The sequence below is a fragment of the Mustelus asterias genome, chromosome 21 (assembly GCF_964213995.1).
Source record: "Mustelus asterias chromosome 21, sMusAst1.hap1.1, whole genome shotgun sequence".
Taxonomy (NCBI): domain Eukaryota; kingdom Metazoa; phylum Chordata; class Chondrichthyes; order Carcharhiniformes; family Triakidae; genus Mustelus; species Mustelus asterias.
In genome coordinates this window covers 70,732,935-70,851,946 of record NC_135821.1, presented here as the reverse complement: position 1 = coordinate 70,851,946, position 119,012 = coordinate 70,732,935, and the positions used below count along the sequence as shown (strand labels likewise).

The window sequence follows — 119,012 nt, the reverse complement described above, 5'->3', positions numbered from 1 at the left end:
GGGCAGCAGAAGCGAGGTAAGAGTTGGGTCACATAGGTGGGAGCCGGGATGGGAGAAATTGGGAGCTGGGGGTGTAGTTAACAGGCCCAGTTTTATATTTACCCTGGGTACACCCAGTCTTCAGCCATCTGCAGGCCAGGAAATCTCGGTGATACTTTTTAAAACTGGATATGTATAGCTCCCAAATTTAGTTTGATTTGCACAAACTTTTGACTGCTGAAATAACAGAAGAGTTAGAAAGCTTGTTGCAGCAATGCTAATATCCAGGATATGGGTTTGTTTTGGTTTCGCATTGCCTGATGAAGCTGCAATATCATCAACATCCTGGATAGTGATGAACCTAGTAGAGGAGGGGGCCAGTCAGGCCATAGTGCATAACACTGATGGTATGCATTGAGTCCCCGCCCTTGGGGCCTTCTTCTTCTCCTTGTGCCATTGTGATATCAGAGCATCACAGAAAGACTGCCATAATGAGAAATCTTTGGACAACTCAGGATACTACATAAGAGAATGAGAATAGAGTATATACCCAACTTTATTTGTATAAACCATTCAATTTCTTCCAGATAGTTTTAAAATGACTGATTATTTCTTCAGATATATTTAACAAATCCAGGATTGGATGCCACTAAAAATCTCCAGAAGAATTGTGGTTTCACCAATCGGTGAAGCAGCCGGATATTAGTTTAATTTCTGGGTTGCATGCATTTGCACCTGAATTCACGTAGGTTGTAAACAATGTAGTTGGCTTTACTGTATGTCAGCATGGCTGCTCATAACACGCTCATCTGTGAAGGTTGAGAGTTCAAGTCCCACTCCAGGGCTTGAATACAAAAATCTAGGCTCTTGTGTAGCTGAATCTAAGATCAGCATTCAAGTGTTTGAATTACCAAAATATTATAACAATAAAAAATGTACACAGTTCTGTGGTTGAACTTTTCATTAAGCTATTTTCTATTTTTGCTCTTCACTCATATTCCATCGATCGTTTTCCCGAAGAGGTTCTGCACAGCTACACAACAGCAAAAAAAAATGTTCCGAGGTGATCATAGCAAAGTTTAATCCAAGAGAAAAGATTCAGGAGTGTTGCTCTTCAGCCTTGGATAATTCTGATTGAACTCTTGAGCCAACCTCTCAGTTCCCAGGATTATACAGCATTTGTGGCCATACAACCCCATTTCCTGTTCCAGCCATGTAACAAAGTGCTCCATTTAAGAAAGGTGCTTGAAAATTGGTTTTATAGATAATTCATAGATTCATGCACTTGCATCATCTTTAAATATTTCATCAAGGAAAGCACTTTTTATTCAGTCTCTACAAAAAAAATCTTTAAAAATTAGAATATTTCCAACATTTGTACAAGTCCACCAGCCACAGTAGCAACACTTTAATTGCAAGTTCAGCAGTACTTTTCAGTTGAATTTAAGAATATAAGAAATAGAAACAGGAGCAACAATACAATCCACTGAACCTGATCCTTATTAAATATGATAATGGCTAATCTTCAGTTTTAACTCCCCATATCCCTTGATTCCCTGACATGAAAATTCTCGCCTATCCCAGCCTTAAATATATATAGCAATGGAGCACCCACAAGCCTTTGGGATAGAGAGTTCCAAAGATTGAGAACCCAAGGGAAGACATTTCTCATCTCAGTCCTAAATTATTATGTTGAGACTGACCCACATTACAGATTCCCTAGCCAGTGAAACAATCACGGTATCTACCCTGATAAGCACCTACAGAATCCTGTGTGGTTCAATGAAATCACCTCTCATTCAAAACTCAAAGATTATTGGTCAAATTTATTTCTCTCATTAGATTGCACACTTGATTTGGCTAATCATCTCTCAAAAGGTCCAGTTAGGATATACCACAGGCAGCAGCAGCACTTGTCCACTTGGCTGCGATAGTAGAAGAAATATAAGCAGCAGGTTGTGGCATGCTATTCAGCCACTGAAAGCATTCCAACCAAACCCAATCTTGTCCTGACATTTATGTACACCACTCCAATAGGGTCATTAGCAAAATGTCACAAAGCCAGGAACCACACTCTTCTCTCAATAACTTAGGGTGCTAGCTGCAAAAGAACGTAACTGAAATTGGCTAATTTCTACACAGACCAGGCATTAAATTTGGGATCACCTGATCTTTATGACATTATCCATCAAAGGAACTCAGTTTATGGCCAGAATTTATCACTGCACTGAGTTTGGAGGCATATGGAAAAACATGGCCAGAAACATGAAAAGATATTACTTAATGAGGTGGGATTTAAAATGAGATGCATCACAGAAGCGCTTAGGAATATTTCCAGCCTGCAGCCTCGACAGCTACGAATAGAGGATGCACAAAAGGCCAAAACCATAGAATTGGAGTTCAGGTATGGGGAAGTAGCAATGGAGGATGTTAAAGGTAAATGTGGCTTAAGAGAAAAAATATGCATTATCAATTTAAGGCACTGAGAACCAAGAACCAGCTTGGTGAGTGAAGGGGGTTAGCTGCAATACTAATAATCATACTCACTTAAAGGGTTAAAAGATTCAATTTAGGAGAAAAATCACACACTGCTAGCTGTCAATAAGCACCCAAGGGCACTAACTGCAAGTTCTCAGGCACAAACATCGCAGATGTCAACTTTCATACTCTGTAAAAGAATGGGAGGTTATTCTACCATGTCTGACAACCAAAAGATAATAAGAGTTTTAACAACACCAGGTTAAAGTCCAACAGGTTTATTTGGTAGCAAATGCCATTAGCTTTCGGAGCGCTGCTCCTTCGTCAGATGGAGTGGAAATCTGCTCACAAACAGGGCATACAGAGACAAAAAATCAAGTTACAGAATACTGATTAGAATGTGAATCTTTACAGCTAATCAGGTCTTAAAGATACAGACAATGTGAGTGGAGGGAGCATTAGGCACAGTTTAAAGAAATGTGTATTGTCTCCAGACAGGACAGCCAGTGAGATTCTGCAAGTCCAGGAGGCAAGCTGTGGGGGTTACCAATAGTGTGACATGAACCCAAGATCCCGGTTTAGGCCGTCCTCTTGTGTGCGGAACTTGGCTATCAGTTTCTGCTCAGCGACTCTGCGTTGTGTGTCGTGAAGGCCGCCTTGGAGAACGCTTACCCGAAGATCAGAGGCCGAATGCCCGTGACCGCTGAAGTGCTCCCCCACAGGAAGAGAACAGTCTTGCCTGGTGATTGTCGAGCGGTGTTCATTCATCCATTGTCGTAGCGTCTGCATGGTTTCCCCAATGTACCATGCCTCGGGACATCCTTTCCTGCAGCGTATCAGGTAGACAATGTTGGCCGAGTTGCAAGAGTAGGTACCGTGTACCTGCTAGATGGTGTTCTCACGTGAGATGATGGCATCCGTGTCGATGATCCGGCACGTCTTGCAGAGGTTGCTGTGGCAGGGTTGTGTGGTGTCGTGGTCACTGTTTTACCTGAAGGCTGGGTAGTTTGCTGCGGACAATGGCGTGGAACGCCCTGCAGCAGTAGTGGACTCGTCAACATTAAGAGCATTCAAATGGTTATTGGATAAACATATGGATGATATTGGAATAGTGTAGATTAGAGGGGCTTTAGATTGGTTCCACTGGTCGGCGCAACATCGAGGGCCGAAGGGCCTATACTGCACTGTAATGTTCTATGTTCTATAATCACCAGGCAAGAGTGTTCTCTTCCTGTTGGGGGACACTTCAGCGGTCACGGGCATTCAGCCTCTGATCTTCGGATAAGCGTTCTCCAAGGCGGCCTTCGCAACACACGACAACGCAGAGTCGCTGAGCCGAAACTGATAGCCAAGTTCCGCACACGAGGATGGCCTAAACCGGGATCTTGGGTTCATGTCACACTATTGGTAACCCCCACAGCTTGCTTCCTGGACTTGCAGAATCTCACTGGCTGTCTTGTCTGGAGACAATACACATTTCTTTAACCTGTGCCTAATGCTCCCTCCACTCACATTGTCTGTATCTTTAGGACCTGATTAGCTGTAAAGATTCGCATTCTAATCAGTATTCTGTAACTTGATTTTTTGTCTCTGTATGCCCTGTTTGAGAGCAGATATCCACTCCATCTGACGAAGGAGCAGCGATCCGAAAGCGAACGGCATTTGCTACCAAATAAACCTGTTGGACTTTAACCTGGTGTTGTTAAAACTCTTACTGTGTTTACCCCAGTCCAACGCAGGCATCTCCACATCATGACAACCAAAAGATAACACAGCAAGGCAATAATTTTACAGCTTGAACATAAGGGTTTGTCTATCGAACTTCCCTAATGTAACAATTCATTAAGCACTAGGGTAATTGAACACGGAGAATAATTGATATCCAGAAGTAAGGCACAATTTATGTATGATGTGGAGATGCCGGCGTTGGACTGGGGTAAACACAGTAAGAAGTCTCACAACACCAGGTTAAAGTCCAATAGGTTTATTCGGTAGCAAAAGCCACTAGCTTTCGGAGCGCAGCTCCTTCATCAGGTAAGTGGGGGTTCTGTTCACAAACAGGGCATATAAAGACACAAACTCAATTTACAGAATAATGGTTGGAATGCGAGTCTTTACAGGTAATCAAGTCTTAAAGGTACAGACAATGTGAGTGGAGAGAGCATTAAGCACAGGTTAAAGAGATGTGTATTGTCTCCAGCCAGGACAATTAGTGAGATTTTGCAAGCCCAGGTAAGTCATGGGGGTTACAGATAGTGTGACATGAATCCAAGATCCCGGTCGAGGCCGTCCTCGTGTGTGGGGAACTTGGCTATCAGTCTCTGCTCAGCGACTCTGCGTTGTCGTGTGTTGTGAAGGCCGCCTTGGAGAACGCTTACCCGAAGATCAGAGGCTGAATGCCCGTGACCGCTGAAGTGTCCCCCAACTGGAAGAGAACACTCTTGCCTGGTGATTGTCGAGCGGTGTTCATTCATCCGTTGTCGTAGCGTCTGCATGGTTTCCCCAATGTACCATGCCTCGGGACATCCTTTCCTGCAGCGTATCAGGTAGACAACGTTGGCCGAGTTGCAAGAGTATGTACCGTGTACCTGGTGGATGGTGTTCTCACGTGAGATGATGGCATCCGTGTCGATGATCCGGCACGTCTTGCAGAGGTTGCTGTGGCAGGGTTGTGTGGTGTCATCGTCACTGTTCTCCTGAAGGCTGGGTAGTTTGCTGCGGACAATGGTTTGAGGTTGTGTGGTTGTTTGAAGGCAAGAAGTGGGGGTGTGGGGATGGCCTTGGCGAGATGTTCGTCTTCATCAATGACATGTTGAAGGCTCTGAAGAAGATGTCGTAGCTTCTCCGCTCTGGGGAAATACTGGACGACGAAGGGTACTCTGTCTGCCGTGTCCCGTGTTTGTCTTCTGAGGTCGGTCGGTGCGGTTTTTCGCTGTGGCGCATCAGAACTGTCAAATCGATTGAGTCGAGCGCCATATCCTGTTCTTATGAGGGTATCTTTCAGCGTCTGGTGGTGTCTGTTGCGATCCTCCTCATCTGAGCAGATCCTGTGTATGCGGGGGGGGCTTGTCCGTAGGGGATGGCTTCTTTAACATGTTTAGGGTCGAAGCTGGAGAAGTGGAGCATCGTGAGGTTATCCGTGGGCTTGTGGTACAATGAAGTGCTGAGGTGACCGTCCTTGATGGAGATGCATGTGTCCAAGAATGCAACCGATTCCGGAGAGTAGTCCATGGTGAGTCTGATGGTGGGATGGAACTTGTTGATGTCATCATAGAGTTGTTTCAGTGATTGTTCACCATGAGTCCAAAGGAAGAAAATGTCAGCGATGTAACTAGTGTATAGCATCGGTTGAAGGTCCTGTGCGGTGAAGAGGTCTTGTTCGAACCTGTGCGTGAAGATGTTGGCATATTAAGGTGCGAATTTGGTCCCCATGGCTGTTCCGTGTGACTGGATGAAGAACTGGTTGTTGGAGGTGAAGACATTGTGGTCCAGGATGAAGCGGATGAGTTGTAAAATTGCATCTGGAGACTGGCAGTTATTGGCGTTGAGTACTGAGGCAGTTGCAGCAGTGCCATCGTCGTGGGGGATGCTGGTGTAGAGTGCCGAGACATTCATTGTGACGAGGAGTGCTCCTGGTTCAACTGCTCCATGTGTGCTGAGTTTCTATAGGAAGTCCGTAGTGTCGCGACAAAATTTGGAGGTTCTAGGGCGGCACGGTGGCACAGTGGTTAGCACTGCTGCTTCACAGCTCCAGGGTCCCGGGTTCGATTCCCGGCTCGGGTCACTGTCTGTGTGGAGTTTGCACATTCTCCTCGTGTCTGCGTGGGTTTCCTCCGGGTGCTCCGGTTTCCTCCCACAGTCCAAAGATGTGCGGGTTAGGTTGATTGGCCAGGTTAAAAATTGCCCCTGAGAGTCCTGGGATGTGTAGGTTAGAGGGATTAGCGGGTAAATATGTGGGGGTAGGGCTTGGGTGGGATTGTGGTCGGTGCAGACTCGATGGGCCGAATGGCCTCCTTCTGCACTGTAGGGTTTCTATGATTCTATGATTTGTACAATGGGTTTCAGGATGCCCTCGACGTAGCCGGAGAGGTTCTCGCACAGGGTCCCATTGCCCAACACGATGGGACGGCCGGGTGTATTTGCCTTGTGTATCTTCGGGAGGCAGTAGAGATCTCCAATGCGGGGAGTACGAGGGATGAGAGCATGGAGGGTGCTCTGAACGTCCGGATCAAAGGTCCTGATCAGTCTGTTGAGTTGACGGGTGTGTTCTTTGGTCGGATCTGTGGGTAACTGTCTGTAGTGTTCCTGGTTGTTCAGTTGTCGGTATACTTCTTTGCAGTAATCCGTTCTGTTCAGTATGACGATGGCTCCTCCTTTGCTGGTTTGATGACAATGTTGCGGTTGGTCTTGAGAGCGCGGATGGCGTTGCGTTGTGCTTGGGTAATGTTCGGGGTTGTCTTGTGAGTGCGGCTGATGAATCTGGTGTTGACGCACCTCCTGACGGCTTGGGCATACATGTCAAGTCGAGGGCAGCAGCCTTCCGGAGGAGTCTAATTCGACTTTTTCCTCTTCGGTTGCTGCACTGCGGATCTCTCTGTCGGCTGTTCCGGTTCATTGGCTGTCTCATTGTGTTCGCTGTTGGCCTCTTGGGGTTTGTGGAAGAACTTCCGCAGCCTCATTCACCTAATGAATTCCTCTGTGTTTGCTGCGAGACTGACTGGTGGTGGGGCAGATATTGAGCCCTCGGCTGAGAACTTCGATTTCATCTGGTTGAAGTGTGTAGTCCGACAAGTTGACAATGCAGTGGTACTGTTTTCTACTGTGGTACCGGGGGAGGCTTGGTTGCTGCTGGTGGTGATGCCGAGTTTCTCAAGTTTTCTGTTCTTGGTGTGCATGTAGATGGCGTAGTTCCTTTGTCTCGTCTGCTTGGCAGAGTTTCGCAGTTGGTCTGCGCAAGTTGAGAATATGGACTCTATCTTGGTTTCCAGGATGCGGCGTTTGCTGTAGAGCTGGAGTATGAGGTGGTTGAGGAGTGTGAGAGAGGTGTGACGGCAGTCTCTCAGCGTAGTCTGTGTTATAGGTTGACCTGAGTGGGTTCGTGATCTGTAGTCCTTTCGGTATGTTGTCTGCTTTCTTGCATCTTTGTAGAAAGTTGATGTCTGTGTCGATATGCGTGATCTTCTTGGAGATCCTCTCCACTTGGAGCCGGTAGTTTGCGGTGTCAATGGTAGTCATGATTGTCCTACGGACAAGCCCTCCGTATACACAGGATCTGCTCAGATGAGGAGGATCGCAACACAGAAACCCCACAGTGCAGAAAGAGGCCATCGAGTCTGCACCGACCACAACCTCACCCAGGCCCTACCCCCATATCCCTACACATTTACCCGCTAACCTACGCATCTCAGGACACTAAGGGACAATTTTAGCACGGCCAATCAACCTAACCTGCACATCTTTGGACTGTGGGAGGAAACCGGAGCACCCGGAGGAAACCCACGCAGACACGAGGAGAATGTGCAAACTCCACACAGACAGTGACCCAAGCCGGGAATCGAACCAAGGTCCCTGGAGCTGTGAAGCAGCAGTGCTAACCACTGTGCTACCATGCCACCCTTGGTAGGGACACCTCCAGACGCTGAAAGATGCCCTCCTAAGAACAGGATATGGCACTCGACTCATCGATCGACAGTTCTGACGCGCCACAGCGAAAAACCGCACAGACCTGCTCAGAAGACAAACGCAAGACACGGCGGACAGAGTACCCTTCGTCGTCCAGTACTTCCCCGGAGCAGAGAAGTTACAACATCTTCTCCGGAGCCTTCAACATGTCATTGATGAAGACGAACATCTCGCCAAGGCCATCCCCACACCCCCACTTCTTACCTTCAAACAACCACACAACCTCAGACCATTGTCCGCAGCAAACTACCCAGCCTTCAGGTAAAACAGTGACCACGACACCACACAACCCTGCCACAGCAACCTCTGCAAGACGTGCCGGATCATCGACACGGATGCCATCATCTCACGTGAGAACACCATCCGCCAGGTACACGGTACATACTCTTGCAACTCGGCCAACGTTGTCTACCTGATACGCTGCAGGAAAGGATGTCCCGAGGCATGGTACATTGGGGAGACTATGCAGACGCTACGACAACGGATGAACGAACACCGCTCGGCAATCATCAGGCAAGAGTGTTCTCTTCCTGTTGGGGGACACTTCAGCGGTTACGGGCATTCGGCCTCTGATCTTCGGGTAAGCGTTCTCCAAGGCGGCCTTCACCACACACAACGCAGAGTCACTGAGCAGAGACTGATAGCCAAGTTCCGCACACATGAGGATGGCCTCAACCGGGATCTTGGGGTCACGTCACACTATCTGTAACCCCCATGACTTGCCTGGGCTTGCAAAATCTCACTAACTGTCCTGGCTGGAGACAATGCACATCTCTTTAACCTGTGCTTAACCCTCTCTCCACTCATATTGTCTGTAACTTTAAGACTTGATTACCCGTAGACTCGCATTCCAACCATTATTTTGTAAATTGAGTTTGTGTCTTTATATGCACTGTTTGTGAACAATAGTGTGGATGAACAGAGGGATCTGGGTGTCCATGTGCATAGATCCCCGAAAGTTGGCACCCAGGTTGATAGGGTTGTTAAGAAGGCATACGGTGTGTTAGCTTTTATTGGTAGAGGGATTGAGTTTGGGAGCCAGGAGGTCATGTTGCAACTGTACAAAACTCTGGTGCGGCCGCACTTGGGAGTATTGCGTACAGTTCTGGTCGCCGCATTATAGGAAGGATGTGGAAGCGTTGGAAAGGGTGCAGAGGAGATTTACCAGGATGTTGCCTGGTATGGTGGGAAAATCGTATGAGGAAAAGCTGAGGGGCTTGAGGTTGTTTTCGTTAGAGAGAAGGTTAAGAGGTGACTTAATTGAGGCATACAAGATGATCAGAGGATTAGATAGGGTGGATAGTGAGAGCCTTTTTCCTCGGATGGTGATGGCTAACACGAGGGGACATAGCTTTAAATTGAGGGGTGATAGATATAGGACAGATGTTAGAGGTAGGTTCTTTACTCAAGAGAGTAGTAAGGGCGTGGAATGCCCTGCCTGCAGCAGTAGTGGACTCGTCAACATGAAGAGCATTCAAATGGTTATTGGATAAACATATGGATGATATTGGAATAGTGTAGGTTAGATGGGCTTTAGATTGGTTTCACTGGTCAGCGCAACATCGAGGGCCGAAGGGCCTGTACTGTGCTGTAATGTTCTATGTTCTAGAACTCCCACTTACCTGACGAAGGAGCAGCGCTCCGAAAGCTAGTGGCTTTTGCTACCAAATAAAGCTGTTGGACTTTAATCTGGTGTTGTGAGACTTCTCACAATTTATGTAGCCAGTGGTAAATCAGACCAGAAAGCATGTATGAGCCTTTACATTGATTGGATATTATAGTCAAGTAGATGGGTATATGTTGTCATAGTCCTACGGCCCTACTCGTCTATGCCGACCAGGTTTCCTAAACTGAACTGCCCCATTTGCCTGCCTTTGGCCAATATCCCTCTAAACTTTTCCCATTCATGTACTTGTCCAAATGTCTTTTAAATGTGTTGTAATTGTACCCGCCTCTCCCACATAGAACATAGAACAGTACAGCACAGAACAGGCCCTTCAGCCCACGATGTTGTGCCGAGCTTTATCTGAAACCAAGATCAAGCTATCCCACTCCCTATCATCCTGGTGTGCTCCATGTGCCTATCCAATAACCGCTTAAATGTTTCTAAAGTGTCTGACTCCACTATCACTGCAGGCAGTCCATTCCACACCCCAACCACTCTCTGCGTAAAGAACCTACCTCTGATATCCGTCTTGTATCTCCCACCACGAACCCTATAGTTATGCCCCCTTGTAATAGCTCCATCCACCCGAGGAAATAGTCTTTGAACGTTCACTCTATCTATCCCCTTCATCATTTTATACACCTCTATTAAGTCTCCCCTCAGCCTCCTCCGCTCCAGAGAGAACAGCCCTAGCTCCCTCAACCTTTCCTCATATGACCTACCCTCCAAACCAGGCAGCATCCTGGTAAATCTCCTCTGCACTCTTTCCAGCGCTTCCACATCCTTCTTATAGTGAGGTGACCAGAACTGCACACAATATTCCAAATGTGGTCTCACCAAGGTCCTGTACAGTTGCAGCATAACCCCACGGCTCTTAAACTCCAACCCCCTGTTAATAAAAGCTAACACACTATAGGCCTTCTTCACAGCTCTATCCACTTGACTGGCAACCTTTAGAGATCTGTGGATATGGACCCCAAGATCTCTCCGTTCCTCCACAGTCTTCAGAACCCTACCTTTGACCCTGTAATCCACATTTAAATTTGTCCTACCAAAATGAATCACCTCACATTTATCAGGGTTAAACTCCATTTGCCATTTTTCAGCCCAGCTTTGCATCCTATCTATGTCTCTTTGCAGCCTACAACAGCCCTCCACCTCATCCACTACTCCACCAATCTTGGTGTCATCAGCAAATTTACTGATCCACCCTTCAGCCCCCTCCTCTAAGTCATTAATAAAAATCACAAAGAGCAGAGGACCAAGCACTGATCCCTGCGGCACACCACTAGCAACCTGCCTCCAATCCGAAAATTTTCCATCGACCACCACCCTCTGTCTTCGGTCAGACAGCCAGTTACCTATCCAATCGGCCAACTTTCCCTCTATCCCACACCTCCTCACTTTCATCATAAGCCGACCATGGGGGACCTTATCAAACGCCTTACTAAAATCCAGGTATATGACATCAACTGCCCTACCTTCATCAACACACTTAGTTACCTCCTCAAAAAATTCTATCAAATTTGTGAGGCACGACTTGCCCTTCACGAATCCCTGCTGACTATCTCGGATTAATCCGCATCTTTCTAAATGGTCGTAAATCCCATCCCTAAGGACCCTTTCCATCAATTTACCAACCACCGAAGTAAGACTAACCGGTCTATAATTACCAGGGTCATTTCTATTCCCTTTCTTAAACAGAGGAACAACATTCGCCATTCTCCAGTCCTCTGGCACCATCCCCTGGACAGTGAGGACCCAAAGATCAACGCCAAAGGCTCTGCAATCTCATCCCTTGCCTCCCACAGAATCCTAGGATACATTTCATCAGGCCCAGGGGACTTATCGACCTTCAGTTTATTCAAAACTGCCAAGACATCCTCCCTCCGAACATCTATTTCCTCCAGCCTATTAGCCTGTAACACCTTCTCTTCCTCAAAAACATGGCCCCTCTCCTTGGTGAACACTGAAGAAAAGTATTCATTCATCACCTCGCCTATCTCTACTGACTCCATACACAAGTTCCCACTACTGTCCTTGACCGGCCCTAACCTCACCCTGGTCATTCTTTTATTCCTCACATAAGAGTAAAAAGCCTTGGGGTTTTCCTTGATCCGACCCGCCAAGGACTTCTCATGTCCCCTCCTAGCTCTCCTAAGCCCCTTTTTCAGCTCATTCCTTGCTAACTTGTAACCCTCAATCGAGCCATCTGAACCTTGTTTCCTCATCCCTACATAAGCTTCCCTCTTCCTTTTCACAAGACATTCCACCTCTTTTGTGAACCATGGTTCCCTCACTCGGCCATTTCCTCCCTGCCTGACAGGAACATACCTATCAAGGACATCCAGTATTTGTTCCTTGAAAAAGTTCCACTTTTCATTAGTTCCTTTCTCTGACAGTTTCTGTTCCCAACTTATGCCCCCTAATTCTTGCCTAATCGCATCATAATTACCCCTCCCCCAATTGTAAACCTTGCCCTGCCGTACGGCCCTATCCCTCTCCATTGCAATAACAAAAGACACCGAATTGTGGTCACTATCTCCAAATTGCTCTCCCACAACCAAATCTAACACTTGGCCCGGTTCATTTCCCAGTACCAAATCCAATGTGGCCTCACCTCTAGTCGGCCCATCCACATATTGTGTCAGGAAACCCTCCCGCACACACTGCACAAAAACTGCCCCATCCAAACTATTTGACCTACAAAGGTTCCAATCAATATTTGGAAAGTTAAAGTCCCCCATGACAACTACCCTGTGACCCCCACACATATCCATAATCTGCTTAGCAATTTCTTCCTCCACATCTCTATTACTATTTGGGGGCCTATAGTAAACTCCTAGCAACGTGACCGCTCCTTTCCTATTTCTAACTTCAGCCCATATTACCTCAGTGTGCAGATCCCCCACGAAGTGCCTTTCCGCAGCCGTTAAACTATCCTTGATTAACAATGCCACTCCTCCACCTCTTTTACCAGCTTCCCTACACTTAGTGAAACATCTATACCCCGGAACGTCCAACAACCATTCCTGTCCTTGTTCTACCCACGTCTCCGTAATGGCCACAACATCGTAGTCCCAAGTACCAATCCACGCCCCAAGTTCATCTACCTTGTTCCGGATGCTCCTTGCATTGAAGTAGACACACTTCAACCCACCTTCCTGTCTACCAGTACCCACCCTTGACCCTGATACCTTCCCCAATACCTCACCACCCTCACTGACTTCTGGACTACAACTCCCTTTCCCACTCCCCTGACAAATTAGTTTAAACCCCCCTGAAGAGCCGTAACAAATTTCCCTCCGAGGATATTGGTGCCCCTCTGGTTCAGGTGCACCCCATCCTGTTTGTACAGGTCCCACCTTCCCCAGAACGTGTTCCAATTATCCACGTATCTGAAACCCTCCCTCCTACACCATCCCTGCAACCACATATTTAACTGCACTCTCTCCCTGTTCCTCAACTCGCTATCACGTGGTACCGGCAACGTACCAGAGATGACCACATGTTTCGTCTTGGCTCTCAGCTTCCAGCCCAGCTCCAGAAATTCCTGCTTTAAATCCCCGTCCCTTCTCTTACCTATGTCATTGGTACCAATGTGCACCACGACTTGTGACTGTTTCCCCTCCCCCTTCAGAATCTGGAAAACACGGTCTGAGACATCACGGACCTTGGCATCCGGTAGGCAACATACCATCCGTGAGTCTCTTTTCCTGCCACCTCCTCGGGCAGCTCATTCCATACACGCACCACCGTGTATGTGAAAAAGTTGCTCCTCCAGACCCTTTTAAATCTTTCTCCTCTCACCTTTAACCTATGCCCTCTAGTTTTTGGACTCCCCCACCCTGGGAAAAAGACCTTGGCTATTCACGTTATTCAAGCCGCTCGTGATTTTATAAACCTCTATAAGATCACCCCTCATCCTCCGACACTCCAGGGAAAAGGATCCCAGCCTATCCTTAAAATTCACACCTTCTAGTCCCGTTAACATCTTTTTTGCATCCTTTCTATAGCAGGGCGACCAGAATGTGGCCTCACCAATTTCTTATACAGTTGTAACAATGTCCCAACTCCTGTACTCAATGCTTTGACCAATGAAGGCAAGTGTGCCAAGCACCTTCTTCACCACAATCTACCTGTGACGCCACTTTCAAGGAACTATGTGACTGCACTCCCAGGTCTCTGTTCGACAACACTCCCCCGGGCCCAACCATTAACTGTGTAAGTCTTGCCCTGGATTGTCTTACCAAAATACGACACCTCGCTTTTATCTGAATTAAACTCCATCTGCCATTCCTTGGCCCACAAGCCCAAGAATGTGTTCCACATTCCCATTATGCCCCAGTGATAATGGTGGCACCTGGAGAGATTCCCATCTACGTAGCACCTTCACAACCCTGGAGAACCCCAGAGTCGTTCCCACCTATGTGTTTCAAAGTGTAATCACTGTCATTATGTGGCAAACACAGCAACCAATTTGCTCACAGCGAGATGCCAGTAGCAATGTGATGATGACCAGATCATTTATCTTTTAAACAGTGATCGAGGGATTAAACTTAGAACACCCGTCGCCCCTCTCCAGAACAGTTACTCAAGATAGAATCATACAGCGCAGAAGAGGCCCTTCAGTCCATCGAGTCTGCACTGACACATTACAAGCATCTGAACTCCTACCTAATCCCATCTGCCAGCACTTGGCCCATAGCCCTGAATGTTATGACATGCCAAGTGCTCATCCAGGTACTTTTTAAAGGATGAGGCAACCCGCCTGCACCACCCTCTCAGGCAGCACATAGGCCATCACCATCCTCTGGGTAAAAAAGTATTTCCTCACATCCCCCTAAACCTCCTGTCCCTCACTTTGAACCCATGTCCCCTTGTGACTGACCCTTCAACTTAGGGGAACAGCTGTTCTTTATCCACCCTGTCCACGTTCCCTATAATCTTGTACACCTTGATCAGGTCGCCCCTCAGTCTTCTCTGCTCCAATGAAAACAACCCAAGCCTATCCAACCTCTTTTCATAACTTAAATGTTCTATCCCAGACAGCATTCTGGTGAATCTCCTCGGCACCCTCTCCAATGCAATCACATCCTTCTGATAATATGGCAACCAGAACTGCACACAGTACTCTAGCTGTGGCCTCAAAGTTCTACACAACTCCAAGATGACTTTCCTGCTTTTGCAATCTATGCTCGATTGATAATGGCAAGTGCCCCATATGCCTTTTTCACTACCCTACTAACATGCCCTTCCGCTTTCAGAGATCTGCGGACAAACACACCAAAGTCCCTTTGAATCATAGAATCCTACAGTGCAGAAGGCAGTCATTTGGCCCATTGAGTCTGCACCGACAACAATCCCACCCAGGCCCTATACCCATAACCCCACAGATATACCCTGTTAATCCCCCTGACACTAAGGGGCAATTTAGCATAGCCATTCCACCTAACCCGCACGTCTTTCAGACTGTGGGAGGAAACCCATGCAGTGATTAATTAATTGTATTTGAATCTTATGCATAAACTAATTGATAGTTGACTGAATATAGATAACTTTTATATAAATGTACATCTGTTTGGTATAAGCTATTACTTGTAACCACATCTGGGAGTATGTCTGTCTGTGGGATGCTGTATCCAGTGCTCGCTCTTGCGCCACCAGCTGGCGTACTACATCATAGAATTATAGAATCCCTACAATGCAGCAGGAGTCCTTGCTAGCTCATAGAAATAAAGGCTGATTTTAAAACTCCGAAATTCTGTTTGGTCAAACTGAAGGGAACAAAGTCTGTAAGCAGCTAGACAGCTAATTTTGCCCCATAATAGTGAGCAAGGTAAGGAACGATGGCTAATTAGAACTTTAACAACACCAGGTTAAAGTCCAACAGGTTTGAACTTTAACCTGGTGTTGTTAAAACTCTTACTGTGTTCACCCCAGTCCAACGCCGGCATCTCCACATTATAATTAGAACTTGACAGAGGATAACAAGTACTGACTAGAGCTCTAACAAATTAGAATTGAAATAAGAGCTCAAAATAATGTTTAAACTATTTAAATTATATTTATAAAGCACAATTAACATTGTAAAATATTCCAAGGTGCTTCACAAGAGTGCAGACAAATAGTCCTGAGTCATGTAATAAAGTGTTAGGACAGTGACCTAAAGCTTGGTCATAAAGGTTTCAAGCCATGTCTTAGAAGTAGAAAGGTTTAGGGATGGATTTAGAGCCTAGGGAACTTGACATCTGAATGGACATCTACTAATGGACCACTTAAATTCAGGTATGCACAAAACCTTACATTAAAACAGCAGAGATTGGAGGATTGTATAGCTGGAGGATATTAGATATGGTGAATGGCGAAGACATGGTGAGTTTAAAACAAGAATGAAAATTTCAGCATCAAGGTGTCACCAGGCTGGGAGCCAATGTAGGCAAGTATGCACAGGAATAATGGATGAAAAGGATTTTGTGCAAGTTAGAATATAGGCAGCGGAGTGTTGGATAGGCTCAAATTTCTCAATCTTTTAAGATTCTTCTTAAAACCTACCCCATACCATGTCTTCTAATATGTCCTTCTTCAGTTCAATCTCAAGTTTTGGTTTATTATGCTCCTGTGAAGTGCTTTGGGATGATTTCCTGCATTATTAGGCATTACAGAAATGCAAGCCTTTGTTAAACTGTTTATAATCTACTCAAATTATACAATCCTAGTATAATATCCAAAGGTATAATATGCAAGTCATTAGAGATTTAATACTGGTTGACAATATACAATTGTTTATTGCTTTATCACTAGTACTCTAATGTATAAAATATAAATCAAACATTATACTGACAACAGCATAATTATGTGTGTCCTTATTCAATAATTCTAAACAACCATACAGAACTGAGATGGACAGATGCAGAAAGAAGCAAAGACTAAACAAAAATGTAGTTAAAAACCAATCACAAGGTGTCACTACTAGATTCCCACGTTTACATTGTGGTCCAAAGAGAAACTTAATATAATTTGCTGTCCCCCCTTCTCAAAGACATTTACCAATTATCTTCATTAAGATATGCAAAACCCGAAAGTTGCTCATCTACTTTTCTGTGGGCAGCATATACATTATGCAAGTACCAACATGTTGTGCATCAGTGACAAATCACATTAATAGCTATCCGAGAACATTTTGTGCTATGTTTGATTAACTTTATACAGTTTCAATTAAACTCCCAAAAAACTTACTTCGGCATTAATATAATTTACAAATGCTTATTTTTCTGTGCTAACAAAAGCCAAATTTTAACCTGAACCTCAATTTTATATCTAAACGTTAGCAACAGTTTTAAGAGGATTAGAGGCATTATGAACAAGTTTCCTTGCTGCAATATTGTAGAGACTGTGGTTAAGGTCAAAACAATTTTCAGTTTATTTTATAAAAGTGCAGGATAACAAAACAGAAAATTCAGTTGTTTACAAACAAACAGCATGGAAAACTCAAGCACCACAAGCCACATCATTTCATCCCTTTAAAACTGAACTTTATTTACATTTTACTGGATGATGACTCTCTTGTAACTTGAGGTGAACTGCTAACCATGAGATAGACTCTGCAGGTTATAGAATAGTTCTGAATTCTGGTTTCATGTCTTCTCATACTTAAGAATTGGCTTCATTCCTCACTTATTCAGCATCTGTTGACCTGAAATGATCCTCATCCACCGTAGAATAGATGTGTCCTTCATTGCTCAGAAATTCTACTGCTTGCCTATATGAAAACAAAATTGTAACCATGAGACTTTCTTGAATATTTAACTCAACACTTAAGCATATCAGCTGAAAATAACACTAACTTGATGGCAACAATGTTCATATTCTTCAGTGTTCTCCTCATGTAGTCAATGCTCATGCCTTCCTGTTCTCGACAATTTCGAATCAAGTTCAGTACCTGAAAGAAAATTATAGCTACCATAAATAAAGTCACTAAATTCAATTTTCAAATTATATTTAGCTTGCTAAACAATTTCTTAAAAAGAACTAGAAAATGAAACGTTTCCACATTTTTCAAAATATCAAATACATTCGGATACATCACTGATTTGATGCAGTACAAAAACCTTTAAATTTTATCTTCAACACTGGGCATTAATCAAAGTTAGAAAATACGACTACAAATTTGTACTAAATTCAAATTCAAGTTACATAAATTAACAAATCGGCTGTTGCATCAATCCTCTTAAAACATTGCATATATTAAACAGAAATCTGCAAGAACTAAAATATCAAAAAATTGAATTGCACTCGACTAAATAGCAAAGTAATGGTCTACAATGGGTGTGCTGTGTTCAAGCTCTATTGCCATTTTGTGCACATAAAATCTTAAGCAACTTCATGTAAAGTTTAAATCAAATTTTCATTAATGTGCAGTTACATTGCTAATGCCAACAGATCCTGGTTTTATGATTTAGGGTTTATCTACGAATGCAGCCATGATGCAGGAACGGCATGGTGGTACAGTGGTTAGCTGCTGCCTAACAACGCCAGAGACCCAGGTTCGATTCCAGCTTGGGTCACTGTGTGGAGTTTGCACATTCTCCCAGTGTCTGCCTGTGTTTCCTCTGGTTACTTCAGTTTCCTCCCTCAGGCCAAAGACGTGAGGTTAGGTGGATTGGCTATGCTAAACTGCCCTTTAGTGATCCAAGATGTGTAGACTAGGGAGAATTAGCTGGGTAAATACGAAGGGTTATGGAGATGGGGCCTGAGTACCATGCTCTGTTGGAGTGTCAGTGCAGATTCAAGGGGCTGAATAGTTTCCTTCTGTACTGTAGGGATTCTATAATTCTAAAATGGTCCTTTCCAAACACATGGCTTACAAAATTCAAGTAATACAAACCAGCAACCTAATTACAAATAGGTCAGATTTCCTGAGTTTAGGGTCATAACTAAGATACCCTGATGTACATGGTTCACAGAACCAGCACAGGAGACCACCCAACACATCATGTCTCTGCAATATCCATAAAGGTGGCCAGTTGTGTATTTCCAATCTGTTTTAAATTTACATTTCTTTTTAACAGCGTGCTTGGGAGATGAACGGCATTACTTTTCTCTTAACTCTATTGCTAATACAAGGTCAGTCCAGACAATATCACATAATTATTTATTCCCTTGTTTGTTTTACCTGACTTTGTTGACTTGTTAGTCCATTCATCAATGCATCATTACCACCAGCATACATCCCAATTGCATTTTCATTTCGCATCGGGGTGTGCAAAGCTAGAGATCCTCCAGATGGCTGTTAGAAAGAAAGTATAAAAAAGTAACCTCAGGGCAATGCTTCATTGGATGAAAGGCTTTTCTGAGATGAGCCTGTTCACTTATCAGCTTAGTCTAAAATTCAGTGAATTTCAATAATGCTGAATAACTTTCACATCTAAAGTTCAGAGAAAGCCACTTCATGATCAATTATCTTTTTCTCATATCCCTTCCAATCATTTCCACTCTTCACCTGAAGGTGCTGAATTTTCCACTTATGCTAGCCACCCTCTGCTGCTGCCAAGCAGTGAACAATGACAAGTGACCCAAAGTTGATCAGCCAAACCCAACTGCTTTTGCAGCCAACTGTACTTATGCATCGAATATTGATTGGGAGCGGAATCCCTTTTTTGCCCGTAAAACAATCTTGCATCCTTGCATAATGAATAGCTCAATACTTACTTACTGTTTGGACTGTAAATTTACAAATTGTAAGCCATTTTAATGGGTATAGATGGAATCATCAATCTGTGCTCACTCACACTTTTCCCAAGTGACATTCATTTTGCATGAACTGAAAATACATTCAACTGATGCATATTTCAGCAAAGGCAACCCGAGGGTCAAATTAGTTATTGAGCTGACTACAAAAGTAAAACTTTACAGGTGCTAGAAATCCGATAGGGAGAGCTGTTGGGAGGTACCAGCTTGAAATTAAACCAAAGCCTGGTCTGCCTTCTCAGGTGGAGCAACATTAGAATTGTCCTCAGTGCCCTGGCCACTCTCAATCAACATCACAAAACAACTTTCTGCCTACAAATTGGCTGCAACATCTCCTACCAAAATCACTATATTTCAAAGTACTTCACTGGATTCAAAGGTCTTTGGATGCCCTGAAGTTGAGAAAGGTGCCATATAAATAAATCCTTTTCCCCACCCACATGCAAGAACCACACAGGGTTTCCTTTGTCCTCAACTTCCATCAGCCTTCACATTCAATGGATCATCTTGTGCAGTTGCCACCACTTTCATATGATGGCATCAAACACCTTCCCGCATTCAGAACAGGCTGTTCCTCAGTGACTCTTTCCCACTTCTCAGTCACCCCTAACACACTCTCCCCTTCCAGTGTTAGCACAGGATATGAAATTTCAACTCTTTCACCTTCTTCCTTCTCACCATTCGGGGCTCCAAACACTCCTTCAAGTGGAAGAGCAATTTATTTGCACTTTTTCAATTTAATACATGATAGTCTCCGAGTGCCATCTCCCCTATAACTGGGGATGTCACAACACTTCCATTCAGTCCACAGAAATGGCCCCACATTTCCACTCACCTGCAATTTTAATTCTTATCCCCACTCCTACTCTAACCATCTACACTGTCAGAAGGAAGCTCAATGTCTCATCTTTAGAAAGATATTTCTGGACTCAACTTTGAAATCAACAATTTCAGGTCATAACCTCTGTACTTTTTTTGGGAGTTGTGGTTGCTAACGATTCTGTTTTTCCCTTTGACCCCTTCCCTCTAGACTCATCTTTTCTTGTTCTTTGCCTACTTACTCTGCTCTGCAGCTATTTAAAATCTATTGGAATTAACTTTTTCCAGTCATGAAATTTCATCAACCGAGCAAGTTTGCTTTTCCCTCCACAAATGCTGCCTGATCTGTGAAGTATTTGCAGCATTTTCTGTCTTTATTCCTAACTGACTACAGATTGTTCTATTGTACAATGCAGCACAATTTCTCACTTTACAAATTGAATTCGATCAGAATTTTGCCACATTTGGCTTTGTACTCACCTGTGGCTTGTTCAACAATAAGTGTGCCTGCACCACCTCCAAAGTGTGAGATGTCAATTCATTCATGTCTTCCAAAGGCATGATTTTAAATGCTACCAAGCTCTTTTTGTTCTACCAAATTAAAAGGAACAGTTAAGTTCAAGATCAGAAAGCCTTTGGATTAATTTGCATATTCAACATTCTCACATATTGCACGTGTCTAAGAAATACAAAAGGTCGTGAATGAAGCCCAGTCCATCACGCAAACCAGCCTCCCATCCATTGACTCTGTCTACACTTCCCACTGCCTCGGCAAAGCAGCCAGTATAATTAAGGACCCCACGCACCCGAAACATTCTCTCTTCCGCCGGGAAAAAAATACAAAGTCTAAGGACACGTACCAACTGACTTAAGAACAGCTTCTTCCCTGCTGCCATCAGACTTCTGAACGGACCTACCTCGCATTAAGTCGATCTTTCTTTACACCCTAGCTTTAATTGTAACACTACATTCTGCACTCTCTCGTTTCCTTCTCTATGAATGGTATGGTTTGTATAGCGCACAAGAAACAATACTTTTCACTGTATACTAATACATGTGACAATAATAAATCAAATCAAAAAGTATTTTGTAAAAAAACTGAAGAGTTAAAGAACTTATGATTTTGTTTCATTTTCATATGTATCGAAGATAGTCAGAATTTGTTTAGTTTAAACTTCAAGCAACAGAACTGCCATAAATCCATGAATATCTGAGTGCTCCAGTAATTTTATTCTTTGAATTGTGCATTAATTCTATCCCCTCATCACTGAAGGCAATAATTCAACCATAGAAACCCTACAGCACAGAAAGAGGCCATTCGGCCCATCGAGTCTGCACCGACCACAATCCCACCCAGGCCCTACCCCAACATCCCTACACATTTACCCACCAATTCCTCTAACCTACGCATCTCAGGACACTAAGGGCAATTTTAGCATGACCAATCAACCTAACCCGCACATCTTTGGCCAATTTAGTTCCCTTTAACAAATATACCATCAACACCAAATGGTTTAAATATTCAGAAACCAGAGAAAACCAGGAATATATTCAACAGAACCACAACTCTACAACTTAATAGATACCTCCTGATGACAAGATATACATATAGCAATCCAGAATCTTTATCGATTGATTTGGTATCATTGCCATAAAATATACCAAATTGTTAACCAGATGAAGTATCTCAGTATATTCTTCCTAAGTTACTTACACAAGTTTCATATTTTAATAGAATATTACTTTCAATTATCGCATTACATTTAAAAAAGGGAAACAAATGCATTATTTCCAAAAGCCACATGTTCCACAATACTAAATTATCCAAGTACAATAAACAAATGTAATGGGACAAAAGATCCTCAAAATATCAGTCTGTATAAACACATCACATTAAAAATTAGCATCACCAACAATTCAGAAGAGTCTGCGTTACCTGGAATGATCGGAGATGGCCAGCTACCTTTACATAGCTGCCAGGGGGAACCACAATATTCTCACTTCCTGCTTCCTGCATTAAACAAACAAGGGTCAACATTTGGTAGGACACTTAGAAGCAGACTAACTTTAAATGCAGTCACGGGAAAATGTCAACCCGAAGAGGAAAAACAGATGTATGAAGTTAAAATTGGCACTCTTCATTGTCAAACTTCTTTTGGAGAGGGAAGAAAGTAATATACTAACATTGCTGAAGTGACAAGTGCACACTTAAAACTGAGTTATGAATGGCTGAATTGGGTTATGCAGGACAAAGTTACAAATATTTGGAGAAACAAGCTAATTGAGAGCAGCTGGAACAGACTTAAAAGGCAACCTTGTGTTTGACAAATCTTTTAAACTTAAGAAGAAACAGTGGGCGTGGCTTATGTTTGATAACGCTCTAGTGGCTTGGGGTATCTTATAACCTTGAAGGCTAAATGTAAATGCGCATTGTTGTTGGTATTACATATTGGACTGTTCTTTATTGTTCAGCCACTCCTGTTAATTTAAATCACTTAGTTTGAATTATCTGTCAATCCAATTTTTGGGGGTATGAAAATGATCCTGTGCATTGAATATAATAATTCACATATTGTTAAGTGCAAAAAAAAAACAGAACTACCAAAAATAGGCTACATAAATAAATCTGGAGTTAAAGGAATGCTGCTGAAACTCACCCATAGCAATTAAGTTTGGGGGAGAAGGGAAAGGGATAGAAAATTGAGGACATAAAACCGGTTAGCAGGGTTGACAGAGAGGTAGCAGGAAAAATTGGAGTAATTATACTTTGGAAGTAAAAAGATATTTTAAAACTTCAAACAAAATGAAACAAAAAGGATCTTTATGGGCAACCATAAAGTAGGCCTGACCATTATAGGTCAGTTAAGTCTAGATGCATAAATATAAAATATATTATGATGTTGTGGCAGTTACGGAGACTTGGATGAAAGAAGGGCAGGACTGGCAGCTTAGCATTCCAGGATTTAGATGCTTCAGGCAAGATAGAGGGGGCAACTAAAGAGGTGGGGGTGCTATTTTACTAATTAGGGAGAATGTCACAGCTATACACAGGGAGGATACCTTGGTGGGATCATGCGTGAGGCCATATGGGTAGAACTCAGGAATAGAGCGGTGCCATCACACTGTTAAGATGGTACTACAGACCTCCCAACAGCCAGCGTGAAGTGGAGGAACTGACGTCAGCAGATTATGCCAAAATGTAAGAACAACAGGGCTGCTGTGATGGGCGATTTTAACTTCCCCAATATAGGCAGATATTCCTTTAGAGCCAGGGGCTTGGAGGGAGCAGTTTGTTCAATGTGTCCCAAGAGTGCTTCTTGAGGGAATACGTAGATAGTCCAATTTGGGAAGGGGCTGTCTTAGACCTAGTTCTGGGAAACGAGCCTGGACAGGTGATTGATGTCTCAGTGGGGGACCATATTGGAACAGTGATCACAATTCTATAAGTTTCAGGATACTTGTAGAAAAGAATAGTAGTCCCAGAGTGAAAGTACTAAACTGGGGGAAGGCTAACTGCGACAGTATTGGGCAGGAGCTAGGGAATGTAGACTGATTAAAAGTCAGTTGTTAATAATTCAGGACAAGTATGTCTCTGTAAAAATGAAGGATAAAAATGGCAAGATTCAGGAACCCTGGATGACAAGAGAGATTGTGAGCTTACTGAAAAAGGAGGCATACATAGATTTTGGGAAATTGAAAACGGATAAGGCTCTTGAGGAATACAAAGATAGCAGGAAAGAGCTTAAACAGGGACTAAGGAGAGCTAAGGGGCCATGAAATGTCCTTGGCAGGCAGGATTAAGGAGAATCCCAAGGCTTTTTATGCGTATATAAGGAAGAGTCAGTCCGAAAGACATGCTGGTTAGGCGCATTGGCCATGCTAAAATTCTCCCTCAACGTACCCGAACAGGTGCCGGAGTGTGGCGACTAGGGGATTTTCACAGTAACTTCATTGCAGTGCTAATGTAAGCCTACTTGTGACTAATAAGCTTTTACTTTGAGGATAGCAAAGGAAAGAGTAGCTCTATTCAAGAACAGTGGAGGGAATGTGTGTGTGGAGCCAGATGAGGTGGATGAGATCCTTAACGAGTACTTTGCATCAGTATTCACAAAGGAGAAGGATGTGGTGGATGGTGAGTGTAGAAAGGAGGATGCTGACATTCTTAATAAGTACTTTGCGTCAGTCTTCACAGTAGAAGACATGAGTAATATCCCAACAATTCAGGAAAGTCAGGGGGCAGAGTTGAATATGGTTGCCATCACAAAGGAGAAAGTGCTAGAGAAACTAAAAGGTCTGAAAATTGATAAATCTCCGGGCCCAGATGGGCTACATCCTAGAGTTCTAAAGGAGATAGCTGAAGAAATAGTGGAGGCGTTAGTTATGATCTTTCAAAAGTCACTGGAGTCAGGGAAAGTCCCAGAGGATTGGAAAATCGCTGTTGTAACCCCACTGTTCAAGAAGGGAACAAGAAAAAAGATGGAAAATTATAGGCCAATTAGCCTAACCTCAGTTGTTGGCAAAATTCTAGAATCCATCGTTAAGGATGAGATTTCTAAATTCTTGGAAGTGCAGGGTCGGATTAAGACAAGTCAGCATGGATTTAGTAAGGGGAGGTCGTGCCTGACAAACCTGTTAGAGTTCTTTGAAGAGATAACAAATAGGTTAGACCAAGGAGAGCCAATGGATGTTATCTATCTTGACTTCCAAAAGGCCTTTGACAAGGTGCCTCACGGGAGACTGCTGAGTAAAATAAGGGCCCATGGTATTCGAGGCAAGGTACTAACATGGATTGACGATTGGCTGTCAGACAGAAGGCAGAGAGTTGGGATAAAAGGTTCTTTCTCAGAATGGCAACCGGTGACAAGTGGTGTCCCGCAGGGTTCAGTGTTGGGGCCACAGCTGTTCTCTTTATATATTAACGATCTAGATGACGGGACTGGGAGCATTCTGGCCAAGTTTGCCGATGATACAAAGATAGGTGGAGGGGCAGGTAGTATTGAGGAGGTGGGGAGGCTGCAGAAAGATTTAGACAGTTTAGGAGAGTGGTCCAAGAAGTGGCTGATGAAATTCAACGTGGGCAAGTGCGAGGTCGTACACTTTGGAAAAAAGAATAGAGGCATGGACTATTTTCTAAACGGTGACAAAATTCATAATGCTAAAGTGCAAAGGGACTTGGGAGTCCTAGTCCAGGATTCTCTAAAGGTAAACTTGCAGGTTGAGTCCGTAATTAAGAAAGCAAATGTAATGTTGTCATTTATCTCAAGAGGCTTGGAATACAAAAGCAGGGATGTACTTCTGAGGCTTTATAAAGCACTGGTTAGGCCCCATTTGGAGTACTGTGAGCAATTTTGGGCCCCACACCTCAGGAAGGACATACTGGCACTGGAGCGGGTCCAGCGGAGATTCACACGGATGATCCCAGGAATGGTAGGCCTGACATACGATGAACGTCTGAGGATCGTGGGATTATATTCATTGGAGTTTAGGAGGTTGAGGGGAGATCTGATAGAAACTTACAAGATAATGAACGGCTTAGATAGGATGGACGTAGGGAAGTTGTTTCCATTAACAGGGGAGACTAGGACGCGGGGGCACAGCCTTAGAATAAAAGGGAGTCACTTTAGAACAGAGATGAGGAGAAATTTCTTCAGCCAGAGAGTGGTGGGTCTGTGGAATTCATTGCCACAGAGGGCTGTGGAGGCCGAGACGTTGAGCGTCTTCAAGACAGAAATTGATAAATTCTTGATTTCTCGAGGAATTAAGGGCTATGGGGAGAGAGCGGGTAAATGGAGTTGAAATCAACCATGATTGAATGGTGGAGTGGACTCGATGGGCCGAATGGCCTTACTTCCGCTCCTATGTCTTATGGTCTTATTCTAGGACATGTTGAGATAAAAAGGGAGGTGGTATTGGAGGTTTTGAAAAACATTAAGGTGGACAAGTCCCCAGGGCCAGATAGAGTCTATCCCAGAATACCAAGAGGCATGAGGGAAGAAATTACTGAGGCCTTGGCCAAAATCTTTGTATCCTCTTTAGCCACAGGTGAGGTACCAGAGGATTGGAGAGTAGCTAACATTGTTCCTCTGTTTAAGGCAGGCAGAAGAGACAATCTGGGAAATTACAGGCCTCTGAGCCTCACATCAATGGTGGGGAAATTATTGGAGAAAATTCTTAGGGACAAGATGTACTCACATCTGGAAGAGAATAGACTTATTAGCAATTTGCAGCATGGTTTTGTGAAGGGGAGGTCATGTCTCACAAACTTGATCGAGTTCTTTGAGAAAGTGACAAGAAAAATTGAACAGGGCAGGGCAGTGGATGTAATATACATGGATTTTAGTAAAGCCTTCGATAAGGTTCCTCATGGCAGGCTGATACAGAAGGTGAAGTCAAATGGGATCCGAGGTGAGCTGTTAAGATGGATACAAAATTGGTTTGGGCATAGAAAGCAGAGTAGCAGCAGTGGAAGGGTACTTTTCTAACTGGAGGTCTGTGACAAGCGATGTTCCTCAAGAATCAGTGCTGGGGCCTTTGTTACTTGTAATATAGATTAAAAAATGACTTGGAGTAAAATGTAGATAGTCTGAATAGTAAATTTGCAGAGGATACAAAAATTGGGGGAGTAGCAGATAGTGAGGAGGATTGTCAGAGGATACAGATTAGCTGGAGACCTGAGCCGAAAGATGGCAGATGGAATTTAACATGGACAAATGTGAGGTGATGCAATTTGAAAGGTCTACTGCAGAAGGAAAGTATACAGTAAATGGTAGAGCCCTTAGAAATATTAGCATAGAGGGATCTAGGCATGCAGATCCAGTTCCCTGAAGATGGCAACTCAGGTAAACAAGGTGGTCAAGAAGGCATATGGCATGCTGGCCTTCATTGGTCGGGGGCGTTAAGTACAGGAATTGGAAAACCATGTTGCAGCTGTATAAGACTTTGGTTAGGCTGCATTTGGAGTAGTGCACACAATTCTGGTCGCCACACTACCGAATGTTGATGCATTGGAAAGGGTGCAGAAGAGATTTAAGAGAACAACAAAGAACAATACAGCACAGGAACAGGCCCTTCGGCCCTCCAAGCCCGTGCCGCTCCCTGGTCCAAACTAGACCATTCTTTTGTATCCCTCCATTCCCACTCCGTTCATATGGCTATCTAGATAAGTCTTAAACGTTCCCAGTGTGTCCGCCTCCACCACCTTGCCCGGCAGCGTATTCCAGGCCCCCACCACCCTCGGTGTAAAATATGTCCTTCTGATATCTGTGTTAAACCTCCCCCCCTTCACCTTGAACCTATGACCCCTCGTGAACGTCACCACCGACCTGGGGAAAAGCTTCCCACCATTCACCCTATCTATGCCTTTCATAATTTTATACACCTCTATTAAGTCTCCCCTCATCCTCCGTCTTTCCAGGGAGAACCACCCCAGTTTACCCAATCTCTCCTCATAACTAAGCCCCTCCATACCAGGCAACATCCTGTTAAACCTCCTCTGTACTCTCTCCAAAGCCTCCACGTCCTTCTGGTAGTGTGGCGACCAGAACTGCATGCAGTATTCCAAATGCGGCTGAACCAACGTTCTATACATCTGCAACATCAGACCCCAACTTTTATACTCTATGCCCCGTCCTATAAAGGCAAGCCTTCTTCACCACCTTCTCCACCTGTGACGTAACCTTCAAGGATGTGGACTTGCACACCCAGGTCCCTCTGCGTATCTACACCCTTTATGGTTCTGCCATTTATTGTATAGCTCCTCCCTACATTATTTCTACCAAAATGCATCACTTCGCATTTATCAGGATTGAACTCCATCTGCCATTTCTTTGCCCAAATTTCCAGCCTATCTATATCCTTCTGTAGCCTCTGACAATGCTCCTCACTATCTGCAAGTCCTGCCAATTTTGTGTCGTCCGCAAACTTACTGATCACCCCAGTTACACCTTCTTCCAGATCGTTTATATAAATCACAAACAGCAGAGGTCCCAATACAGAGCCCTGCGGAACACCACTAATCACAGGCCTCCAGCCAGATTTATCAGGATGTTGCCTGGTTTCAAGGATATGGACTATGAAGAAAGGTTGAACAAACTTGGATTATTTTCACTGGAGCATCAGAGAATGAGGGGGGACTTGATAGAGGTTTACAAGATTATGACAGGCTTGGATAGAGTGAATAGTCAGTCTTTTTCTCAGGGTCGATTACTCGGGGGCATAGGTTAAAAGAGATGTAAGGGGCAGCTTTTTCACGCAGAGGGTGGTGAATGCCTGGAACGCGCTGCCGGAGAAGGTGGTGGAAGCAGATTCTATAACAACATTCAAGAGAGATCTGGATAGACACATGAATTGGCAGGGAATAGAGGGATATGAACCACGCAGAGGCAAGAAAATATTAGAGACATCTGTGTTGGCACAGACTATGTGGGCCGAAGGACCTGTCCCTGTGCAAAGCAATAATGACAATGTATGTGCATAAATTAATAGGAAAAGTGCAGTACATATTAACTAGCATATATCTGGGACAAACAATTACAGTTGTTCACCGGATGTGTGTGTCACTGGTCAAGCCAGCATCATATGTTATTGTCCATCCCAAACTGCCCTTGAGAAGTCATTGAAAAATAACTGATCTTTTCTTCACTAGAGCTGCAAAAGGTAACACGTGGCCTTGCAGAGATCTTCAAGATTAAAAATTAGATAAATAGCAATGGATTGTTTCTGGTTGAAAAGTGAGATAGTAAACATAAATTTATTATAAGAGACTTAAAGTGTAGTTTAGAAGATAATTATTTACAGACAATGATTATGATCTAGAATTTTCTGCTGTAAATTACTGAAGAAAGGCCTGTTAATTGTTTTGAAAATGGAATTAGATACTTATAGACACAAATGAAAATAATCAATCTATTTCTGTGCTGTAACATTCCACTATGCAAAATTATTCCATGATTACAAAATAATATACTTCACATTAGGTTTGTAAATTAAAATGAAGCTTATACTCCTTTAACTTTTTTTTAAAAAGAGAGAAAATGGAAACTCTGATCAGAATGACAATTCCATAGGGTGAGAGTTACAATTAATGTAGAAAATCAGTTTCAGACTAATGGGCATTGACCACTCGAAAGGTTTGAAATTATAACCAAGAACCATCATCTTACCACGAACAGCCAATTACACCATTAATAGGTCACTAAGCTATTCAACTAAGTCAGGTGATTGATGCAAATAGGGGATTTAACTATCTTGAGAGCACAAAACCAAGTTATTTCCATTTACAAACAGGACAGGTATTCTCTCCAACTAAATAAACATATGAGCAGACTTGGACACAGATTCCTTTAATATGTTATACTTGCCCAGAAGTAGACAATTATGCAGTGATCTGATTCACTGAACATTCACTGTAGTATTGTATAGAAAGAACACAACACACATCATAATGGAGCTAATATATACATTAAGATCATATGGAGAAGTTTATTTACTTACATCAGTATCCACCCACTGTCTTACATCCAGTGGGGCTGCTGTCATATCATCCAACTTATATAGAATATTTGTTGGGGCTTTCTCTGCATCTTTGATCATGCCAACCACAGTTACCTAAGAAAAGGAAACACTCATTACAATCTGTACATTCCATGTTAGATTAAGAAATACCCTGCAGGAGGGATAGAATTAAAACCAGCAAAATTAAAAAGAAATTCACACATCACTCATTAATACTTGCTGTACTCAAATCACAAAAAAGTGTGGACTCTGAGCAAATCACAATCCCATTTTTCTGCCCAACTTTTTTTTTCCAAATTTAATTTTGAAAATACTTAACCACTTACTTTTAACAGGTATTAAGGTTCAACTGCAACACCACTTTAGGCATTTCACATTCAAATAACAGCAAAAATCTTTGACTTCTCCCTTGTAACTGTACAATACTTTAAAAAATAGCTCAGATTACACCTCAAAAATGGCTCATAAAAACACTGGGTGTTTTTACTTTTAAAATAGATTAGTAAACAAGTCATTTCACATTTGATTATCACATACGGTGCTACAGATTATATTTGACACCCTAACCTGAACGAAATAGCAGTTTATTTTCTTCCTGCACCTCCTTTAGAGAAGCAGGAAAGAGATTCAACAACAACACAAGAGCCAAAAAAAAATCTCATCCAAAATAGAGGCTTATTCAGTTAGGAAAAAGATATTGGTAGATTATAAATCATTTGAAAAATCACATTACAGCTACTCAATCTACGAATGTTCAATAGTCCCAAATTCTTTACTCACCTGAGACAACTCCACCTCTCCAACTCTGAAAATTTCATCTATTTGACTAGCAGACATTAGCTGTGACACTGTACAAGGAACTATTTGCTGGGCCCGTGATCTCTGACAGAAGAATCAATAAAGTTAGCTCTGCAAAATTACAATTACAAAGAACAAAGAACAAAACAGCACAGGAACAGTCCCTTCGGCCCTCCAAGCCCGTGCCGCTCCCTGGGCCAAACTAGACCATTCTTTTGTATCCCTCCATTCCCACTCCGTTCACGTGGCTATCTAGATAAGTCTTAAACGTTCCCAGTGTGTCCGCCTCCACCACCTTGCCTGGCAGCGCATTCCAGGCCCCCACCACCCTCTGTGTAAAATATGTCCTTCTGATAGGTGTTAAACCTCCCCCCCCCCTTCACCTTGAACCTATGACCCCTCGTGAACGTCACCACCGACCAATTCAGCAGATCCCTTCATTACATGTTTACAGAAGCACATAAAAGGATAATACAATTTACATATTACTTGTTTAAGGATAAGATAATGTATTTTAAGATTGTAAAATTACATTTAAAGCAATGATTTTATTCCATCCCCATAACAAGGCATCTGAGAAGACAATTCAATGCTTTAATTAGGTTATTACAGGACTTGGCAACAAATGGCATTACTAAAATCGAAACAATGGCAACATGACTATACCCCGGCCCAAGGTGCATTTTATTTGCCCCAGTTGTGATCAGTCAGGATTTTGATAGCAGGGTTACATTGCAAAATTACATATATTTCCTGGACATCATAGTGTTTTCAGGTTGCAATAGATTGCTGATAGTGTAAAACAAAATTAAAGACATTTTTACCAAATGGATTTGCATAAATCAATTAGGTGCAAATTTAATACCATGATAGTAAGCCTGATAACACTGATCAGTTCAAAATCACTTTTGCCCAGATCGATTTAATTTTCAGAATGTAATAATGCACTTCAATTATTATCTGCTTAGTTTCTGCAGGCAGCTTTATCGTAAGGCAGTCCATGTTGTTATTATCTAAATTGTCAATATCAAGCAAAAAGGCTCAAAGATTGGTGGTAATTTCATAAAATTCTTGCATGCTTTTTGGATCAGATAAAATAAGCAACCTCAAAAAAGGGAATAAAAATCACTTCCTAAACAAATTTCAAAAATAAATGTGTTTAGGAAGTGATTTTTATTCCCTTTTTTGAGGTTGCTTATTTTATCTGATCCAAAAAGCATGCAAAGAAATGTGATGCAGTACCTCACACAAGGTTACTATTAATATTTAAACATGACCAACACACATTTCTATATTTTGGACAAAAGGGTTCACAGTTATGTCACCCAATTTTACATTATATTCTATGATCAAAATGGTAGTGAAGAAGATTTTGGCTCTATACTTACAGTTTTCCGGTCACTCTGGCTGCCTCCAGCTGGTGAGCCAAATCCACCAGATGACTGCAAGTAGCCCCCACCTCCTGTATTACTACTATCTCCAAAACCTCCATAGCCACCATCAAATGAACCTATAAAATAGGGTTAGAGGTCAGTCACAACACCGAAACATAATAAAGCTACATAAACAACCTGTCAGCATATTATAACTCTCCAGTTTTCATTTTCCTTCCATATAGGAATCTCCATCCTGCACACCTCGGTTGTGGGCAAGATCTTGGAGTCCATTATTAAGGATGAAATTGCAGAGTACTTGGAAATGTGGGGTAAAATAGGGCTGAGTCAGCGCAGCTTCGTCAAAGGGAGGTCATGTCTAACAAATCTGTTAAAAGTCTTTGAGGAGGTTATCGAAGAAATTAGACAAAGGAGAGCCAGTGAACGGGATTTATTCGGATTTCCAGAAAGCCTTTGGCAAGGTGCCTTACAGGAGGCTGCTAAATAAGCTAAAAGAGCCAATGGTGTTAAGAGGCAAGGTACTGGCATGGATAGAAGATTGGCTGACAGACAGAAGGAGTGTGGAAATAAGGGGGTCCTTTTCAGGATGGCAACCGGTGTGATCCCAACACAGGGGTCAGTGTTGGGACCACAATGTTTCACTATATACATTAATGATCTGGAAGATGGAACTGAGGGCATGGTTGCTAAATTTTCAGATGATTAAAAAAAAGATATGTAGAGGTTCAGGTAGTGTTGAGGAAATGGGAAGGCTCCAGAACGACTTGGACAGGCTAGGAAAGTGGGCAAAATGGCAGATGGAACACATTGTGGGAAAGTGTGAGGTTATGCACTTTGGTAGGAAGAATAAATGCATAGACTATTTTCTAAATGAGGAAAGGCTTCGGAAATCTGGAGCTCAGAGACTTGGGAGTCTGGTTCAGAACTCTCATGGTTAATATGCAAGTTCAGTTGGCAGTTAGGAAGACAAATTCAATGTTAGCATTAATTTCTAGAGGGCTAGAACATAAGAGCAGGGACATACTGCTGAGGCTGTATAAGGCTCTAGTCAGACCCCATTTGGAATATTGTGAGCAGTTTCGGAAGGATGTGTTGGCCTCAGAGGGCGTCCAGAGGAGGTTCACAAGAATGATCTCAGGAATAAAGGGTTTGTCATATGAAGGGCAGTTGAGGAGTCTGGGTCTATACTCGATGGAGTTTAGAAGGCTGAGAGGGGGGATCTAATTGAAACTTACAGATTACCGAGAAGCCCAGATAGAGTGGACGTGAAGAGGATGCTTCCACTACTGGGACAGAGTCGGACACACAACCTCAGAGTAAAGGACACTCCTTTAAAACTGAGATGAGGAGGAATTTCTTCAGCCACAAGGTGGTGAATCTGTGGAACTCATTGCCACAGAGGGCTGAGGAGGCCAGGTCATTAAGTGTCTTTATGACAGAGATAAATAGGTTCTTGATCAATAAAGGGAATCAAAGGTTACAGGGAGAAAGCAGGAGAATGGGGATGAGTCATATCAGCTTCGATTGAACGGCGGAGCAGACTCGATGGGCCAAACAGCCCAATTCTGCTCCTATATCTTATGGACTCCCCCACCATCGGGAACATTCTTCTTGAATCTACCCTGACTAATTCTGTTAGAATTTTATAAGTTTCTATGAGATCCCCTCACTCTTCTAAACTCTAGTGAACATAATCCTAACCAATTTAGTCTCTCCTCATATGACAGACCAGGAATCAATCTGGTAAACCTTCGCTGCACTCCCTCTGTAGCAAGGACATTCTTCCTCAGATAAGGACACCAAAACTACACACATTACTCCAGGTGTGGCCTCACCAACATCCTACACAATTACAGCAAAACATTCCTGTCCCTATACTCAAATCCTCTCATAGCGAAGGCCAACATACCATTTGCCTTCTTTGCTACCTGCTGTACCTGCATGCTTGCTTTCTGCGACTGAAAGATTTGACACAAAAATTGGGCAGATGGTTAACAGTGAGGTTGTGTCTTTGGTTACAGGAAGATATAGACGAGATGGTCAAATGGGCGGATAAGTGGCAGATGAAATTTAACCCTGAAAAGTGTGAGGTGATGCACTTTAGAAGGAGTAATTTGACAAGGAAATATACTATGAAAGATCTGACACTGGGAAGTTCCGAAGAACAAAGGGACCTTGGCGTGTTTGTCCATTGATCTCTGAAGGCGGAAAGACAGGTTAATAGGGTGGTGAAAAAGGCATATGGCACACTCACTTTTATCAAATCGGGGTATAGATTACAAAAACAAAGGGGTCATGATGGAGTTGTATAGAACTTTGGTAAGGCCACAGCTAGAGTACTTTGTGCAGTTCTGGTCGCCATATTATAGGAAGGACATGATCGCACTGTAAGGGGTGCAGAGGAGATTCAGCAGGATGTTGCGTGGGATGGAACAAAGAAAGGTCGGATAGATTTGGGTTGTTTTCTCTGGAGCAAAGACTGAGGGGCGACTGATTGAGGTGTTCTAGATTATGAGGTGCATGGACAGGGTGGATAGGGAGCAGCTGTTCTCCTTAGTTGAAGGGTCAGTTACGAGAGGACACAAGTTAAAAATGAGGGGTGGGAGGTTTAGGGGGGATTTGAAGAAAAACGTTTTTACCCAGAGAGTGGTGACGGTCGGGAACGCACTGCATGGCAGGGTGGTGGAGGTGGAATGACTCATCCTTGAAAAAGTACCTGGATAGCATGCCATAACGTTCAAAGCTATGGGCCAAGTGTTGGCAAGTGGGATTAGGTGGGCAGGTCAGGGCCTTTCATACATGGTGCAGGCTCGATGGGTCAAAGGGCCTCTACTGCACTGTAGTATTCTGACTGATGCACGAGGACACCAAGGTCTCGCTGAGTATCCACCTCTCAATTTACACCCATTTAAGTAACAATCTGTTTTCCTATTATTGTTACCAAAATGGATAAGCTCACATTTATCCACATTATACTGCATCTGCCATACATATGTCCACACATTCAGCCTGTCCAAATCATGCTGAAGCATCTTTGCATTCTCCTCACGGGTCACTCTCCCACCCAACTCTATCATCTGCAAATTTGGAGATAATACATTCAGTTCCCTCTTCCAAATCATTAATATATCATGTGAACAGTTGGGGTCCTAGCAGATCCCTGAGGAACGCCACTTGTCATTGACTGCGACTGCCGATCAGAAAAAGATCCATTTATGCCAACTCTTTGCTTCCTATCTGCTAACCAGCTTTCTATCCATCTCAAGACATTACTTGCAATCCCATGTGCTTTAACTTTACATAGCAGTCTTTTATGAGACCTCGTCGAAAGCCTTCTGAAAGTCTAAATAAACCACATCCACTAGTTCTCCTCGGTTAACTCTACTAGTTATATCCTCAAAGAATTCCAATAGATTCGACAAGCATGATTTCACTTTTGTATCTCCATGCTGACTTTGTCTGATTATACCACTGCCTTCCAAACACTGAGTTATGAAATCCTTGATAATGGACTCCAGCAACTTTCCCAGTACTGACATCCCGTTTTCTCTCTACCTCCTTCCTTGAATAGTGGGCTTACATTAGCTACCCTCCAATCTATAGGAACCAGTCCAGAGTCCAAAGAATTTTGGAAAATAACCACCAATAGATCTAGTATTTCCAGGGCCACTTCCTTAAATACTCTGGGATGAAGATTATCAGTACCTTCAGTCCCATCAGTTGCCACAAAACCATTTCTCTTCCAATGCTGATTTCCTTCAGCTTCTCACTAAAACTTGTTTGTCTCAGAATTTCTGGTAACATTACTTCAGTCTTCACAAAGGAAGACATGAATAAAGCACAAATTTAATTCCTCGACCAGTTTATTCCCCATTATGAATTCTCCCATTTCTGACTGTAAGGGGCCTACATTCATTTTTGTCGGATGCTGGAATTTAAAAATAACTCCTCTAGTGAGATCTAATTCCACCACTGGTGGCTGTGTCTTCAGCTGCTGAGGCCATTAAATTCTGAAATCAGTGGTTTGCACCGCTGCTTCACAGCACCGGGGACCCGGGTTCAATTCCCAACTTGGGTCACTGTCTGTGTGGAGTTTGCACGTTCTCCCCATGTCTGCGTGGGTTTCCTCCCACAGTCCAGAAGGCGTGCTGGTTAGGGTGCACTGACCCCAAACAGGCACCAGACTTGTGGCAAATTGGGGGATTTCACAGTAAAACTTCATTACAGTGTTAATGTAAGCCTTCTTGTGACTAATAAACAAACTTTACTTTAAAAAAAAACTCTCTCCTCCCTTAAACACATTTCCAATTTGACAGCATTTGTAAAGAAGCAAAGTTAACTCTTCAGGGCTTTGACCATTGCAGAGTGCAGAACATTGAGAGTCAACAACCTGGAAGTTAACTGGACATATATTTTCACTACACTCCACAATTCATAGCATAGTTTAAATAAAATAATTTTATGAAGGGTAAACATTGTAAAAATTGCGATTTACGTTCGTAACAAGAGCCAGGTTATGTCAGCTTTAAGGATTCAATGTTACGCATGGGGATTTTTTTTAAAATCCAGTCCTCTCACTAAACTCCCAACTCATCCCCATCGCTCTCCCTGCCCAGCCCATCACCCGGCCCCGGGTAGAGGGGGGGGGGAAAGCGGGGGACAGCTAACCCGACCGGGTGAAGAAGCCGTTCCCGGAGTCCGGGGATAAACTCAAAGCGGGGACCGTGACTCCCGCCGCCTTCCACACAGAAAGGTGGGTGGGTAGGGAGACGGACCGGCTGGGCCTCAACCGCCCCTTCAGCGACCGATGCCTCTCACCCGCGTTATTCCACATCTTCCCTCCGGTCACCCTTTAACGGACGGACAGCCTTCTCGCGCCGCGCAAAGCGCGCCAAGCAGGTCCCCGCGCGCAGGCACCAGCCAACCAGCCACTCACAGACCTCCATACTCAAAGTCCCCGCCCTCCTTCAGCCAATCATTGACAGGGGTCCCAGAGAGTGCCGAGTGTCCCCGCCTTCCCGGATGTAATTAAATGTCATCACCAGGCCAATAGTGAAGCTATATTGGGCGCTGCCATTTTTGGTACTGGCAGAAGAGTCCACTCAGTTTCTTTTCCATGAGGGGTGAAGACAATTTACGTTTTGTGAACCAATTACACATATCGGTGTTAATTCCTACACATACTTTATAAAACTATCACAGTGGTTAGCACTGCTGCCTCACAGCGCCAGGGACCTGGGACCAGCACATCTTTGGGACTGTGGGAGGAAAGCGGAGCACCCTTGAGGAAACCCACGCAGACACGGGGAGAACGTGCAAACTCCACACAGACAGTCACCCAAGCCGGGAATCGAACATGGGTCCCTGGTGCTGTGAGTTAGCTGTGCTAACCGCTGTGCCACCAGGCGGATTGACCATGTTAAATTGCCCCTTAGAGTCCCAATATGTGTAGATTGGGGGATTAGCAGGGTAAATATGTGGGGTTACAGGGAAAGGGCCTGGGTGGGATGCTCTGTCGGAGAGCCGGTGCAGACTTGATGGGCCAAAAGGCCTCCTGTAGAGATTCTAATGAAATATATTAATTATGAAAATGCTGAAAATGTTCGTCACATTGATGCTTAAGCATCTTCTGTATGTTTCATTCGCACTATTTTATGTTTATGTGGAATCTGTGTATGAATATGAAATTTATAATGTAAATTTAGAAAGAAAGAAGAAATAACTTACATTTATTTATGTGTCACCTTTAACAGCCTATAATTTACAGAGTTTTATATATTTTTGATGAGGAGTGGCAGATTCACAGCAAGCTACCCAAACAACATTGACATTATGATTGTTTTAAATGTTGGTTGAGAGATAAATATTGTCCATGACACAGGGAGTACTCCCCTGCTCATCCCGAAACTGTAAAATCCTGCATGGGACCTTCCCATGCTCTGCCCCTCGGCCTCTCTGATTCCCGTGGCAGGTCGGCCGGTCAATTTTAAAATCCTCATCTTCACTGATTTATCCATGTGTAAAAATAACCCTTCTTCTTCAGCCCTCAATCTACTTATAAAAACTTCATTCCTCTGATTATTGATGCTTTCGTCCCTCCTCCTGATAACTTCAGACAGTGGGTCAGTTGGTCAACCTCTCACCTCAGAACACCCCAAGGTACTTTATAGGCAATACAGCCCTGAACTGGATCTTTGAAGGAGCAGTCATGCTTAGTCCCACATCCCACTATTTATTCATAACCCAATAAGTTCCTCACTCTCAACTCCCTTTTTATTGATGTAAACAGCTCCCACCAACTTTTCAGAACGAGGGTTTTAGATCCTGACAACTCACTGAAAAGAATCTCATCTCCTTCTCGATGTTTTGACAATGAGTTTGAATCTAAATAAAATTAAAATACTGGAGATCTGAAAGGAAAACAAAAAATGCTGGAAAAACTCAACAGATCTGACTGCATCTGTGGAGAGAAAGACAGAGTTGACGTATCAAATTCAACATGACTCTTCCTTGGAATTGAAGTAAACCTCCTTTCTGTTCTTTCTAAGATGTTTAAATCTTTCTTGAAGTGTGCTGCCCAGAATTATCCACAGTGTAGCTCCAATTCCTACTTCTTTAATCAAGCTTTTCACCATGTGACCTAAAATCTCCTTTTGTGGCTCAATGTCATATTTTATCCTCTAATGCTCCTGAGTTGGGATATTTTATTACATCAAAGGTACTATATAAATGTAAGTTGTTATTGTTCAGGCCTGATCAGTGATTTATAAATATTTGCCATTGTCACTTTGTTTTCACATTAAGCACCTCGATTTGCCCTGCCAAAGGATTTGTGTACGTGCAAACCAAGATCTCTCTGCTCACCCACACTTTATAAAGCTGTGCTAATTGTGGCGTACCATCATTCCACATTTGCCATCCCAAAGTGTGAGGGTAAGAAGCACAGCAGCCAATTTGTCCACAGGTGACTAGATAATCAGTCTCTTGTGATGTTGATTGAGGGATAAATATCAATCAGAACACCCCAGGATAACTCCCCAGCTCCTCTTTGAAATAATGACATGGGATATTTTGCGCCCACTTGTGTTAAGCAGATGAAACCTTGATTTAACAGCTTAACTGAAAGATGGCATTTCCACCAGTGCCGCATCACCTCGGTACAGCATTCAGCCTCGATTTTGTGCCTAGGTCCCTGCAATGGAACCTGAACATAGATTCATAGACATTTATGGTATAGAAGGAAGCCATTCGGCCCATCGTAGAAACATAGACGATAGGAGCAGGAGGAGGCCATTTGGCCCTTCGAGCCTGCTCCGCCATTCATTACAATCATGGCTGATCATCCAACTCAACAGCCTAATCCTGCTTTCTCCCCATAACTTTTAATCTCATTCGCCCCAAGTGCTATATCCAGCAGCCTCTTGAATACATTCAATGTTTTGGCATCAACTACTTCCTGTGGTAATGAATTCCACAGGCTCACCACTCTCTGGGTGAAGAAATGTCTCCTCACCTCCGCTCTAAATGGTCTACCCTGAATCCTCAGACTGTGACCCCTGGTTCTGGACTCCCCCACCATCGGGAACATCCTCCCTGCGTCTACCCTGTCTAGTCCTGTCAGAATTTTATAAGTCTCTATGAGACCCCCCCCCTTCATTCGTCTGAACTCCAGACGAATGGCCATGCCGATCAACAAAGGCACACAACATTCTGATGCAGAAGCAAGAGCGCAACCACTGAGGCATTGCTGTGTTTTAACAGTAAACCTGTGAGTGTCAAAGCAACATAAAATCACTAGGAAATAACCTGGGGTGGGAACCTAGATTAATTTCTACTGGGGGGGTAAAGACCTATTTGAAGGGAAATGAGCTGTAGAGGATTTTATCCTGCAGTCTAATAAGACAGTTATGGCTTTTGGGACAGGATATTGGCTGTGAATCAAATTTCCTTCCTTTGAGCCACAATAAAAGTTAAAGCACTGGAACTTTGACCATTAATTCGACCGAGTGATTGGTAAGAGTGTGCACGCTGCTCTCGTAACAATGGGATTCCTGGGCTTCCTTCTTTTTATTACTAATTTTGGGATCATTTTCAGCCAGAGAGGTAAGGACTGATTAATTTTAAGTTGTTTAATTCAATCAGAGATGAAAATGACGCTTCCTGCGGTTAACATATTCAATGTGTCTGATTTAGCGTTGCTACAACAATTGGCCTTACTCCTCTGAGCGTCATTGCGCGCGCACACACACGATTTTCATTTCATGGATCAGGTTTGATGTGCCATTAGAAGCTCAACATGGAGGAGGAGGCTAAGAGTTGGGACAGAGGTAAAAGGCAACATTGGGGAGAGAAAACTGTGGGATGGTCCTCACAGCTTTGGCAGCAGATATAATAGACTAGTGAACAACAACAAATTGCCAAGATACACGGATAGGATTCAATACAGACTGAAATTAAATGTGCTTTTGCGAAGAAAGTTTGGCGAGAGATGCAGTGGTTTTTGTCGGGGTTCGTCCTGGGCAGCTCTGTGATGTAGGACTCTGTGCTCCACCGGCTGTTCTTAGGGATGCGCACTGAGGCAAACCTCAACTAGGATGGTGGCACAGTGGTTAGCATTGCTGCCTCACAGCGCCAGGGACCCGGGTTCGATTCCGGCCTCGGGTCACTGTCTGTGTGGAGTTTGCACATTCTCCCTATGTCTGCGTGGGTTTACTCCGGGTGCTCCGGTTTCCTCCCACATTCTAAAGATATGCAGGTTAGGTGGAGTGACCATGCTAAATTGCCCCTTAGTATCAGGGGGATTATCAGGGTCAATATGTGGGGTATGGAGATAGGGCCTGGGTGGGATTATGGTCGGTGCAGGCTCGATGGGCTGAATGGCCTCCTTCTGCACTGTAGGGATTCTATGATTCTATGAACCTCTGCTGGTGGATCATCAACTCGGTGAAAGACGCTCTTTAGTTTGCCTGAAGCTTGTTGGTCTTCCAGTTTAAAGAATTATCCACAATAATGTTGCAGGTTGGCAGATTCCAAAGTCCAGCAATACGTGCTGAGGAATGCACTAAACCTTGGGCAGCTGTCACGGAGGCACAATGGAGAAAGGTCCCAGTCCAAGACCTGTCAGCCTTAGTGAATCAAAGGGCTATGTGACTCACATTGAATGTATGCAATGAATATTATAAATATCACACTTGTATTGAAGCACCTCGGAGTGCAATATGATCTATGCAGAAAACCTGAATATTATTGCACTTTGTGTGATAGCCATTCTGAATTTTTTTGTAGTGTTCTTTCAAATATTTTATCAATAAAGTATCTTTTTGCAAAATAATACAGACAGATAAAAATAGAAAATTCTGGACACATGTTGATAAATCTATGAGCACCAGGAAAAAGGAAAGACAAGCTAATGTTTAAATTTTAGTCCTTTTTTATGATCATCCTGCCTTATCTCTCCTTTCGCTTTAAGTCAGGCCTGCTGCTGGTTTCATCCTGCTTCCATCACCAGTCATTTCCACATCGGTGCGCGATCAGGATTTGGAACTCATTGCCGCGGCAGAGTTCTGCCACAGGGATTGAAATTTCACCCACTATGTCCACCCAAATGCACTTTCCAATAGAAATCAGCAGACAGGAAGAATTGTGGCTGATTTTTCTGTCCTTACCCCATAGACAATGAAGCCAATTGTATCCACACTGGTACCCCCAATGGAAACCACATCTGCCCATAGAAGACCAGGAATTAGATATGAAGTGATTAGATCACTGACACAAGTTGATTGATTAAGAGAGCTCCTTTGTCTTCAGCTCTGTCTTTCGGGTAATAATTAAATGTGTTTTTTAGCTGCCGTGATTTCCACATTGAGAACAGTTGTTGAGGCTGGGAATGCAAGTGGTGTATCTTAATCCAGATTAAGTGTTTGTCTCCAGCAGGTCACTTTTGGCACATCACAGATCTTCACTGGGACCCTAATTATAAAGTGACAGAGAACCCAAATGAAGTGTGTCCCTCATCTTCTCAACCTGTACCAAACCCTGGGAAGTGGGGCAGCTACCTGTGTGACTCCAACTGGGACCTCATCAACCTGTCCATTTACACCATGAAAACCTTTCACCCCCAGCCAGACTTCATTCTTTGGACTGGGTAAGTTCATGGAATTGTCAGTGGAAAATTATACGGTAATAGCAAAATAAACACCAATTAAGATTGTCCTGATAGGTATCAAAGGTGTCTGTAATTAAAGGGATAGTTACTGTAATTAAAGGGAATAGGATTATATTCACTGGAGTTTAGAAGAGTGAGAGGGGACCTCATATAAACGTATAAAATTCTAACAGAGTTAGACAAAATAGATTCAGAAAGAATGTTCCCAGTGGTGGGGGAGTCCAGAATTAGGGGTCATAGTTGAGGATAAGGGATAAACCTTTTAGAAATGAGATGAGGAGAAATTTCTTCATTCAGAGAGTGGTGAATGTGTGGAATTCACTACCGCAGAATGTAGTTGAGGCCAAAATGTTGTCTGATTTAAAGAAGAAATTAGATATAGCTTTCAGGGTTAAAGGGATCAAGGGATATGGGGAAAGGGGGAGATATTGAATTCGATGATCAGCCATGATCAAAATGAAAAGCAGAGCAGGCTCAAAGGGCCAAATGGCCTACTCCTGCTTCTAGTTTCTATGTTTCTCTGTCTCTACATAAAATAGTGTGTGGCAAACTTTATTTTGCATAGGGAGTCAAACAGTATGAGAGCATTTTTTAGTCATGATAGGTTATGCAATGTTGTTGCCCAACATTACATCAATTAAGATTGTTCTAATCAATACCAAACGTTTATACAGTAAATGGCAGAACCTTTAAGATTGTTGATAGGCAGAGGGATCTGGGTGTACAGGTACACAGGTCACTGAAAGTTGCAATGCAGGTGGAGAAGGTAATCAAGAAGGCATACGGCATGCTTGCCTTCATCGGCTGGGGCATTGAGTTTAAACATTGGCAAGCCATGTTGCAGCTTTATAGAACCCTAGTTAGGCCGCACTTGGAATAAATTGTTCAATTCTGGTCGCCACACTACCAGAAGGATGTGGAGGCTTTGGAGAGGGTACAGAAAAGATTTACCAGGATGTTGCCTGGTATGGAGGGCATTAGCTATGAGGAGAGGTTGGAGAAACTTGGTTTGTTCTCACTGGAACGGCGGAGGTTGAGGGGCAACCTGATAGAAGTCTACAAGAGTGGCATGGCAGAGTGGATAGTCAGAAGCTTTTTCCAGGGTGGAAGAGTCAATTACTAGGGGGCACAGGTTTAAGGTGTGAGGGGCAAGGTTTAAAGGAGATGTAGGAGGCAGATGTTTTACACAGAGGGTGGTGGGTGCCTGGAACTCGCTGCCGGGGGAGGTAATGGAAGCAGATATGGTAGTGACTTGACAAATACATGAATAGGATGGGAATAGAGAGATATGGTCCGTGGAAGGGTAGGGGGTTTTAGTTAAGTCGGGCAGAATCGTCGGTGTAGGCTTGGAGGGCTGTGCTGTAATTTTTTTTGTGCTTTGTTGCTGTAATTAAAGGGATGGTTACTGTAATTAAAGGGAATGGGATTATATTCACTTGAGTTTAGAAGAGGGAGAGGGGATATCATATAAACTTTCAAAATTCTTACAGGGTTAGACAAGGTAGATTCAGAAAGAATGGCCACGATTCTCCCATCATGACCCGCAACTTTTCTGGCGGGTTGGGCTGGGAGATGCGCCTGTCGGCCATTTTGCTGCTTCCCCACCAGCTTTTACGACCCGCTCGCATCTCCCAGCTGGAGAAAAATGGCGCCGCTGGGAACCCGCAGAAAACCGGTGGGCCGCTGATCAGCATGAGTTTACATATCTTTACATGTCATTATCAGGATCCACACAGCAATCTCCACTCACGTCTGCGTCTCCCACCTCTTTGGCGTGATGTAACTTTGGGTGAATCAGAGTAGGTGTTTAAAAGTCCCAACCTGGCGTGGCAGCCTTGAACTGGCGTGAGGAGGTAAGTGCCGCTCGCGGAAGGCGGAGAATGTTGCAGGCAGGCCCTGGAGATGCCTGGTGGCCTTCCTCCTGCTGCCTTCAGGTGTTGGCCCATGGACCAGTGATATCTGGGGTGGGGGTTGGGGGGCTTCTATTTCCTCACAGCTATCTGGCTGAGGTTCCGTCAGGGAATCCTGCTCACCCCCCCCCCCCCCTCCCCCCCAAGGCCTCCCCCCCCCCAAGGGCTCCCCCCCCTACCCCCCCTGCTCCTGGGCAGCTCTGTCGCGCCCTGTGGGAAGGCAGCCTCGAGGGCTCCCGCTTCCCCCCCATCGGGCAGCGCTGTAGCGCACTGTGGGAGGCTGCATCGAGGGCTCCCGCTCACCCTCCCCCTCCACGGCACTTTGCAGTGGCATTGTCTTGCTGCGGGGTGTGGTCAGGGACTCGACTGAGTACTGGTGTTCCGGGGGGAAGGGAGGAGTGTACCATGTGCTGACTGAGGCCTAACCAGATGAAGCAGCTGCTGCTCCAGGCCGGGGTGCAGAGGTTCAGACATGGAATCTGCTGTCACTGGGCACACATCTGGTGCTGCTTTGCAGTCTGTCCCTGCCCTGTGACACGGACCAGCAACACCTGCCTGTAACAGATGCTGCAGTTGCACACATAGCAATGGCTCAAGGGTGCACATTGCCCATGGCTGCAGACCCACCTGCATAATCTGTGCCAGCATTTGTCATGATGGGAATCTCACACAACCCTAATCGGGCCACGCATGGCATCATGGATTGTGTGCTGTTGCCAGCTCCCACAAGTGGGGGTTCTCGCCCAAGTGAGGGATTGGGGTGGTGCTGCGTCTATGCAGCCAATGAGAATAATCCATCATTCTATATTCTTTCCAAACCCCACTGTGCGGATGGATCTGGGTTTGCTCGATCTGGAGCTGGCCATGTTGGTGGCAGCAGGGGCGGAGGAGGAGGAGGAGGCGGTGGCTCAGGAGGTGGTGGGCGTGGAGAGACCACCGCAGGAGCAGCCACCACCAGACCCTCAGGAAGGAGGGCAGGGGGCTGCCGCTGAGGACCAGGAGGTGGGTGGGCAGCCTCCCGAGGGGGTGCACAGAAGGCGGAGGGTGCCGAGGCTAAGGAGGTACAGGCCCCGCAATTCCTTCGAGGCCCTCTTGGAGGAGATGTGCCATCGCCGGCTGCGCCTGTCCGAGACCAGAGTGCAACACATTTGTGAGGTGCTCTCACACCTGGCACCTGAGGAGAGGGGCGGCCACCCGTTCTCTGTGAACGTGAAGGTTACGGCTGCCCTCAATTTCTATGCCTCCGGATCATTCCAGGCTCCCAGTGTCGACCGAGCTGTGACAGTAGGCCCGGGCAGGACAGTTCATTAATTTTGATGTGGGCCATGCACAGGAGACCCGGGAATCCGAATGTGCAGGGCGCAGTGGACGCTACACACACCGCCTTGCGGCCCCCCCCCCATGCAGGGCTGCAGCAATTTTTGAACAGAAAGGGGTTCCACTCCCTGAACGTCCAAATTGTCTGCGACCATCAAATGACGAACATGCAGGTCGATGCACGCCATCCAGGGAGTGTCCAGCTTAGTGATCTGGCAGTCGGACATTCCTGGGCTCTTTGAAGACCAGCCCAGGCTCCCGGGATGGCTACTGGGTGACAAGGGTTACCCGCTAAGGTCATGGCTGATGACGCCTGTGTGGAGGCCCCAGACCGAGGCGGAGACCCGCTACAACAAGGCCCATGCAGCCACCTGATCCATCATTGAGCGGTGCATCGGCCTGCTGAAGATGCGGTTCCGCTGCTTGGACCGCTCTGGGGGGCGGGGGGGGGGGGGGGGGGCCTCCAGTATGACCCTGTGCGAGCTTCACGCATCATCATCGTTTGCTGCGCTCTTCACAACATCACCCAGCAGCGGGGAGACCAGCTGGAGCAGGAGGACCAGGAGGAGGAGGGGGAGCGGCGAGGGGGCGAGGTGGACGTCCCGCCATATGAAGTGTCGGAGGATAGACAGCGGGCGGCGATGGCAGGTGTCCGGCAGGGAAGGGCAGCAAGGGATGCCTTGATTGCAGCCCGCTTCACCCAGCTGGTGCTGTGCAGTGAGGGGGTGGGGGTGCAACCAACACACATCCACCACACCCCAGGAGCAAGTGCAACCGCTATTCCCCCTTCAAACCGACCTGTGCCCTCAAACCACCACATCACCCTTCCCCTGCTTCTGTCATCCCATCACCCTTTCCCCCAGAAACATCCGACCCTCTTAATGTGCCTGGGCTGGCAATGGTTGTGAGTCTTGGTTGAAGGCTGGAGGATGATGACGACTCGCTGTTGTGCTCACTGGGATCCTGCCCCTGGTGCCACTCAAGTCTGACTCCTACCTGTGCTCCGAATGCACTCTGCCACCCTGGTCCACGTAGCTGTAAGGGTTGGAGACACATGTTTTTTGCCCAAGGGGGGCGCGGGGGGCGGGGGGTGGGGGGTGGTGGTGGGGTACTCTGAAACATGTGGCTGAGTCTGCAAGGCTCAACAGACAGCACCTCTATGTTTGGGAGTCAGGAACACTGAGCTGTGGGGCCGGGGTGGGGGAGAGAATCAGAGACACATTAGTCATAGCGTGATGTGCAATTAACAGTTTAATTGTGCTCTTAACATAAATGATTACCAAACCATGACTAATGCAGACCTTCACCCGTGCCCTCTAGTGAACAACAATTTTCTAACTTTATGCTGTCTACTGCTTCTTCTCGGTATTACCTCAAGATGCACATCGGAGGTGGAGGTGTCCAGCTGTGGTGCACGCCCCGTTGCCTGTGATGCCCTTGACAGATGTCCTCTGGGTGGCCGGGACCTGGAAGGCCTCGGCTGACTTGCAGATGGCACCCTGTTCATCTCGCTGGCCCTGAGATGCGCCGGTGTGAGGAAGGGGGGAATCGGAAGGTCTCAGGATGTCCGGATCTCCTGGGTGGAAGACCCCGGTGATGCGCTATCAATTAGGCAAAAGACTACTTGTGTGCCAATACAACTGTAGGCTTTTATTCATTACAGAACCAGGAGCACATCCCAACAGATAACCGACCCGAACTGAACAAGGGGGAGGTAACAGCCACCTTTATACTAGGTGACAAGGGGAGGAGCCGGCAGGGGATGTGTCCAGGCATGACAAACACAACAACGGTGGTCCAGGCAGGACAAAGGCGCAACTGAAGTCCACCACACCCGGCATGACATCAAGCCCTTCCTCCTCCTTTGGGGTGCCCACTCCATGGGACGCCAGGGTAGCTGAACTGAGCTCCAGAAGCTCTGACGTCACCTGGCTCTGCCAATCCTGGAGGCCTAGATGCGTTTGCCCCATGATCTGTGATCCCTGAGCCCTGGCCCTCTGAGACTGGGCCAAGCTCCAGAGCCCCTCCATTGCAGCATTCTGTGAGTGAGCCAGGCTCCGGAGCCCCTCAGCAGCAGCCCTCTGAGCCTGGGTTAAGTTGTCGAGGCTCACAGCCACGGCCTGCTGTGTCTCCAGAATGCCAACGAGAGTCTCAGCCATGGCCAGCAGTGTCCCCCACATGCCCCCGACACCCATGGCCATCGAACGGTGTGCCTCCTGGATGCTGGAAACACGCTCGCCCGTGGCCTGTTGTGTCTCCAGGATGGCCTGGACCCTGTCACCCATGAGGGCAGATCCCTGAGCCTGACTTTCCAGTGCGGTTGCCACCCTTGCAGTGTTGGCCTGGGTCTCACGCTGTGTCAGCACCACCTCCTGCAACAGCACCAGTTTTTTTTCTCCGCTAAACAGCCTTGCAGTCGCAGCGTGGTCGCTGACAGCCCTTCCACAACTCCCCAGGTTTCCTGATGCATCTCCACCAGCCTTGGGAGGAACAAACCCAGAGAACCAGCAACTGGCTTGGGGCAGCTGAATCCTGGCCTCCGGCAGACCTCCGTATGCCCGAACCCTTGGATGTGCCCGCCTCCACCCGATGTGCATCAGTGTCTGTGATGTGCTCACCAGATCGCGACACAATAGCCTCAACACAAAAGGCACCCACCGTGGTGATCGTCTCTGTGTTGGTGGGTTGTGTGGTACGTGCTGGTGACCCTTTACTGGTGCTGCCCTCGGAGGATTCCTCAGTGCCTCCCTCCGAGGTGTCATCCAGGGGGTCGTGGGCAGTTTGCTCCAGAGCAGCGGGGGTGGCGGCAACACCCGAAGGGCCGGGTTCCTCTGGGTCCAGAGCTGTAAAAAAGAATACATATTAGGAGGAGGGAGGCAAAACATTCCATGCAGCATCGCACTTACTTCGAGGAGGACCTAGGTTGAAGGTACGCTTCTGCTCACTTGATGCTGTACGCCGAGCTGGCTGTCGGTGACCATTCGGGATGACCCATCACCCCCTGCCAGCTCCCATGACACGCTCTTCGATGCTGGTCAGCTGCTGCAGGTCAGGCACACCACCACCGGTCGGTGTCGTCTCCCGTGCATTGTGGGTGTTCTTTTCCTGTGGGAACATAAGGTGGATACAAGCATTAACATATTGCAGTGCATGGTGCGCAATGCATGCCTGTGTCTCAGGCGTTGTGCTGACAGTTTCGGGAAAAGTGGTCGCCACTGAAGGGTGCTCGTTGAGGGGTGAGGGGAAGGGGATGGATTCTGTTCCTGGGGGAAAGGTAATTTGTTGCACGCCCTTCAGGTGTCTAAGCAGGGTTTGAGATCCGTGCCAAGCATGTGCGGGGTTCCAAGCGGGATGCTCACTCACCCTTGCCGCTCGCAGAAGGTCGTACATTTTATTTCGACACTGCCGGCCAGAGTGCGGTGTCAGGCTCCTGACATTCAATGCTTCTGCCACCTCCTCCCACAATGTCGTGGCCGATGCCCCCCTTGGGTTAGGGCCCTGGTCAGGGAACAGGCGAAGACGCCTCTCCTCCACGGCATTGAGTGGGTGCTCCAGATCAGTCTCTGAAAATCTGGGAGCAGGTTTCTGCGCAGCTATCTTTGCGGCGTGACTGGCTGTGTGTCCATTCCTACAGCTTATACACAGCTCTGGCATATTAGGGGAGTGCGGGTGCAGTGAGTGTGGCCAGTCAGGGGGAGTGCGGGTGCAGTGAGTGCGGCCAGTCAGGGGAGTGTGGGTGCAGTGAGTGCGGCCAGTCAGGGGAGTGCGGGTGCAGTGAGTACGGCCAGTCAGGGGAGTGCGGGTGCAGTGAGTGCGGCCAGTCAGGGGAGTGCGGGGGCAGTGAGTGCGGCCAGTCAGGGGAGTGCGGGTGCAGTGAGTGCGGCCAGTCATGGGCCCGCTGGCAACAAATACTTGTGAGAAATTTTGAAAGCTGCATTCAGTTGAGTGTCATGCATCCCTCGGGGTGCTGATTGGCTACCATTCAATAGGCTGCTGTGTCCGGGGGGAGGGGGGCGGGTGGGGGGGGGGGGGGGTGCAATACTCAGAGCTCCTAATCAATTAGTTGCTGTGTCCGAGGGGTCCAATACTCAAGGCTCTCATTCAAGAGAGGGAATGATCACAAGCTGGGGTTGTGCATGTCAGCACAATGCAAGTTCTCTGCAGGGCAGCAGTGAGGACAGTATGTTCAAGGGATGGAGGGATTGGGTAGCCGCATTATCCGGATCCATGGGGGCATGAGGTGAGCGGGCAGCCATGTCTAGTGTGTGGGGGAAGACGGGGGGGTCGGGGGGGGGGGGTGGGCAGCAATGAGGCCAGCGATGTCTGTGTAGTGGGGGGGGGGCGGTTGTACAGGCTAGCGATGAGACCAGCCATGTGTGTGGCGGGATTGTGGGAGCCAGTGATGAGGCCAGTGATGTCTGTGGGGGGTTGTGCGAGCCAGTGATGAGGCCAGTGATGTGTGTGTGGGGGTGGCGAGGGGTGGGGGGGGCCGAGAAGGGGGGGGGGGCAGCAATGAGGCCAGCGATGTCTGTGGGGGTTTGAGGGCAGTGATCTGGATGCTGGGAGGTCTTTTCAGCGATCTCCCAGCGATGTGCGCATGCGCGTGTTTCCGCTCATCCCGCCGATTTCAGGCTTTTTGGCGCGAATAGGCCCCGCCCCCGGGTTTGTAATGATATTCACAGCCGGGACCTCTGCAGTGTACAGAATGCAGAGATTCGAGTGAGAAGCTGAACTGAGAAAACAGTCAGGATCTAGAACAGTTTTCCCGCCAATTCAGCGCATCTGGGAGAATCACGGCCAATGTTCCCAATGGAGGGGGACTCCAGAACTAGAAGTCATACTTTGAGGAAAAGGTTTACAACTGAGGTGAAAAGAACTTTCTTCACCCTGAGGGTGGTGAGTGTGTGGAATTCAGTACCACAGAATGTAGTTGAGACCAAAATGTTGTCTGATTTAAAAAATAAATTAGATATAGCTCTTGAGGCTAAAGGGATCAGGGGATTATGGGGTAGTAAACAACATTTTTGTGAAATGAATTTTCATTCAAATTTTCAAACCACTTTCAACGAGGTTTGTGTTATTGTATCGGTACCCTTTTTCTGTCCAAAAGGCAATATATTTATAAACAGTGACAGGATTATGATGAATGTCAATGAATTGGAGTGTGAGGTTTTACTGAATTAAAAGGTTCTTCATAGACCACAAGAATGGATATCTCTTGAATCCCAAGATTGTGTTACAACAACTTGTATTTACAAAGTGTCTCTAATGAAATGAAATGTCCCAAGTCACTTCACAGCATGTTCTGAAGCAAACTTTGACACTGAACCACGTGAGGTGATATTAGCACAGATGACCCAAAAGTTTGGTCAATGAGGTAGGTTTTATGGAGCGTCTTAAAAGGAAGAAAGGGTGGAGGAGGAATCGGGAGGCTAAGGGAGGCAGTTCCAGAATTTAGAGCCAAGGCGACTTAAGCCACCATCCAGCCTCACCCCAGTGGAAATTGCTTAAAAGTTGAATTTGGGTGAAAACTGCTATTTTGGTGATTGAATAGCTTAAAAAGAACACTCACTGTCAATGTACATGATTAATGACCATATATGGGAGGTAGTGAAGGGTGCTCAGTGCCATGGAATGAACTAGCATCTCACACAGGAGGGGAAAACCTTAATAAGACTGTAAGAAGTCCGCTATTCAGGCCATCAAGTCAGCTCCACCTTTCAATGAGATCATGACTTATCTAATATGATAATCCTCAACTCCACTTTTGCACCTTATGACTATAACCTTTGATTCCCTTACTGATTAAAAATCTGTCTATCTCAGCCTCGAACATACTTAACTTGACACGGAAAAGTTTTCTCCACCTTCAACAAAGTGCCTTTCTGTATAGTGCACTGTCACTTTGGAAATTACCATGTTCATCAATGGGCTACCATGATGTTCCCCTGAGGATGGTGTGTCTTGTGACGTGACAGGTTGAAGTGTTACAACATGTTATAAGAATATTTTCCCACACCAATTGTCAGAAAAGGCCAAAAATATAGAAATAATTTGCTACTGAGATATTGAAAAACTACCATCTTTTCAAATATTAACCAGCTGCACTGAACAAGTTTGTACAACATCGTCTGGTACCTATCTTAATAAAAGCATTGACCCTTTTAAGTTTAACAACAACAGAGCCCTAGTGGCAACCTTCTCGGAACAGGCTGGGGCTCCATCAAATCCTCCTGTAGTCAAATCCTCACGCCCCAGCCACAGCTGTGGCCACAAACCCTGTAGAGGGAATTCCACCTCCACAATGTTGGCCTGGCAGCTGTGGCCATGAATCATTTTAAATAATTTGCAATTCCTCCAACTCTTGAGTCTGTGGCGAGTTCTCCTGCCTGTTGCAGCAGCCCCCACCTCTCTTGGTAGGGGTGCTGACAGTACAACACTGCGGGCCCTTCCACTGGCTCAGTCACATGCCTGTCCCCCCACACACCGTCCTGGGTGCCTCCGGTAAGATCATGCAGGCAGGTGGTCAGGCATCACCAGTAGGTCAAAAACTGCTTCTTGTCCCAAGCTCTGAATATCTTCAATGGTGCTAAGATTCTGCCTCTGATATTTCACTAGTATTCCCCATTCTCAAAGAGACTTACGGTACAATGGAGCAGGAAGGGAACAAGGACAGCAGTTCAGGATGGAGTTAGAGAAGCAGGAAGTCTTATGGACACAGGGACGGACTTAGGTAGCAAGTTCCACTGGGCAAGGGTTGAAGGAGCAGTTACTGGGGGCAAAATCTTCTGGTCCTGCTGGCGGGGGGAAGCTTGACAGGTGGGGGATCTTAAATTGAGACCAAACATCAGTTTTCTGATGGTGGGATGAACTTTAGCAATTATGTTCTCAGGACTTTAAGGAGGGGGTTAAAGATGGGTGGACCTTGCTGACTAACAATGTTGGGAAGGTCTTCTGCATGCAGTAGCATGTCATGCATGCTCATTAAAAGGCCAGTTTGCCCCCTCCAAATTAAGTTCCCGGCCAGCGAGAAATCAGAATGTGCACTTTCACCATTGCACCTAGTGGCATGCACCTGGTGAGTTTGACTTCTTCCCTGAGTAACACTGAGTTGCTGTTACAGTGTCTTCTTTGGGGAGAAATGCCAGCCTGCGCTTGAGATCAGATGGCAAATTGCGTGGAGGGTGACCAAGGAAAGGTTAGTGGTGAAGGGTGGAACAGTGGCGCAGCAAAGGGAGGAGGGTTAATGCAAGCTGTCTGGATGAGCTTTAAATATGATGCCTGGGCCTTTGACCCTGTGAGGTTACAGTAGGGTTAGCAACTTCCTTTCTGCCCCTGAGTGAGAATCGGTGAGTTCCTCACAGATGCATATGTAATAAACTGAACAAATCAAGATCGTGTGTATCAGCCATCCTGCGCCACCCCCACCCAGTGGAAATCACTCCCACTTCCACACCGGCCACTGAATTTAGACTCCAGAACAGAAGATCCCAACCCAAAAGGGAACTTGAGGTGTAGAGTGGGAGCAGAAGAGTCAGGGATGAACAAACATGTCCAAATGGAATAGTTTACAGAGGGAGGCTGGGGCCAGGCCATGGGAGGATTTAAAACCAAAGATAAGGATCTTAAAATTAAAAGACTGGGGCTTCTGGAGATTGGCAAGGCAGAGATGTGGGGCATTATAAAGTTGTGTGATTTCAAGAAGAAATTAGATATAGCTCTTGGGGCTAAAGGGATCAAGGGATATGGGGGGGAAGGGGGATCAGGATATTGAATTTGATGATCATCCATAGAGTCATAGAGTCAGAGGTTTACAGCATGGAAACAGGCCCTTTGGCCCAACTAGTCCATGCCACCCTTTTTTTTTAACCACTAAGCTAGTCCCAATTGCCCACATTTGGCCCATATCCCTCTATACCCATCTTACCCATGTAACTATCTAAATGCTTTTTAAAAGACAAAATTGCACCTGCCTCTACTACTACCTCTGGAAGCTTCTTCCAGACACTCACCACCTTGTGTGTGAAAAAATTGCCCCTCTGGACCCTTTTGTATCTCTCCCCTCTCACCTTAAACATATGCCCTCTAGTTTCAGATTCCCCGACCTGTGGGAAAATATGTTTTCTATCTAACTGATCCATGCCCCTCATTATTTTATAGACCTCTGTAAGATCATCCTAAGCCTCCTACGTTCCAAGGAAAAAAGTCCCAGTCTGTCCAGCCTCTCCTTAGAGCTCAAGCCATCAAGTCCCGGTAGCATCCTAGTAAAACTTTTCTGCACTCTTTTTAGTTTAATAATATCCTTTCTATAATAGAGTGACCAGAACTGTACACAATATTCCAAGTGTGGCCTTACCAATGTTTTGTACAACTTCAACAAGACGTCCCAACTCCTGTATTCAATGTTCTGACCAATGAAACCAAGCATGCCGAATGCCTTCTTCACCACTCTGTCCACCTGTGACTCCACTTTCAAGGAGCTATGAACCTGTACTCCTAGGTCTCTTTGTTCTGTAACTCTCCCCAACATCCTACCAATCACTGAGTAAGTCCTGCCCTGGTTCGATCTACCAAAATGCATCACCTCACATTTATCGGGGTGGCACGGTGGCACAGTGGTTAGCACTGCTGCCTCACAGCTCCAGGGACCCGGGATCGATCCCTGGCTTGGGTCACTGCCTGTGTGGAGTTTGCACATTCTCCCTGTGTCTGCGTGGGTTTCCTCCGGGTGCTCCGGTTTCCTCCCACAGTCTGGAAGACGTGCTGGTTAGGTGCATTGATCCGAACAGGTGCTGGAGTGTGGCAAGTAGGGGAATTTCACAGTAACTTCACTGCAGTGTTAATGTAAGCCTTATTTGTGACTAATAATTAATTAATTCATAGAAACCCTACAGTGCAGAACGAGGCCATTTGGCCCATCGAGCCTGCACCGACCACAATCCCACCCAGGCCCTACCCCCATATCCCTACATATTTTACCCGCTAATCCCTCTAATCCACGCATCTCAGGACACAAAGGGACAATTTTAGCATGGCCAATCAACCTAACCCGCACATCTTTGGACTGTGGGAGGAAACTGGAGCACCCGGAGGAAACCCATGCAGACACAGGGAGAATGTGCAAACTCCACACAGACAGTGACCCAAGCTGGGAATCGAACCCAGGTCCCTGGAGCTGTGAAGCAGCAGTGCCAACCATTGTTAATTAAGTAAACTCCATCTGCCGTTCATCAGCCCACTGGCTCAATTGATCAAGATCCTGTTTCAATGTCCACTATGCCACCAATCGTGTGTCATCTGCAAACTTCCTAACCATGCTTCCTAAATTCTCATCCAGATCATTAATATAAATGACCAGTAACAGTGGGCCCAGTACCAATCCCTGAGGCACACCGCTGGTCACAGGCCTCCTGTTTGAAAAACAACCCTCTACAACCACCCTCTGTCTTCTGTCATCAGGCCAATTTTGTATCCATTTGGCTACCTCACCCTGGATCCCGTGAGATTTAACCTTATGCAACAACCTACCATGTGATACCTTGCCAAAGGGCTTGCTAAAGTCAATGTAGACAACATCAACTGCACTGCCCTCATCTACCTTCTTGGTTACCCCTTCAAAAACTCAATCAAATTTGTGAAACATGATTTTCCACTCACAAAGCCATGCTGACTGTTCCTAATCAGACCTTGCCTCTCTAAATGCCTGTAGATCCTGTCTCTCAGACCACTTTCTAACAATGTACCCAGTACAGGCTCATCAGCCTGTAGTTCCCAGGCCCTGCAGCCCTTTTTAAACAAAGGCACAACATTTGCCACCCTCCAATCTTCAGGCACCTCACCTGTGGCTGTCGATAATTCAAGTATCGGGGACTCGCAATTTCCTCCCTAGTCTCCCACAATGTCCTGGGATACACTTCATCAGGTCCTGGGGATTTATCTACCTTGATGCGCTTTAAGACTTCCAGCACCTCCTTCTCTGTAAGACATCACTATTTCATTTCCCCAAGTTCCCTAACATCCATGCTTTTCTCAACAGCAAATATTGATGAGAAATATTCATTCAGGATCTCACCCATCTCTTGTGGATCTGCACATAGATGACCTTGTTGATCCTTAAGAGGCACTACTCTCTCCCTAGTTACTCTTTTGCCCTTTATGTATTTGTAGAAGCTCTTTGGATTCTCCTTTGCCTTACCTGCCAGAGCAATCTCGTGTCCCCTTTTTGTCCTCCCGATTTCTCTCATGATCAAAGTGAATGGCGGAGCAGGCTCAAAGGACTGAATGGCCTACTCCTGCTTCTATGAATGGACTGCAGTGCCTTTAATAAATTAGATTTCATGCAGGTCAATTTGGAGAGCTTTAAAAATCACTTAGAATTGGCACGGCTACAGATGAGGGTTTTGTAACTGTTGAGGGAGAGGTGGAACATGGTGGAAGTTGTAAAGAGGGAACATTCCCTCTTTCTTTTTTGGGAACTGACTACTTGCTGATTACTTGTACAGAGATTAGGAACTCACTGTAAGGAAAATGTTTTCAAACACGGGAGCCGAGGGGAAGGTGAAATTAAACTTGCCTGGGGCCGCTAAACAGGTGGGGTGGAATTATATGAGAAAATTTCTCAGTGTCCAGCTAGAGTGAAAATGGGAGAGTTGCAGATCTGTTTTTCGGCGAGTTTTTACTCTTGTGCACATAGTGCATCAAAAAATGGGCTAAGCCTTTTCTTGCTACTACCGGCAGTGAGTGGGGCTTAATTCACCACCAACAGCATTGTGCATGTGCAGACTTCTGTGTCTGAGGCCACTGACAACATCAGATTTCTGTCCATCTATTATCAGATTTCTGTATTTCCTGGCAGATTGCTTATTAACCAAAATGTTTTCTGCAATGTTACAATGGACAATCTGTCAAGGAAATTAGGACAGGCAGGGAACTCCAATGCAGGTGGGTAAATAATTAGATGAGATTCCTGCAGCCATGTCAATACTTGCAGAGAAGGTAGACTGGTACTCGAATGGAGGACATGGATGTGAAAAGCCATCTTACTACGCACGATGAAATACTTTGAAAGACTCCTGTGATAATTCACTACCAGTTAGAGAGCATTTTGGCTTTTGTAGAGAACTTAAAACCGTTTATTTCACCGGTTTATCCCCTTTATCTTGAGCTGCCCAAGTCTCCGCCCTTACATCGGGTTTTATCATATTCTGAATGCATGATCTATTAGTCACAGTAAGTAGTCTCACAACACCAGGTTAAAGTCCAACAGGTTCATTTGGTAGCACAAGCTTTTGGAGCGCCGCCCCTTCATCAGGTGAGCGCTCCTTGCTCCTGATGAAGGAGCGGCGCTCCGAAAGCTCGTGTTACCAAATAAACCTGTGGGACTTTAACCTGATGTTGTGAGACTACTTACTGTGCCTACCCCAGTCCAACGCCGGCAACTCCACATCAAGTTCTATTAGTGTAATAGGTCTTAAAATCCGTCAAGGAAAAAAGTACAAAAGCCGACAGAAAAATAATTATATATAAAGCATATAACAGAATCCCTTTCTTCTTCTGTGGGATTGTTTTGCAGTGTCATAGCAACGCTGCTGTTTAAAGGGGAATAAGTTACAGAGAGAATTGTCGTCAGTACTGAAGTATGGCCATTTTCAGCTTTTCCATGTTGGTGTTTATGCTCTAAGTGAACCTCCGATAAGTGTATCTTTCACTTTCTTTCACAATCATGTGCTTATCTAAAAATATCCCCTAAATGTATCTGTGTTATTTGTCGCAACCACTCCCTGTGGTTGTGAGTTCCACATTCCCACTACTCCTTGTTTAAAGAAGTGTTTTTCAAATTTCCTATTGGTGATTATTCCATATTTATGGCCCTAGTTTTGCTCCCCCCCCACAAATGAAAACATTTTTACATTTCTAACTATTCCCAGTTCTGATGAAAGATCATAAAAATGAAAAGCTGGGCAGAATTTTTCTCTCTCTGTGGCATATTTCGCGGTTAACCTTAAGGTTAACGTGCAGGTTCAATCAGCAGTTAGGAAGCCAAATGCAATGTTAGCATTCATGTCGAGAGGGCTAGAACACAAGAGCAGGGATGTACTTCTGAGGCTGTATTCGGCTTTGGTCAGATCCCATTTGGAGTATTGTGAGCAGTTTTGGGCCCCGTATCTAAAGTAGGATGTGCTGGCCTTGGAAAGGGTCCAGAGGAGGTTCACAAGAATGATCCCTGGAATGGGAGCTTGTCATATGAGGAACGGCTGAGAACTCTGGGTCTGTACTCGGAGTTTAGAAGGATGAGGGGGGGATCTTATTGAAACTTACAGGTTTTCTGTGAGGCCTGGATAAAGTGGATGTGGAGAGGATGTTTCCACTAGTTGGAAAAACTAGAACCAGAGGGCACAACCTCAGGCTAAAGGGACGATCCTTTAAAACAGAGATGAGGAGGAATTTCTTCAGCCAGAGAGTGGTGAATCAATGGAACTCTTTGTCACAGAAGGCTGTGGAGGCCGGGCCATTGAGTGTCTTTAAGACAGAGATAGATAGGTTCTTGATTAATAAGGTGATCAAGGGCTATGGGGAAAAGGCAGGAGAATGGAGATGAGAAAAAAATTAGCCACGATTGAATGGCGGAGCAGACTCGATGGGCCAAGTGGCCTAATTCTGCTCCGATGTCTTATGGTCTTATAGTCTTATGGCAGGAGGTAGTATGCCACTCACTGACGGCAGAATCTTATGGTACCGCCAATGTCAATGAGGTTTCCTGTTGAACACCCCTTGCCGCCGGGAAACCTGTGCGGGGGTTTGCCGTCGGTGAGACTATAGGATCCTGCAGGCATGAACAGTAGCAGGATTTTGCCAGTAAACTCTGTTTCTCTCTTCATAGATGCTGCCAGACCTACTGAGGATTTCCAATATTCTCTGCTTTTAAAACATTTTCTCAACCTTATCAAAAAAAAACCTTTACAATTTTAAACTATTCTGTCAGGTGATGCAGTTTTCTAGAGAAAATAACTTTTAGTTCTGGTATTATGAATCTTGACTGCACCTTCTGCCGTGCCTTTATACCCTTTTTTAATAGTATGAAGACCAGAACAGTGCAGGATACTTTAAGAGTGGCCTAATCAAGGTTCAATTGACTTCTCTGCTTTTCAATTTTATCCAAGGCTTATTTTCCAAGGAATCATTCCAAATGTGTGCCTTATGTGAGCAACCTTAAAGTTATTTATTAGTCACAAGTAGGCTTACATTCCACTGCAATGAAATTACTGTGAAATTACCCTAGTCACCACATTCCAGTGCCTGTTCGTATCAATGCACCTACCTGGCATGTCTTTTGGACTGTGGGAGGAAACCGGAGTGCCCAGAGGAAACCCACGCAGACACAGGAAGAATGTGCAAACTCCACTCAGACAGTGACCTGAGCCGGGAATCGAACCCTGGTCCCTGGCGCTGTGAGGTAGCAGTGCTAACCACTGCGCCACCTGTGATTTCTTAGAGTTTTGTAAAGAGGATTGGTTATTCTAGAAAATTCTTCCCACTTCCACTTTCAACCCTTGAGTTCATCATGAACCTGCCCAAAACTTCCTCTGGTAACATTGCCTAGTCATGAGAGCTTAAACCCACCATGGTTTCCAAAATAAATCACGGGTCACAATCCCGCGCTCAAGTTCAAGAAATGTGGGCTTATTGCTTCAAGAAATTAATTGTTTTGCTCTTCATGGAACATTCAGTGACGACACCCCTCATTATGCTGAGAAGGACGGAGAAGATGCAGTGCTGCGGATAATAAGCAAGTTGACCCAACTTATACGAGAGGTCTTTCCCGGTATGTGGCAATATGAACTTTTATCAGCAAAGTGCTAAGTTTAAATGTCTAAAGTGCATTAGCCTGAAATAAACTAGATCACCAACCAGAACTCAACCTTAAATAGTTCAAAACCAAACATCTCTCCTATAATGTGCTAATTTTTAACATATTATTCTCTTGTACAAAATCATCCTAAAGAACAAGTTTTTGGCAAAGTTTTTAATGATGGATAAGTGAGGGACAGCCTGAGAGAAACACCAATACCATAGACAAATCAGACCACAAGAATGTTGATGCAATTCTTATTGTTTCATTTGGGCACTTCTGAAAATTTACTCTTTCATGAAGATGTTGGTCTTTTAAGATTACCATAGAGGCCAAACAGATAGGTATTGGTGGACCCCGGTAGTTCTTTAAACAACTAGTTCAACACCATAGAATTGCAACACAAGAGGTTGCTGTGTCCTGGCTTAAAGAACTATTCAATTTGTCCCACTCTCCCACCCTTTCCACACAGGCCCTGAAACCTTTTCACTTCAGATAATTATCCAATATCTTTTCAAAGCCATGATTGAATTTGTCATCACCACACTGTCAAACTTATTCCAGAAGTTAAAAGAGGGAGAGAGAAAAGGCAATCACACTGACTCGTTTTGCGAGGTTTTGGTGGGGTACTAATGAAATAGTTAACAATGTGTTCCTGTTCAGTTGATTCTGCGCATTGTTAATTTATTCCTTGCTGACAACCCTACTAATAACATGTCCATAGCCAGTACTGAGGCCATCCTGGTAATTCATAGCAAAACCTGGGGTTGGATTTTGTGTTGTGTTTCTGGCAAGGGAGGGTCGTTCTATGAACAGTATGCTTTGTCTGTATAGTGCGCAAGAAACAATACTTTTCACTGTATACTTATACATGTGACACTAATAAATCAAATCAAATAATATAGGCCAAATGCCCATCCCCCCCCCCCCCCCCCCCCCCCCCGACCCCCGAGCTCACCCTGTAATATGGCCAGTGGATGGGCACTGAAATTGGCAGCTTGTCCGCCTGCCATATGTAAATAAATAATCAAGAATCAATTGAACTTGTTACTTAGCCAAAGTACCTAATGATTTGCTGCCCACACCATAATATGGTTGGGGTGGGCAGGAGTTGATAGGCTATTTTTAAAAAAAGTTTTTTAACAGGGTGGGAAGGAAAGAGGTTACTATCTTCAAGGGGTACCCTTTGTGCGTTGAGGCTGCCCCATTAATACAGTACCTTCCTTTCTTCTTACCCACTGGTTCTCCAAAAGCCACCACACCCAACTCATAACTGGCCAAACTTTCTCTGCCCAACACCCCAGGCTTATCTCATTCTAGGATCCATTGGGATCCATTGCAGTCCTGGCAGCACCCACTATAGAGTTTTTGGCATTGCCCCACACCTCCCTCCACCAGCCTAACACCCAGCCTTATAAACAACTCCTGTTCTTACTGTGTTGACACCTTAAAACAAGAGCAAAAAAGTTGGAATTCACACAACAACATGTGAACTGTTTATGTATGCAGATTCTTAGAACTGATATTCAATTATTTGATGGAAGTTAGTCTGTTATTACATCAATATATATGAAAACTCTTGCATAAGGTGTGGGCTTTCTGTCTTTGACCTTTACTTCCTCTTGTAAGCACTTTTGACCATGTGTTATGGTTAACATATACCATCGTGAATTGCTGTACCAACACTTCCCATTAGATTTGCCACACTAGCTGTCTCAGTGTAGACACAGGACTCTGGTTATTGGGTAATTCTGTAAAGCAGGTTTCTGAGGCCTTTCTCCTGACTCAATTGTAATCGCATATCTACAAAATGTGTCTATTCACCAACCAACAATAAACAATGCTGCAGGCAATTTAACAATTGAAAGCCATCATGTTACCACAAAATCATACAGCACAGAAAAAGACCATTCAATCAATCTCTGAAAGTTATCCAATTAGTCCCAAACCACCCTCGCTCTTTCCCCATACCCCTCGTAGTATTTATCAAATTCCCTTTTGAAAGGGATGACTCGACCTGCTTCCCTCAGGCAGCCAATCCCAGATCGCAACAACTTTTCTGCACAAAAAAACCCCAAATTCTCCTGTACCTCCCACTGGTTCCTTTGCAAATGTTCAAACCCTTTATTGTACCTTTTTTTTACAAGGTTACTTAATTGAGCAGCCATTTGGCCTTAACAAGTCTGATATGACAGGAGAAAGGCACTATAATAACAACAGCTTATCTTTATATCGTGACTTTAACATCACAGGGCCTCATGAAGCATTAGACACCTGACCACATAAGGCAATATTTGGGCAGATGACCAATACCTTATTCAAAGAGAGCGAGTTTAAAAAGAATCTTAAGGGAAAGTGGAGTGGTATAAGGAAGGAACTCCAGAGTTTAGAGCCCAAGCAAGGCACGGCCTCAAATTGTTAACAGGATCCAAGCTGGTTGGTGAAGCCAAAATCAAAACAGGTTTTTTTTATTGAAAGAGTTTATTGACTTGTCCAGTCTCAAAGCTCTTCCCAATTTCCCAGCTATCCGTATTTATATTCTCTTTTAAAGTAAGACAGATCATCAATTAATTAAACTAACAATCAGCCATGATTGAATGGCGGAGAAGACTCGATGGGTCGAGTGGCCTATGTCTTCTGGTCTTATGGTCTAAGAGAGGTTGGCAACCCTTAGTGGGGCATTATAACAAAAATCAGAACTTCAGAAGGAAAGTTACTAAATCAACTCAAAATATCATTCCCAGCTGACAATGCACTCCAATCCCCACAGTGCACACCGAACCCCCTGTTCATATATCAACCAACAATCAATAAATTAAACTAACAAGAGAGGGTGACAGCCCCCTGGGGGGGGCACCATAACAAAAATCCAAAATTTCAAAAGGAAGCTTACAAAGTCAATTTAAAATGTCATTCCTGGGGGTGATGATGCACTCCAGCCCGTGCAGTGGCCACTGTATCCCCTATTTTAATGTGCTCAAAGACAACTAATATCCATCACCTGTTTCTCTTAACTGTAACAATGTGATTGACAGCAACAAATCTTAACAATGTAACTGACAAGTAACAACAATGGCCCTCGGGGCGCTCAAGAGATCAGAATTAGATGAGTGCAGGCATCTCAGAGGATCATGGAGCTGGAGGAGGTCACTGAGATACGGGAGATTAAAGCCAGGATGAGAAGTTTTAAAATCAAGGCATTGCTTGACTGAGAGCCAATGGGATCAGCGAGCACAGTGTGATAGATGAATGGGATTTGATGCAAGAGTGGGCACAGGCAGCTGGATGATCATAAGTTAATGGAAAGTAGAATGTGTCAGGCTTGCCAGGAGTACATTGGAATAGTCAAATCTAGAGGTAATAAAGGCATGAGTGAGGGTTTCAGTAGCAGATGAATTGAGTCGTGGTGAAGTCAAGCTATGCCATTAAAAGCAGTTTAGATATTTTCAGTTTGTTCCTTTATTAGGGAACACAGTTCCATTATGATAATATATTTTGATTAGACATTCAGTCCTTTGTCTAATTTATTGCTAATTAAACATTACTATATAATATATGTGGAGATCTTGTGGCGCAGTGAGTAGCGCCCCTACCTCTGAGCCAGAAGCTCTGGGTTCGAGACCCACCCAAGGACTTGATAGCCAAGGAAGGTGCGTTCATTAATGAAGTCAAAAAGGTTGAGTATCAACCTGCACATCCTTCCAAACACGCCACGGGCTGGTGGTAAGAGCGGGAGAGACTCCTGGTCAGTAACACTTGATTTGGAATGGCATCCTTCAAACTATAAGCCCCTGGCTACAGACTAGCAACCTGTACTGGAAATTACGAGCTATGGAAACAAATGAAAGTTTGCCTTAGTGCACCACTAGGTGTGGGAAGAGAATTATATTATATGTACGGGAGATTCTGGAAATATAAAATATATTTTTCTCTCAAAATTGGTGAATTAGCACAATTAGCTTTTTCTATGAATCTGTTTTACAAATATGTTGATTATTTCTTTATAAACTGTTTTGTCCTTTTGAATTTAATGAAACTTGGGTCTGTAATAAATGATATATCTTCACAGGCACTAAAGTCTACTCTGCAATGGGAAATCATGACTTTCATCCAAAAAATCAGTTTCCTGCTAACTATCACAGAATCTACAACAAAACTGCGGAGCTATGGACACCTTGGATGGACCATCAATCTATTGCAATGTTTAACAACGGTCTGGCTAAAGAAAGATTCACAATCTAAATGGAAATTGTATATCTTCTTCTCACCCATCGAGTCCCCTTTTCCACAGCCTTACAGTTTCAATAACCACTCTTTATGTGTGTGTCTTGACATTGTGTTTGGCAGGCTATTTTACAAGGGTGGCCATCAGAGCTGAGTCCAGACCTATTTCCATCCTGTAGGCAATAAAGGGTAATAACAGGGGACATTAAACCAATGTCTCACCTGTTCTTTCAAGTGTTGCAAGACACCATCTTAAAGAAGAGTTGGGGAGTTCTCGCATTATCCTGGCCAATATCTTTCCCTCAACTAACAGAACTAAAACTGTCTGTGTGGAGTCTGCGCGTTCTCCCCATGTCTGCATGGTTTCCTCCAGGTGCTCTAGTTTCCTACCACAGTCTGAAAGACGTGCTGGTTAGATGCATTGGCCATTCTAAATTCCCTCAGTGTATCCGAACAGATGCCGGAGTGTAGTGACTAGGGGATTTTCACAGTAACTTCATTGCAGTGTTAACGTAAGCCTGCTTGTGATACTAATAAATAAATAAAACATGTTTCATTTCTGTTTTTTGCAACATAGCAACATTGCCAACTAATTTAGTGACCATGAGTAATAGCGATTGGCTGTGAAGCATCTTGAGCCATCCTGAAGCCAAACAACAACTTGTATATATATCACGATTTTAACATAGTAAAATGTTCCACTAAGGCCCTTCATAGGACTGTTAACAAATGAAATTTGACACTGAGATATGAAAGGTGATGTTAGGGAAGGTGACCAAAAACTTAGTCAAAGAGGTTAGTCATAAGGAGGATAGAGGAGTTTAGGAAAGGAATCCCAGATCTTGGGACCTGGGCAACGACAGGCTTGGTCACCAACGATGGAGCAATTTAAATCAGGTATGCACAAGAGGGCAGATTTGGAGGAGGACAGGAATCTCTCAGTTTTGTAGGCATGGAAGAGGTTAAAGAGACAGGAAAGCATGAGATCAAGGAGGTATTAGAAAACATGATGAAAGGCTTATATGAATTATGTTTCTTTTACCTTCCTTTTGGTTTCTCCCTTTCCTTTCTCGAGGGCACTGAGATCAATTTCAGCACCAACGTCAACACTCCAGGTGTTGGATCGAACTTTGTACTTTCCTGGGCTCAATGGCTCTGTACCACAGTGGGCCATCACAAGAGCACTGGAATGTTATTGGGGAAACTTTAATCCCCCAATTTCCTCTGTAATAGGTAGTATGACACTACCTTCATACAGGTAAGGAAACATTGAACTTTAGACAACCTGCCAGGATGGGTTTTTGAAGGCATTTAGATCAGCAGCTTCTCCAGATTTTTTGACCCACATTACACCTTGATGGGATAAGCTTTCAAGACTAAGATTGATTTGCTCGGTAAGGGGTAAAGGTCATTGACTGGAGTTAAGCTACAGACCAGCTGTGATTTAACAGAATGGTGGAAGAAACTCAAAGGGCTGAATGGCCTACTGCTGTTCCTTTGGTAGCAATGACTTTGGAAAGGTTCAGGATGACAATGGTAGAGGTGGAAGCAGCAGGTCTATAAGTACTAATTCTTCAGATAAGAAATGTTTATTTCTTCAGATAATTTGCTAATTAATAGTCATAGTTACGAGATCTTCCTTGTAAAAATCTGCTATCATCCAGTTTATAACAAAGTGTGAATGTGGAGTAACTGAGCTCCCCTGGGTCCCATCTGGTTTACTATTTGATGGTGTTTTGACTTTGGATATTTTCTGTGTTTTCTCCCAAAGACAAAGAACATTAATTACGAAAATGACCTGAAAACACAGCAGTTTGCTCACAGTGCAAATGCTAGCCTGGGGTCCCGGGCCAATGGAATCCAGCAGACTCAGCTAGACTGCTGGACAAAGTGGTCAAACAATTGTGCAATCCCTCATGTCATAGGAATAAACGAGTTTGATCATCTTGGCCCTTTCTATGGAGTCACAGAACCACATTGGTTTCGATCATGGAGAGAGTAGGTTACTGGCTTCCACTAAAGAGATGAGAGACATATGGGAAAATGGACGGAAACCTAGGGGCTATATGAATTGCAAAGGAATGTGGAAGAAATATCCAGGTTTTAAATGAACCTTCTTACTGAAGCTTGTGATTGTCTTTAGGAGCTTTCTACACTGAGAGGCTGCAGGGTCAGACACACCAGCGAATCATCGTTTTAAACACAAACTTGTACTACAAGAGCAATAAACTTAGTATTGGGATCAGTGACCCTGCTGGCCAGTTTAAATGGCTTGAAGATGTTCTTTCAGATGCAGTGACAGCAAAAGAAAAAGTAAGTAAGTTGTAACTCAAAATACATATACAACATATTACAGAGCTAAAAATAAAGTACTGGTTTAATAAAGTCCTTCTCTACTGAAACAAAATAAAGAGGGAGGGTGTGCAAAGCCAAGTTTGTTTATAAAATCTTTGTTAGTAATTCTGCCACAAAGGGAATCTGTCATCATAGGGGAATCTCCGAGGGCATGTTACAGAGGGTATTAACTCCTTGATAGGATGGAGAAAGTCAACCAAGATAAGACAGGAAGACAAGAGCGCATAAGTTCAGGGCCATTGTTTTCTGTTCAATCCTGGACAATGATTGGTAGCAAATTAAACAGTGGTGTTAAGAGCATCCAAGCTGGTTGATGAAACAGAAACCAAAACACAGAGTTCTTTATCAAGTGAGTTGATTGACTTTGTTCAGTCTTACAGCTCTCCTCCTGTATCCAGTGTCCCAGTTGTCACTTATTTATACTCTTTTAATATAAACCAAAAGATCAATAAATTAAACAAAAAATGAGAGGAGGTGATGGCCTCTGGTGGGGCATTGTGACTCATCAAAGGAAACCTAACTAACTAAAATATCATTTCTGGGTTGATGATGCACCCACTAGCCCACCATCCACGGGTCCCCTAGATACTCAACAGGAAACACAAATTACAGAACCTCCCCTCACACTTAGACAAATGAGATTTGATAATATTTCTGTTTGGTTTTGAATCAATGGACATTTTGTGCGTAATGCAAATGTGATAACCACTACATTTATAGTCCTTTTAATAAAATAAAACCAATAAATAGTAAATGAAACATGAAGGGTTGGGAGGGGAGACAGACCTTTTTGGGGCACAGTAACTAAAATAAACCATCAAAAGGAAACTTAACTAAATAAATTTAAGTGATGATGCACCCCAGCCACACAACACACTACATATTTATGTACATTTATACATGCACAAAGTACTGAATTAAACAATGCCCTTCACCAGTGCATCTGAACAATATAATGGACATATCATTAATCAGTGGGAGCATCTCCATATACATACACACACATTCTTGCTGTCTGCAGTGGAAGGATACCAGATAGCAATCAGAAATTTGATTTGATTTGATTTATTATTGTCACATATATTAACATACAGTGAAAAGTATTGTTTCTTGTGTGCTATACAGACAAAGCATGCCGTTCATAGAGAAGGAAACAAGAGAGTGCAGAATGTAGCGTTACAGTCATAGCTCTTCCCTTCTTTCGGGGTACAGCAGCGGATTTTTATAGCCCCAGCACTGCCGCTGCTCAGTACAGCTAACTCAGCAGAGGTCAGCAAGGATGCTTTAATATTATCAACAGAAACCAACTCAATCTGTATGTGAAATGATAATTGTATTGAGAGGTATCTGGGGCTAACCGCATTTTCTCTACATTCCTAGGTTTATATTATTGGACATGTGCCACCTGGATTTTTTGAAAAGAAGAGAGGGACATCTTGGTTTCGACACCAGTTCAATAAAAGATATATTGAAATTGTCCAAAAGTATCACAGTGTAATAGCCGGTCAGTTCTTTGGACACCACCATACCGACAGCTTCCGGATGTTCTACAGTCATTCGGGTAATGAAATACATCCTTTGTTTTATTCTCAGTAACTTGATTCCTGTTGATAATAAAGTCCAGAGACAGTCCTTCATTTGTCAGCTTTCAGCATGGGCATTGGCTGGTTGGAAACCTGAGTGTTTAGCACAACAGCTGAGTCTGAACCAGATGTCTGCAAACACCCATTTTGCACTAGTTACTGGATAGTGATAAGGAACAGGTGACTACTGTGTTGGGTGGTATATATCCTTTCTGAAACAGATGTGGGACATGTTTTGATTATAGAGGGTGAAAATTTCAAGATGATACATTAATTTGTAGAATTCATGGACATTATATCAACAGCCCAATAATTACCACCCTGTGTTCAATGGCTAACTGGGTGAGACTGTGGGCCGGATTCTCCGAGCTCGACCACAGCTGGGATTCGCTGGTCCTGCTGCAATGATTGGAGATTTGGCTGAGCGCCAAATTCTCCGTTCTCCCTGGCCGGGGAATTCAGCCTGCAAGTCTGGCTGTAATTCCACCCAACACAGGCACTGATGAAATCATTAAATTAAACAGCACAAGAGATCTTTTGGCCCGCTGTGACTGCACCAGCTCTCTGAAAAAGCTGTCAATTAGTCCCACGTGCCTTCTCTTTCCAATAGTTACCATATTACCATGACTCTATACTCCAGCCGTGACTCAGTGGGTAGCATTCTCACCTCTGGGTCAGAATTTTCTGCATTTAAGACCCACTCCAGAGACCTAGGTACAACACTCTAAGCTGACACTCCAGTGCAATAGTGAAGGAATGACGTACTGCCAGAGGTGTATCCTTCAAATGAGATGGTAAACCAAGACCCAGTGTGCCCTGTCAAGTAGATGTGAAAGCTCATATGCCACCATTAAGTTCTCCCCGGTGTTCTGGCCAATATTTATCCTTAATCAATACCACTAAAACAGATGATTTGGTCATTATGACATTGCTGTTGATGGAGCTTGCTGTGCACAAATTGGCTACTGTGCTTTCCTGCATTACATCAGTGGCTCTATCCAAAAGTACTTCCGTGGCTGTAAAGTATTTTGGTGAGTGATGAGCAGCGCTCCAAAAGCTCGTGATCCCAAATAAGCCTGTTGGACTTTAGCCTGGTGTTGTAAGGGTGTCTTACTGTGCCCACCCCAGTCCAACGTCAGCATCTCCACATCATAAACACATAGTTTCAAGTATCTGGAAGAGTTAATTCTGGCTTCTTCAGTCACAAAATAGTTCAAGTTGAAAGTAATTTGCAAACCTGTCTCTAGCTCTGAAGCAAAAAGGAAAAATCTCCAATACTGTCTATTTGTATCGAACATAAATGCACAGGATTTCCAAATGTAGCTGTGGTGTTCTTGCTAAATTACTGGTTACAAAAGTAACATATATTTGTACGCACTGTGATTATCACAACAGTGCATACTTTGAGGTTTGGACAAGTTAATGTTCCTTTGACCTCAACATTTTTTTTGCTTTGAATGCCACATGTATGTTTGCACAATGTACATTGGAATCAGCTTCAACAATTTGCATTTATATATCGCCTTTAATTTTTCAATTTCCCACGGCGCTCTACAGCAAAATAACAAGGATGGACTTCAACCTATGAGCAAGGGTTAGGAAAGGTGACTGAGCACTAGGCCACTAGGATGGGCCTTGAGAAGGTTTTTAAAGAGCAAAGAAGTAAAAAGGCAGAGGGGTATTACCAGAGAGTGGCTTCTCCTGCTCCTAATTCATATGTTTATATGCTCATATAATGGGGGTGGAGGGTGTCTCGAATTTAGTGACAAGGGGAACATTACAATAGCTTCACTTTTGCATAACAAAGAACATGGTGGCCGCGGGCCAGAAACATCACAGCAGGTAGGCAGAATGCAGTATTCTATAGCCAAGATGTTGATCGCAGTCGGCTGGTTGGTGGGGAAGTACTTTTCCAACGGACTGCATCAAGTTAACTTTCGCTGTTGGCCTGATGCACAAAATCGTGAGTGCTGAACCTGCACGTGCGCAGAGTCAGCACAATGTGGTGTGCATTGTTTGCATGTGCTTCCTCCGTGGAAAAGATGAGTAAAACCTTATCATTTCATGACTATTCTGTACTCCCTCAACATATGGAAGTTACTGGCCCACTGATGTAATAGAAACTAAATTATATTACTTAGTGTTGTGCATTGTTGGTGAAACCAGCTGCAAAAATCCTACATAACAAAGGTTGAAAGCAGAATGCAGTTAGCACATAACTTTCACTTCTAACTGTGCTGGCAGCACTTTAGACATTAACCTTGCAGCTTTGAACTCAAATTTTGCCCAAGCTGATGAAGTGTAACTCCCACCTACCCCTATTAACTACAAAAGTCTTGTGCACAATACGAATAGCCTTTCCTGTATTATTGTAAGATCTTATCCTTGGGTCTCAATCCAATTCTTAGTGAGTAAGGATCTACAGCACAATACATGTCCTCACTTATTTACATTTTTGTTGCAATTTTGTTCTTTTTATTCACAAGACAGGCAATATAAGGCCAGCATTAAGCAACATGCCTGAATGTCCCAGTGGGGGGAGGGGGTAGATCATGTTAGGATGGCTGTTGAAAAAGTAGAACTCAGGTCACTAAAGTCTGGGCACCCTGTTCTACAGAAATCTTTTGTTTCTCTCCCAGGTTCTCCCATTGGAGTTATGTTTATTACACCTGGCATCACTCCATGGAAAACAACACTGCCTGGTGTGGAGAATGGATCTAACAACCCTGGGATTCGGATATTTGAGTATGATAGAGATACATTGGAAGTCCAGGTAAGGGGTTCTCTGCAGTAAATATGCCTGCACTTCATTATTTTATAGACACACTTGAAATGCTCCCTTCCTTATTCTGATCTCCAAATAGGCAAAAGTACCACACTTATAACTACTATGTATTTCAGAGCAATAGATCCCAAATTTGATTCCTTGCCCATAAGGAGTTAACTCGAGCACCAGTTGAAGTGTTATAATTGACTTCAGTGTTCTTGGTTAGGGAGGGGGAAATAATTAACTAGATGTCTCTTACTTCTGATTATTACCAAGTCATTGTTGGTAAATGCACAATCCCTTCCATTGAGGAATAGTGCATCTACACTCATGATGAAAGGCCACTTTCATCATATGAGGCCACTTGAAAACATTGGATAGTTGTCAGCACCTGTGGAGCCATATCTCAACAACCAATACCTCCAAGAGAATGAAGAAAATGAAATGTTTGCTTTATACAACTGAGATTCAAACATTGAGCACTACACATCCAGAAATATTTACTCACCTCGTCTTCACTTTGGGGTAAACTATATTCAACTCTGCCTATGTCCAGTGAGTCCCCTGCAGGCCAACTCACAGGGTTGACACTTCCATGGTTCCTAACTTAATAGAGACTGAAATTAATGCTTAGTCTGACTTTAGTCTCTATGGAGGTATTAATGAGGATAAGTCATCATTCAACAATTTTGCAACCTTGTCATGATATACTGAGTTTGATAAGTGAACTTCCCTCTTTACTACTTTAATTTTTTTTTAACGGAACATTGGCACAGATTTCAAAGAAAGTTGCACTGAGGGTTCTTGCCATTTCCTTGGTGAGAACTTTAATCCTCTCAAATTGTAACCAATTGTAGCATGGTTTAATGGTGATTCTCAGTGTTGAGTTGCAGTGTTGTCAGCAAACTGTCCAAGTCGCCAATCACACTAAAGAATCCTCACAGTCAACTAGGAAATGAAAAGCAGAATAATCAAATCACTTCTTAAAGATTTTATTCTGTGTTTTAATATCAGACATACATATCAGCTAAAAATAGAAGCTGAAATTCATGAAACACTTCATTTTTTTGATTATTTGAAGAAATCTAATTTCTAGAAATAAAGTTTATTTATTAGTGTCACATTATATTATATTAACACCACAATGGCTTATATTAACACCACAATGAAGGTACTGTGAAAATCCCTTAGTCACCACACTTCTGTTCAGGTACACTGAGGGAGAATTTAGCATGGCCAATGCACCTAACCTTTTGGAGCGTGGGAGGAAACCGGAGCACCCGGAGGAAACGCACACAGACATGGGAAGAATGTGCAGACACTCCCCAAGCCAGGAATTGAACCCAGGTTCCTGGTGCTGAGAGGCAGCAGTGCTAACCACTGTGCTACCGTGCTGCCCATCTAGGATGAATCATAATGGAGACATTAAACAACAATGAACATATTTCTTTCAGCATCAGTTAAGTTGTGCAGCAGTACTTACTGCTTCGATCTCCAATTAAAAATTAAGTTATACATCACTGAACAAGGCATTTCCTTTTCCTTTTTGTGAAATTTGTAACAACGATATAAGAAAGAATTTGCAGGGCAACAAGGAAAGGGCAGGGAAGTGGGACTAGCTGAGTCACTCTTAAAGAGTCAGCATAGACAGATGTACTGAGTGGCTGCCTTCTTGTGCTGTAATCACCCCATGATTCTATGATTTACATTTGCACTAAATCTTGAAATTGCTGTCAATTTTTAAAATGATTTATTTGTATAATTAAGCACTTTGGTTTTTATGGTCATTATTCATCAATAATTCAGTTAGTTTCACCAATACTGTAATAACTTATGACTTTTCTTTAGGATATGGTGACATACTACTTCAATTTAAGCCAAGCCAACACAATAGCTCCATTGTGGCAACTGGAATATCGTCTAACAAAGGCATTCAACATTCCGGATGGTACAGTTCAATCTATGCAAAAAGCACTGGATAAGCTGTACAATAATAACTCCTACCTACAGAAATATTATAAATATAATTCTGTAAATTATGATTTAATTGAGTGTGACACAAACTGCAGAGTTGATCATATTTGTGCAATCAAGGAAGTTGACTTTGATAAATATGAAGATTGTGTGAAAAGAGAGAGCTCTGCTTCTACTCTTCCTGTGCAAGTATCTGTCACCCTATCTCTGCTGCTTTCCATCCTGCTTCTTCAATAGAATAGATTTATATAAATGTGCCAAAGTATGAGGATCCTACACAGTGGGTGGAATTTTCACATCCCGCCCACCATGGGAATTGTAGTGGGTGGGACAGGACCATGCAAAGGTCCGTTGACCTCGGGCGGGATTTTCTACTTTTGGAACAAGTGCAGCCGGAAAATCCCACCCATTGTTTCATGCGAGTGACAATTTATACTTCAAAATCCACATGCACTTTATTCAGTATGATTAATCTAGCTTGGGATCCTTGTTAAGTAAACAAGAATATTCCTTTTAATCCATTGACTTTGTGTATGATCATGTGGCAATTAAGGAAGAAGAAATGTAACTAAATTACATCTGTGGCAACCAGTCCATGTTGAAAATTATCTTCATGGACACTCTTCTGGAGACAACCAATTTCATTGCATGAAATGGAGAGTCATTGCAGCACAGATGGCCATTCAGGACATCAAGTCCATGCCACTCCCTGCAATCCAGTAGGTCCCCATTCCTCTACTCTATCCCCATAGTCCTTCTTGGTTATTTCTCTGAACTGTTATTCCAATAACGTTTTGAAATCATTGACCTTCTCTTCTTCTACCACCCTCATGGACAAGTTCCATGTCATCATTACTCACTGCTAAAAAGTGTTCTTCCTCACAATCCCCTGCATCTCTTGTCCAAAACCTAAACTCTGTGTCCCTTACTACTATCAGCTTATGGCTACAGCTTTTCTTTGTCTACCTTCTCGAAATCTGTCATAATCTTACACATGGACTACAGCAGTTCAAGAAGGCAGCTCACTCCCATCTTGTAGGGCAATTAAGATAGGCAATAAATACTGGTCTAGCTTGTGATGCCCATATTCTGGAAATTAATTTATAAAAAACCTCTCTTCCCTCAAGCATATTTTCTCCAAGGAGAACAACTGCAGCTTCCCCAATCTGACTTTGTAGCTAAAATCCCTCATCTCTGAAACCGTTCTGGGAAATCTCCTCTCCACCCTCTCAAGGACCTTCACTGCTTTCCTAAAGATCTCAAAATGTCCGTAATAGCTCCAGTTTCAGAACAGACTTTGCTCCATTGAATATAAAAAACTTAGTAATGCTAGCTAGTCAATGCCTGGGAATTATTCACCTCTGTCAGAATAACACATTGTTATTGTTGTACATTTCGTACGCACCATCTCACCAAGGCTGGTGGTGAACTCAACACACAGATGCTGAGTCATGTTATTCAAGGCAATAGGGAAACTGGAAATGCAAAATGGACATTAGCTGAAAGGATTTCTGCAAAAGAGGTGCCAAGTCATCAAAAGTCCTGGTCAAAGTTGGCAAATTTACTCCACAATCTCAAGATAAGGAATGGGAAGCAGGCAAAATAGCCTCTGAAGCCTGGGCCTTGTAACCTTGACCCTACTTCCCTCCAGATCAACATGTCCAAACATTTATCAGATTCACTCTTGTATACACTCAAAGACTGCACATCCACAGCCCTCTGAGATAAATGATTCCAAAGATTCACAATTTTTCCCAAGTGAGGAAATTTCTCCTCAGTAATAAATGATTGAGCCCTTATCCTGAGACTATGGCCCCAGTTCTAGACTTTCCAGTCAAGCTTAAGTGCAAGTATCATTTGAAATCAGGTTCAAGCATTAACACCCAGGATAAGGCTCCAGTGTTCTAGCTGCAAGTAGGATGTGCTTCGATCGGTTTTTATTTGAATAAAACTCCTTTGATTATTCGGGAGAAATGATCAAGTTAAGTTTTCATTCACATTACGGTAGAAGCAAGCTGGAATTCACTTACGTTTTTTCTATCTTTTGCACAGAATATTACACAAAAATAAAATGAATTCTTCTGTTTCATAAATATTACATTTCTGATTAAAAGGCCATCAGTTGATTTTGATAGTTTCTCTTTACATTGTGTTATAAAACCATGTTTTAAATTGAAAACAACTTTGTGATTTGAACGGGCTGGAGCCACAGAATATGTTTTAAAAGACTGAACAACAGCATTTTAAGTGACTTAAGCAGCAGTTCCTAAGATGGCCAAACATCTCCATAACTATACCTTGCCATTCGTAAAGTTATCAGAGCAGAGTTGGGATGTTTAGATGTAGCTCACCAGAAACAAATCAACTTAAATGAATGTGACTGATCCATCTCCTGAACCGTTCGCAAAACATCCAGATTTAACCTGTGTATTTGGGTGGTTGTGGTGTGGACCAAGCTGTTAGATTTTTGGACATTGAACCCCAGCTGAGGAGAGGGCCACACTGACCTACTTAACCTAATGACACTAAACAAATGGACCTGGAATTAGCTTGTTATGACCATAAGAGAAAATGCTGGAAAATCTCAGCAGGTCTGGCAGCATCTGGAAGGAGAGAAAAGAGCTGACGTTTCGAGTTCAGACGACCCTTTGTCAAAGCTTTGACAAAGGATCATCTGGACTCGAAACGTCAGCTCTTTTCTCTCCTTCCAGATGCTGCCAGACCTGCTGAGATTTTCCAGCATTTTCTCTTTTGGATTCAGATTTCAGCATCCGCAGTAATTTGCTTTTATCCAGTTGTTATGACCATGTTTGGTAACTGGCTAGTTTGTGAAGGAATGTCAGGTGATAGAAAGTAAGGTGAAAAGACACTGATTTCTAGGGTTAGAGTCCAGAAAAACCACAAATTGGTAACATCAAGAAGATTTTGTAGTTCATTTCTCTCTCTCTCTCCAGCCATTCTGCAAATGTGTCCTACCTGTATTTTGAGATAGTCATGTGTTATTTTAACCATAGATTATTTTTATCAGCTAAAACAGCCACTGCAAGTGCAGCATCTGTATTTTTCTGTTAAAACGAGTTTGACATGGAAATTTGTATTTGAAGCACATTTATACCCATTTATGACACTAATAAAAATGAATTTTCTCCAATAAACCTTGGGCTTCTGAAGTCTCGCCTTTTCTCTGTTACGAATGCTGAAATCACACCTGCACCCACCAACTTGCATTTCGACCAGTCAAACCCCACAGGCAGCATCTTTAACATAAACTAAGGAGTTGCTGACTCCCGGAGGAGGGACAGAGATTGTCCGTCAACACTTTAAATTGTTTCAACACAGAATCCAGAAAGGTCACTGAACCCGGCCTGAAACTGCTCTAGTCAACGATTTACAGAAACTTTATATGATTGACTCTCTTTTTGGACTTTTAAATCATTTACCTCCCCTCCCTCTTTGTAACTTACTTTAGTGCGTGTGCTTCTGCCTCTTGAAAATATATGTGCATGAGAAAGTTGCAGCATTTTTTGGAAATAATTTTAATATATTGGGTGTTAAGTACAATAAATACTATTTCCTTTTCTTTTAAAACTTACAAGGAAACCTGTCTTTTACAGTCACAGCACTTAACCAGTGAACACACCAAGCAAATTATCTTTTAAAGCACCCACTGCAGTCAGTGGGAAGTGGAAAGAGGGGAAGTCATTCTACCACTTCCCACCTGACCATAACAATTGGCTAACAGAAAATGTGGTAGGTTGAGAGATATAAGTTTAAAATCAATTTTTACTAATTTCCATGACTAAATTCACAAATGTTTCTTTATGTTGGGTAAAACAGTTAAAAATTGATCCTTCAAACGATGAATTCTCACAGTTCTTAGGAAATCCGGAGATGTATCTGTTTTGCATTAATATTAAAAACATTTTATTTACAGATTAATGGAAATTAAATCTGTAATGACAGCATTCATGTGGTACGTGCACATCTAGGACCCAACTTCTGTACAAAATTCTTAGAGGGAGGTAACTTGAGGGGAACACTTTAAGTGATTAGAGGAGTTTGAAAGAGAGATTAAATGCTGCCTCATATCCATCACAACTGACCTATAGTGCCAAAAGAAAAATGAAAGAGCCATAGAAAGATGCACTGTGTCAAAATGTAATAGACGAGCACAATTAATAGGCAACAGCATGATCAGTGCCACCAAGGCAACTGATCAACATCCATGATACACAGCTAAGCAAGATGGGAGCAATTTTGATTTATAATGGAAATGAAACAAGAAATGAAATCAAACGTGCTTCAAAATGTAGGCTTTTAAAATTTCTTCTAAGGATATGGAAGATTCCAGCAAGGTGTCATTTCTTGCTGAGGTACCTTGAGAAAGTGGTTATAGACTTTCCCTTGAACTACCCCTTGTGGTGAAGGTGCCCCTACTATGGTGGTGGATGAGTAATTCTAGAATATTCATCCAGCAATTTTGAAGGATCGACAATTGACAATATATATCCATTAGAATGGTATGTGACTTGAGGTGAATGTATTCCCATGACATTGCTGCTCTTGTCTTTCTTAAGGTTTCGGGGGAAGGAATAGCTGTTGAAATAATCCTGGTGGATTTCTGTGTCTTCTATGTTATATATACAGTATTGGTACCATAATGCAATGTAGATTGAAGAGTGGATACTGAGTTCAGTGGCACTGTTAAGCTAACTGCAGTGTCTTTGGATGTATCTGTTACCCTGGATGGCAGAGTCTTTTAAGGGGTCAGGCCTGTGAAATATTCTATACAGACATTTTGACCAGTTTATCACTCAAAACATGTTTATCCAGGTGCTCTTACTTTATGAGACAGACACATGTCTGAGGTTTGAACTTAGCCTTATTAAAAATACTTACAGATTAAAGAAACAATTCTTGCGCAATAAATTAACTTTTCCCCAAACCAGGCTGACTACCTGAAAAACATAAACTATCCATTCTGGTGCAGTTGACTGGGTTCAATTCACTGAGCTCACATCAACAGATGAACTCAGGGTTTTCTTGGTTCAAAGGTGGATCTCACATGCCCTCTACCACCATCAGAGGTCGTAGTAGGCTGGCCGAGTCTTCGCTGATGTTTGCCTTAAAATGGCAGTTTTTAATCCCCCTCTCTGAGCCCTTCTGGAATGTTCTCTGGGTTCCAGCCAATGGGGTCACAGGGCGGGGGTCACAACACCTAATGAGGTGAGGCCAGGTCATTCTAGGTGTACATATCCCTTCCAAGATTTGGTTAATAGCAGGGAGTCTGACTAAAACTAGGGAACAGACAATCATAATGTCTTTTCCTATTCTTCTGGCTAAGTACCTCTTGATAGGCTTCAGGTCAGAATGACTCTTCCATTGTTCAGGTCGAGCATCTCTATTCAATATGTAAGAGGTCTGAATTCTCTTTTCAAGATATGGCTACTTCGTGATGGGTTTCAGGTCATAATGACTCCCCTATTGTAAGGTCAAGCACCTCTGTTCAAAATGCAAAACAGTTCTAGGCTGGTCCCTGTTGACTTTTGACCTTGTCCACATTCCATCAGGTCTTGCTTGTAGAAGCAGTCTAGCTGTATATTAATTTAAAGTGTCCAATTTTATGTTGGGCCTAGCTGCTCAGGCTGTTGACCACTTGGCTACAGGTGGGGAGGCAAAGTACCCAGCCTCTGTCCTGCTCTTGTAAAGATCTGGTCCAGTTAAGCTGGACCCACCCAAAATGTTGATGATGGAGAAATCAGAGAGATGATGACACTGACAGTGAGGGGCAGTTGGCTGGATATGTTCATTGCCTGACTGTTAAACCAAACCTGAAAGCTGTAGGCTGACCTGGGCTGCTTCCTTACTAAAGTTATAAATAGAACTGAACACTATTTATCCAGTAGATAAATAAATAAATCTAAGTAGATAAATCCCCGAGATCTGACGAAGTGTATCCCAGGACATTGTGGGAAGCTAGGGAGGAAATTGCGGGTCACCTGGCAGAGATATTTGAATCATCGACAGCCACATAGAAGAATAGAATCATCGAATCCTACAGTGCAGAAAGAGGCCATTCGGCCCATCGAGTCTGCACCAACCACAATCCCACCCAGGCCCTATCCCCATATCCCTACATATTTACCCACTAATCCCTCTAACCTATGCATCCCGGGACACTAAGGGGCAATTTAGAATGGCCAATCAACCTAACCCGCACATCTTTGGACTGTGGGAGGAAACCGGAGCGCCCGGAGGAAACCCACGCAGACACAGGGAGAATGTGCAAACTCCACACAGACAGTGACCCGAGCCTGGATTTGAACCCAGGTCCCTGGAGCTGTGAAGCAGCAGTGCTAACCACTGTGCTACTGTGCCGCCCCAGGGTGGGATGAGATTGGAGGGTGGCAAATGTTGTTCCTTTGTTTAAGAAGGGCTGCAGGTAAAAGTCTGGGAACTATAGGCCGGTGAGCCTCACATCTGTAGTGGATAAGTTGTTAGAAGATATTCTGAGAGACAGGATCTACTGGCATTTAGGGAGGCAAGGACTGATTAGGAACAGTCAGCATGGTTTTGTGAGTGGAAAATAATGTTTCGCAAATTTGATTGAGTTTTTTGAAGCGGGTAAACAAGAAGGTAGATGAGGGCAGTTGTTGTTTCTTAAAGTTTTCCCAATCTTCCGATTCTCCACTATTTTTTGCCACTCTGTACGCATCGGTCTTTAGTTTAATACTCTCCTTAATTTCCTTCGTTATCCACGGCTGGTTATCCCTTTTCTTACAGTCCTTCTTTATCACCGGAATATATTGTTGCTGAGTACTGAAAAGGATCTCCTTAAAAATCCTCCACTGTTCCTCAGCTGTCCTACCTACCAGTCTGCTCTCCCAGTCCACCTTAGCCAATTCAGCCCTCATCCTATCGTACTTCCCTCTGTTCAAACAGAGGACACTGGTATGGGACCCTACTTTCTCCTCTTCCATTTGTATCAGAAATTCGAACATATTGTGATCACTTGACCCAAGAGGGTCCTTCACAAGAACATCCTTAATTCTACCTACCTCGTTACACATTACTAGATCTAAGATAACTCGTTCCCTCGTTGGTTCTGTAACATACTGTTCAAGGTAACTATCCCGACAGCATTCTAAGAACTCTTCCTCCATCCCACCCCTTCCAACTTGAGTCAGCCAATCAATATGCAGGTTGAAGTCCCCGATGATTATTGCCATTCTGTTTTTGAACACTTGCAGGGAAATTTTCTGTCAAATGGAAATCCTATTTTCCTTCAGCTAACATCAGTGAAAGGGGAATCAGTAAACATCAGTGTTAAAGAAAGCTGGAAAGTCTCTGGGTTGGACTTTCATCCCCAGGCAGGGCCAGGGTCGAAGGCTAAAACTCCCCGGCTCAATCCCGTTCTGGCCCGTTTGGTGGAGGAGGAATGGGGGGGGCCGGGAAGAGATGGGAATGCAGCAGGGATACAGGCAGCCTCCGAGTGGCAGACTGGGGGGTGACTCCTGACAGGCTTACAGGACCTTCACCCTACCTGAGTGCAGCGGCAGGCCATCAGGTAGATGCCATCAGCCATCCCCACATTGCTGTTCTGGCACAAGATCCATTTAAAATTTAAATAAGGTTGGAGAGAGGGCACCTCCATTTTGAAGCACCTTCTCTCTTAATGATCTTTCAAGCTGATTGGCCAAACAGCTTCAACAGTCTGCCTATTTCCCCCCCCCCCCCCCCCACTTTGGGTGTAGGTTTGGGACCCAGAAACTGTCCCAATCTCAGTTTCCCTCTGCCCCTTGTTTATGCTGAGTTAGGTAAACTCAGGCAGGGAAGGGTAGAGGCATCAACTACAATGAACATTAGTGCCTTGGCTTGAGAAGGGAAAAAACATCTCAAGCTCTGATCACCATCCAAGGAAGTCAGCTGAAAAGGTGCAGATGTTGGGAGAGGGCAGTCTGGGATGTTTTCAGCAGTGGAATAGCCGACAAAGGCTTGCCAACTTGGCTGACATGAAGAATGGCCATTTTGGTGATATATTGGAACTGTGCAGTATGACCAGGCTTCAGCATAGAAACATTGTTAGAGGGAGGGGAATTGTTGTGTTTCCCAGATAAGTAAGCACATGAAAATGAAGATAAGAGGTCCATCTGCAAAACAAAATCATCAACATCAGGGAAAAATGTGGGATTAGGTTTATAATGAAAAATGGTAGTCAAATCATTTATCAATGGGATGACATTACTCCTTTCAATAACACCAACGCAAGTACAAAATGTGAAAGGGACTTGCATTTCTATCGCGCCTTCATGACTTCTGAATGTCCTAAATTGTTTTACAGCCAACAAAACATTTTTGAAGTGTAGCCACTGTTAATGTGTAGGAACAGTAAGAAGTTTAACAACACCAGGTTAAAGTCCAACAGGTTTATTTGGTAGCAAAAGCCACACAAGCTTTCGGAGCTGCAAGCCCCTTCTTCAGGCGAGTGGGAATTCCGTTCACAAACAGAGCATATAAAGACACAAACTCAATTTACATGAATAATGGTTGGAATGCGAATACTTACAACTAATCAAGTCTTTAAGAAACAAAACAACGTGAGTGGAGAGAGCATCAAGACAGGCTAAAAAGATGTGTATTGTCTCCAGACAAGACAGCCAGTGAAACTCTGTGGGGGTTACAAATAGTGTGCCATGAACCCAATATCCCGGTTGAGGCCGTCCTCGTGTGTGCGGAACTTGGCTATCAGTTTCTGCTCAGCGACTCTGCGCCGTCTGAGCCAAGTTCCGCACACACGAGGACGGCCTCAACCGGGATATTGGGTTCATTGGGATATTTGTAACCCCCACAGAGTTTCACTGGCTGTCTTGTCTGGAGACAATACACATCTTTTTAGCCTGTCTTGGTGCTCTCTCCACTCACATTGTTTTGTTTCTTAAAGACTTGATTAGTTGTAAGTATTCGCATTCCAACCATTATTCATGTAAATTGAGTTTGTGTCTTTATATGCTCTGTTTGTGAACGGAATTCCCACTCGCCTGAAGAAGGGGCTTGCAGCTCCGAAAGCTTGTGTGGCTTTTGCTACCAAATAAACCTGTTGGACTTTAACCTGGTGTTGTTAAACTTCTTACTGTGTTTACTCCAGTCCAACGCCGGCATCTCCACATATTGTGTAGGAACACAGCATCCAACTTATGCAGAGCAAGCTCCCACAAACAGCAATAATAAGCAGATAATCTATTTTTATAAATATTGGCCAAGATGCCAAGGGAAAACTCTACCTTGTACTGGTGCCAACTTTTCTGGAAAAATATCCCCACTCTTTTGGAGCTACGCGTTGCTAACATTTTTATGACAAGAACAGTGAAATTAGATATAAAAACACAAAAATGCTGGGAATACTCAGCAGGGCTGGCAATGTACATGGCGAGAGAAATAGAGTTAATGTTTCAGGTCAGGGACCTCACTTCAGAACTGAAGGAAGATAGAAATGGAATAGGTTTTGTGCAAATGAAAATGGGGAGGGAGCAGGGAGAAAACAGGGAAGATCTGTGATAGGATGGACAACAAGAGAGATTTTATGTCAAAAGATTTCATGGTATGAAAGGCAAAGGGAGTATTAATGGTTATATAAAGAAACAAAGGATTTGTTTGTCCAGGCTGAGTATAAATTCCAGCATAATGAACAACTCTGTCCAAAAGCAAAACCATGAAAAACAAGATTAAGAATGGCACAACCAAAAAGAAACTGAATCAAATGGATGCCAATGCTAACTGTTGACTCTCTGGCCATGCCAAGCTGATGACCAGGTCCGGCGCTGCCACCCCTGCCCCCCCCTCCCCCCCCCCCCCCCCGGTTAGTCGTGGCCCTCTGCCGAGGCACAATGTGTTTCATTGTAAATCCATTTTTGATTTGACTTATTATTGTCACATGTATTAACATACAGTGTAAAGTATTGTTTCTTGCACGCTATACAGACAAAGCATACCATTCATAGAAAAGGAAACGAGAGAGTGCAGAATGTAGTGTTACAGTCATAGCTAGGGTGTAGAGAAATATCAACTTAATGCAAGGTAAGTCCATTCAGAAGTCTGACAGCAGCAGGGAAGAAGCTGTTCTTGAGTCGGTTGGTACTTGACCTCAGACTTTTGTATCTTTTTCCCGACGAAGAAGGTGGAAGAGAGAATGTCCAGGGTGCGTGGGGTCCTAAATTATGCTGGCTGCTTTTCTGAGGCAGCGGGAAGCGTAGACAGAGTCAATGGATGGGAGGCTGGTTTATTCATCGATGCTCAGGTTAATCCTAAACGGCTTGAGAATGTGATCCCTTGTTCCGGACCTCCCCAGCCACAGGAAACAACATCCTTGCATCCAGTCTGTCCAGCCCTGTCAGAATATAATATGCTTCAATGAGATCCCCTCATGTTCTTCTAAATTCCAGTGAATACAGACCCAGCCGACCCAATCTCTCCTCACACAACCATCCTACCATCCTGGGAATCAGTCTGGTGAACCTTTGCTGCACTCCCTCTGGCAAGTATATCCTTTCTCAAGTAAAGAGTAGATTCTCACCAACTGCTACAGTTGCACCATAGAAAGCATTCTTTCTGGTTGTATCACAGCTTGGGATGGCTCCTGCTCTGTCCAAGACAGCAAGAAACTGCAAAGGCTTGTGAATGAAGCCCAGTCCATCACGCAAATGGCCTCCCATCCATTGACTCTGTCTACACTTCCCGCTGCCTTGGAAAAGCAGCCAGTATAATTAAGAACCCTATGCGCTCCGGACATTCTCTCTTCCACCTTCTTCCATCGGGAAAAAGATACAAAAGTCTGAGGTCACCAATCGACTCAAGAACAACTTCTTCCCTGTTGCCATCAGACTTTTGAATGGACTTACCTTGCATTAAGTTGATCTTTCTCTACACCAAATACTTTTCGCTGTATACTAATACATGTGACAACAATAAATCAAATCAACAATGTGCAAATACACCAGATGTTGTCTCACCAAGGCCTGGAACTGCTGCAGCAAAACATCCTTGCCCCTCTTGCACTGAAGGCCAATATACCATTTGCCTTCCTGATCATTGTGGGACCTGCAAGCTTGCTTTCAGTGACATGTAAATAGCTACTTTGCTTTACATTTTCACCTCCCTTAGGTTCTGAAGAAAGATCCTTGACCTGACCCCTGTTTCTCTCTGCACGGAAGCTGCCAGGTCTACTGAGCATTTTTGTTTTCATTTTTTAAATACTTTTCCAATTCAATCAAATCAAGTCCAATTCAGAGTCTCAACAAGTTGAGACATTTCCAATCCAGGCTGGCAAGACAGGGCTCTCACCTCCTGTCTTGGGCCTGATCTACATGAGCCCAGCTGATTGGAGGAGGGGCAGGTTTCCTCCTCCAAGGCTGGATCTCATTTGCATCTTAGCCAAAAGGCCGAGATGCTGCTTTTAAAAATTGCTTCATATGAATATGAAGCTTAAATGTAACCTAATGACCTCAACCAAGCGCAGCATCCTATCCATACTACACTTGATCTTAGCCAATAAGAACAGATACTACACTTGATCTTAGCCAATAAGAACAGATTTTTTTTATTTTTTTATTTTTTTATACTTTTCCAATTCAATCAAATCAAGTCCAATTCAGAGTCTCAACAAGTTGAGACATTTCCGATCCAGGCTGACAAGACAGGGCGAGCGACCATTTACCCTGTCCTGGGCCTGATCTACATGAGCCAAGCTGATTGGAGGAGGGAAAGCAATTCCTCTTGCAAGACTTGAGCTCATTTGCATCTTAGCCAAAAGGCCGAGATGCCGCTTTTAAAAATTGCTTCATATGAAACATATGAAGCTTCAATGTAACCTCATGACCTCAACCAAGTGCAGCATCCGCATAACTACACTTGATCTTAGCCAAAAGGCCGAGAAGTCTTAGCCAATAAGAACAGATACTACACTTGATCTTAGCCAATTTTACTTTTTTTATACTTTTCCATTCAATCAAATCAAATTCAGAGTCTCCACAAGTTGAGACATTTCAGGTCCAGGCTGACAAGACAGGGCGAGCGACCAAACCACCCTGTCCTGGGCCTGATCTACATGAGCCAAGCTGATTGGAGAAGGGGGAGGTTCCTCCTCCAAGACTTGAGCTCATTTGCATCTTAGCCAAAAGGCCGAGATGCCGCTTTAAAAAATTGCTTCATATGAAACATATGAAGCTTCAGTGTAACCTAATGACTTCAACCAAGTGCAGCTGATCCATACTACATTTGACCTTAGCCGGTCCTCAGTGAAGCGGCGGCCGAGGGGACAGCGGGGAAATCCAGCGGCAAACCAGTTACCGGCTCGGGGATTATATCGGGAAGGAGATGACGGATCAAGACGTTAACCCAAAAGCCTATCCTCTTGCGGATGCCCAGCTAACAAAGACAATACTGGATCTTGTGCAGCAGGCGGGGAACTATAAGCAACTCCGAAAGGGAGCTAATGAAGCCACCAAGACCTTGAACAGAGGAATTGCTGAGTTCATAGTGATGGCTGCAGATGCTGAACCATTGGAAATTATCCTTCATTTACCTCTTCTCTGTGAAGACAAAAATGTGCCTTACGTTTTTGTAAGGTCTAAACAGGCACTGGGCCGTGCGTGTGGGGCGTGTCGACCAGTCATTGCATCCTCCGTTACCATAAAGGAAGGCTCTCAGCTGAAGCCACAGATTCAGTCTGTTCAACAAGCAGTTGAGCGTTTACTGGTTTGAATTGTGACAGTTGGTGGAATATTCAATGGCTGAACAGGAAATGGCTTCCATCCATCAGTCATGTACCTTCTTTTTTTCTAAACTGTTTTTGAACATGGTCATTGTTCAGAGGGCGCATTTGTAATGTACTTTAATTTCTTGAATAAAAAGTTCTCCTGAAAAAAAAGGCCGAGAAACTGATAAGAACAGATACTACACTTGATCTTAGCCAATTGTATTTCGGATGTCCAGCTCTTGCGGGCATTTGTCTCAGATACACATTTGGCACTGTGTCAATCTGAGCAGAGTGAGGGAGGCAGCACTAGAGGGTGCTAAGCCAGTCATGCTAGTTTTGTCCGCTCTTGCCTGACTCCATTCACTCCCTAAGTTACATTTTGAAACAAAGATTGCCTTCTAATTACAGCCCCTCCCGGGGAAGTTTCGCAGTTGAATGCGGCTGGTGGTGAGTTTGCAGTGAGGGACGGAAGAGGCAAAAGTGGCAGCAACGACACAGACAGGAACTAAATCTTTCCCAAGTTTAACTCAGCGAGCAGCTCGAGTGCAAATGCCGGTGTTTGGAATATGGCTTCGGACGATGCGTTCCGCTTGTCTGTACTCGATCTGATCTTTATCTTCCTCGGGCTGCTCACTTTCCTCTTCGATGTGGGCACGGATGCCTGGGTGGTGGCCTCTTTCTTCCTGGCAGGAGATTATTTCTGGGCTGGCACCTCCTTATTCCTGCTGCTCTCCTGCTCGGTGGTGGTGCAGCTGTTCAGCTGGTGCTGGTTAGCCGGGGACCGGGAGAAGCTCCGGGACCGCTCCTACCCCGAGCTTTCTCCAGCCTTGAAGAGTGCGCTGGGAGCTGGTGCCCTGCGGCTCTTCCATGGGCTGCAGCTGGGATTCCTGCTGAGGTGAGTACGGCAGAGGGGGAAAGGCAGCGGGCCTGGGGGACACAGGCTCAGTGCTGCCTCCCAGAGAGGGGACAGAAAGAGAGGAAAGCGTCGTTGAAAAGGAAAACAAAGAGAAAAAGATGAAGAGGGAAAGGAAGAAGCCAGGGAGGGGCAGAAATGGAAAGAGTGAGTGAGACAAAGTAAAGCAGAATTTGAGAAGGGCTAGTGATAGGTTGGACCAAGAGGAGAGAATCAGGAACATCAGTATAAAGTTTTAAAGTTTATTTTTTAGTGTCACAAGTAGGCTTACATTAACACTGCAATGAAAAACACTGCCATACTCACCTCAGCAGAAAATCCCCCAGTCGTCACACTGGCGCCTGTTCGGGTACACTGAGGGAGAATTTAGCATAGCCAATGCACCCAACCAGCACGTCTTTCGGACTGTGGGAGGAAAGCCCCCGGAGGAAATCCACGCCGACACGTGCAGACTCCTCACAGACAGTGACCCCAGCCAGGAATTGAACCCGGGTCCCTGACGCTGTGAGGCAGCGGTGCTAACCACTGCGCCACCGTGCTGTTGACTCCAAGGGAGAAAAACTTGGCTGGTCTGCTGGGATGGTGATGCTCCCAGATGCAAAAGTCTGAGGTCACGTACCAACCGACTCAAGAACAGCTTCTTCCCTGCTGCTGTCAGACTTTTGAATGGACAAGTGTGAGATATTGCACTTTGGAAGGACAAACCAAAGTAGAACGTACAGGGTAAATGGTAGGACTCTGAAGAGTGCAGTTGAACAGAGGGATCTGGGAATACAGGTACAGAATTCCCTAAAAGTGACGTCACAGGTGGATAGGGTCGTAAAGAGTGCCTTTGGTACATTGGCCTTTATAAATCGGAGTATCGAGTATAAAAGTTGGAGTGTTATGGTAAGGTTATATAAGGCATTGGTGAGGCCGAATTTGGAGTATTGTGTACAGTTTTGGTCACCTAGTTACAGGAAGGATGTAAATAAGGTTGAAAGAGTGCAGAGAAGGTTCACAAGGATGTTGCCGGGACTTGAGAAGCTGAGTTACAGAGAGAGATTGAATAGGTTGGGACTTTATTCCCTGGAGCATAGAAGATTGAGGGGAGATTTGATAGAGGTGTATAAGATTTTGATGGGTATAGATAGAGTGAATGCAAGCAGGCTTTTTCCACTGAGGCTAGGGGAGAAGAAGACCAGAGGGCATGGGGTTAAGGGTGAAAGGAGAAAAGTTTAAAGGGAATATTAGGGGGGGCTTCTTCACGCAGAGAGTGGTGGGAGTGTGGAATGAGCTGCCGGATAAAGTGGTAAATGCGGGGTCACTTTTAACATTTAAGAAAAACTTGGACGGGTTCATGGATGGGAGGGGTGTGGAGGGATATGGTCCAAGTGCAGACAAGAAGGGCCAAAAGGCCTGTTTGAGCTGTAATTTTCTATGGTTCTATGGGAGGTGAGGGAAGAGATTGCAGAGCCTCTGGTGATGATCTTTGCTTCGTCGATGGAGACGGGAGAGGTGCCGGAGGATTGCAGGATTGCGGATGTGGTTCCTCTTTTCAAGAAGGGGAATAGGGATAGCCCAGGAAATTCCTGACCGGTGAGTCTAACCTCAGTGGTTGGTAAGCTGATGGAGAAGATCCTGAGGGACAAGATTTATGAGCATTTAGAGAGGTTTAGTATGCTCAAGAATACTCAGCATAGCTTTGTCAAAGGCAGATCGTGCCTTATAAGCCTGGTGGATTTCTTAGAAAGTGTGACTAAACACATTGACGAAGGGAAAGCGGTAGATGTGGTTTATATGGATTTTAGCAAGGTGTTCGATAAGGTCCCCCATGTAAGGCTTCTAGAAAAAGTGAGAGGGCATGGGATCCAAGGGGCTGCTGCCCTGTGGATCCAGAACTGGCTTGCCCAAAGGAGGCAGAGAGTGGGTATAGATGGGTCTTTTTCTAAATGGAGGTCGGTCACCAGTGGTGTGCCCCAGGGATCTGTTCTGGGACACTTGCTGTTTGTCATTTTCATAAATGACCTGGATGAGGAAGTGGAGGGATGGGTTGGTAAGTTTGCCGACGACACGAAGATTGATGGGGTTGTGGATAGTCTGGGGGGATGTCAGAAGTTGCAGAGGGACATAGATAGGATGCAAGACTGGGCGGAGAAGTGGCAGATGGACTTCAACCCAGATAAATGCGTAGTGGTCCATTTTGGCAGGTCAAATGGGATGAAGGAGTACAATATAAATGGAAAGACTCTTAATACTGTAGAGGATCAGAAGGACCTTGGGGTCCGGGTCCATAGGACTCTAAAATTGGCCCCGCAGGTGGAGGAGGTGGTTAAGAAGGCGTATGGTGTGCTGGCCTTTATCAATTGAGGGATTGAGTTTAGGAGTCCGGGGATAATGATGCAGCTATATAAGACCCTCGTCAGACCCCACTTGGAGTACTGTGCTCAATTCTGGTCGCCTCATTACAGGAAGGATGTGGAAAAGATTGAAAGGGTGCAGAGGAGATTTACAAGGATGTTGCCTGGATTGAGTGGCATGCCTTATGAGGATAGGCTGAGGGAGCTCGGTCTTTTCTCCTTGAAGAGATGTAGGATGAGAGGAAACCTAATAGAGGTATATAAGATGTTGAGAGGCATAGATTGGGTGGACTCTCAGAGGCTTTTTCCCAGGGTGGAAATGTCTGCTACGAGAGGACACAGGTTCAAGGTGCTGGGGCGTAGATACAGGGGAAATGTTCGGGGGAAGTTTTTCACACAGAGGGTGGTGGGCGAGTGGAATCGGCTGCCATCAGTGGTGGTGGAGGCAAACTCAATAGGGTCTTTTAAGAGCATACTGGATGAGTACATGGGACTTAATAGGATGGAGGGTTATAGGTAGGCCTAAAAGGTAGGGATATGTTCGGCACAACTTGTGGGGCTGAAGGGCCTGTTTTGTGCTGTAGTTTTTCTATGTTTCTATCAAAAGTTTGCAGCCGGAAGACAACATTAACTCAAAATTTAAAATTCTCATCCTTGTTTCCAACTCCCTCCACGCCCTCACCACTCCCTGTCCTTTTTATCTCTTCCAACCTCACAATGTGATATCTTTGAGATATCTGCCCTTTTCTAATTCTGGGCACTTTTGCATCCCAGATTTTAATGGCTGCACCTTTTGGGGCTGGGCCCTTTGTTGCCTAGGTCCTAAGCTCCGGCATTATTACCTTACACCTCTCTATCTTGCTTTTCTTCTTTAGAGACACTCCTTAAGCTTTTGAACATCTGACCTAATATCTTCCGCATCTGGTATGGACTCGTACTTTGATCTGCAATGCTGTTGTGAAGTGCCTGAGACACTATAAGTTACGGTTGTTGTTAACACAAAGCCTGATCAATACCTGGAACAGGTTTTTGGATAGAGGTGAACTTATAGGAATATTCTAAGAAATAGTTGGGTGCTACAATGAGGAACTGTAAACTATGAAATTGATGAATAGTGATGAGCTGAACTAACTTCCTCATGCATATCAGTCTTCAGGCCGATAAAACAGAAGGTGCAAGATGCACCAAATTTGTTACTTTATTAATTACTCTTTGTTCCATCAGGTATGTAACAGCACTAGAGTTGGGGTTCCGAGCATACAAAGAAAGGGACACTACGGACTTGCAGTATACCATTTACCTGGTCAGTGATATCAGCATGTTACGACTCTTTGAGATCATTTTCGAAAGTGCTCCTCAACTCACACTGATGCTGTACATCATTCTGCTGAAGAACCAGGCGGAACTTCACCAGTGTAAGTGATAACTATTGCATCCAGCTTCACCCAGCCACCTTCATTTGAAACAAAAACCATAAAAGGAAGGCAGCTATGCATCTGCAGAGTTTAAAGTAGTGGCATCCAAACCTAGAACAAGTTGATTACATTTAAAAATAGATTATACATGTTTCGAAAAAGCAGTTCAATGTAATTGCACCCATTAAAACGAGTTTGATCCAGTCAGTATCATCTGCATGATTATTTAGAAAGCCAGCAGAGTAAGCTGGAGGGAGGGGCGGCTGGAGGGAGGGGCGGCTGGAGGGAGGGGGGCTGGAGGGCAGTAATTTTATTGCAGTGTTAATGTAAACCTTAGTAGTGACTAATAAATAAACTTTAAAACTTTAAGTTTACTTGGAGATAGCGTCCTACATTGAAACCACACAATAGCAGATTCTTGTGTAGTATTGTATAGTGTAATTGTATAGTAATTGTCAAGTATTTCATAACTACTATTACTGTTAAAATGCTACTAATCCCTCAAAGGGAAATTAGAGTATTGCAGTTTTCCACCCATATAATATTCTCTGTGCTATTCAATAAAATGCTTAAACAGTCAAGAATGTGATCAGCCTTCTCATGCATTATCCTCTCTGTTCCACTTTTCAGATTTCTCCATTGTGGCTTCTTTCCTCTCCATTGCGTGGGCTCTCCTAGACTTTCAAAAGTCCCTGCGCCGATCTCTACCTGACAAAATGCATCTTAGATTCGTGTCTGCGGCATCTTATTTCATGTTTAACCTGCTGTTCATCTGTCCTAGGATTTTAAGCATAGCCCTATTTGCAATCATATTCAAATACTATATCCTCTTGCACTTTGCACTTATTTGTCTACCCATGTTTATTTGGGCATGGCAACAAGGTACAGACTTCATGAACAACAGGCCTGAAGAGATTTTCTATAGGGGTGCAGTGGCAGTCATCTTGTATTTCACCTGGCTTAATATTGCTGAGGGAAGAACAATCATCAGACAGACTATCTATCACTCATTCATGGCAGTGGATTGTGGGATTTTAGTCGGATTTTGGTGGCTCCATAGAGACCCAGTTTCAACCGCCTCCTACACGCTCCCACTCCTTATTGCTATATTGTCATCATATCTTCTTGGCGTGATTATAAAGTGCATTTATTACAAGTATTTTCATCCTACTGTCACAGCAGAATACTCGCTAACTGATGAAACAGACAGTCTACAAGAGGATGGGTTCCGATCGACTTGCGAGAGCAGACCTTTGATAAACGAGAGAATGAAAATCCTCACCAACTCATTTTGCTCTCCTAAACCTGAGGAAAATAAACACCAATCAGATACAGAGGAAACGAAAATCTAAAGATCCAGTATTCTGCTGAATGTCAATCTATGCAAAGGTTTATTTTCTCTGCCATGAAGCTTTTTCTGTATTTATATCTGGTCAAAAAGCACCAAGAGGGTATCGTTCAGTCGGAACTGAATCAAGACTAGTTTACTTCTTCAATTAATTTTGGTCCAGATTTTCCCTCCCCTGCCATTGTCAGGTGAACACAGTAAGAAGTTTAACAACACCAGGTTAAAGTCCAACAGGTTTATTTGGTAGCAAAAGCCACACAAGCTTTCGCAGCCTTAAGCCCCTTCTTCAGGTGAGTGGGAATTCTGTTCACAAACAGGGCTGTTTGTGAACAGAATTCCCACTCACCTGAAGAAGGGGCTTAAGGCTCCGAAAGCTTGTGTGGCTTTTGCTACCAAATACACCTGTTGGACTTTAACCTGGTGTTGTTAGACTTCTTACTGTGTTTACCCCAGTCCAATGCCGGCATCTCCACATCATGATTGTCAGGTGACACATTGAATGTCAACAAACTTGTTAACTTAAACTCAGCCTTGACGAGTGAAGATGCTAACCCTGAATTAATTAAGGGAAGCTGTTCTAATGACTACCCACTGTGATACTAACCCAGTAGACCGGGAAACATTACACAGAAATTGCAATCTGAAATTTGGGCCAAGCTGCATGAGCACTAATTGTAAACCCATATGCTTTTCCCAATTCACATATCTCTTTATTCTCCTTTCATTTAACTATTTATCTCACCCTTACATGTGGACATGATATGAATGCTAGTGCTGTTGGGAAGAATTTAAGCTAGTTTGGCAGGAGGAGGGGACCCAGACTGTTCGCAGAATAGGAACACAGTATGACATCAAAAAGCAATCAGGTCAGAAGGAATACAGCGCGAGTAAGTTTCAAGGGAGTAAGACAATACTGGAGGGCCTCTACTTTAATGCCAGGAGTATTGGGTAAAACAGATGAGTTAAGGGTGAGGATTGACACGTGTAATTATGATATAATAGCCATCACAGAGACGTGGTTGAGTGAAGGGCAGGATTGGCAGCTCAACGTCCTGGGATATAGAATCTTCAGATGAGAAGAGGTGGGGGTAAAAGAAGAGGAGGCATTGCATTATTAGTTAAGGAGGCAGTTACTGCAGTAAGGAGAGATGAAATCTTAGAGGGGGCATCAAACGAAGTTGTGGGTAAAGTTTGGGAATAAAAAAGGGACAGCTATGTTGCTAGGTGGTTATTATAGACCCACAGATAGCGGGAAATTGAAGAACAAATATGTGCGCAATTCACACAGGGGTGTAAAAATAATAGGAGGGTAATTATATTGCGTGATTTCAAGCTTCCCAACATTAATTGGGATAGCCGTCATGTTAAGGGCTTAGATGGAGTAGAGCTCATAAAATGTATATAGGAAAACTTCTTGGGTCAATAAGTAGAGGATCCAACAAGGGAAGGAGCTGTGCTGGACCTAATTCTGGGGAATGAAGCTGGATAGGTGATTGATGTGTTGGTGGGGGAGCATTTTGGTGATAACAACCACAACACGGTTCAATTCAAATTTGTTATGGACAAAGAAATTGACAAGTTGCAGAAAAAGGTTTTGGATTGGGGGAGAGTAGATTTTAACAAAATTAGGCAGGATCTGGCCAAGGTAGACTGGAACGAGTTACTTGTGGGGAAATCTACAGAAGAGAAGTGGGGGCTGTTCAAAGATGAAGTGGGGAGGGTACAGGCCCAACATGTTCCCTCCAGGGTAATAGGAAGGTTTAACAAACCCAGAGAACCATGGATGACCAGAGACATCCAGGATACAATGAGAAGGAAAAAGAGGCTTTTAACAAGTATAAGCGGTGTAAATCTGCAGAGGCATTAATGGAATGCAGAAGGTGCAGGATGGAGCTTAAGAAATCAATTAGGAGAGCAAAGAGGGGATATGAGAAAGCTCTGGCTGGTAAAAGTAGGGAAAATCATAAGATATTCTCTAAGTATACCAATGAGAAGAGGATAACCAGGGAAAGAGTAGGGCTCATTTGGGACCAAGGGGGAAATCTGTGGGCATTGGTCGGGTGTTAAATGAATATTTCACATCTGTCTTCACCCACGAGAATGAGGAGGTAATTATGGAACTCGGAGAGAGACTGTGAGGCTCTAGAGAAAATTATCATATGGAGTGACAAGGTATTGGTGGGCTTAAAAGTGGACAAATCTCCAGGTCCAGATGAATTGTGCCCTCGGCTGTTGTGGGAGGCAAGGGAGGAAATTGCAGGGGCTCTGACCCAAATTTTTAATTCCTCCCTGGCCACTGGAGAGGTGCCAGAGGACTGGAGAACAGCTAATGTGGTCCCACTATTTAAGAAAGGTTGTAGAGACAAGCCAGGGAACCACAGACCAGTGAGTCTCACGTCTGTGGTTGGGAAACTACTGGAGAAGATTCTGAAGGAGAGAATCTATCTTCATTTGAAGAGGCAAGGTTTGATCAGGGATAGTCAGCATGGTTTGGTCAGTGGGAGGTCATGCCTAACAAATTTGATTGACTTTTTTGAGCATGTAACGAAGTGTGTGGATGAGGGTGGTGCGGTTGATGTAGTTTACATTGATTTCAGCAAAGTCTTTGACAAAGTCCCACATGGGAGACTTATTAAGAAGGCTAATACACATGGGATACAGAGTGATCTGACAAATTGGATTCATAATTGGCTTAGCGGTAGGAGACAGAGGGTGGTGACAGATGGCTGCCTTAGTGACTGGAGTCATGATGTGGAGATGCCGGCGTTGGACTGGGGTGAACACAGTAAGAAGTCTCACAACACCAGGTTAAAGTCCAACAGGTTTATTTGGTAGCAAATACCGTAAGCTTTCGGAGCACTGCTCCTTAGTGACTGGAGACCAGTGGCGTGTCACAGGGATCTGTGCTGGGCTCCCTATTGTTCGTTGTTTATATAAATGACATAGATGACTATGTGGGGGGTAGGATCAGTAAGTTTGTCGATGGCACAAAGATTGGTCGGGTGGTTAACAGTGAGATTGAGTGTCTTGAGTTACAGGAAGATATAGACGAGATGGTCAAATGGGCGGATAAGTGGCAGATGGAATTTAACTCTGAAAAGTGTGAGGTGATGCACTTTGGAAGGAGTAATTTGACAAGGAAGTATACTGTGAAAGGTCTGACACTGGGAATATCCGAAGAACAAAGGGACCTTTGTGTGTTTGTTCATAGATCTCTGAAGGTGGAAAGGCAGGTAAACAGGGTGGTGAAAAAGGCATACGGCACACTCGCCTTTATCATTCAGGGTATAGATTACAAAAGGTTATGATGGAGTTTTATAGAACTTTGGTGAGGCCACAGCTGGAGCACTGTGTGCAGTTGTGGTCGCCACGTTATAGGAAGGGCGTGAATGCACTGGAGGAAGTGCAGAGGAGATTCACCAGGATGCTGCCTGGGATGGAACATTTAACTTATAAAGAGAGGCTGGATTGTTTTGGCTGGAGCAAAAAGACTGAGGGGTGACCTGATTGAGGTGTTCAAGATTATAAGGGGCATGGACAGGGTGGATAAGGAGCAGCTGTTCCCCTTTGTTGAAGGGTCAGTTACGAGGGGACACAAGTTAAAAGTGAGGGGTGGGAGGTTTAGGGGGGATTTGAGGAAAAGCTTTTTAACTCAGAGGGTGGTGACGGTCTGGATTGCGCTGCCTCGGAGGGTGGTGGAGGCGGGATGACTCACATCCTTTAAAAAGTACCTGGATGAGTACTTGGCACACCATAACATTCAAGGCTATGGGCCAAGTGCTGGCAAGTGGGATTAGGTGGGCAGGTCAGGGCATTTCATGTGTCGGTGCAGACTTGATGGGCCGAAGGGCCTCTTCTGCACTGTAGTATTCTGTGATCTCTGCTTTAATCACTAACTCTGGTTGTACTTTTCTTTAAAACATTTGCAAATCTTTGGAACACAAATTTCTTCCATTCTCTGCCCAAAGTCTCTTCACATTTAATCTTAAATGTGTCCCCTCATTCACATCATCCAACTTGCTGCATTCAAAATAGAATTACTATCTTTTTAAAAATCTGCCTCACTTCATAGAATCCCTGCAGTGCAGAAGGAGGCCATTCAGCCCATTGGGTCTGCACTGACTCTCTATCTTACCCAGCCCTCTTCCCCCACCCTTTATCTATAACCCCACACTTTTGCTCTATGCGACACATGTTGGGACACTAAGGGACAATTTAGCAGGGCCAATCCACCAAACTTGCACATCTTTGGACTGTGGGGGGAAACCGGGGCACCCAGAGGCAACGTACATAGTAGACACGCAGAGAACATGTAAACTCCACATAGACAGTTACCCAAGACCAGAATTGAACCCGGGTCCCTGACGCTGTGAGGTAGCACTGCTAACCACTGAGCCACCACGCTGCCCTTACTAACTGAATTTCAACAGCATATCAATATCATCTTGCAGATTCTATTTGTACTCTGAATTATTTATTATGCCTATTTTATTGGCAAATGGAGGCACTATTTTGTGTAGCTCAATATTAGTTTAGAGCGGTTGGGGAGGGTTTAAACTAATATGCCAGGGGGGTGGGAACCTATATAAGGAGTCAAAGGAGGGAGCACGTACAAAAACAAAAGTTAGAGAAAGGAATAAGGAAAGTGATAGGCAGAGAAATCAAGGACAAAGTTCAAACAGGGCTAAAGAGAAAAATATTGGGAGCAAGGCAAACAATGTTAAAAAGACAAGCTTAAAGGCTGTATGCCTTAATGCATGGAACCTTTGCAATAAAGTCAATGAACTAATCGCGCAGATAGATGTAAACAGGTACAATGTAATTGGGATTACGAATACATGGTTACAGGGTGACCAGGGATGGGAATTGAATGTCCCAGGGTATTCAATATTTATGAAGGACAGGCATAAAGGTGGTGGAGTGGCACTGCTGGTTAAAGAGAAAATTAACACAATAGTGACAAAGGATATTAGCTCTGACAACGCGGAGTCTGTATGGGTAGAGTTGAGAAATATAAAGGGGAAAAAAGCATTAGTGGGTGTCATATATAAACCCCCAAACTGCAGTGGTGATGTTGGGAATGGCATTAAACACGAAATTAGAGATGCATGTGATAAGGGAATATCGGTGATCGTGGGTGATTTTAATCTGCACATAGATTGGGCAAATCAAATTAGCCACAATGCCGTAGACGAGGAATTCCTGGAGTGTTTACGGGATGGTTTTCTTGACCAATCTGTGGAGGAACCAACTAGAGAGCAGGCCATCTTAGACTGGGTACTGTGTAATGAGAAGGGAATCATTGCCAATCGAGCTGTGCGAGACTCCTTGGGAATGAGCGACCATAACATGATAGAATTTTTTATCAAGATGGTGAGTGAAGTAGTTGATTCGGAGACTAAGGTGCTGAATCTTAATAAAGGAAACTATGAAGCGTGAGTTGGCCTTCGTAGATTGGGGAGAGTTACTTAAAGGGATGACAGTGGATAGGCAATGGCAAACATTCAAGGAATGCATGGGGAAACTGCAACAACTGTTTATTCCTGTCTGGCACAAAAGCAAAATGGGTAAGAGGGCCAGACCATGGCTTACAAAGGAAATTAGAGAGAATATCCAATCTAAGGACTGATTTTTACTGCCCGGGCTATTAAAAATTAACACAGTGCAGTCAGCTAAGAGTTCATTGAAAACAGAAAGGACTTCACAACGTCCTTATGTCATGGTGCTCCCAAGAGATATACATTATTTTCAGGTACCAATGCAGAACTGGTAATGTACAATCAGTTCCAAAATTAGGCAGCTAAAATGGATTGCATTAAGTAAGGATCATTGGGATGGGACAGAGTGAAAATCTGAGTGGGGAAGTACAAGGCACGATCCTAGTTCGTGTTGGCTCACTTGAGTGTAGCCAAGACACTATGAGCAGCGCAATAAGTGGCTACAGCACTGTGGGCTTGGAGAGGGGAAATTAATTGTGGGGAGGGGTTCGGGGCTCTGTCCACCAATTGCTACAGTCCCCTGCCAGGCGAGGGTGGACTGGGATTTGGGGGACCGGAGGGGGGGCGGGGGAACCAGGTGGAAATCAGTCTGGACTATGCTATGATGTTGTCCACAGTCAGCCAGCCTGCCAGTATTTGTGATCAAGACTCACATACGAACAGCAGCAATTTGAATGAGGTAGAACCACAGGAAGTAAATGTCTGCAGAATAGAAAATGGAGTGGGAAAAGATTATGAGCTCTCAGGGTGCATGTTGTTGTTATTGAGTATCTAATTTGGAGACTGTAACCAAAGTTTTACAATGACTGAACAAGTTAGTAGCCAGTTTACATGTGACAGATGAAATATTTTTAAAAAGTAAAGTTAAAGTTTATTTATTAGTCACAAGTAAGGTTTACATTAACACCGCAATGATGTTACTGTGAAATTCCCCTAGGCGCCACACTCTGGCGCCTGCTCGGGTCAATGCTCCTAACCAGCACGTCTTTCAGACTGTGGGAGGAAACCGGAGCACCCGGAGGAAACCCACGTAGACATGGGGAGAACATGCAGACTCCGCACAGACAGTGACCCAAGCCGGGAATCGAACCCGGGTCCCTGGCACTGTGAGACAGCAGTGCTAACCACTGACTGAATATCTTCACAGATTGTGAAAATACAGTGATATGTGAGGATGGGAATATTTCCTTTAATGCACGGTGTGGCAAATGACTCCCTCATTTCTAAAGAATGCATTTATGATTTTGCTATGTACAACAATGGAAAAAACCTCCCTCCCACCAAGGTCACTGCAGCCATTTACAGTGGTCACGCGCATTCAGTTACGTAACAAACAGTGTATATGATATTGAAAGCACAAATACTGGAATTGAAATGTTCGCGAGTGATGGTAGCTTAAATCATGGAGAACCTCACTGCGTTAATGTGGGGAAAAATAAGTATTAATATTAATTGGACCACAATGGTTCTGATTTAGTTAGTTAGAATTACTGATAATTTGAGATTCATCCGTGCAGGGTTTTCAGTCTGTGCAATCCGTGAATGGACTGACTATACCTGAAGCCTGTACCTTCAGCAGATTCTCATCCTGCACTTAATACCTCAATAGATCAACTGCTCTTACTTTTACACCTGTACTAATTTTTATAAATATATATTGTGTGTTATTTGTTTTTCTATTTTGCAACTGAATTTCTCAAGTTGTATTAATTTGTTAGATCCAGCAGAGGCCACAAAGCCACCTTTCTGTGTCAATATGACTATGGACAAGACATTATTCAGCAGAGCAACCAGATGGCACTGGCAACTGCTGTTTGAATCATGGCATTCGTTAAGTTTTAGAAGCGAATTTTAGGAGCTAGATCAATAGTTCCATATCTTCCTGGAGGTTGCAGAGCCATTTGATCTTAGCTGGATTTGAGTCACAACTGCCCTTGGTATTCTTGGGATGAGGCAGGAACAGAAAGCCATAATTCCTGCCATGGATTTATTTAGTGAGCCAGAATGTACCTGATATCACACAAGGAGAGTATTAAGTTTCGCTGGGATTGTATTTGCAATCGAATAAACTCATGCCATTTACTGACAACTCTCACCCATGAGGAGCAGTCATTTGGACAGAGTATTATCGTGGAATCCCTACAGTGCAGAAGGAAGCCATTCGGCCCATTGAGCCTGCACTGACAACAATCCCACCCAGGTCCTATCCCCATAACCCCACATATTTACCCTGCTGATCCCCCGACACTAAGGGGCAATTTTGCATGGCCAACCAACCTAACCCGCAAATCTTTGGAGCGTGGGAGGAAACCGGAGCACCCGGAGGACACCCATGCAGACACGGGGAGAACGTGCAAACTCCACTCAGACAGTGACCCAAGCCGGGAATCGAACCCGGGTCCCTGATGCTGTGAGGCAGCAGTGCTACCCATTGCACCTGGAGTTGTAACTTAGAACAGTGATCGATCACAATGAAAACAGTGCTTCAACGTATCAATGGGTACCAACCTACTCATCTGCTCGAAAAACTTACTGGCTTTATAAATAAATGTGACATTTTGTGACTTCTGAGGAATCAATCATTTAATTTGTACCTGACCTTTGGATTGTGGAGAGTGATTATATTTGCTGTTGAATGTTGATAGGAATTGGCACAAGATTAGGAGCAGAAATTGTAACGTGCTACTGGTCACCAAAATAATTGTTGTCATTCCGGAGTCGTTCCTTACAATAATAGCTTCATTTAGGACACACAGAAGCTGGGGGAACAAATGCTTCTGAAAAAAAAAATGGCCAAATGCATTTTCAGAATGCTGACCTTCTCTGCTGCAGGTAAGACATCACAGATGATTGACTGTCCCAGCAGACCTTCATATACCCAATGGCATATCTCAGTCATGGCCTCTTCCATTAGCCTCCACCTGCACGGCTCCTTCACCATCTCCAGGTTGTTGGCTCTGGTGAAATATCGCTGCCATGTGTTGCCGTATAGCACCCATGCTCTGTTTCCATCATGGTGATATACTATATATTAGAATGGAGACGACAGCAACTTGATCATTTGGCCCAACTGGTCTATACCAGGGTTCATGTACCACTTAAGCCTCGCCAACCCCACTTCATCTAACCTACCAACAGATCCTTCCATTCCTTTCCCTCTATTTGCTTATCTAGCTTTGGTGGATTAGCCATGGTAAATGTGTGGGGTTACTGTTCAAAATGCTGATAAAACATGCAAGTTGAAGATTCTGCAAGGGTCTGTGCATCCGATCACAGGCCCAAAGGTTCACGTCGACAGCAAATGCACGAGTGCACAAACAGCAAAAGTTGGAGAGAAAAGTCTCGAATTGGATAAGCAGTGATCACTGGCAGCAGTGTGTGTGCTGGGGCAGGGAGGCTTGGGAGGGAAAAAGGGAGAGAAAGCGCTGCAGTGCCTGTGGGAGAGAGTGAGAAGGCGCTCGTAGCGAGTGAAGAGATTTGCCACCAGGGGGTGCGTGCAAGTGCATGTGTAAGAGAGGGAAACATTTAAAAATATACCAATTTATTGCTTTGACATTGCTTTATTTTTGCTCAGCAAGTGGTTTCCTTTTTTCATACCCAACGTTCTTTGAAATTCATGTATCTTAGTGAAATCTACTCATTGGCTCGAGTGAGGGAAAAAATGCCCCCTCACGCAAAAAGGTTGGACAGCCCTGATATATAGGCACAAATCACTCATAAGGGATTGGGTAAACATATTGTGGGTTCTGAGAAGAGAAAGACATTGGCAGGAAGTTTGGATTAATCAGTAGCAGATGCTCAAAGGCAACAGTGAAACCATGCCTGGATCACATGACACACTCCTATTCCAGTGATGTCATGCTGCATTACTTGAAAGGTGTATTACAATAGAGACAAGCAGTCAAGAAGGAAAAGGCAGATGGGACAAAAGAAACAACCAGATAGAGGAAAGAGAGAACCTTGTGGAAGGGAAAATGGCAGTCAACCTCGGGCCAACATTATTAATTTGTATCAGCTGCAGAAGGGACTGCTGCTCATGGGTCAGCCTTTACAGCTACATGTTCAAATCATAGGTGACATACACCCTGGGTGCAGTGCATCGTTTCCCGATAGACAGACGGTTGCCGATATAAATGAGGAAGAAAGCTGCAGTTTCTTGCACGTCTACAGTTAGGGCTCCTTTCCACAGCAGAAAGTTTCAGGCTAATTCATTTAAAAGATGCATTGCAATTTCAACTCTTTTGAAATGAAAGATTTATCTCTATTTTAACCCTACAGGCCTTTGTTGCATTATACTCTGGAGTAAGGAATCAAACCATCATCTCAATTTATCATCACTGAAATGGGAAGTACAGAATGGCTAGAAGTGGAACAGGGACCAGGAAAACAATCATACAGAACAGTACATGCCAATCTCCACTGCCAAGATTAAAGAAATCTTTTTTTTCTTGCTTTTAACCCAAACAGATTAAGAACTTGATTTTCTAATTTGACTCTACAAATAAAACCATTTTGATTTATAATGTGGAATCTAAAAAGATTAGTTTGCACTATGCAAATAGATTTTAATGACAACATCATTGGTGACCACACCTTTAGTTACCTAGGCCCTCAGCTCAACCACATTGCTGTGGGTCTGGAGTCACATGTAGGCCAGACCAGGTAACGATGACAGATTTGTGACGTTAGTAAACCAGATGGGTTTTTATAACAGTCGGTTTCACGGTCATCACTAGACTTTTAATGCGAGATTTTTTTTATTGAATTCAAATTTCATCATCTGCCATGGTGGGATTCAAACCCGGGTCCCCAAAGGATTACCCTGGGTCACTGGATTCTAGTCCAGTGACAATACCACTGCACCACTGCCTCCTCTCAAGTGATTCTCCAACATTTTTTGGTTGAGGTATCCCTTTTCCGAATCCCCATTTAAATGATTTAATAATACTCCTGTGCAAGTGTTTATGTAAAGAGGTTTAATGCTTTTAAGAAAACAGATGTTGACTTTGAGATATCAGTGAAATGGGTGTGCGTGTTTCTCATCACAGTGTATATAACTGTTACTGGGGAACATCTTATACAGTTCTGCCTCTGCAAAGCAAGTAGCCAGGCCACTTTTGTTAACAATAGAAAGTGTTTGACATTTGTAAACACTCTTGATGTAAGCACAATGGACGTTAGGTAGGACTGCAGAAAGGAAGAACGCACAAACACCATCCAGTATTTACAAAACAGAGTGGTGCTAACCGATCAGACTCAAGTGAATTATGGCAGGAGGATTAAAGTCTTTTATTTATCAAAACACCATGATGCCAAGTGTTCGGAAATTGTGTTTTTTCTAAAAATAAATGTTTTTTTTCGTTAACAGAGGTAAAATGGTCTTCATAATTAGGCGAGGGATGGCTTGTTCTCAGCTGCAGTAATGATCACAAAGGCCAAGGAGTTATTTATAAAGGATCTAGTTTGGCCACAGCAGCATGCACTGAAAGCAAACCACTTCTTAGACAAGGTATTCAAATCAAATTTCATGGGAAAGGATTGCAGTCTAACTTGTCATTTAATATTTGTGGCATTGTACTGGGCCCAATTTATCCTCAACTTGTGTTGCAGTTAACTTGAAAGATAAAATGTACAGACTGCACATTGCGTCAGATAAACGGGCAATTCATTTTCAAAACTTCATTTAGTTTGGAATAAATAAAGTTTGCAAATACTTTAAACAAACAGCAGTAGGCACAGCCAACTGTGGTTCTTCTGTCTTTTTATTCATTCAGAGATGAATTAATACACATTATCAGCATCTCAAATATCCAAATTGCTCAAGTCTGACATTTTCTAAGGGACGGTTGACTATAAAAAGAGTGATGACAAAGTCCACTTGTAGCATTGTAAAAATACATCTAAATAACCATCCGAGTGGAGCTGCTAGCGGGAAATCGCTAATGTAGTGATTCCGTCGGTGACAAAAGAAATAGAAAGAAGCAATTTAACATCTGAGGGACAGAGGAAGAGAGAGAGATCAGCACATCATCTCCTTCCTCTGCCACCATCTAGTGTTCAACTGAAAAGGTTCACACTGCTGTGTGTGCGGCTCAATCTGGTAACTGAGTGGCACTGTATCTCCTTGGCAACATTCAGAATTGGTATACAACCAGAGAAAGGTGTTTATTTAAAACTACACAAAGTTACACTTAAAAAGACTCCCAGCTGAAATGAAGGTCTGTTGAAAACAAAAAGATAAAGATAAAACTGCTCCTTTATATTCGTCAAATAAATCTCCAATGCATTTCCGCAGCTGAGCTTCCCAGTAATAAAACACTGTTGCCTCCGGGTTGGTCTGTAGAGAGCGCTGAAGTATGGATATCCATGAACAAAGAATGTTTTGCGCAAAGCCTCAATATTAATGCCAGCAGAGGTTTCAGTGCATTTAACATGGAGCAGATACTTGCTCGACTATAGTCCAGCACAGGATCGTTTCTTCCTTTAAACATCCACTTCAACATTTTGATGTCTGTGAATAGGATTTTTTTTTTAAAAGAATGACAATTTAACCTTCTCGAATTCCAGCAGAGTGTGTGTATTTAGATGTATCTGTGTTTGTTTTTAAGTTAATGCCGGGCGTTAACAAGCAGATTATTCACACAGTTCGACTGCCAATAGTCCCAACTGGTTTGTCCTGGGTTAAACAAGAATCGCTATGAACAAAATTAGTGGTCCATCCTCAAACAGGGTGCAAGGCGTCTGTTGCAGTTTCTTGCTCCTTCCCAGTTGCTCACAGGTAGTCCAGTTCCAGAGCTTGATACAATGATCACCAGATCACCATTATTCAATATTCTCCAAAATGGCATATTGTGCTGGAATTAAGAGTATACATATAATGAAGCGTAAGTAACAGGTAAACCTTAGTTAAACCCCACAAGACAATTGTAGTAAACTGTTTGAAATAAAGATTACAAATAGAAAAGGGGTTCTTTGTGAATTACTTTATTTTTGCTCCCTCCCTCCCTCCTCTCATCCATTTGAAAACTGCATTTTGCCAATGCAAACCTGAAAACAGAACCTCTTGCACTTAAAGTAAAGTTTATGTCTAAGTCACAAGTAAGGCTCACATTAACACTGCAATGTAGTTACTGTGAAATTCCCCGAGTCGCCACACTCCAGCACCTGTTTGGGTCAATGCACCTAACCAGCACGTCTTTCACAACGTGGGAGGAATCCGGAGGAAACCCACACAGACATGGGGAGAACATGCAAACTCCACACAGACAGTGACCCAAGTTGGGAATCGAATCCAGGTCCCTGGCACTATGAAGCAGCAGTGCTAACCACTGTGCTACTGTGCCGCCCATTTGCATCCTTAAATGAAGTCCAGTAGATGGTGATCAACTTCCAGACACAGAGCTTAACATCTCCTGAAGAAACATTACATTTTAACCTGGAGAATTATTCATCAGGTTTATAAAAGTGAGATTCAGAAAGGTTAGTTTGCAGCAGAGAAATTTCAGAATAAATTAGATGCAAGTGCATGAACTTTGCTGTGGCTAAAGATTTCACACAGTGCATGCCAGTTTATATTCTTCAAAGGCAATTCAAAAGAATTAACCCACCAAGGCTGATCTGTCAATGGTTGTGCATCAGTTGTAGCATGAAGATAGCAGATGTACACCACACCACACACACTGAGAAATTCAAGGATAAAGTGAATTTTAATTTCAATGATCATTAATGATCATGATTGTTGAAAATAAAGATGCAGGAAGCCCCAAAGCCAATATTCCACACAGTATATAACAAAGTAACAAAGCAGGTATTCAGTTGTTTGGAAGGAATGGAATATAATTTTCTGAATATGGCTCTACAGAAACCCTCCAGCCAGTTAGTAAGAAACTGTGCCCGAGGCAAGGCATCTCTGTAATTCACTCAATGTTACCTCCTCGTTTTAAAACATCCAGTATAGTACGTACAAAATGTGTTTCAAACTCAGTGGAATCAGGTGATATGCAACAACCTGAAATGAGCACAGAGAACTGCAAGATTACATGAAAACAACTGGTGTCTTTAACTTCACAGCAGCTTTATTCATTGAAGATTCATAGAATCCCGACAGTGTAGGAGGAGGCCATTCGGCCCATTAAGTCTGCACTGAACACAATCCCACCCAGGCTCTATTCCTTTAACCCCACATACTTACCCTGCTAATCCCCTGACAGTAGGGTCAATTTAACATGGCCAATCAACTTAACCTGCACATCTTTGGACTGTGGGAGGAAACCGGAGCACTTGCAGGAAACCCACGCAGACACGGGGAGAACTTGCAGACTCCGCACAGACAGTGACCCAAGCCGGGAATCGAACCCAGGTCCCTGGCGCTGTGATGCAACAGTGCTAACCACTGTGCCACCCTACCACCCCTATTTATTCCAATGGGATTCTTCTGTGGAACTGTATTATGACCAAATAATCTGTTTCAATGTTGTAAATATCAACAAAAGGAAATTTAAGCAATGATCGCTGAAGGATAGAGATGGGAAGGTCTATTCTTTGGTATGTACTGTTGGAGCCTTTATGACTTTCTCTGAATCAGGAATCCTGGCTTTCTCCTCACTGGCATTTTAAAAAATTTTACAAGTTTTGTTTGTGGGCTCTTGCTGTGTGGAAACAAGTTACTGGATTTACCTGCAATACTTTGAAGTACCCTTGTGACATGCAGAGGTCATTTTCTTTTGCACTCACTGATGGTCCAGAAAATGACCTAATCTTTAGCTTTCTAAAAAAAAAATCATGTGGAGATGCCGGTGTTGGACTGGGACCCGCACAGTAAGAAGCTCAACACCAGGTTAAAGTCAACAGGATAATTTGGTAGCACGAGCTTTTGGAGCACTCACCTGATGAAGGGGCAGTGCTCTGAAAGCTCGTGCTACCAAATCAATCTGCTGGACTTTAAAAAAAAATCATTACAAGAAACACTGCTGTCCTGTTTTTGAACAAATGCTTCTTTGGGGATGTTGTATCTGAGGGAAGAGAATGTCTTAACACAAAATATTTGAGTTCGCAGCTCACATAGTTAGCATGCATGCAAACTGACAGGAACTCAGCAATGAATAAAAACCAAAGTTGGCAGAAACAGTTTATTCAGACCAATGGAGATGATTAGCACCATTTCAGGGGTCAGGAACCTGCAATCTGGGGGTAGCGTTCAGCTCTCACAGATTTACACATCAAGCCAGGGTTGTTTGGGGGAAGTTACTCAAAGCAAATTTTGGCAGAAATTCAAAAACAGCAAATGAGCAAAAGTGGAATTGGGACCTTCAAGCAATATTTATTTCAAATGCATTTTGCATACAAGTGGATTTGACTCCAAAATGGGTGTTGTCCTGAACAAAAGAAATGTGGAAATAGAGTTTACCTGATTTGATCTGTTGGGTTCAACCCCATGTGAAAGTATGAATAGGATACAACCATCACCAAAATACTTACATTGAGAGAAATCCCACTCCACAAACAAATAAAACACACATTACGACACTTTCAAACAATCAGCCATTTCTTTAGCTGAACCCAAACCCCAATCAGCTATTCCATCCTTGCCTGATTTCTGACACTTATTCCTTTATTTGCGTTGTTATAATTGTATCTGCTGCTTTCATATCAAACCTTTGGCAAACGTGCAGGATTTACATTCACTGCAAAACATTCCAAGTTGAGCTTACCTGTTTAGCTGCATACTCCTCATCCCGACCATCCCCAATCACTACATATGTAACTTTTTTCCCAAATCTGGACACAATGCGCTCAAAACAGCTTTCTTTGCCTGGAAAAAAACAAGTACATCTTATCCATTTGACTGCCCAGCCACAGGCTTCAGAATTTCTTCCACCTGCTCTTCAAGACCAACTGCTTCAAGCAAATCTTCCGTCCAATAAAATAACGGTTTGTACTGAAGAAGCTTTGCTGAAAACACTCACAGGAGCAACATGGAGTGAGGCAATGTACTTGGTGATAAATCAAGGCTCCATCTATCTGTTCAGATTTTTAAAAATTCATTTGGGGTAACCGGCTGGGCCAGCAATTATTGCCTATCCCTAACTGCCCTCCATTTCAGCGCACATTTGAGAGTCAACCTCATTGTTGTGGATCTGGGGTCACATGTAGGCAAGGCCAGGTAAGGATGGCAGATTACACGAGGTGTAATTCAGAATATGAACCAAACCTCATTGAGTCAAAACCTGTTCACGATTGTGGTCCAGTGCTGGGACAATGCTCCAACCACAACATCTTAGCACTCAATGTGCACCACATGTATCATTGTGAACATGAGATATGCCCTACAACTGGCATGTGAACCAATCGTCAGTGCAGGTGCTGCATGCATCAGGTGCTGTGCATTATAGACACTTGGGCTTCCTATAACTCAAGACAGCAGCACCTGCAACTTGGAGTCATACACCAAACTGTGCAAGCCCATGTGAACTTGATTGGCATGATGATAGAACTGTTAAGATGGTAGAATTGTTAAGTGACTTCCCCAGCTCAGCAAGTATAAGGTATGAGAATAGAAAACCCTATAATAGCATTATATTTCCATAGCAGATATCCTCGGCAGTTTTAGGCATGACATTGTAAACATTAAGAGGCATTTTAAGATTGACCAAACTCAGTTACTGACAGGATTTAGCAGCTATCCAAGACATCCAATAGTCTGATTAAAGTCTAACTCATAGCCCAAATATGAACTGAGTGGTTCATGTTTGGGCTGTCCATTGCAGTTCACTTTGATGGACTAATTGTTATTGACAATTATAATGAGACTATACGAAAGTCTGAACAAAATACACTCTTTCCTTAGTCAGCATTCGCTTATCCACACTAGGATTTCTTTGAATGAACTTGATCCAATTCACTCAAAACCTTTTTGAGTTTTGAGCAACTATCAAAAACTTATTCCAACAGCATCTGGAAGATCAGAGTTACTCGATGAAAAGTTCACTAAGTCAGTCACACTTTGGAACATAATACTAGTTGTGGGATAATCAAATGTATTGATAAGCCAGTTAACTACAAAATAACTCATTCTAGAACAAAGAATAAAGTGCAATTATATAATGATGGATGTTGAAAATATTGGGTCATATATTACTAATACAGGAGTCACTAACAATAGGACAGGTTATCGGGAGCCAGAAAAAGGCCCACACAAGCTGATGCTCCACCACTGATATACAGTGACAGCAGCATGCATCATCTGTAAGATGCATTGCAGGAACTCACCAACGCTTCCAAACATACAAACACTACCATCTAGAAGGACAAGGGCAGGAGACACATGGGAAGACCATTGCCTGTTAATAATTATTTTCCTGCCACCCAACAATAAGCCAAGTAAATATACTGGTGGGTGTTTCTAAGTCTCTACCTATGTTGTGATTAGTAGCAAGAATTTGCTCAACAGCCTAGTGTGACTATCACAACAGTGGCACCCTTAAAATGTTCTACATATCGAAGCTACTTGGAAGCATGATCTGAGTTTCCATCAGAATAAAATCATCAATTCCAATTTATATCAGGGTTACTTTGCAACACAATTTGTGAAGTTTGACAAAGATTACATAACTAGTCGTGCCAGTGGAGTTGAATTTGATTATCTATGAGAAACCATCCAAAGACAATAACTGTCAAATAAAACAAACAAAATCTCTTACCTATTTTCGTGGCACTGTAAATGTTTTCAATAGGGAAAATTTCACCTAGTCCATACAGCAACACTTTAGCCAGAGCTGGAACGAGTTGTGTTGTGGTGACAAGGATGTTAACACAGTTCCTTCTGGAATAAAATAAAGGGCTTCAACCAGTCTTTATTTCCCTAAACATACATTACCCTCTTTTCCCTTTCTTTTGAATCTTTTTCGTGATCATCAAGCTGAAGTCAGTCATTTTGGCTGCCAGCTACAATGTCTTGTACAATTTAGAACTTGCTCACTTACATGTCAGCAATCCTTACGCTCATTCCAAGCAAGGTCATGAGTACTTTAACACGAGCTCTTTTGTACAGAGGGTCAACTGCCTACCAGAAACTAGATTGATAGCTTCAAATTAATCTCACTTAGAAACAGTAGACAGATTTCAGTCACTTTCTCCACTCAAAATAATGGATGGAGAATTATATGCAGCACATGCACAAATTCCCAATCTGCATTTCTGGCAGGCAAGGTTTCTCAAGTATGCAATGGCAGCAAATTATAATTTCAGTTTATGCCTTAAACACGCTTCCAAACAGAGTTTATTCAAATCGGAATGAGCTTTTAGTTGAATACCAAATCACTGTTCAGATGTGGAAAGCAGCAGAAGGATGAAATAAACAGTCAACAAAATTGCAAAACCTGAAGTTCTATGTCCACTATGAATCAATGTGGCTACCTTGACTGAATTAGCAGCAGTGATTTCAATGCAGTTGCTAGCCAGGAATCAGTTAAAACTTCGACATCGGCTCTTAACTGCTGTAAGGAGTTGGCCGGGTTGAGCAACTCTGTTGAAACATTAAAGTGACATTTGCTCACTTTTCTTAGCCTCTTTACCAATGATTATTGCAGAGTGAAGAAATAACTCGAGGCAACGACTCAAACTGTGTTCGAAGAAACTTACCTCCGACATTTGTACTGTATGTGTTGTACATTTCTTTCACACGTCAATATCGAAAGGCCAGCTTTCGCATCCAATCAATACCTCCCTGCACACCACCTCCTGAGGAAAGGCTCGAACCAGACACTGATCCATGAAAACCATCAGTAGCAAAGTTGTAGTTACTGAAACCAAGAAGAAAAAATTGCTTCCTACAAGATATTGTTCAAATGTAAATTAAACACTTACAAAGTTAAACTCAACAAAGTTTACACAAAGCTATATGATGCATTGCAACAGGAGTCGGCCATTCAGTCCCTTGAGCTGTTTTTAATTCATTCGTGGGACGTGGATGTCGCTGGCTGGTCGGCTGGTCAGCAATTATTGCCCATTACTCATTGCCCGAGGGCAGTTGAGAGTCACCCACATTGCTGTGGCTCTGGAGTCGCATGTAGGCCAGACCAGGTAAGGATGGCAGATTTCCTTGCTAAAGGACATTAGCGAACCAGATGGGTTTTTCCAACAATCAACAATGGTTTCATAGTCAAGTGTAGATTCTTAATTCCAGATTTTTTAATTGAATTCAAATTCTAATATCTGCCGCAGCGGGATTCGAATCCGGGTCCCCAGGGTATTAGCTGAGTTTCTGGATTAATAGTCTAGTGATACAACCACTTGGCCATCACCATCCCAGTTGAGTCTGTTCTGTCAGTCATTTAGGTCATGGCTCAGTTTTATCTCAACTTCATCGATCCAAGTTAGTTCCATAACTCTTAATGCTCTTCCTTATCAGCAATGCCAGATTTGACATTTTTACTTGACCCCCAGCCTCTGGAGCTTTTCCCAGGGAGACAAGTTCTAGATTTCCACTCACCTTTTTGTGGAGAGATTTACAATTGAAGTAAAAGAGAAAGGGGGAAAATGTGAAGAAGCAGTCTTAGATGGTCATCAATTTCAACCCTCACATTACATACAAACATAGGAATTAGGAACAGGAGTAGGCTGCTTGCCCCCTCAAGCCCGCTCCGTCATTCAATAAGATCAAAGCTGATCTTATTATAAACTCAATCCCACACTCCTACCTCCCTCCGATAACCTTTCACCCCATTGGTCATCAAGACTCCAGCATCCTCTGCCTTAAAAATATACAAAAACTTTGCTTTCACCACTTGAGGAAGACAGTTCCAAAGACTCACAACCCTACGAAAAAAATTCTCCTCATCTGTCTTAAATTAATGACCCCTTAATTTTAAAGGGTGACCCCCAAGTATTAGGTTCTCCCACAAAAGGAAATATCCTTACCACACCGACCATCTCAAGACCTCTCAGGATCTTAAATGTTTCAATCAGGTCGCCTTTAACTTTTCTGAGCTCCAGTGAATACAAGCCTGGCCTGTCTAACCTTCTTACATGAGACACCCTGCCCAATCCAGGTATGAGTTTTGTCAACCTTCTGAACTGCTTCCAATGCATTTACATTCTTCCTTCAATAAGGAGACCAATGTGACATTCTACCATAGCACATCAATGCACGTAGCATAGGACTTTAAACTGAAATATAAAATGGATTACGTTAAATCATGTCCATTGTCATCAGCTGCAACATCTTCCACATGAACCTGATCGCACTCCTGTAGAATAAAGACAAAAATCATGAACATGGAATTATACAGCAATATCAAACTTAGACTTGTAGTCTCCACATTGACATAAGAAGCCAAACACTGAGACAATCACATGGATCCTGTGCCATTTAGCACCAATAACCCATGAGATTCTGTACATACTTCCTTACTATGCAAATTACTCTCACGAGTGTGTAAACAGAACTAAAAGAACTGGATTGCAGAAACAGATGAAAAAATCAGACTACTAAGAGATTACTCTTCAGAGTTGAATTATCTATAATACAATGTTTATAGAGAGAGGAAGACTAAGATGTTTTGACTATCAGTCAAAAGTATGGACAAGGTCTTGTTTTCAATTGACCATCAGCGTTCATTCTCTATCTGCCATGAAAATGCATAGCCTTTGCTCAGCACAACCTGAATACTCAAGACACTTAAAAACCAGCACTAATCCATCATTTAGCATTCTGCAGCAGAAGGTGTGAGTACAAAATAGACCTGCAGCATTTTTCCCAAATGATTTTCTCCCTTTGTGCTTCATTCATCAAATGATCCCACTTCCAGCGGTTAAATTTGACTTCAAAACTTACATGGGGACTTGAAGTAAATCTTTCGACATACTAATATTTAGTCACCAATCAATATTCATTACCTCCAAGTCATTGAAGAACAAGTGCGTGTCAGCAAGATCAAAAATCATTTCCTCCATGCGAAGTCCTAATGTCAGTGCTGATGTTGGGTCCTGCAGAGTAATCACATCAGTTATCAGAGGCATCACATAAAACATGGCCGTGTCATATTTGAGAGAAGATTTTAAAAAAGACAATTACAAATTTCAGTGTGACAACAAGCTGTAGGGATAATTGGTGCACCCCAGGCAGCTTGTGTGTCTCTGGAGTGTAACGGGAAGACACAGAGAGGAATAATGAGAAGTCAAAGTTCCTTTTCCTGACCAGTGTCCAGTGACTCTAGAACAGGAAAGGGTTTAGCTACAATGTCTGCTACAATATCCACCACCAAAATCACACCAATGTCCTATCGAGGTTCACATATGGAAAATGAATGGCCCCAGCTTTCCAAATAGGGCAGTCAATCACTCAGTGCCAATCATTCAAGGGGAAAATTTGAGCAGGCATTAAAAAAAAACTTGCGTTACGGTAACAAACGGACATACTGTAAAACTGTAAACAGTATCAGGAATATTTTGTGAGGCCGTGGTGTTTAAATGTGACACATCAGGTACGTAAAAAGCAACGATACAAGTTATAATCTGCAACTGTCCCTCTCCTTCGTGCCATTTTAATATTAACGAAGCGGTAGTGGATCTGCCTGCACCCAGTCTAAAAAAACTGTAGGTTGTCAGTAATCCACAGCTCTGTTGTTATCAGTTAAGCTCAGCTGTATAGTTCAGCTTTGAGAGTCTAAATTAAGAGAGCTGGAGACCAGAGCATTTACTAATTTCATCACAATTCCATCAATTTCTGTTTAAGAATGAGAAATTGATGACCATTATAGAATTTTCAGATCACAATCTGTCAATATGTTGGAGCAAAGAGAAAGGCATCTTACAAGGTATTATTTAACTTAATTCATTTTGTGTAACTTGATGCACCTTTAGGAACGGAAGATATCATTAATGTGTCTTCCTTTAGCAACTGAAGGCAGAGTGACCCCAACAGGACTTCAGATGAACCAGCAGTCAATCTTTCTTTCTATAAAAAAGTTTCTCCTGAAGCCAAAGCATTTTCTGTTAATAGGGTCACTTTATCTGCAATTTCCAACAAATGCTCCATAGATATTATGCATAAAACCTGGAAGTACAATAGACTTCTCAAAACGAATTCATTGCAAGCTTATTTTAGCATTGTTTTACCTGCTTTACTTTGCTATTAAATCAGCTTTACATGAAGACTTTAAGCCATTTCCTACCTTTCCAAATTTTTGTGCATATGACCCAGTAAGTAGTGAATGAAATATGATAATAGTTTCATCCACACAAACACTCGCTGTAAAAGGAACACAGGAAGGAATATTACACACAAGTGATAAGTTGCCATCCAAAATCTTCTGAAGCCAAGTATGAAATAGCATTGTTTCTTGAATCATTTCCTTATACTCAACATAGACCGTATACGCAAAGTTCCTTTAGACTTCTTATTTTGAATGTGATCAACAGAGTTCCATTCCTAATTTTACACCAAAGTGACAAACAGCAGTTTAAGACACAGAAGGATGATCACAAGCATCCACTATCGGCCCAAGCAGCAGTACTTGTACTACTGAGTTAGAAGCTGTAGATTCATAGTCAGCTCAAGGACATGAACACAGTCAGGCTAGGGTACAATGCAAGGGTAGCTACACTGTCAGAGGTGTAATCCTTCTCGAGGAAAAACTTCCTGTTCTGCTATCCTTCAAATATGATGTGGAGATGCCGGCGTTGGACTGGGGTAAACACAGTAAGAAGTTTAACAACACCAGGTTAAAGTCCAACAGGTTTATTTGGTAGCAAAAGCCACACAAGCTTTCGGAGCTCCAAGCCCCTTCTTCAGGTGAGTGGGAATTCTGTTCACAAACGGGGCATATAAAGACACAGACTCAATTTACATGAATAATGGTTGGAATGCGAATACTCTTTAAAACTGATAAATTTTGTTACAATCAAGTTTTACTTTTGAATGACCCTCAATTACCACGTGCAGCTCTGTGGACTTTTCATTTCTTTCAAATGTTACAACAGCATTTCCTTCCAACAGCTTTGCATTCCTGTCTTTTTCCAGTGGATCGAAACACATATCCTGCACCATTTTATACCAGATGTTGGTTGTTTGCAGGTTCCACGGTTCATTCATCAGTTCTCTTCTACCTCAATAAAATAATACAATGCCAGCAAGATTCAGACAATGAACAAGGATCTGAGGACATTTTGCTACCTCAACAAAAATGCAGCTTTTAGTTTGGAAAACATCCTGTTTTCTCAGTTTTTTCTCCACTTTTGGTTATTTATGTCTGATACCACAGGTTTCACAGCACATCAGCACCACAATGAAACAAATCATTGCTTTGGCTGCAAAATCACCAAAAACCTCGAAATAATGTAGGAGGTGGTAAACAAGGAGAACAGCCACTCCCACAAGGTGGCTACACTGCAGCCAAACAAAAAGGCTGCCTGATACAATTTGGCCCTCTCCAAAGTATTCAATATAAATTAGCGTTTTCAAATGTGCTCCCTATGAAAGTTACAAGTTTACAATATACAGTGAGCATGTGTGGTCTGCCTCAGGGTTAAGAATCTACGTTTTATGGTCAAATTTCTGTAGAATGACACTACATCCATCTTCTGATGGTGGGAAATTAAAACTTGTTGGAGATTATGCTGTTTCAATTCTGTTTTTAGTAAACAATTTCTTAGTGTGACCCAACAGCCTCAGCTGGAGTATTGCATCCAGACGCTGCACTTTAGGAAAGATGCAAAGACACTGGAGAGAATGCAGAAAAGATTCATCAGAATGATCCCAGGGATACATCTCACCCACAGGTTCTCCATTGTCCACTGCGTATGTAATGTTCTCAAAGAATTCCACCAAATTAGTCAAACGTGACCTTCCCTTCATGAACCCATGCTGCGTCTTCCTAATGGGACAATTTCTATCCAGATGTCTCACTATTTCTGCCTTGATGATAGATTCAAGCATTTTCCCTGCTACAGGAGTCAAGCTAACCAGCTTATGGCTACCCACCTTTTGTCTACCTCCTTTTTTAAACAGTCACATTTGATTCCAGGGATGAGGAGCTTCAGTTACGGAGATAGATTGGAGAAGTTGGGAATGTTTCCCTTGGAGAAAAGAAAGCTGAGAGAAGATTTGACAGAGGTTTTCAAAATCATGAGGAGCCTGGACAGAGTAGATCGGGAGAAACCATTCTGACGCATGAAAGAATCGAGAACGAGGGGGGACAGATTTAAAGAAATTGTCAAAAGAAGCAAAAACATCTTTCCCTCACATTAAGTGGTTAATGTCGAGAATGCGCTGCCTGAGTGTGTGGTGGAGGCAGGTTCAATTGAAGCATTCAAGAGGGAATTAGACTGTTGTCTGAAAAGGAAGAATGGGCAGGGTTACAGGGAGAAGGCAGGAGAATGGAACTCAGTGAATTGCTCATTCGGAGAGCTGACGCAGACTCAACAGGCCCATTGGTCTCTTTCTGCACTGTAACAATTCTGTCAAGTTAGACGTTGATCTCTGTCCACAGGGAACTATTCGCATTGCAACCATGTCAGTGCACTGCTTTCCTTGCTCCAAGTACCCAAGGAAAGGCTGCAACTTTATATAATATTAAAAACTAAAGTCCTCACAACAGTCCCTAAAGTTGACACAGATGCTTGTAAAAATCCAAATTGCACATTAACACTGAGGCCTGTGTAACATTGTGCCCCTCATATAAATGATTTGGAAGAAGGTGTAACTGGTGTAATCAGCAAGTTTGCGGATGACACAAAGATGGCTGGAATTGCGGATAGCGAAGAGCATTGTCGGGCAATACAGCAGGATATAGATAGGCTGGAAAATTGGGCGGAGAGGTGGCAGATGGAATTTAATCCGGATAAATGCGAAGTGATGCATTTTGGAAGAAATAATGTAGGGAGGAGTTATGCAATAAATGGCAGAGTCATCAGGAGTATAGAAACACAGAGGGACCTAGGTGTGCAAGTCCACAAATCCTTGAAGGTGGCAACACAGGTGGAGAAGGTGGTGAAGAAGGCATATGGTATGCTTGCCTTTATAGGACGGGGTATAGAGTATAAAAGCTGGAGTCTGATGATGCAGCTGTATAGAACGCTGGTTAGGCCGCATTTGGAGTACTGCGTCCAGTTCTGGTCGCCGCACTACCAGAAGGACGTGGAGGCATTGGAGAGAGTGCAGAGAAGGTTTACCAGGATGTTGCCTGGTATGGAGGGTCTTAGCTATGAGGAGAGATTGGGTAGACTGGGGTTGTTCTCCTTGGAAAGACGGAGAATGAGGGGAGATCTAATAGAGGTATACAAGATTATGAAGGGTATAGATAGGGTGAACAGTGGGAAGCTTTTTCCCAGGTCGGAGGTGACGATCACGAGGGGTCACGGGCTCAAGCTGAGAGGGGCGAAGTATAACTCAGACATCAGAGGGACGTTTTTTACACAGAGGGTGGTGGGGGCCTGGAATGCGCTGCCAAGTAGGGTGGTGGAGGCAGGCACGCTGACATCGTTTAAGACTTACCTGGATAGTCACATGAGCAGCCTGGGAATGGAGGGATACAAACGATTGGTCTAGTTGGACCAAGGAGCGGCACAGGCTTGGAGGGCCGAAGGGCCTGTTTCCTGTGCTGTACTGTTCTTTGTTCTTTGTTCATTCACAATGCACAAATCCAGTGAAACAAGATTTTCAATTTGTAAACCTCCACCCATCTTGAGGGGGGGTTAACACTGAGGCCTGTGTTATACATTTACCTTGAACTGGATATGCATAATGTGCTGGACTGGTCTGGTTTGAGCTAAACCCGGCATTATAACTGAGGTATCCAGGCTGACTGGGTGGTCCATCTTCTGTTTTCACACCAGGCCACAATGCACCTGAGATTAAAATAGCAACTGTTGATTAATGGCACTTTTACTGAACCAGATCACCAAAAGGAATAAACAAACTACATGAATGGAAGCATTTGATGTGAACCAAATCTCCCCTGAGCTATTGTTAATGATCTGTTCTGAAAATCATGACAGAAATCGCTTCAAGGTTTCAATCTACTGGATCCCAGTTATTATTTCTATGCTACCTTTTCAGACAAGACCAATAAAGTCGCCGTAGTCCCAGATGACCATAGTCTGCTCTCCGCTTTGAGTGGTAGTGATTAATCCGAGGATCACCACCACACCTCAGACAAGGGACAAGGTTGAGAGGCAGGCCTTCATGAATAAACTCAGTTGGTACGGGCATTGTGTCCACACTGTTTGGCATCACTTTGCGTCACCAACCAGCCGCCCAGCCAACTAAGCTTAAACCACACCCCCCCCCCCCCCCCCCCCCCCCACCAAAAGACCAATGTTACATAAATCAATCTGAAAGAAACCCTCTTCAAAGCATCATCCAATGTTCTTTGAACCATTTCATGTACATGATGGGATGACGGGCAGACTTGCCAACAGTGCTGCACCCATTCTGTGAAGAGAGGTGCAAAAAAGCTTACCGAAAGGAGGTAGTCCATAAGGCTGACTTGGTTGCGAATATGTCGTATAAGATGCTGATTGTTGCGCGGTTGGGTATCGAGTCTGCCCTGAATAAGAAGCTTGCACTATTGGTGGAGAAAAAAGGTGTGGATATGGCCTAAAAAAGTTAAAAACTGATTAGTCTGAAGCATCTTTAAACCACGACTGATTAGTGTGAAATAAATTAAAAGGGCTCAAACGCTTCTCACAAAAAAATGTAGAAATCATCTGATTCCCAAATTGATAAGTTGCAATTATTTCTGATTCAAAAGTCAGAAGAAAAACTGGATTACGACAACAACTGAGCCAATGGACCAATATGAATTTAGTTCTCATCAGTGAAATAAACAAAATTAGCTGAAATGTTTAACACCTGTAGTGATTACACAATGGTGTATGCTCGGTAAAATACTGGAAGCAGTATCGGTAACTGACACCAGGCATATTCACAAAATGAAATCCTCCCATCAGTACTTAAGAGTTCAACTAATTGGCAAGAACATGGAAAATGGAAACATGCGTAAAAATAAATCTCCCATTAACGTATGAAAGGTATAAAAGGTTAACAATCCAATTTTTCAGAATTTATACAATCAAGTCATTGGGAAAAAGCAGAGAAAATACACAGAAGCTTACAATGCCCAAGAAAAAACTGCCCTCCCCATTTCACAATAAAAGTGTAAATGTAAAGGAAGTAACCGAGTGAAATGTAAAATCCTTCGCTCAAAAATAAAACCTTTCTGTAAATTTATAAAAGCTGTAAAATTGAGAGCAGCAAGAAAGTTCAAAGAATTATTTTTCACTCATCGAGGATCTGATTTGGTCTAATTTCCCATTCCTAATTGTGACAAATTTATTGCACCCGTGTCCAATTAGTACAGAATCCTCCTGACGGACCCCAGGACCCCACTTTTTTTTAGTGAGCTGCATGGCTGTTGAATCTCAGCTCCTCTTTGAGCTTATAATCAGTATATACCTATCTGGACAAATTGTCCACTGCAGCATAGGGCTTGTGTATGTGGCATGAAAATCATAACGAGGGAAAACAGATCAAAGATTTTTCATCCAAAGAGCATCACTCTTATGGAATAAGTTACCAGGAAAGACCTCGGAAGTTGACACAATGAATGGATTTGGGAGACAATGTGAGAGGAGGGATTGAGAGATATGGCAAAAAGGCAACTAAAATGGTTTGATCTATGAAAAACACTGGCTTGTTTCCAATGGTCTTCTTCACTGCCTAGAAAAAACTTGTGTGTTTTATGTGCCCACGGTCGAAAAGTCACGTTTGGTCAAATTAAGAAAACCATACCAACTTAAAGCCAACATTACTCATTTAAATTGAAACTTACTTTGTAGGAAACATTAGCAAGTTATCTTGATTTGGCACACGGGGACTATAACCTGTGCAGGTTATAACTGTAAAAAGAAAGAGGAGGAGATATTTTAATTGCCTGGAACCCACATTAGAAAGTTGAAACCTCCTTGTCTGACTTTGTTCAGATTAAAATTGTTAATGTACAAAGTATTTGCTTTCATAAAGCAAGACCACCAGGATTTTATCAAACTTTTGAAATACAGCATGAAATGCATTCAACAGGTGAGGCTTAATCTCAAACACAAAACAGATGCAAACTATTAATATTTTTAATGCAACCTATCCAAAAGCGTTTTCGAAAGACTTATGATAAAAATGATCTTAAAAAGAACCTCCTCTGCTCAAATGGGAAAAAAGCTTTCTTTTGCAATGATAATTGTTCAGTCCTGGTACCATTCAAGCAAGTCGTCTCCTCATGACTCCCAAACTAACATTCAATGTCTGATGTAAGTTTATTATCACTCCCCATTTTTTGTGTTTGATTCATTAAACTTACAATTGGGAGACTAGATATTTGGGACCCTGTGAAAGTCCAGATATGTTGACCTACTTTGGAATTGCCCAGGAAGTTTCACCTTTCGATGGGCAATCCGCTTATTCCTTGGAACTCTGCAAATATGCCCGACTCTGTTGACCCTGAGACAGTTCTGATGTAATAGAACAAAAGAA

The 119,012-nt window shown here is 43.6% G+C and overlaps 4 protein-coding genes and 1 pseudogene across 4 annotated transcripts; 3 read left to right on the top strand and 2 right to left on the bottom strand.

The window, feature by feature from the left end:
* Positions 1-16,541: 16,541 nt before the first annotated feature.
* Positions 16,542-37,036, bottom strand: rpa2 (replication protein A2). Its single transcript, XM_078238187.1, has 9 exons — positions 36,898-37,036; positions 32,074-32,195; positions 30,668-30,769; positions 29,867-29,980; positions 22,311-22,385; positions 20,855-20,965; positions 18,981-19,094; positions 17,653-17,747; positions 16,542-17,567 (listed from the first exon to the last, which is right to left on the bottom strand). The coding sequence occupies exons 1-9, from the start codon at positions 36,911-36,913 to the stop codon at positions 17,483-17,485; spliced, it is 834 nt and encodes a 277-aa protein (XP_078094313.1). The 5' UTR covers positions 36,914-37,036; the 3' UTR covers positions 16,542-17,482.
* Positions 37,037-40,121: 3,085 nt separating this feature from the next.
* On the top strand, positions 40,122-72,460 carry LOC144508910 (acid sphingomyelinase-like phosphodiesterase 3b). The gene is made up of 8 exons (XM_078237123.1): positions 40,122-40,182; positions 42,013-42,223; positions 59,199-59,293; positions 63,390-63,533; positions 65,688-65,857; positions 67,280-67,460; positions 70,122-70,255; positions 72,098-72,460. The coding sequence occupies exons 1-8, from the start codon at positions 40,122-40,124 to the stop codon at positions 72,458-72,460; spliced, it is 1,359 nt and encodes a 452-aa protein (XP_078093249.1).
* A 12,051-nt stretch (positions 72,461-84,511) lies between these two features.
* Positions 84,512-85,130, top strand: LOC144509393 (NHP2-like protein 1 pseudogene; annotated as a pseudogene).
* A 112-nt stretch (positions 85,131-85,242) lies between these two features.
* Positions 85,243-91,186, top strand: xkr8.3 (XK related 8, tandem duplicate 3). The gene is made up of 3 exons (XM_078238186.1): positions 85,243-85,869; positions 89,451-89,641; positions 90,272-91,186. Exons 1-3 carry the CDS (start codon positions 85,541-85,543, stop codon positions 90,991-90,993), a joined length of 1,242 nt encoding a protein of 413 aa, XP_078094312.1. The 5' UTR covers positions 85,243-85,540; the 3' UTR covers positions 90,994-91,186.
* Positions 91,187-103,196: 12,010 nt separating this feature from the next.
* On the bottom strand, positions 103,197-118,812 carry LOC144508909 (protein phosphatase EYA3-like). The gene is given in 13 exon segments (XM_078237122.1): positions 103,197-103,295; positions 103,297-103,341; positions 106,198-106,298; positions 108,187-108,308; positions 108,902-109,010; positions 109,127-109,287; positions 110,675-110,733; positions 111,383-111,472; positions 112,660-112,736; positions 116,210-116,332; positions 116,947-117,083; positions 118,318-118,384; positions 118,776-118,812. Coding segments are annotated over 13 exon segments (1,164 nt in total). The 3' UTR covers positions 103,197-103,259.
* Between the last annotated feature and the right edge of the window lie 200 nt (positions 118,813-119,012).

Excerpts from the sequence above, each read along its gene's own strand:
- rpa2 (XM_078238187.1), bottom strand. Across the intron at positions 22,386-29,866 it reads GACAGTGGGTGGATACTGAT|GAAGCAGGAAGTGAGAATAT; the intron begins GTAAGTAAATAA and ends TGTTTAATGCAG. Across the intron at positions 19,095-20,854 it reads TATTGTTGAACAAGCCACAG|CCATCTGGAGGATCTCTAGC; the intron begins GTGAGTACAAAG and ends TCTTTCTAACAG.
- LOC144508910 (XM_078237123.1), top strand. The coding sequence starts at position 40,122 with ATGGGATTCCTGGGCTTCCTTCTTTTTATTACTAATTTTGGGATCATT. Across the intron at positions 42,224-59,198 it reads GACTTCATTCTTTGGACTGG|TGACGACACCCCTCATTATG; the intron begins GTAAGTTCATGG and ends TGGAACATTCAG. Across the intron at positions 67,461-70,121 it reads GATGTTCTACAGTCATTCGG|GTTCTCCCATTGGAGTTATG; the intron begins GTAATGAAATAC and ends TTTCTCTCCCAG.
- xkr8.3 (XM_078238186.1), top strand. The coding sequence starts at position 85,541 with ATGGCTTCGGACGATGCGTTCCGCTTGTCTGTACTCGATCTGATCTTT. Across the intron at positions 85,870-89,450 it reads CAGCTGGGATTCCTGCTGAG|GTATGTAACAGCACTAGAGT; the intron begins GTGAGTACGGCA and ends TTGTTCCATCAG. Across the intron at positions 89,642-90,271 it reads CCAGGCGGAACTTCACCAGT|ATTTCTCCATTGTGGCTTCT; the intron begins GTAAGTGATAAC and ends TCCACTTTTCAG.